The 143,011-nt window shown below is 43.6% G+C and overlaps 7 protein-coding genes and 1 long non-coding RNA gene across 10 annotated transcripts in view; 2 read left to right on the top strand and 6 right to left on the bottom strand.

The window, feature by feature from the left end:
- Nucleotides 1–6,740, bottom strand: part of gptl (glutamic--pyruvic transaminase-like) — a 7,364-nt gene extending 624 nt beyond the window's left edge. The window contains exons 1-9 of the mRNA XM_056415052.1: nt 6,677–6,740; nt 5,306–5,325; nt 4,561–4,650; nt 3,828–3,936; nt 3,573–3,706; nt 2,505–2,748; nt 2,336–2,415; nt 2,100–2,236; nt 903–1,077 (exon numbers count right to left, since the gene is read on the bottom strand). Coding sequence (XP_056271027.1) covers nt 903–1,077; nt 2,100–2,236; nt 2,336–2,415; nt 2,505–2,748; nt 3,573–3,706; nt 3,828–3,936; nt 4,561–4,650; nt 5,306–5,325; nt 6,677–6,740 — 1,053 coding nt within the window. The remainder of the gene's footprint in view (nt 1–902; nt 1,078–2,099; nt 2,237–2,335; nt 2,416–2,504; nt 2,749–3,572; nt 3,707–3,827; nt 3,937–4,560; nt 4,651–5,305; nt 5,326–6,676) is intronic.
- Nucleotides 6,741–8,190: 1,450 nt separating this feature from the next.
- LOC130193629 (1-phosphatidylinositol 4,5-bisphosphate phosphodiesterase gamma-1-like) lies at nt 8,191–32,879 on the bottom strand. 2 transcript variants are annotated; one of them, XM_056414234.1, is made up of 32 exons: nt 31,542–32,879; nt 25,142–25,291; nt 24,497–24,590; nt 22,082–22,129; nt 20,707–20,791; nt 20,518–20,598; nt 19,835–19,869; nt 19,375–19,447; nt 19,178–19,273; nt 18,964–19,082; nt 18,259–18,344; nt 17,937–18,057; nt 17,657–17,825; nt 17,243–17,362; nt 17,051–17,158; nt 16,771–16,961; nt 16,239–16,439; nt 15,968–16,102; nt 15,083–15,266; nt 14,123–14,200; nt 13,452–13,555; nt 13,256–13,352; nt 13,112–13,178; nt 12,847–13,013; nt 12,652–12,748; nt 12,326–12,550; nt 11,443–11,588; nt 11,223–11,337; nt 10,940–11,101; nt 10,486–10,574; nt 10,221–10,405; nt 8,191–9,969 (listed from the first exon to the last, which is right to left on the bottom strand). In XM_056414234.1, exons 1-32 carry the CDS (start codon nt 31,801–31,803, stop codon nt 9,909–9,911), a joined length of 3,951 nt encoding a protein of 1,316 aa, XP_056270209.1. In that variant the 5' UTR covers nt 31,804–32,879; the 3' UTR covers nt 8,191–9,908. The 2 variants fall into 2 exon arrangements, with proteins under 2 accessions (XP_056270209.1, XP_056270211.1); XM_056414236.1 differs by having other exon boundaries at nt 15,968–16,087; nt 31,542–32,878.
- Nucleotides 32,880–35,431: 2,552 nt separating this feature from the next.
- Nucleotides 35,432–46,302, bottom strand: naprt (nicotinate phosphoribosyltransferase). Its single transcript, XM_056414243.1, has 13 exons — nt 45,952–46,302; nt 44,146–44,273; nt 43,949–44,031; nt 41,392–41,522; nt 40,135–40,250; nt 39,435–39,631; nt 38,759–38,899; nt 38,556–38,640; nt 38,395–38,475; nt 38,202–38,304; nt 36,922–37,079; nt 36,265–36,372; nt 35,432–36,175 (listed from the first exon to the last, which is right to left on the bottom strand). Exons 1-13 carry the CDS (start codon nt 46,229–46,231, stop codon nt 36,089–36,091), a joined length of 1,698 nt encoding a protein of 565 aa, XP_056270218.1. The 5' UTR covers nt 46,232–46,302; the 3' UTR covers nt 35,432–36,088.
- A 143-nt stretch (nt 46,303–46,445) lies between these two features.
- Nucleotides 46,446–48,834, bottom strand: c5h8orf82 (chromosome 5 C8orf82 homolog). Its single transcript, XM_056414249.1, has 3 exons — nt 48,569–48,834; nt 47,995–48,043; nt 46,446–47,572 (listed from the first exon to the last, which is right to left on the bottom strand). Exons 1-3 carry the CDS (start codon nt 48,731–48,733, stop codon nt 47,070–47,072), a joined length of 717 nt encoding a protein of 238 aa, XP_056270224.1. The 5' UTR covers nt 48,734–48,834; the 3' UTR covers nt 46,446–47,069.
- Nucleotides 48,835–53,710: 4,876 nt separating this feature from the next.
- On the top strand, nt 53,711–57,006 carry si:ch211-191a24.4 (uncharacterized protein LOC100150331 homolog). The gene is made up of 4 exons (XM_056414245.1): nt 53,711–53,777; nt 54,011–54,160; nt 54,881–54,990; nt 55,434–57,006. Exons 2-4 carry the CDS (start codon nt 54,060–54,062, stop codon nt 56,090–56,092), a joined length of 870 nt encoding a protein of 289 aa, XP_056270220.1. The 5' UTR covers nt 53,711–53,777; nt 54,011–54,059; the 3' UTR covers nt 56,093–57,006.
- Nucleotides 57,007–58,157: 1,151 nt separating this feature from the next.
- Nucleotides 58,158–75,347, bottom strand: LOC130193628 (PH domain leucine-rich repeat protein phosphatase 1-like). Its single transcript, XM_056414233.1, has 17 exons — nt 73,412–75,347; nt 69,799–69,995; nt 68,957–69,082; nt 68,683–68,831; nt 67,437–67,583; nt 66,751–66,978; nt 66,322–66,524; nt 66,160–66,220; nt 65,962–66,057; nt 64,519–64,674; nt 64,125–64,325; nt 63,629–63,791; nt 63,142–63,272; nt 61,641–61,757; nt 60,845–61,039; nt 60,508–60,745; nt 58,158–60,005 (listed from the first exon to the last, which is right to left on the bottom strand). The coding sequence occupies exons 1-17, from the start codon at nt 75,009–75,011 to the stop codon at nt 58,869–58,871; spliced, it is 5,145 nt and encodes a 1,714-aa protein (XP_056270208.1). The 5' UTR covers nt 75,012–75,347; the 3' UTR covers nt 58,158–58,868.
- Nucleotides 75,348–77,038: 1,691 nt separating this feature from the next.
- On the top strand, nt 77,039–122,824 carry si:ch211-191a24.3 (tensin-3). 2 transcript variants are annotated; one of them, XM_056414237.1, is made up of 27 exons: nt 77,039–77,141; nt 80,413–80,587; nt 80,747–80,797; nt 80,880–81,002; nt 81,110–81,174; nt 82,718–82,801; nt 83,092–83,204; nt 83,448–83,508; nt 83,600–83,675; nt 84,493–84,622; nt 84,844–84,909; nt 86,592–86,696; nt 91,274–92,227; nt 100,265–100,398; nt 101,273–101,381; nt 101,476–101,544; nt 115,854–116,013; nt 116,250–116,707; nt 117,515–117,598; nt 117,757–117,888; nt 118,241–118,336; nt 118,983–119,060; nt 119,418–119,501; nt 120,113–120,281; nt 120,368–120,436; nt 121,071–121,100; nt 121,789–122,824. In XM_056414237.1, the coding sequence occupies exons 2-27, from the start codon at nt 80,438–80,440 to the stop codon at nt 121,928–121,930; spliced, it is 3,792 nt and encodes a 1,263-aa protein (XP_056270212.1). In that variant the 5' UTR covers nt 77,039–77,141; nt 80,413–80,437; the 3' UTR covers nt 121,931–122,824. The 2 variants fall into 2 exon arrangements, with proteins under 2 accessions (XP_056270212.1, XP_056270213.1); XM_056414238.1 differs by lacking the exons at nt 77,039–77,141; nt 80,413–80,587; nt 80,747–80,797 and having other exon boundaries at nt 80,887–81,002; nt 82,723–82,801.
- Nucleotides 121,972–125,219, bottom strand: LOC130193641 (uncharacterized). Its single transcript, XR_008831678.1, has 2 exons — nt 124,819–125,219; nt 121,972–124,677 (listed from the first exon to the last, which is right to left on the bottom strand). It is a non-coding gene; the product is annotated as an uncharacterized LOC130193641 (long non-coding RNA).
- Nucleotides 125,220–143,011: the final 17,792 nt, after the last annotated feature.

Here is a 143,011-nt window from a genome sequence, read left to right as displayed (position 1 = left end):
CAGGCTGAGACGGTCTAGACTAGTACCAACCACTACTTTAAAGAATAGGCTATTAGGCTCTATAACAGATCACCTCTTGCCAGATCCTAGTGCAATAACTGCAATAATAACTCCATATACACTATGTTGATCTGCACTTCACACATTTCATTTATTTACACGACACACATACACACACATTTCATTTTCATTTACACTACACACATACACACACTTTGCATTTTGCACACTGTCTATATTTAATATTTAATATTTTTATATTTAATTTAATTTTAGTCATTAGTATTGTATTGTGTATGCATATATGTTGTATATACATATATATTTTATTTTATATTTTACTTTGGATACTTCTTGTATACATCTATATCTTTCATCCCTGTTTTTTATATTTTATTTTTTATTCTCGTGTGTTTAGTTTATTGGTGCTGCTACTGCTACGACAAATTTCCCCTTGGGGATTAATAAAGTATTTATCTATCTATCTATCTAGTTGACAGTAAGAAAAGTAATATAAAGCTCCTTTTAAAATGTCTAAAACAGGCAGAAATGTCAAGTGTCACCACATTGCGTTACATGAAGGTTCCTAACAATTTACCACCTTGGCCTTCTCTATAATCTGGGATGGTAAATGCAGGCGGGGATAAAGGTAGATTCCCCCCATCGCTGGCTGACAGCTCATCCCAGGTAGTCCATTCAGGAACCCCTCAGCCCGCTGAGCATTCTGGGACAAAGTAGCCCGAGATAGGAGAATCTCCTTTGAAAAGAAACCCACGAAAAATATCGGACATTATTTTGCGAGTAGTGTGACGCAGGACGGGGACCTATACTGCACAGGGATACGTCTGTCTGAGCGAACGAGGCAGGAAAATGAGCCCAAAGAGTTGCTGCAGATGTCTCACCTGAGTGTGTGTGTGAAAGGAAAGGTCCCCGGGCCGTGGAGGGCTGACCATGAGATCCAGGGCAAGCTGTCCTGTGACTGGAGTGCTGATATCGGTACACAGCATAGTTTCCACAAAATGCATCACCTCTGGGTCAATGTTGACCAGCTCCATGTATCCTGCCCTCAGGCCGCACCTGAGACACAGATACAGTTCACAATTTTTTTTTAAACCATAATTTAATCATGGTGAATCCCATTGAGATTAAAACAATCTTTTTTTAGAGGGTGGCCTGGTCAAGACAGGCATCAACATAAGAAACACATAGGTACAAACAAAAAACACAGAACAAGACAAGTTAAAAGAAACTAAAAGTTACATTTAACTTTTATTAATTAATTAAATTTAATTTGGTGACTCGTTAAGTTGAGTAAGTAATGTTGTTCTGTGTTTTAGTCATGATTGCTTCAGAACGCCGGAAGCTGTGAACTGCCTTTCACTTTTTCTTCATTTTTTAAAATTATTTGAATAAAGAAGAAATACAATTAAAATAAATGTACACTTTTTATTGATTCCCGTGGGGAAATTCTTCTCCGCATTTTACCCATCCTTAGTCATTGAGGAGCATTGGGCTGCAGTGAAGCGCCCGGGGAGCAACTGGGGATTCAGTGCCTTGCTCAAGGACACTTCTTAATGCAACTATGGGGAGAGCGGGGATCGAACCAGGTACCTCGTGGTCACGGGACGACCGCCCCCATGAGCTACAAGCGACCCAATAAACTGATGTATTTCATAGTGCTTCCCGTTCCTGTAATATCAACTATCAGAGCCCAATCACACGGACACAATACGCTATGTTAATCAAAAGAAAATAGTGTAATGTAAAAAATACTGCACTTAAAATTGTTGCAGGTTTGAATATCCTATCATACTATATCAATATAATCATGTTATATATCAGCTGGCAAGAAACTTTGAGGCCCCCATTTTCCTCAGCACACTCATTAAACTTCCTGAGAAATCGCATAAATTATGTGTAACCCCCTATTAACACATTCTTGTTATGTTTTATTATTATTATTATTATTATTATTATAGTGTATTTGTACCTCTGTTGACTCGGAGAGCCCTGCAAAACAATTCCAATGTGTCTGGACTGTTGGTCTAGGCACAAATGGCAAATTAAAAAACCGTGAACCTTGAACCTTGAGAACTCACTCTCCCATGTGGGCACTGGACAACGAGTGGAAGGACACCAACTGTACCGTCTCCAAGTACTCCTTGTCCATCTCAAACAGAACTCTCTTATAGGAAATAAACTCTCGGCCGTGTCCGTACACACTGTCCTGGTACACCTGGAGTGCAGAGAAAAGGAATCCATAGATGATGACAGAATGTGTGAGAAGAGGGCGTTGGGTACTACATCCCCATCTGAAGATACAGTTCGTCATCACCTCATCAACCAACAGTACGAGTCGCTCAGCCGCTGCAAACTGAATCACTTCCTCTATTGACTTCCAGTCCTGCACATGACCTAGGGAGACCGGACAGCAGCATACACACAGTGATGACAGCGAGGGTGTTGAAACGGGTGCTTTAATGAAGCTACTGTGTGTTGTTTACCTGTGGGGTTTCCTGGGTTGCTGATGTAAATGGCTCTGGGTTCGCAGCGTCCCCTGGCGGTCTTCAACGCTCGATGCAGCTCGTCCAGGTCCACAGCCCAGCCTCGGGTCTCCGTCAGCGGGTGTGGCACCAGGGTCACCCCGGCCTCATCCAGAAGCGCCGGCACGGTGTGCGGGCAGGGCATCGGGGTCAACACGCCGGTCTGGGTCTCCTTTTCCCCCCTGGCCAGCAGCTTCACAACCACCTTAACGCAACAGAACAATAACACGTGCCACTTATTTATTATTCAGTGTTCGACTGTTCCATAATTCTTTAATCAGTCTAGTTAGTAACAACATGTGTCTTATTTTGAAGAGCTTGGGTCAATATTTCTATTTGTTATGACTTTTTAAATACGGCAAGAATGACCGAGATCTGGGAATTCCAGCAGGTCAAGAGACGCAAGCGGTCAGAATGAACAACAGGTTGTAAACATCCAACACGGTGTCCAGCTTGACTTCCTGTTTTAACCGTGTGTACGTGGTTTAGTTACACTTTTTTTTATCTTTGAAAGCTTGACTTGATTGGTTTTAACCAACCTTTAGATTTCCAATTTTTTTTTTCCATACTCAAATTATAATTTGCAATGAAAAGAGTTTGATAATTAAAAAAATGTAAATGGACTTACAAGTATTAGGTATAATGTTTATTCACTTGAAAGTTGGCTGTGCAATGTTTAAAAACATTCTAAATTTAAAAAATGATGTTGTGGCACATGTACAGTGCAAATATTCAGGATTCACAGAGGACAATATGCTGCATTTAAGGCTCTACAAAGGTCAAAGAAACTTGTTCTAAGTTTCACTGTGTTGGACATCATCAGTTGTTCTTATCTTTGTTCTCAAAATCGCCTTGCCAGCACCAGAGCTCTTTAAGACTCATTGAACTTAAGTTATTGGTGAGTGAGTTACCAGAACTCAGGAATTATCGCCAGAATAATCCTTTAACGTCTATATCCCTGTGATAATAAGTGTATCTGGACTATGAGTAGTGGTGATACAGTAACACTTAATGACGGTGTGTTTATACCATCAGGGCCCTTTGAAAACCAGCAGAAATGAAGATGTCTTTGGCGTATGAAGGCACTCCACCGTCTCGCCTCGTGATGAACTCAGCAATGCTCTGCCTGACATGGAGCATGCCAGAGGAGTCTGTGTAGGAACCTGTGGGTGGAGTGATCATTTGAGATGCTACTGTATTTTTTTTAACAGTTAGTCATTTAAATTGATGTCTGTGGGGTTTTTTAAAAGTTGGACATGGAAAAGGCCTCTCTCAAGTCCTCACCCACGCTTCCTCCATCGCAGGCCTCCAGGAGCCTCCGAGCCCTCAGCCTCACATCCAGAGGAAGAGTGTTTTCTTTCAGCAGCTGAGGGAACAGACACCCTGCCAAGACCTGAGGAAATAGGGCAACAAGCCAGGGAATATTTATAGAACTTTTCTTACTAAGAAGGTACCTTGATGAAAAGAGTGTGAAAGTCAAGAAATGTGCAGCACGGAGTACATGGTTTAGTTTGTCTGTTTTTAATTTAGAATTTTAATTTAATTTTAATTTAAATTTAATTTTTATTTAATTTTAATTTATTTTTAATTTTAATTTCATTTTAATTTAATTTTTTATTTGTATCTTACTATTCTATTTGTTTTGCCTTGATTCTCTGAAGAGCAATTTGTAAACTTTGTTTTTAAAGGTGCTATATAAATAAAGTTATTATTATTATTGTTATTATTTTTTTAAATACAAGACAAACTTAAAATAACATACCTAAATAGAATATAAAGAGAGCAATCAAGGATCAACAAAACATGTGGGATCAGACGGATAGTATTCAATCTATAACAAAAAAGCAGTCAATATACTATGACAATGAAAAAAGTAAATGAATGTAATAAAATCACAAATTACAAATAATTACATGAAATGGATCGATACAATAAAAACACAGATCACCAACATCTTCCCTAAAAAAATAAGAAACTAAGAGAAGATTATAAAATGTAAATAGCCTAAAAAACTAACCTGGCGAACAAATGTAATGGGTTTCCATCCGGCTCTGTGGGGATCAGCTGAGCTCACGTCAATCACCTTAACAAAGGGGTACAGCGCCCCCTGCAGGACAATATATTGATGCAGGAAGGGGTCAGGTCAAATCTGGATTAAAGACCAAACACCACCATCATTTTTACAAGAATCTCAAATTAGGGTTTATAGGAAATGTAATGTTTGTTACTTTGGTGTGAATCAGTTGCTGATGTCAAACTAGACATCCATGATGATAAGATAAGATAAGAATGGGGAAATTTCAGGATCACAGCAGCAGGTGCACATTAGAGCATTTATAAAAATAAAAGATCAAAATAAAACACAAAACACAATAACAATACTAATACTAAATATACAGAGGAAACACAATATATACACAAGGCAGTGACCAAAGTGAATTTCCAGCATGATACCATATCATGTGATATTGTATTTCATTGGTTTGATTAAAGTTGCTTTGACAATCTATGACTTTGTTGAACATCCATCCATTTGTAAATTCCATTCTCCAAACCGCTTATCCTATTCAAGGTCGCGGGGCGCTGGAGCCGATCCCAGCTGACATTGGGCAAAGCCTGTAGAGGTCGCGAGTTTATCTCAGGGCGCATATAGACACAGAGAACCTTTCACACTCACATTCACAACTACTTTTTAAAAATTTTTTATAGTCTCCAATTAACTGAGCTGCATTTCTTTGGACTGTGGGAGGAAGCTGGAGAACCCAGAGGGAACCCACGCTGCCTTAGCGAGAACGTTTCAGCTCCACAAAGAAGGACCCCTCGTGCTGTGAGCCACGAAACCCCCATGCAGCCCTCCATTTGTAAATGTCCCAAATTAATTTTTCAAATAAAAAATAGGCCAGAAAACCCACATCTATGTCCCTTGTATTCACACTGCACAAAAAGCTGGATACATGCAGATAGATTATTGTCACTTACCAGTGCGATGTCTCGTGTGATGTGATCAGCCTGTCTCTGCAGTCGACTGTGAGGTGACACTCGGATCCCCCTGACCCGGGGATTCACATGTTGCAGGGAACTCATCGTCTTTTCACTAAAATGGTTGTTTTTTTCACGCAGCGCCAGCCAGCTGTCTGGTAATGAGTAACCCTTTCTGCTACAGTAAACCAACTGAGTAAACCAACTGATTTCTGAGTTAGACTTTATACGTATGAAACCTCTCCAGAAGACTCTCTGAACCCAGAAAAACCACAAAGGTGTAAAATGCTCCACTGAAGTTTTTTCTTTCTTTCTGATGTGACAGGATGATTTGTAAACACGTATCTATTTGAGCTCCATCCACAAATGTTTCATATTTGTAATACTTTGGACGTTTTGAAATAAATAGAAAAGACTATCGCAATAATCAGTTGCTGTGAAAAGAAGAAAGATGGTTTCAGAATACATTTAAAAAACGATTGGATTTTTTCAGAAATGCATAGTTATAATCATATTATTCATGTATTCATATTATTCACCAGGCATGAGTCAGTAATAGCAACAAGCCAATATTTGTAGGTATTGTCCTGTCTAAACTATAATTTTTAAACAAAAATAATAATTAATAAGGCTGGATTTAACCCTAGATTGTAGGATATTACTTGTGTAGTACCATGAAGGTTTAATCTGTTTATAAAAGCCTATCTTGCATACTTATAAATAAAAATAATACATTTATATAGCACTTATCAAAACGAGCTGCAATTACAAAATGCTTTGAACATATATACATACATAAAAAGAACCCATAATAAAATACATGTATACCACTTTTCATTATATGAATATATAATCCCCCCCGAAGGACCCATGCTGTCGAAAGCCTTCTCCAAATCCACAAATCACACGTAAACTGGTTGGGCAAACTCCCAGGACCCCTCCAGTCGTCAAGCGAGGGTAAAGAGCCGGTCCACTGTTTCACGACCGGGACAAAAACCGTTAAGGATATGAAATACATGCATAATATCCTATGTCCCTGTCTTTGCATTAAGGCCCTAAAGCACCATACCGTATGTCCTTTTATGGCAATATGGCCCTGAACAGAGAGAACAGCACATACACATGCACACCCACATGTTTTGGAATATACTGACATTGCCTCATAAGGAGCACGGACAGGTACGAACTCTTCTTGACCTCGGCCAGAAGATGACACATCCACACAGGGAGTACAACTAGGTACGACCTCTGCGCAACCCTCTGGCCGCTCAGCCGCAGAATTGAGATTTAACAAGCGGCATACCTGACACCGTCAAGAACTTGTTTATGTTAGCAACAGATAGTTTCAATGCCTTTTTAGAGATAGCATCCCTTAATAGAAACTGCACACCTCCCGCTTGAAATGGAGAACAACATACACACACACACACACTGATTTTATGACGTTGGCGAGAAGATCTGAGCCAAGAGGGTGGGACCACCCTGAGCTCCACCGATGAGAGGGACAAAAGTTTAAACCGAGTGACGTCTCCATCTGTATTATCCAATCATGCTTGCTCTTGACCCTCCTGTTACCTTTCGGGTCAATTTGACCCCAGGCTGTTTTTCACTGTGTCAAACATATAAGAGATATCAACTTTTTCATATATTTAAAGGGCTATTTAGGTAGTCAACAAACAAACATAAAGTACCTCACACTTAAACTTGGGAAACAATATTAATTCTAATAATTTTCTGGAGGTTTTAATTGCTCTGGGTCAAATTGACCCCACGGGTAAAATATGTTAGTAAATGTAAAGGTAACAGGAGGGTTAAAGATTATAAAAAGTCACATTCTCCTTGAGAACTTGAGTCTGTTATCAAACGATGCTTTTAGCTGACTTCATCCAGCTGTGGCTTCACATCACTGTGTGTACTTTACTTGAGGATTTCCACTCCACTACAGTGTTTAATTTTACATTGATTATTATTCTATTTTACCAGGCAACATGCATTTGTCAGCTTTAATTTCGAGTCAGCTTGGCATTCACCACATCAGTGTTTCCCACAGAGCGTGGTGACACTATGGTGGGTCGACATCGGACCTTCTAGGGGAGTGCGGGTACATGCTCCCCTGGGAGAAAACTTATATTTCAAAGTTGCCTCAAAATTGGAATTAAGTACATAAGTTGCGTCCCACTGTAAAAACCAAAGCACAACATTGCTTACAAAAGCACAACGTGCTCTTGTAGATGGAGCCTCGTAATGTTGCTCTCAGAGTAGGTTGATGCACTGACTATTTCTATTTTATGTAGCTTGACACTAAGTCCACTTCATCTGAGGCAAATATTGTACTTTTAACTGTACTACATGTATTTAATAATAGTAGTTACTAGGTGGGCTACATTGCATATGCAGATTATTAAGACAAAATATGAATTAACGTTTTATCCTATGATGGATGAAGAAGTTTATAGCCTAATTATTGAGTAAAGTATTCATTAATAGCTCCACCTTCACAACAGCAAAATTATGAACACATTAATACATCAGCATCTCAAGAATATCTTTGTTATTGTCCAATCTCCAACATATGTAACTTTTGGTACTTTTAATACATTTTCATAATGTGTTATATAGTATGTCCTATACTTGCTGAAATGTTTCAAAAAGACATTGGAGACGGGGGTACATGAAAAAGCTTTAATAAATGGAAACTTGCACAGCATTTTAATACACGGTCATTATACGAGACAGTTAGCGTAAGTACGAAGAGATTTGAATTGGAGTGAGCCTAATAAACATGGCTATAGGCCACGAAGACAACTTTTGCATAGAAGCCCCCACTCATTGGGGGACATGGGTGTGTGTCTTTGGTGAGCTTTAGAGGCACACATCCATGTCTACATAAAGTTACAGTATCAATCTGAAATCAATAATCATTCTCAGAGTACGTTCTTTCAACTAGTATAACAAGACCTCCTCTGGTTTTATAAATAAAAAAGTTATATACATGGAGAACGACGAGAGGGGCCTGAATAGATATGAAGCCATGCTGCGGGTAGATTTGAAGCCTTTTTTTGCCAATCAAGGACCAGTTGAGTCACATGTGTAGATAAGAGAGATGATGGGAACTGATAGATAGCCTTGTTTGTCGTGTGTGTGTGTCTGACTGTGACAACACATCTGAACCCCTGTGCATGTGATGTAAAGGGTCTCCCCCTCTCCCTGCTCGCTGTTTGTGTGTCTCTTTAGTTTTAGGTAGTTTATTTAGAGCCTTTTGAGGTATTCAAAATATCTTCTTGGTGTTGTTTGGTGAGGATTTTGTTCAGGTCATCCAGTTTGGGCTCTCCCAGGTAGAACAGCAATGTCTGACCGCAGGGGGAGAGGGGCTCCTGTCCTGACACTCATCACAACCAAATCTCTTTTAAAATCCATTTCACGAGTAGTGAAAGTCGTGAAGTCAAACGAGTGGATTTGTCCACCAGTATGTTTGTATTTTCCCATTAAGGGTCACTATTCCAGTTGTAGGTAAAGTTTTTTCTTCCTTTCTTTTTTTACAATATCAAAAGGCACATACATGATATTAACTTTTCTTTTTGCACTGCTCACTTTAAGTTCATCCGCTTGTGTTACCTGAGTTTTCTCCTCCCTTTATATTCCAATTACCTCAAGATCAAAATACGGTAAAGGTGATCTTTAAACTTCAGCTTTGAGTAGTGAGACCGATTTAAAAATGCCTTGATCTGATATTATTTTAATAACTAACAATTCAGTACATTTATATCCCCGTAGTTATATTTTGTTTTAACAAGTAAAGAAAGCCGGGAGACGAGACTGGTATCTGTGGTGCTCTGTATCGCTGTAGGACTTCCCCAGGAATGTGCTGTTATCCCAACATATACACTCAAATGTTCCAGTTTCTAAAAGTGTCAAGTAGTAGCCAAGTCATCAATATTCCTTTTGTTCTGGTCTCCTGTTGGACAGCATTAATCTGTTGTTGTAATAATTGAAAAAGTGCTGACATTGACTTTTTCTTGTTGTGGCAGTTTTCCAGCTGCACATTTTATAATTAGCAGACATTCAGTGTCTTAAACTCTACAATACTTCCAACTAACGAGCAATGTCCTCTTTATTATTTCCATTAGTCAACAATTATTTGGTTCATAAAAAAGTATTTCCTTAAGCGTTGTGTTTCAGCATTACGTCCATGATGGTTTTATAGCTTAGTTTTGTGAGGGTTTTTTTTGTCCATGAGCTGCTTCTATTTGTCACTTTTTGCTCTGGTGCCATCACGTTTTACAATGTATTGTTTACATTCCAGTTATGAATGTTATCATCTTTGGCTGTCGAGCTCTCGTGGCAGCGTTTGCGTTGCAGTGTAGCGCCCTCTGGTGGATCGGAGAGTTAGCTGCGCTTTGCTGCCACCTGCTGCCTCAGTTTCTCCCGTCTCTTCTTCTCCATCAGCCTGGGGAAGCAAAGAAACAAACCAAAAGTTACACAATGTCATCCCAAGCCGTGTTGTTGAACATGTCGGTCTGCAGATGAGAACATTCATCAACAGAAGATTTGAATGTTAAAAAGTGAATTCAGCACAGCTCTAGTTAATATTCTGTTTTCACAAATAATTGTTTCAGTATTAATAATAAAGAACGTGATATAATATATTACAGGTGCACAAATTACAGCTATCTTTTTCCTCCGAGTGTGATCACCCACCTGTGGTTTCGAGCCTCCACCAGCTCACTCAGTTGGTCCTGAGCTGATCTGAGCTCCTCCAGCATCTGCTGGTATCCCAGATCCCCCGAGCCCGACCTCTCCAGGAGGGAAACCTGGGTGGACAGCTCGCTGGTTCGATCCCGCAGACGCTGGATGGTCATGTAGATGTTCTCATCGTCTTCCTCCTGCAGCCACAGTGAGCAAGACACGTGTAAGTTATGAAGTATGAACTTTGAGCAGCATCAACGTCCAAGCGCCGGTTTACCTTTGCATTGACGATCTCTATATGGATCAGAAGTGACGCCAACTCCAGCTCTTCGTTGTAGCTGTTCTTAAGAGGGATGCTCCTGTAGCCTTGACAACACAAATAACAGAACTAATTCAAACTTCTGTGGAATATATCTGGATTAAATTAGTATTTGCAAGAACAATTGACAATTCGCTAAGTCCCACCCCTCAAATGCAGAGTGGCCAATCATAGCATCCGACGACTCTAGCGTGCTCCACAGTCCATCATGCAATGTAATACATGTGACTATTACACATGACCCAGGCACAACGTGTGACCATGACAAAGAGCCACACGATCAGACTCTGTGGCGTAGAGCCTTGCAGTTCTCTGGCCCTGTTTAGAAATGGCCATTGCTATGATTGGCTGGTCTGCGTTGGAGGGGCTGGACTTAGCCACAACATTAAATGTGAACCAGGGTTACATCCACCTGTTCGCAGCAGACGGACGGGGTAGGTCGCCTGTGCCAGGAAGTTGGGATCACTGAACATGTCCTCCTCGTAGACCGTGAAGCGCAGGAAGGAGAAGGTGGGGTTGTGGATGTCAAACACAAACTGCTTCTGCACCCACACAGGATTCAGCCCGTTGTCAGCTGGGAGGGTCGGGAGGAGACAGTTGGTCCAGAGACATTGAGCACAGGACTGCTGGCGCACACATTACAACAAGAATGCACATCTGATCAATTGTGACCACCGGACCACGTCTTCTCTTACCGACGACGTCCGTCTTGCATTTGCAGCTGTCGTACTCGGTTCCACAGATCTCCACCTCCACGAAGGGACAGACGATGCTGCGGCCAGTTTTAGGGAGATGACGGGCTCCCAGCAGCTGATCCAGAGACGGTGGAACGACGTGAAAAGTCGGTACGAGACTGTCCAAACTGAAGGATTCTCACTTCTTGTTAAATGAGTTTACTTCTATGATCAATTTCACCTGTAACTGGATGGTGATTGGCTCCACGTGTAAGGTGTCCTTGTCGAAAGGGTCATACGCGTCGTCCCTCATGGCATCAGGCTGTGGAACGAAGCCACTGGCCCCTCCCAGCATGAACAAGGCCTGGTTCAGCTGCATGGGTTTATCTGCAAACAGACACTTTCAGATTTATTCAATACGCCTTTTTTCTTCTTCTTTTGGGGTCCTGCGTGATTCCATCAGAAGACCGCAAGGCTGAACCTAAATATTCGCCCCAAAAAAGTAAGTCCAACCTTACTAAGACCAACTGTGCCAACACAGTATATTGATCTGTTAATACCAGAGGCCAAATGTGATGATTAGGCTAATGAGGAGGTACTTATTTTGAATATCAAAGCATGTCAGTTATGTGAAGAAATAGCTTCTACTTAACCCTCCTGTTACCTTAGGGTCACATTGACCCCATTCAATGTTTAACCCTCCTGTTACCTTTATATTTACTGACATATTTTACCCTCGGGGTCAATTTGACCCCAGCAATTAAAACCTCCAGAAAATTATTAGAATTAATATTGTTTTCCAAATTTAAGTGTGAGGTACTTTATGTTTGTTTGTTGACTACCTAAATAGCCATTTAAATATATAAAAAAGTTGATATTTCTTATATGTTTGACACAGTGAAAAACAGCCTGGGGTCAAATTGACCCGAAGGTAACAGGAGGGTTAACCATCAATTTATTCTTTTTTGATACATTTGTATCCGTGATGAGAGAAATAAAGTAGCTGCTTAATCAACTTCACATCTGCACACGTCTCTTTGTGAAAAGAAACAATTGTCTCTCATACGTTCTGTGTGTACTTGCTTTGACCTGGTTCGAAAGTGCAGGGATACTTGTACACCGACCTGGGGTCTGGAAATTGAGTGCGACCAGCTGGGAGCCACAGAGCCACACGGGCAGCGGGTCGTAGTTGGACGAGTCCAGCCTCTGTCCTCTGGGGTAAACCCTGGAAAGCTGGCGGCGATTGTACTGCAGGAAGCGTTTCCCCCGACTGCGCGCCGCAAACTTCTCTGCCTTCGTCTCTGGGAACGAGGACATGTCCCGGTAACACGCCCTATCGGTCCCGATCTCTAGAAGTAGCAGCAAATAAATAAAAAAGTTTTTTAAAAATCGCTAAAAAAAGTAAACATTTGAAAAGCAAGGGAAGAAGCGAGAGCAGTCGGATCCGTACTGTCCTCGTTGAAGGGGACCGGTCTGCAGTAGACCACCAGCTCAGACAGCTCCACCGCTATCTTCTTCCTCCTCTCCATTTGCTTCTCCTCCTGCATCTGTCACCGTGGAGATAAGGTTCACGAGTTCAGAGAACCATCCCGTGAGGAAAATGACTCCCCGAGATCTATTTTGGCGCCGCTCGGGTCACACCAACCCGAGCGTCAGCGTTCTGTGTGGCCTCTCGGATCTTGGCCACCCAGCTGGTCACGTCCTCCAGACTGTCGGCTGCCACGTCCAGCGTCTGAACCGGGTGAGACGACGGCTGCTGGGAGTGGATCGTGAACACGTAGGGACGCGAATTCTTCCCGTCCTTATGCACCACTGGACAGATGCATGATGGGGGAAAGAGCGTCGCGTGAGAGGGTCGTTTTTGAGAATTGATAATAAGATGCTAACCTCTGTTTGTTTATGGGACTCACCGACATGGCAGGTGGGTACATCAATGAAGCCCTTCAGGAATGTTCCGAGAGGACTATTCTCTGTTGGCTGAGACGACAGAATAATGTGAAAAACAGCATGATGACGTGACATTCTTGCAGCTCCAGCCACGAATCCGAACTCACTACTTCATCCAGCTCTCTAGTGGGAGAACTGGGAATCTCCTCCACGTAGTTTGCAGGAAACCACAGCTGTTTCTTTCCTCCGTAGTCACCACGCCACCTTAAGACCAACGGTTTATGACAAGCCGCTCTTAATGGAAAGGAGACAACGCAGTGTCACATGAGCAATGAGGTCACATGGCCACCGAGACGTACTCACCAGCTGCCCTCCTGCTTATCCACATTGAGGACGAGGGCCTGTTTGGGGAAACAGAGCTCGTCTTCCCTCTGAGCTCGATAGTCGTACAGAGCTTTGACCGTACACTGAAACACAGCAGTGAGGGACACCGTCAGTCCGTCGGCCACCGTGCAGATATTCACCATAGGTTTGTGTTGTTGCTGCGGGTTGTGTACTTTCACTTCTAACGATTATTTAAAAAGGTTTACTCATATTACGTTACAGGATAATCTAATTTACCATTCACTTACTAAATGACAAGATGGATGTCATTGAGTGAGTAAATCTGTTTAACCTTTGCTTTTCGGGTTTTTTTTCAATGATTCAATGTCACTCCTTTCGGTCCCTTCTCAATATTATATGATCCAATTCTAATGTTTAACCCTTTTATATTTTTATTACTATTTATATTTTTTTGACCTTATTATAATATGACCCCTCTAATAAAAAAGAAAATTATTAGAATTATTGTTTTCCAAGTTAAGTGTGAGGTACTTTATGTTTGTTTGTTGACTCAAAGAACACCGACATTAATAAACATTGAATCGGGGTCAATTGACCCAAGGACAAGGAGGTTAATATTTGAATGGGTCAAAATCGACCGAAACAACACAAGGGTTAAACATGTAGATCCACAGTAAGATCTCACTTACCCGTGCTGTGGGCATCTTATTGGCTTCCACATAGAAATGAGGGCTGCGGATCTCATAGAGAGCCCCGTAGTCAAGCTCCTGAGGAATAAACAAGTAATAAGGTTACTCCTGCAGTTTAATAACAGCATTAAATGTCATAAAAGATGCCGGTCCTCACGAGAGTTTGTCACAGAAATTGCTATTTAAAAAAGTTAGTGTTGTATGTTGGACAAAGAAATTTAAGTCACAGTATCTCAAAAAAAGTTAAGACATGAGAACGCCATAGTAAAGTAATTTTAAAAAAGCAGTATAATATCATATTATAGCTTGTTTAAAAAGTAAGAAGAAAGCATTAGAAGCATTTGGAAAAGGTATTTAAAAGGCTGTAATATAGTTCGGCATGTCAACAATAAAAAGAATACCACAAAAGGTATGCCTGACAGATGAAGAATATGTTATAGTATACCATGTTATACATTTTTTTATGAAGAGCTCATAGTGTAGTATGCCCTTAACATGTTATAATAAACTGTTATTAAAATGTTCCCCAAAAATAATCATACTATAGTGTGCCAAAAAAAGTAAAGTATGTTTATTAAATGTCACAGTCAGTCAAAAAAAGCACATGTCACGAAAAGTCAGATTAAAAAAAGAAAATCATGTGTCATAAAAGTCACACATTTGTATGGCTTGTATAATTGTATAAACTTCTATAAATGTATACAAATAGTAGAGTATGTTGTAAAATGTTATTATCACAGTAAGTATAATATGTGACGGAGAAAAATTCATAGGATACTAAGTAATAAAAAACACTAAAGTACACTAAAGTATTGTCGAAAAATATCACCAACAAATTCAGAATATATAAGATGCAATATATAAATATGATACAATAAGTGGAGGCTCCGGATGCTTCGTGAACCCAGCAGCGGTCCTGTAAACTTGTCACGTGTGACCCCTGGGCGCCGTCGGACTCACCGTGGTGCCCATGCGGTCCAGCGTGTCCTCGTTGATGGGGTACCGCAGCCTCATCTTGCGGTACAGAGGATGCTTCTCGTAGTAACTCACAAGGTCCACGAGACTCTCGAACTCTGCCGAGCTGCCCAGCATGAAGAGACGGCCCTCCTGCTGAATGCGACAGTGTTTGATCTTCCCCTCCGCCCTGCAGACAAGAACAACAACAACAACAAATGTTTAGCTAAATGTTTTTGGTGGGCATCATGGGAGAACAGAGGTGTAACGGATCCCCATATGAATCGGCGTGAGACTTACTGCTGGGGAACTTCTTTATTTTCTTTCTTTCGGTGTACAAACATGAACCAAAACTCTTGAATAAATACCACCATGACACCACCGTAAGAGCATCAAGTTTGTATTTTAACATAAAATAAAGGTGCGCTTTCTTTTAACATTTCAAAATAAAGGTAACTCTAAGAGGAAGTAGATTAAAACGTCTATAAAATTATTAAAACCAAAAAATATATAAAGGCATACATCAAAACCAATAAAGCAGATACAAAAGAAGGCAATCAACACAAAACAATAAACCTTTTAAGGGGTTATTTACAGAGGTCTCATGGGAGAATAGAGGTCTCATGGGAGAATAGAGGTCTCATGGGAGAATAGAGGTCTCATGGGAGAACAGAGGTCTCATGGGAGAACAGAGGTCTCATGGGAGAATAGAGGTATCATGGGAGAACAGAGGTATCATGGGAGAATAGAGGTCTCATGGGAGAATAGAGGTCTCATGGGAGAATAGAGGTCTCATGGGAGAACAGAGGTCTCATGGGAGAACAGAGGTCTCATGGGAGAATAGAGGTCTCATGGGAGATTGTCCCTGAGTGCGCGTTGCTTTTTTTCTACCTGAAGGAGATGGCGTAGGAGTTGTTTTCGCTGCGTTTCCGCACCAGGAACGCTCCGTCTCTGGGGACGCGCATCAGCATGTGTTCAGCCTGAACGCGGGACAGACTGGAGTGGTACCACCTGGAGAACACACAACTATCATATTCACTAATTGGTGAACTTTTTTTCCTCCTCCACCTTCGCTCACTTTTTAAAAAAAACCAAAAAAACAAAGAAGAAGAAAAAGAAAGGGAGAAGGTGTGATATCTTTGCCGACTACAACGTCGCTCACTCTCTGCTCTCGTGTGCGTTGGGCTGAGGCACGGGGCCGCCCAGCCTCATCTCAAACTCGTTGCAGCGCAGAGGCGTGTCTCTGTAGTGGCAGATGAGGCGGTAGAGGCTGTCAAACACCAGGTTGTCGGTGAGGTAGAAGCGGGTGGCGCCGGACTCCTGGCGCGAATGGATCCTGCAGTGCTGGACACGACCGGAGCGCCTGGAGGAGGAGGAGGAACATATGGAGGAGTTAGCACAGCGATATGCAGTCTGTTACAAAACTCTGGAAGGCTGTAGACGAGAACGAGGGGGAAAAAAGACGAAAATAAAAAATACTATCTGAAGCTACGGTGGAAATGTAAGTTACCATTTCTGATATTGTGAACACTGGTCAAATATTTCCCCCCGTATGATTCCAGCTGGGTTGCCGTACTGCTAAACAATACCAGTTATAATCTCTAACCTCTTTTTTCTTTCCTCCACTGAAAAAAAGAAAAGTCCAAAGAGAGGTAGCGGAGATTACTGTTAGTGAGATGTTAAGTATCACCGACCAGAACGAGAGGGTGTAGTCCCCGACAAACGTCTCGCTCTCCCGAACCAGGAAGGTGCCGTCTTTGGCCCCGCCCTCGCAGTATTCCTGTAGGAGCTTCTCCGCCACCTGTCGACCATCGCGACCTCCGCCCAGCTTCCCGTGGAACCAGCGCTCTGCGCAGTGCTGCTCGTTGTTGTTGTTGTTGCACTCCTGACCAATGACGGGAAAGAGGAATTGGCCTCCGTCTTTACCTGATGAATGGCTTCTTTTTCCTTCTTCGAGTATGATCATCTCCTTACCACTTTTCCTTCGTCGTCCTCCTCCTCATCCGCCGTCTGGTAGTGGGACGTCTCCTCCGAGTAGTAAATCTTATGACTGGTCAGGACGAAATAGTGTGGAGTCCACGTCTGTGAATCGCACAAAGACACGACTCGGTAACGCCGCACAACACTGACTGTATGCTTGACGCAGAGGAACTTATGCACACGCACGTGGTCGATGGGGTCTTCCAGGTAGAGGATGCCGTTCCTCAGCGAGTTGCTGATGTCGTTTTCGGAGAAGCTGGCTGAAGTCACCTCTTCATACAGCGTGCCCTCGACCAGTTTCTTGTGCTGAGACCCGTGAGACACACGTTTACTGCATGCATGTGACCCAACCTCAGTCTTCAGACACATCTTTTTAAATGGAGGTATTGGATGTTGCTCGAGGACACTGTAACGGCCTGCAACAGGAGGTCCTAGACCACCTGCTGCAGGCCGCAAGAGCTGCATCCTAATCTGGGGCCTATATCTTTCTAAGGGCCTGTGGAGGGCCTGACATCAATGCTCAGTTTGTTGGCCTATCACCACATGTTGAGTCCTACACTGCCAACTTTGAAGGCGTGTGCTTTGAGTGCGTCTGTGTACCTTGATGAGGATCTTCCGGCGGAGCTGGTACGGCGAGGGAAGCTCCTCCGCGTTGGAATCGACGGGCTTGGTGAGCAGCAGATCCCCGAACACCTTCTTAAAGTGCGTGGCCATGTTCCTCTGCTGGACCACGCTGCAGTGGTCCTCGATGGACAGGATCACAGGGTACCTGCACGCACGCGACAGCAGGACGGGGAACCCGTGCGTTAATCTCTGGAAGAATCCTCAGGTTTGCTCCATTTGCACTGACGGCGAAGTAAAAAACCCGGTGCGGGCTCACTCGGATGTGACGAAGGCTTGTTCTTTGATGGTGTGCAGCACATCCAGGAATTTGATCTTGGAGGTCAACGTGTGGCCGTGGTAGATGATTGGGAGGTCGTCGGGTCCGTCCCAGCAGTCCACTGGGATCAGAAAGCAGAGCAGAGGTGTTTAGCAATGTGCACCCGGACAAGGACCAGACCAAAGTAGACCACAGCACAACACCGCCAGTCCACATGTGGACAGTATTTAGGGGAGGGTTGAAGGCGTCATTGGAATGAGCAGCGAAGTACCTAAACCTCACCACCATGTGGCTGTTAGAATCGAACGCTGGAGACTCTTACGCTCAATGCAGCGGCAGCCCATCCTGAGGCAGCGGGCGTAGGCTTCCAGAGAGGATTCACTGGAGAACTGGTCACCTGTCAGGTAGCTGAGAAACATGGAAACAACTTTTAGTGTTTGCCGTCTCACTGAGTCAGATTTTCATTTTGTTTCCATTTGTGTGCACGGTGCTGCAACTAATGACAGTTTCCACTGTTGATTAATCGATAAGGTAATAATTTCCTCTTTCTGATTTCATTCAATCAGAACATATTTGGCTTTTTATTCTTGAATCAGTGATCGGTCGATTCAGTCAGTTGGTCTTGTATTTTTCTTTTTACATATTAGCAAAACAACTTCAGCATTACATTCAATATAAAAGGGACGTGTTTAGTTTACAGCCCACGTGGGAAAATGCTCTAAAAAGTCTAACACAATGGATTTTAATAAAGAAAGCATTAATTAATTAAGTCATTAGTATATTCAAGAAGAAATAGCTCGTTAATCAATTTTGGACACGCTGGGATGAAATGTATCCTTTCCTCTCATATGACTCTTAATAAAAGTCAATAAGCAGTATGTCAGAGTGTTTAAATTCCCATAATTGCCATAATTCCCATGGAGCTCCCTGATTTACGAGGACAAAATCTCCCTATACAATCCGGGGACTCCTGAGACAAAGATATAAACATTTAGGACCAAGTGAGGGACAAAGCGTTGAGGCCTACGTGTTGTGTGAAGAGGAGATCCAGTACTGAGACAGCGGCCTTTTCATGTCATCAGCAACAACGGGGGAAAGTCGAGGGTCACACACAGAATTCTCTTTGGAGAACAGGAACGTCAGAAACTGGAGAAGAAGAAAAAAGTGAAGTAACGTGATCAGACTGTGAGCTCGGAGAGAAATCCCCACGGCGTATTTTTTCAGTCGGGTGTCGGTTTCACCTCATCGAGCTGCAGCATGGGCTCAGGCTGCGGTCCACCCCTCAGGTACCCCGTGAGGAACTCTCTGACGCGACTCAGATCCGACGCCCAGGACTCCTGAGACCAGCCGGATGAAGAAGTGAGCACAGAGCAGTTATTTGGATTTTCATAAAGAGAGCATTGTCCGGGTGTTGCGCTGCGCTGAATCCGCTCAGTACCTTTTGGTCCATCTGTAAAAACTTCTGGAAGTCGTAGAGGGAGATCTGACAAAGCTCCGGTCTATCAACATTCCTACAAACACAACACGGTTTACAAGGTGTCACACAGCAGAAGTGCAGATTCAAGAAAGATTCAACTAAAGAGGAGAGAGAAGAGTCGCGACACATTCACTTGTCCGTCTGACAACCAACCTGATTTCTCGAAGCTATTCCAATTCTAAATTACACCACGTTCATTTTCCACTACGTTAAATGTTTCACATCCAAAGAGCCCAAAAAATGAATAAAAAAACATTCATCGTGGCAAAAACACATGGAAATGTTTGACTTTTGGGAAAGCCAATCAGTCCCTTAAGACACGGATACATGAACTGTGTGGACGGGTAGAAAGACAATAGAGGGGGGGAGGTGAAGACAAGGGAGTGGACACCGAGGAAGAGGAGGTGATGAAGGAACTCACCGGAGTGGGAAGGAGAGCTCCAGCTGCTCAATGATCTGGGAACAAAAGGGAGGAACCAGACGACAGACAGGTGAGGGGGAGCCAGGCGACGCGGAACGCTAAGTGGAGCGGTGCTCAAATACAGTACCGAGGTGTGACTCTGATGTACAACAACTTTACTTCTCCAGAGTGGTAGATTTTAAACTTATCCAGCCTTCAGATATCATGTATTTCCCTCTAAAATGTCGTTGTGGATGAGTGTTTCGGATTCAGATTGTAAAATATTGCTGTTGTCATCCTGTATCTCCAAAATAAAGAGCATCATGTTGTTGCAGCTCAATGCCACAATGTTATCTAGAGTTCATGAGAACGTTCAGAAGAGCATGCAGTCTCACAGCTGAGTCTCTCCAATTTGAGGATGTTTTCTAAAAGACCATCTTGGTGGTTTCACAAAAGTTTCAGAATATATGCGACAAAACACACATACTTCACAGATATGAAACGTGCTTGGTTTGCTTTAATCCAGCAATTATAGTCTGCATTCATTTCTGTGTGTACGTGATTCATAATTATGGAACTAAACCTTGCATTATACACACAATGACCCTCTGGAATACAAATACTTGTATGCAAGTAAAGGATTTGAGTACTTCTTTCAGGACTGTGGTAGTGCATACGGGTCCACACACAAAACAGACACTCACCGTCTTCTGAGCGTCAAACATCAGCGTTCTGTAGAGCTGTGAGAAGTTGGGGTACGACAAGTCACTCCTGTCCTCCACCTCCTTTGTAAACAGGGGGGATGAGAGTTAATGTGACACGCAAATCAAAGCATCCTGGAGAGGAGGACTTTCGAAGAGACACAGGAGCCGGAGGTGGACTTGTGTTTTGACCTGCAGCTTGTCTTTCAGGAAGCGCATGCTCGGCACTCTGTAGTTGACCTGAGGCAGCAGAGCTTTCACATCCTTCACTGTGATGCTGAAACACATAAACAAGAGAGGGGAGGTAAGGCAGAAACATTCAGGAACCAGCAGGTGGCGCTGTATGGTTTCATGTCGGGATTCTACACTTCCTGGCTGAGCGTGAGGACTCCTGTCAAGTTTTCATTGTTTAAGCTCTGAGGTCAGAAGGTGACATGGGAGGACAGGCTGGGTACACTTTGACTCTACTCTGTCTCATCGCTTAAAGAATGGCACCAACTCTTCAGAAAAAAACACCTTTTCATTAAAGAGTTTTTCTAAAGATTGTTTAGTTTTTTTTTTACAAATATACAAAACTATTTTTAAGCTCAGCAAACGTCATCAGACACTGCTTCATGTTGTTTGTTGAGCTTAACATGCGATTAAAAAAATAATAATGTTACGGTGCATTTAGCAGCTGTTCTGGAGCCTCTGATCACATCCTCCTTCGCAGCGGTTGGAGTTTTTTTCCCAGCTGTTAGGGAGTGTTGTTAAATGTACAAATATCCATTTTCTTCTGAACACTTTGTTGTCCATGTTGGCCCGTGAGATTAGTCTCCACGGGGAATAATAGACCTTCAAGCTGGACTTTTAAGCCAACACAGAGTCCTTGGCAAACACCATCCGAACAGCTAATTAATGGACATAGTTTTTTTAATCAACTCCAGAGCCTATTTACACATACGGTGTTGCAGTTTCTTCTGTGGCGTTGCTGAAGTCTCTACCTCAACATCCTTTTTTTCCGAGGACAAACAGCACATAGATAATCACTTTCACTGATTAACAAAACAGACGCAACTATCAGCCGTCAGTCATAGAAATAGGACGAAAGCATGAGGCAGGTAGAAAGAAGAATCCGAGTCAATGCGCCGAGAGGATCTTTTGGGGTCAACGACCGCAATCACTGGCAGGTCTGAATCCTCTCTCCACCCGCTTGACTCTGTCTAGCTACTGTTACTATTTTCACAGGAGACAGGAAGTTGCCCTCTCCCAGCCCATCGCATCACTTCCTGCTCCTTATCAGGCAGTGGCAGGCTGTTTGTCCTGGAGCCGCTTCCACCCGAACAGAAGCCCGGATTTATTAATGCGAGCAAGAGTGAAAGTGTGTGTGAGAGATATGCAGAGCTTCTGGGTGTGGATGTGTGTGTGGAGGTTGAGGTCGCTGCTGACCCCCGACAGGGGGTGCGTCACGCTCGTTGATGACATCTGGATCTGGTTTCACGTCCACGTGCCACCTGCTGTTACAGACGGGCCGATGAGCTGTGAAAGCTCTGATTGGGTGTTGACGTGTTTGTGGCCAGACACCCACCTGCCCTCGTGGCTCCTGTCCATGACTTCAAACTGTTTCCTCAGCCACCTAGAGCGGGAGGGATGGAGAGAGAAAACAAGAGAGTGAAAGAGCCGATATTACAAGAATCCTGCTGGAAGTCAGACACATGTTTGCAAAATAAAACGAGTAAATCGCTGACAGATTAAATGTTGCACAGCAGTGCCGGAGACTGAAATAAAAATATATATTGCAAACAAATCAAGACACATGTTTTTTCTTTTTTCTGGGAGTTTTTTCCAGATCTGATGTGAGGTCCTGGGACAGGTATATGTATGTGTACAGATTGTAAATCCCTCTGAGGCAAAATTGTAATCTGTGATATTGGGCTATACTAAATAAACTGAATTGAACTGAATGTTTTCATTGTTTTACTTGTGCACTTATTTGATCACATTTCGAATGACCAAAAAGGAGATTTTACATTAAGCCCTCTACGCTAAAGACTTTCTGGGCATCTTTGTAATTTTTTTTACAACAATATGTCATTGAGCTCAGAGGAAGGCTCATCATTTCTAGCCGGCGAACGCTGAATTCACAGACTGAAATGAAGACTGTTGCAAGATCATTTAATCCATTTAATAACGAGCTCAATAAGCCAACGTTAGCACCATGAAAAATCCGGCAGTGTTTTGAAAAGGGGATATTATTAATAAAAATGCAACGCTAACAGAGAAGAGGGTCAGCATCCTCAACCTATATCCTCGCTATAGAAGACATGGCAATTAAGAAAGAGCATTGTTCTTGTAAAAGCTATTTAGTGCTAGTATAGATAGCATGATAACACTGTTTAAATGCAAAGCTTACATGCTAGTTTGTATATTTCATGTTGTAGGATTTGGCGACATCGCGCTGTGAGGTTGCAGATTTCATCATATATATAAAGAGTTGATGTAGCGTCACCAATGGTTTTTTGATGTCGCGATCGAGACCATCAACTCATGATTACAATTATTACTCAGAAGTCGATTACTTTTCTCATCGACTTCTATACGAAACAGACTCATTCGCCAGTGTTTAGTTTGTCCACTCTGGGCTACTGTAGAACAACAACATTGCGGCATCCGTAAAGATGATGTAGAGTTAACCACCTTATTTTAAAAGGCAACACAGAAACAATCCTTATTTTTGTGTGATTATACACCAAAAAAAAATACTTAACTAGAATGGGCACTCGGTAGAGCGCATACCTTCGCATATCACAAGATTGGGCATTGAATTATGAACATTTTGCATTAGTTGCATGCCAATTGGACACAAATGAAAAAAGATGTTGACCTTTCCATGACCTTGACCTTTGACCCGATCGATCCCAAAATCTAATCAAATGGTCCCCGGATAATAACCAATCATCCCACCAAATTTCATGTGATTCAAGAAGATTTGACCTGTTCATGACCTTTGACCTTGACCTTTGATTCCCAAAATCTAATCAACTGGTCCCGGATAATAAACAATCATCCCACCAAATTTCATGCGATTCGGTTCAATACTTTTTTAGTTCTGCGAAAGATTTTGACCTGTTCATGACCTTTGACCTTGACCTTTGACCCGATCGATCCCAAAATCCGATCAACTGGTCCCCGGATAATAAACAATCATCCCACCAAATTTCATGCGATTCGGTTCAATACTTTTTGAAAATAAATAAATAAATAAATACACGGCGATCAAAACATAACCTTCCGGCATTTTCAATGCGAAGCTAATTACATCATGATCTAATTCTGCTAATAGATGCGTGTAATTGCTACACAATGGCCCTTTAAAAATGAGGATATGGGAAAAGAAATCTGTAAAAATTGTTATAAAATGTATTACCGTACACAGAAAGTGCAGAATTCAACTTAAAGAAACACGGTGACAGTAGAGTCTGTATTTGTCGGACCCAGTGAAAGCTGTTAAATCTACAGTGTACCCATGTGTCATAGATGGACAGAATTAGCCATTTCATTTCCTCTGACCATTTCCAAATATATACCGCTCACATGATGTCGACAGACACCTTCTGTTCTTCTGCTCGCACCACAAAAGCCAAAACGGCCCCCGTACATTCACCTAGGGTAAATATATTCATCCCAAAACAAATATTTGTCCTGTCCTCCGGCTAGCAACTCCCTTTCCCGTCCAGGTATAGCTACTTCTTTTGATGCAACCAGTTATCATTTAGTCACACATACAGGGAGAGGGTGCAGGTTTACGATTTGGCCACAAATTATTATTGGCCTTTCAAAATCAAAAACACTCACACGCTTGATTAATTTCCCTCGATTCATTGTTTGACCAATAAAGTGTCTCAAAGACATTCAGCTTCCGATGATAGAAGACAACAATAACCAGCAAATATTCACGTTTGCGTAGCTGTAACTAGTCGTTTGTTTTCAAAGTTGAACACACCTGTCTATCTGCTGTGGGGCGGGAGCTCTCTGAGTGTCCGTCATCAGCCAGTTGAGACCAGTCATCCACATGTTGACCTCCTCTTCGCTGAAGGCTGCCAAAGAAAGAGGACACAAGAGATGGAAAAGTGTACAAAATATCTGACCTTGGCAACTCCCCTAAAGGTTTAGGTAACAAGTAGCAAAAATGTTTTATTTAAAATCATATTTAAAATGTTAATTCCAATTTATTGGAACTATAATCTTTTGTAGGTTTGTTCAATACTTTTTATTAATTGTAATTAACGTCCCAAAGTAATAACTGAGTTCCAGAAACACCACCAAAACAAAGTCAACGGGTTAAACAGTTTTTTGAGCCACTTTACTTGGATGTAAAACCAAAAGAACGTGTACGCAAATAAAAATGGCATTGTGCAATCCTGTATTGTAAAATGACAAATAAATGTATCCTTGTATCTGTAACCAATGACAAAAAGTTGTCAACATACTGGTCAAATGAAAAAGGGGTGTGGTCTGACCTCTTCACAGACGGGACTGTGAGGTAAATCTCCAATTGTTACAAATACTGGCAGTAAAGGTACATTGGGAGTCACTTGTATATATATATATACACACACACACACACACAGTTCTTGAGCACACTGACCAGCCACGCTGAGCGTCCTGAGGCGAAACTCCAGGCCGTAGAGCACGATGAAGCAGTGGGCGGGGTCATGTTTACGGGCATCCTCCGGGTAGCGCTCAAAATCCCGGGAGCCCTTCCCCAACCGCAGCTCCCGGATCTCTCGTATGTCAACTGGAGGAGGGAGGGATGGAGGGAGGGAGGGAAGGAGGGAGGGTGGGAGGAAGGAAGGAAGGAAGGATAGTGTTGCATGAACACAAATACGCTCACAACCATGAATCACAGTTTGGCACGTTGTTCGTTTCCCTGCCAAACACACAGAAATCAGAGAGCTCAACAAATGTACCGTGTGTGCGTGTGCGTGTGCGAGTCCACAGAGCCCAAAAAAAGCACACACAAACAGTTCAGCTCTCGGTGGCAGGATGCTCTAAAAATATGAAGAGCATTTCTGCAGCAGTCAAACAAACAAACACCTTCAGCCTTCAGGAAAAAGAATCCTGAAAACTTTAAAACACAGAAGTCCCTGAAAACTTTGAAATCAGTTTGACCCCTAAGACCAAAGCAAAGTCCGAACAATGTTGCTTAAGCTCCTCAGTCAGCGCTTACATTAATGATCCCGGTTGTTCATGACTCAGTTGTTCTAATTTTACCGGATGATTATTGACGTTGCTTTTCCCCTAGCCCCAAAGGGTGCTACGGATACGTCCAAGTCAACAAGGTCGTCATCTGTTTTTCTGAAAAACAAAAACCAATGTCCTCTTTCGAATATTCAAACACAATGTACCAATGTCCACATGGATGCCAAATGCATGCTTTTGGCACAGAGTAATCATCATCAGCTGAAGCCGTCACCGACAGCTGGAGAGTCGCTTAGCGGTCATGTTGCATCCAGAAGGAGCAGCACGCGCAGCGCCAGATTGTTAGACGGCAAAATAAAACGGCAGACCGTGAAGGTGCACGATATCGGAAATAGGCAAGGATAGTTAAAAGTAGCCAAGTATTAATTGTTCATGAACGTAGCATTATATTTAGATTTCTAGACACCCTGAACAACATGTTTTCATCACTTATGCGTGCAACCATGTTTTTAATTTATGTCCAAATGTATTTTTTTATTGTGCTGAAGATGTGCAGCCATGTCTGCTTGTCTGCACTTCTTGAAATATAGCTCTGAATATAGTTTTTTGTCAAGCTAATCTTTGTTTGTGTGACAGGATTCTAAATGCAACCCGAATCTCCTTTGTATAAAGACTTACGACAATTGTGTTAAAGAAAAAAAGAAACGATTATTTGAGCTGGTTGTTCCCGAATCATACATTGACATGACAATAAAACACGAAGGAACCGTGAGTTTGTATTACAATATTTGTACAGATTCTAGAAAATTTTTTTTATTTCATTGGTGTAACGGAGGTGTTTCCAGCTCTAGTTTGGCCTCGTCATTTTGTCAACAAACTTTTTTTAAAGGAGTTACAAATCTGCACTTTTTTATCTTGTTATTTCTCCATTCAACGAGTAGTCCGTACATACACAAGAGAAGTCACTGGGCCCAGAAGATGACCAGAGTGGACGAGTCAGGCGTCTGATGTAAACTCTGGACTCTACTTGGACACTTGCAGCAGTCCACACACCGGCGAAGAAAACCGCGGCTTATTGACATAGCAGATGTCTTGTGCAAACACTTGTACACACACACACACACACACAAACACACACACAAGTGACCTGAATATGACTCCTGTACGCCTCAATGGCATTTCCCCTTCAGCCAAAACCAAAAAAAGGGGCATATGGAGAGAGAATAGAGACGTTTCATAACACAGCGTTCTGTCCGTCAGGGAGACAACAGGGGACCCAGAGGACAGAACAACCGGAGCCCGTTGCTCGTCTTCATCGGTTCAAAGCGAGCCGTCCACGGCAGGTTCCGTACAATCCTGAACCAAAGAGCCAAGAGGGGAAATCTGGTTCCTATCCGAGCCTCCTGCATGTGCAGAGGACACGGAGTATGTTTGGCATTAGATTGAGAAAGGAGTCCATTATCTTCAGATGGACATGTTTCCATGATTTAGCGGGCCGGGGGTTCAGAGCTGGAAGCAGCAGAACACACATGCAAGTGAATCCGACTGACTTCTTCCCCACAGATGACCGGCTCCAGTTTAAGCTTTTAAGCTTATTCTGCCACAAAGCAGAGCGAACCAACAACACGGTGACGTAAAGGACGCGTCTGATGTTCTACATGCTTCTTATCGTCAACAAATCCCACTTTTGAAAAAGGCCAAACAAATAATGAATGTATCTAATATATATATACTCATTAGAGCGCAGATTGTGGATTAATTCACCTCTAAAAATAGTTCCAAACAGAGAACTATTCGAGGAACAAGCGGAGCCAGGTGTTCTTAAAGTTGGGCCTCTTTATTAGTAACTAATGGGCTTAGGGCTGAGAGCCACACACAGGAAGTTGGTTTAGGCATTTTCAATGGATTTGTTGAAAAAAAGAGAAGAAGATTAAATAACACCAGCCTTATTCTTTAATTGGTTAAAATGTTAAACTCCGAACAGGCTGTTTGGCCACTAAACCGCTTGGGGGATAAAGCTGCAGAGCATCTGGACCAAAATTCAACTAAATAACAGTCACAATTGCAGATGTTATATCTGAATATTCCAAACAGTCATCTACTAAAATCAACATCAAATGCTTACTCCCAATCGTGTTTACTTATTTTTTGAACGGATATCTCCGGCTCAAATACAAAAGACCTAAACACAGTTTATCTTGCTGGATAAGAGTAGAGGACTCCTTCAGGAACCAGTCAATTGAAATGAAGCTGAGGTTTTCAAGGGCAAGAAAAGACCTTGAAGGTTGATAATGTTGTTAGTAGTTTTAGATTGTAGTTCTTTCATGACTGCGCTATGTTAAACACAGGCATTTGATACATATACAGGATTCAATAGAAAATGCATGAGCTGTTGGATAACATGTTTATAAAAACGTGTTGGTACTGTAACTATGGGGGTCGGCTGTAGCTCAGTGGGGAGAGCGGTCGTCCTGCAACCGCAAGGTCGTCGGTTAGATCCCCGCTATCCCCCTTAGTTGCATGTCGAAGTGTCCATGAGCAAGTCACTGAACCCCCGGGCGCTTCACAGCAGCCCACCCATCCTTAAGAATGGGTTCAATGCAGAGAATATATAACTATATGTAATATGACGATAAAAGTCTTTCTTCTTCTTCTTCTAAACGTTGGAAGCCTACAAAGTTCAAGGTCGACTCAATTTCCTCCCAAAACCGATACCCCAAAACCTGGATTTGATTTTCCTCTGGTCTTTCACTTTATTACTTCCTGCTCTGCCATCTGGACGTTGGACATACTCCCTGCCTGCCTCCAAGCGCACACACACACACACACACACACACACCCACTCCCGCTATGACCTTTGACCCTGGTCCAGGCTGTAAGCATGGTTGTGATAATGCCAGACACAACTGCTTTAAAGAATTGGTCTGATGTAAATGTAACATGAGGGAGAGGTGCGTGAGTTTGTGTTGGGTGCGGGGGGGGTCTCACATTGGGCTAATTGGAAACAGAGAAGAAGATATTGTCAGCAGTCTCATAGAAAGAAAGAAAACGTAAAGATCATCGTCAGATAAGCTCGTGAACTAACCACCTTTCTGTCCTCAGTAAGTCCTCGGTGCTCACTACTTGGACGGAATGAAAAGTTCCCTGAACGCACCACGCATTGGGTGCACTGCTGACCTAAAACCACCAGCCGTGGATAATTGCAGTGCATTTCCAGTGAAACAAACTGTTCTCGGTGCAGCTGGTGACATCACTCCCGACCAGATGGCAGAAGTCTACTTGGAGATTATAAATCACAGGGAAGCAAAACTTTTGGATATGAGAATGAACAATATGCAGACGGACAATGAAACGAGTGGCTGGGATGCCGATTGAACAGAAATCTAAATGCATTGCTCTTGAATAGAGAGGTTGATAGCACAACGGTTGGTTCCACCAACTTATTACAAATTTGAAAACTTTCCTCTGAAAAGGGCGAAAGATTATCCAAACTGCGATGACCGCTTGACCTTTCAGTAAAATAATTAATTTTGAACATGAACTCAGAGTGGCTGCAATTTTGAGCTACACAGTCAAAAGAGGCTGATCCAATAGAGGTGTATGCGTTGTAGTCATTTAAGGGCGTTTTGAAAGTTTTAGCAAAGACACCGACGCGGTCCTGATCACACTTTAAATGACTCCCCGTTGGTGCAAACCACCGAAGCAGCGCCTCATTCGTGGCCCATGTCTCCAACTTCCTGCAGAAGATGCCGAACCTTTTGTTTTCCTGCAGCCAGCCAGTCCTTCAAACCGAGACGGGAAGCGAGACACCGCCCGATAACCCCGCGCTTCCTGTGCCTTGGGATTTAATACCTCAACTGTATTTGAAAGCAAACAGTGTGGGGGGAGGAGGGGGGGGGGTGAGAGGAGAGAAGGGAGGGGGGTCACTAAGATAAATAGGAGTCCAGAAGAGCATCAAATGAATGGCCTTGGACTTCAGAATGAACTTGACCCGGGAGGTCAGTGGAGACCTTGAATGCGAGAAGGGGGTGTTCAGGTGGTTGTGCGGAGGGAGGAAACTGGGAAAGGACAGCTGGGAGGAAGACCATGGAGGAGGGGAAGGAGGGAGGAAAACACGGGGAGCTGAGAGATAGAGCAGTGGGAGATAACGTGAAAGGAGAGACCCACTGAGGTCATGGACTGTACGGGTGGGTTTGTCCAGAGGGAGGTGGCGTGTAAAGGGCAGTTTGAGGGTTACTGATATCAAACAACCGACAGCGGCTCTGAGAGGATAACACACACAAGACACAAACAACTGGAGAAAACATCTTATGCAAACAAATAAAAAAATGATTATTATCTTCCTCACTCCACCGGCAAATGCAAAAATGAGCTGTATTGGAGGCAGGGTCATCTGGAAACCTCTTTGTCTTTCATTTCTTGGCAACTTACAGTGTCTGTGTAATTGTTGTTGTTTTTTTCAGTGTCACTATGACACACGTGTTGATTGGTGAACACGTTTTCCTCCATTTTCAATTTTTCTTGTGTCGTGTCTTTTTTTTTAACGGACCATGAAGTCAGAGTTAGAATAACACATGGCAGACAGAAAGAAACTCTATCATGCCAGTTGTGAACGCTGTACGTTAGGTTGGTGCCAACAGACACTGTAACAAATCCTCCCCAGGCCACAGAAACCAGGGCGCAGACAACGGCCCCCACACCCGACACGGGCAGACTGGTGCTCCAACGGGACGTTTCAACAGCAGCCCGCCACTCGAAGTGTTCCACTCCTCACCCAGTCAGTCAGTCGGCAAGATAAACCCAATAGCTCTCTTCTGTAGCTTTCAGGCACAACGGAGGATGCCGTATGCTCGGCTGTCACGTGGTTGGAAGCTCCGATGCCAAATTCATAATCCTAACCGGCTTCGTTCATTTACCAGATGAGATTGACTTCAGGGCCATCTGACGTACGATCAGCCGTGCCGGAGCATCGTCCGACTAACAGGAAGTAGAACATTCTGATTTAATTGAGAAAGTATGTGCTCAAATGTCTGAGAATCAAGACTGCCGTGATATTTGACTGTTCAGTCCGATACTAAAAGAGTTTTGAGGTTCCATAATCGGCGGCCGTGCGTGGATATGTTAAAATTTCAGGTCGGACAAAAAAAACCATTCTCTCAATGACCCCTTAGTGTCGAACAATGCAGACACGTTTATGTGTTGATATTTTGGAGTAACAAACCTCTGAAATGTCTGCTGCCACACTACAAGGAGGGACTGCTTGTGCAGTATTGACCTCAATTGTAAACTTTTTATAATGGAAGTTTTTTTTCCTAATGAAAAAAATGTGTCTTTTTGTAACTTAGGTTAACCGACACCGTGACACGGTGGTTCTCGAACCTGGGGTCACCACACGCTTCTTTATTTGAAACAATAATTCCTCTCTAATATATGCTCTTTTCTTTTAATATATCTGTAAAATACGGACATACTCTGTACTCTTCTATGAATAAAACCAATGGGGAACATTTCTCCTTGGTTCCAGCAGACAGCATGAATATATATCTACTTTTTTTAAATTTTTTTTTAAAGGGTCATAAAGGGAACCACCACATTAAAAAGTTGCACACGCAGAGGAGGAAACTGTCCCTGGTGTTGGGTTTCTGTGTCCGTCAGCAGGGTCTCTGATACTTCTGATACATTAGCCGACTCCTTGACTGGCAAATAATGTAAAAGGATGTGAAAAAGAAGAAAGAAGGGCATACGACGTATGAGACTGAGACCCATGAAGGACTCTTCTCTTTTATGCATGAATGAAGCCTGAGCCCAGTGGGTCCACTCAGTCACCCGTTCACAGCAACACTCACCCTCTCCTTCGACTTTGTCCGGGTTTCGTGTCCAAACTATCTGCCGCATGTCTTGCTTTATCTGGAAGGTTCTCCTCTCGGGCCTTTGGGACTTCTTCTGGTAGAAGACGGTCATCACCGTCCCCATCTCGAGGCTGTGGAGGATGCGGGGACCGGCCTCCGTCCAGTCCAGTATCCTGGAGGCCGGGACCGGACCAGCAGGCCCCGTGGCGGCTTCCTCGCCACAGCCATTGTGGCAGCCGCTGAACCTGGCCGCACACATCTTCAGTGCATAGCTGCACGCACAACTCGCAGGATTAACAATATGTGGCGGTTTACGGGTGAGAACGCTTGTCCTTTAAAAAAAAAAAAAACACTGAATGCACCAGTTGGCCAACACATCCAAACCACTGATGCCAGGAGGGAAATATTGGTATCCAAATCACAGCTGGCACAAGATATGAATATGTGTGAAATTAAATCAATCCATCATTGAAACAAAAGCCAACAGATATGACTCGAGAGCTGAAACACTGAAATGTCTGAGATGTGAATTCTCCTCTGGTTCTCTGGGAGGGGGAGAGTGTGGGTCCCGGTGTTATCCTTTCCAGATGTTTCTGGCAGCACTCCAGTGAAATCCTCTCGGAGTCAGAGCTCATCACCGCTGGACTCGGGTTTCCACACTCCTGCGCGTCCTCCTGCTGCTGCTCCGACGATTCGCGACCGCAAAAAAAAAGAAAGAAGAAGAAGAAAAAAGAGCACAGAGTCGGCTTCGGCTGCGAATCCACGCCGCGTCGCCGCCTCCCCCCACTTTTCTGCCGCTTCGCAACTTTTGCTGCGGCACGCGAGAAGCGTCTCTCCCGCTCCTGGACGCTCGGAGAGTGAAGTCAACGCGAGCGACAAAGACGCAGAGTTGCGCAAAGACGAGTCGGACTAACTCCCCGGACGGGTAACGGCGGGGCGCTCTGCGGCGGCTTCACGGAGACAGAGAGGCGCGCGGATGGGAGACCTCGGAGCGGCCGCGCTCCCATCCGCCGAACCATTGTGCGCTCCCTCACACACCCCTCCTTGGGCACGTTAAGCTGCCGGTGGGGTGCATGAGCCTACGCGGGAGTAACCATACAGTGTGTGGGGTTGTGGTGGTAGGAAGCGGACTGGGAGTTAATTACCCCCCGGGTTTCCTCCTTGCTGCTCCTCGACCAGGAGCTCTCTCCCTCTCTCTCTCTCTCTCTCTCTCGGTCTGCGCGTCCGCTCAGCTCCAACGCCAGAAGTCTCGAGAGGAAATTAGGGCTAGCCAACCGGAAAAGCTTGATCAACTTTGTGTCCCTCTCCTCTTGTGCTGTAGTATATGAGGGTGAATGAGGCGAGGGAGACTCGGAGAGGAGGAAGAGAGCAGAGCGACCTCCGCGGGTCTTCAGGAGACCTGCAGCTACGGTGGAAAGGAAACACGTACGCGTTGCGCGGATGAACCTGTGACGATAACTCTGGTCTGGTCAAGAGGGGTTAAATGACGAAGGTCTCAACGTGTCACACGGGTCATCGGCTGCAGCGACACATCATTTATGTGTATTTCCCGCAAATTACTGATTTGGTATCGTTTGTTTTTTTGTGCTTGGTTCGATTCTCAGGATATAAAAATTCACTTTTTATTAATGATCATAGAAAAATAATAGTACAAAAAAACTATTCTTAACTCAAGTTCAAATGATTACATTTTTTTTTTAACTGTTCCCAAAGTCAAACATTAACACTTAAGATACAATTATATAACTATAAAGGTGGGATCCTCCAGCGCCCTGCCACCCTAAATAGGATAAGCAGGATAATGGAACTAAAAAGGTGAAATCAGAGTGCAGATCTCCGCCAGGTGTGTCAACAATCACAGCTGTGTTTAATTGACTGGTTACAAGCTAATTGGCAAACCCCCATCACCAATAAGAATGTGTGAAAACACATTTCATTCAAACTAAAAAACAAGCGTGCACATTTGAAGAAAGTTGGAGCAGATAGTTTTATAAGATGAAGCTTTCCAAAAATAATATGAAACTTACCAAGCTGTTGGCCAAACACACACCACACACGGTTTTCCCTCCACTGTGGGGACCATGTAGCTTATGGGGGTCAGACTCGGACCCCCATAAGTCAGAGGTGCACTCAGTTGTGTTATCACTACCGCCCCTACTGGCCATCAGGTGAAGTGCAGTGAGTGGAGAATAGCAGTACAAAACAGGCACACAAAGCGCCATTCCATAAAAATTTGCCTTTTCTGTGCACAGGACCAGTTTCACTATCACACATCATAGAATCGAAGCAACAAATGTGCAGAATTGTCCTCCATGTCTAATAATCACATTATCATATAAAGGTTATGATTTTAAATATTTAACGGTGTGGAAAAGCAGATAATGGAACATAACTTTATTCAGTATGTGCTCATGTGCAATCGTTGTTTACTTGAACATTTCAAGATTAAAATACCTACTTCTACGACACTACATTTCAGAGTGAAACATTGTAATTAGTTGGACTTAAAATCGTTTGTCGTTTATCAAGAAAATATTTTCAATAAGTTATTGTTTATACATGCGTGTATCAATTTTATATCAATTGATATTTTTAAAGTTTTGGACTTTAAAATTATTTGTTCCCATGTATTTCAGTAGTTAAAATTAGCTTCACCTCCGCCAGCTACAACATTAGAGTCTTCCAACACCAATGGTGAATATCACTTACAATATGTTTCCTAATACATAAAACGTCACTATTGTGCATGAGCACACAACCTCAGCTGAAGGCTCTGAGTGCAGACTGTGTGAGATTCACAGTGTCGTCCACTTCAGTGAGAGGAGACAGTCGGGGATGACATCATAGCCTCATACCCCGTGTCTAATCTGCTCCATATGTCGGCCAATCCGAATTCAAGAAAGCCTTCTCACATGTGTGTAGCAGAAATATAAGGGTGGAGACATTTGTAGCAAAGGGGTTTTCAAGAATTGAATCCTCCTGAGCCAGATCTCAAATCCAAGTCAAACATCAAAAGAACAAAAGAAAATATCTCACTCGTATCATCAGGATATGTTTGTCTTCTGCAGTTGCAGCTACAACTCTAAATATTGTTGTAAATCATATTTAAAAAAGGCACCTAGAACAGAATGATTGTTGCATGTAAGTATGTGGAACATATTCATAAACCATGAAGTTACATAACAGTAGGTATTTTGAAGATATTCTGCTGGAATATGTTGAAGGAAAATAGCATGACTTGAATCTGCAATAATGCATTTTTGGACACTAGGGGGCAAACAACTCAGTCAATGTATTAGCAAACAACCAGCTACATGCGTCCACCTGATCCATGTTACTCAGATATTCACCCTCCTTTTAGCTCTGATTTTGGTCTCCACCAACTCTTGAGGAAAAAAAAGCATCCGTCTCTTGACCTGCTAATGGTCTATCATGTTCCCCAGCTAGTCTATAATTGTGCCATCTGCTGTTTACTGCTGAGCAGGTAGTATCTCTATCAGAACGTATCTTGCCGATTTGTTTTAATCTTTGTTCAGCCTGATTAATTTGGCTTTAAATGATTATCTGTAAATTATCCCAACCCATTTCGAAGGCAGCGAAAATGAAAAGTTAAAGATAAGTGTGCACGGTTGAGGACAGAGCACAAATCCATACAAGGAAAGCATAGTGTGAGTGTTAGTTATTACCTCATGTTGACATATATTAACTATTAAAGGGTACATCTGTAATTTCTTTTATTAGGCTTACACACATGATTAAAGAGTTTGTGTTACAAATTAAAAATCTACAATTACCAATCTATAATTCAAATTCTATAATCCTTTCTGACCCCAACATTTACAGATGTTACTGATGTGTGACAATCAATCTTGACTCAAGATCTACTTAATAACTAAGGATGGGTTAAATGCAGAGAACTAATTTCCCCTTGGGGATTAATAAAGTATATATCCATCTACTTACTACCTTTTTTTTCTGGACTAAATCTCGCAATAAAGTGGATCTTGAGTTAATAGTTAAATTAGTTTAAATCATCGTTTTATCTGAACCTATTGTACAATTTAAAGAGAGGAAACAGTTTGTAATGTCTTGGGACGAAGGTCAAACGGCAAATTAATAGTTTATTTTGACTGCAATTATTTGTGAATGTAATAAAGCGTGCTCAACTTTTTTTCTTCATTTTCCATCAATTTAAATTGCTTAACAGCTTCTAGCTGAAGAAATCAAACCACAGTTTCCAGCAGGAAACGAGTCCTTAAGCCTAGAGGCTGTTCTTCGTTTGCTTCCATCTGTCCACATTAAAAGAACAAAGTCGAGTTCTGCTCATCTTGAGCCTGTTTTACAGACATTAGCTGTGAAGGACACAGGCCACAACACTTTTTAAAGTGTCTGTGTATTCCCACATGTGCAGAGTATGACAGGGTTCATCGGGAGCGTGCTCTCCAAACGTACGCACTTCTCTCACCGTAAGGCACTTTGGAACAGAAGGTAAATAAAAAGCCAAAACAACAACAACATCAAGAAAAAAACAGGAGAGAATATATTTAGTTGGCTAAAAGAAAGTTGCTGTTGTTGGTGCTTCCTTTTTGGATCTCTGTGACCAGGTGATGGAGTTTCTCTGACAGCGCCACCTGGTGGAAGAGAACGCCAGAGATGAGATCCTCTGCTTCTGTGTCTGTGAGAAGCTCTGCATGTATTTGTGTTTGTGTGCAACGCCCACCGTGTAAGAGTCCGGCTCCTGCAGCCGCTTGTGTCGAGGGTGCAGAGTCTGGAGGGAACTCTGGACCTTTACTCTCGTTTCTGCAGCGCTGCACAGAGGGTGTGTGACCTGGAAAGAGTGGGAGATGTGTTCATGAAGACTAAACTCCTACACAGTCCACTCCTGCAGTATTGTCTGGTTATGTACCGTTCACTAAGCACAATACTTACTTTGTTCTCTCGCATGGTTTGTTATTTTTTATACATTTTACAGCTACTTCAAAGACCACAACGAGGATAATCATCTTTTTGTGCATTATCATTGATTAAAAAAAATATATATCTTTTCATGACCACAACAAAAATCTTTCTGATGGGGTTTAGGCTAAAAGTGATCGAGAGAGAGATGAGGGAATAATTCAAATTGCAGACTTAATGGGTGTGTCCTCCCAACGAAGTCCAGAGTGTCGGCTGCTTTCCACTATATCAAGTCCACAGGGGAGATAATACACAATGTATACACACTGCCAGTCCACTTCTAGTGAACAAGTCACCAGACTTTTGTTCAGATGATAACCCAGAAATAGGAATGTGATGATGGAAAGGAAAAAACCACAACAACAACAAGGCAACAGGAAACAGCAACCCAAATCTGTGCGCAGTCGCAGCCCATCCTCACCTGTCCTTTGGTGAACACCTCCTGGCGCAGACAGGTGACCTGAGCTGGAGTAACTGAGACCAAGGAGTTACCACACATCAGAGGGTAGCAGCTCAGAGAGACTCCGGCCTCTGGAGGAGACTCCACAGCGAGACACACCAGGTCCAGAAAAGGATGGCCTGCCAGGGAGAAAAGGAGTGGTAATGTTTACAAGCAGACTGGCAGCAGCCCAGCGAGGCTGCGATTACTCATCATGCACCAAGAAACCAAACAGGTCCATTCTTACAGCCTGGAAAGGTGTGAAGAAAAAGAACTGAAACACTGGAACGAGGGCTGGTGCCAGTAGGACATCAATTGAAAGGGTTTATTTACCAAATGGAGACTTTTTTTTGTGTCCATCCTAACTTGTTGGGCTCAGCTCCAGATTGCCAGAGATGGCTCAACTTACATGGAACCTGTACTTGAACATGAGCATCATGCGTGGGTGATACATACATTATTTGAAAGGAATGTATATAAAACATATGTTTGTGTATGTATATATATATATATATACACTACCGTTCAAAAGTTTGGGGTCACCCAGACAATTTCGTGTCTTCCATGAAAACTCACTTATTTATCAAATGAATTGAAAATTGAAAAGAAAACATAGTCAAGACATTGACAAGGTTAGAAATAATGATTAATATTTGAAGTATTAATTTTTTTCTACAAACTTCAAGCTCAAAGGAAGGCCAGTTGTATAGCTTATATCACCAGCATAACTGTTTTCAGCTGTGCTAACATAATTGCACAAGGGTTTTCTAATCATCCATTAGTCTTCTAAGGCGATTAGCAAACACAATGTACCATTAGAACACTGGAGTGATAGTTGCTGTAAATGGGCCTCTATACACCTATGGAGCTATTTCATTAGAAACCAGACACTTCCACCTTGAATATTAATTTACCACATTAACAATGTAGAGTGTATTTTTGATTAATTTAATGTTATCTTCATTGAAAAAATAGTGCTTTTCTTTGAAAAATAAAGACATTTCTAAGTGACCCCAAACTTTTGAACGGTAGTGTATATATATATATACATACACAAACATATGTTTTATATACATTCCTTTCTTTGAATTGCAAGATTGCAAATAATGGCCTAAGACACCCGAAGACCATAAAGATATGCCTACCATGAGAGACTGTTGGGGGGGGGGGGAAACAAACAGCTCAAACTAAGATAAGAAGGTGAAAACATAAGCGTGTTGCAACCGGGGCGAAGGGAGTTGAAGACAGACGAGGATTCTCACCCTCAGCGTCTACCAGCCTGTAGACGGCTTTCCTCCCGGGGACCGTGCTTTTCTCCGGTTCCTCACTGATCTTCATCCTGGGCATCCCCCTCACCTCCACCAGCTTGAAACACACACAGAAATGGCGCCCGTGCAAATGTTAAAACGGAGAAGCGAGTTTGAGGCATTCGGGGAGACAATGAAGCGCCATTACCTTATACACGCAGCCCAGCGAGGGCTGCCGTGTGCAGGTGACCAGATGTGTCCCGACGCCAACCACATCGATCTCATTCTCCTGGGATAATAATACACGGAAACTCAGGAAAAGGAAAACTTGTTCGACATAAACACTCCACGCGTTCAGTCACAATCTACCTTCTTGTTGAGCTCCGCCATGCTTTCCTCCGAGATGTTATTGCTCCCGACGATGATCAGCGAGTCGAAGGCGGAGACGGAGAAGCTGTCGGGGGGGAAGCGAAACGAGAGGAACGACAGACAATCAGACGTCGGAGGAGTGAGCCGTCGTCCCACTGTGGGGGCTTTAAAGACGCCCACACACAGCGTGGCACCTCACTCACTGCTCGCCGCAGAGTCTGAAGACGCGACGGACGTCGAGCGACAGCCTGCAGAGGTCCCCGCTGTCCAGGCGGACCCCGACGGGCTTGTAGTCCAGTTCACACAGCGTCAAGGCCACAGCGCAGAAGTTCAACAGGCCACTACTGAAAGACACACATGAATAGTGTGCAGCTTTTTATGAATTCTTACTGGAAAAAATGTCCCGCTGGTGAAATGAAGGTTACGGTTAGCCAAACTTTATTACTATTAGATGTGTTTAACTCAGTGTACACTAGTGACACCGGCTGGTGAAAATGGCACATTGTAGAACTGCTGGAACTAATAAGGACCGCTCTGGTATTTATATGTTCTGACTAACTCAAACTATTGTTCCTGCTACATGTGTTGTTGTAATTATTATGGTATGAAATAAATGATGACATGTCAAATCATGAACAAAGTACTGTGATCATTAACTTAAACAAAATACCGCAATGTAGAAAATAAATAAATAATCCCATGATAAAAGATAGATAGATAGATAGATAAATACTTTATTAATCCCCAAGGGGAAATTTGTCGTAGCAGTAGCAGCACCAATAAACTAAACACACGAGAATAAAAAAATAAAAACAATAAAAAATAAAAAAAAGCCTCAATACAGAGCCGTTCAGTATCAAACGTCACACCCGTAGTTACCAGCCAACACTGTAGCTGTCAATCACAGGCATGAAGTTCTGAGGGTAGGCGATGGCGTAGGACAGAAAGGCTGCCAGCTCGCCCTCGTGGATCTTTCCGGGTTCACCTCCCAGAAGCTCACACACACGACTCAGCCAGCCTTTAGTCAACGAAATGATGTCGACCGGATCGGGTTCCCCGTTCAGCGCCACGAGAGTCTGATAGTAAAAAAAACATGACGTGGGGAACCATTATGATTGACAGGCGCCTCAGTTTAACTCCACTGACACCTCCAGCTCCTTCCTTCCCCCGTGGTCACTGACACGGCTGCTTCCTCACCATGCCACTGTGTTTACATTTAACATGATTTGTTGTTCTGTATCTTTCTGATGCATCTATTCTGATACATGCCGTCATGTAACCTGTGAAGCTAAAAAGAAAAAAGGAAAAAAAAGTGCTCATTGTCATTTAAACTATATTAAATGATATGATGCCACGGCGTAAGCCTTTTGATGTGTGAAAATAACACCATTACAGTGGACAGCCTGTTGCACTGGGCAGTGAAAGTATCCCTGTGATGGATGAAACCCATCCACAAATGAATCGTACACTCTGGAGAAGGATTGATAATAATGTAAGTGCACACACACACACACGTGTAGTTAATGAGCTAAACATGTGAAAAATCACTGGTACGGATGATTGGAGGAGGGGTACTCACTTGTGGCCGGACCTCCGCCAGGGAGGTAAAGGAAGTGACGTACGAGTGCGCCATAGTGCCCGCAACTGGGATCCCAAACAGGAAGCCAGCCTGAACGTTACTGGTGAGATCAAATCCTGAAAGACCGGATCTAGTGTCAGTCTGCGGGTGTGTCAACATTATTAACATCCAAGCTCGAGGCGACACACCTGAACAACTCGTTTGTTATTGATTATATATATATATATATATATATATATATACACATATATAAATATATATATACACACATATATATATATATACTATATACACATATATATATATATATATAAGGACGAGCAGGCTCCAAAAAATTACTATTGTTCAGGTGTGTCGCCTTGAGTGTATATTTATATATATGTATATATACATACACATATACATACATATATATGTACACATATACATATACAGGACTGTCTCAGAAAATTAGAATATTGTGATGAAGTTCTTTATTTTCTGTAATGCAATTAAAAAAACAAAAATAGAATAGAATAGAATATACACTTTTATTTATCCCCAAGGGGAAATTAGTTCTCTGCATTTAACCCATCCTTAGTTATTAGGTGGGTGGGGTGGGCAGTGGCGCCGGGAAGCAACTTCAGTGTAGTGCCTTGCTCAAGGACACACGCTTTGACTTATGGGGGGAGATCGAACCCCACAACCCACCGGTTTGCAGGACCAGCCCTCTTACCCCACTGAGCTAAGCCGCACCTTATCAGAATCATGCATTCTGGATTCATTAAATCAACTGAAATATTGCAAGCCTTTATTCTGATTTATTGCTGATTATGGCTTACAGCTTAAGAAAACTCAAATATCCTATCTCTAAATATTAGAATATCATGAAAAGTATACTAGTAGGGTATTAAACAAATCACTTGAATTGTCTAATTAACTCAAACACCTGCAAGGGTTTCCTGAGCCTTGACAAACACTCAGCTGTTATAAATCTTTTTTTTTACTTGGTCTGAGGAAATATTAAAATTTTATGAGATAGGATTTTAGAGTTTTCTTAAGCTGTAAGCCATAATCAGCAATATTAAAAGAATAAAAGGCTTGCAATATTTCAGTTGATTTGTAATGAATCCAGAATGCATGACATTTTTGTTTTTTTAATTGCATTACAGAAAATAAAGAACTTTATCACAATATTCTAATTTTCTGAGACAGTCCTGTATATATGTATACATATATACATATATGTGAATGTGTTATAGCCCACAAAACATTCACCTCCAACGTGTGTGTATCGGGAGGCGGTGAGGCCTCCATCTGGGCCCTGGGCCCTCCTGAGGCCCATCTCCAGCAGCTTCCTCTTTGGGCCGGCCGCCAGGCGGAAGCGGGCGGCGTTACTGCACACCAGACTGCCAACAGAGAGGACGCAGAAAAGATACCGTCCGTTTAAAAGTCTTATGGAGCTAAACTTCGACACAGTTATGAAATGTGCAGTTCCTGTTGGAAAGTCATGTGTGAAAAACAGCTTCAACTGCCCTTTTCTTATCTTTAATTTGAGTTAAACGATGTTATGTAGATGCGCCTCGCGTCTTTATGTGCCTTGCCTGAGGTTCTTTAAACATGTAAAATAAAGAGTTTACACAACGTAAAATACTATCAAGTTTATATTATTTGCATTTGCTTCTTCCGGTACTTTATTGAAGCTTCAGCATAATAATACTTACATTCAGTGAAATATTTCAACGCAAGAAATCATGTATTTTATGGCTTCATCATTCTGTAAAATACAAATACTCTAGTCAATTTACACACATGTCTTCATAATTAAATTACACATATTTAGTCAATTAATCTCAGTCAGTCTAATCAGGAAAAAAAGCCAAGATTCTCACAGCATTTTAATTAATTTAAAGTGATGTATACAGGGTGTCTACAGGAATAAACCAGTGAAATTTAAGACTTTTTAAGACTTTTTAAGACCACGTCGAAATAAAATTTAAGACCTAACTTACGATGGAAATATACATTAATCTAAATAAACTAATTCAAAGTAAACACACTGATGTCTGTTTAAAATTAACAGTATGGTGTAATGCAAAAGGATAACACAAATGTCATTGCTGTTGTAAATTATATTTATTAATAAATTTTCAGAACATTTAAGTCCCATGAACAAATGCTTATATCAAGTAAATATATTTTAAAAATACAGGCAACATAGTTCCTTTTGAACAAAAAAAATCTATAAAATAACATAAATAACAATTCCAGCTGCTTTTAAAATGCAAATTCATTTACATAATAGAATGTATGTGTGTGTGTGTGTGTGTGTGTCAGTTCTCATGTCTCTATGTGATGGATGTTTGTCACAGGTTCATGTCTACTCCTGAGCTTTTGTGAATATACTAGGAAAACAATCCTTTTCAAACTGTATTAATATAAAAACTTCCAGTTGACATTTGGTCCATTCTCCTGGAAAAAAGAAAGAAAAAAGGCAGACATTAGCCAACAGTCACCACATCTCTTCATGACACCACCACTTCAGATTAATGTCAGACTGGATAAATATGAATGAAAACTATTTTTACAAATTAAGCAACGTGAGCCATCTCTTGAGCCTAGTGAACACTATGGAGACATATTGACAGGTAAACACCACTCTACTTACTACCATTCTAAAACTATTTTTAATTAGTCTAATTAATGTGTAGTGCGCCTATGCATAGCTGTTATTAACTTGACACATGAGTAAAGCTTAACTATATGATACACATATACATGAGGATAGTTAATACATATATTTATGTTAGACTTACTGTGAGATGCTGAAGTAGGTCCTGGGCGATGTCATGGCCCATGAGCTCCACAGGATCCTGACTGGACCGGGTCATGTCACCAATAACGCACATGAAGTCCAGCTGTCTGCTCGCGGTGGTCTGGTCCAGAGTCTCGTGGAACAGAATGAAGAACGCACTGCAGCGTTGGTCTTCGGTGATGAGCTCTTTGTTGCACGGCGCTGGATTTCCTCCGGTGACCTCCAGCGTTGTAGCGTTGACGTTGCGCTAGCAAGCAGCGGCAGGCAGCAGCTCGCGGGAGCAGCAGCTAGCGCTGCTGGCGGCCTTCGCTAGTCTCTGTGCTTCTTGCTCTGCTCGTGAGATTCCACCGCTGGAAAGTCTCGCGACACATAACGCAGATTCAGAAGCATTTCACCGACCGTGACCAGAAACACTCGTTCTTTTCAAGCCGTTGTTGAACTTGCATCCTGCCATGTTTTCTAAACTAGTCGATGCTTCACGTTGTAGGGGATGGGACCGAATACGCGGGGCCCCTTTAAGAGAAGGGGCGTGGCCCCGGTGACACCAGAGACGCCGCAGAGCGACCGGAGCAAAATACGGACCTGGCAGAACAGATTGCCTCATATTCGTAATGACATGACACCCAAAAAATTTAAGACCAATCCAATCTGAATTTAAGACTTTTTAAGACTTTTTAAGGCCTTATTTTTAGGAAAAGCAATTTAAGACTTTTTAAGACTTTTTAAGGACCCGCGGACACCCTGGTATAGTATGATCTTCATAATTGGGTTTTTGACTTTTTGACAAGGCTTTTTCTTTTCTTAAAGATCATCCTCTGACGTGGACAATATCTACTCTACACTGTAGACTGATGCTCGGAACAACGGGAGGGAGAGAGTGACGATATGTGGCAATAACTCCTGCTCTTGATCGAACCTGAAATGTCACACTTATGGGTGCACTGAAGGCAGTCCGCATTATTGTATATCTGTTATTTTTCGAGGACCACCTGGTTTTTCTGTGTGTTTGCTGGTTGTTACCTGGCATAGTTGACTAGACACAGTAAACTGGTCTCCAGCAGTTGAACCACAGCTAACGGACCTGCCACCTCCATGAGAGGCACCTGCAGATGTTTTAGAGATGTTAAAAACTGAGCCCTCTCCACCCCTTACTCCAGAACCCTATATTTAACCTTTGACCTTCAGTTTCACCCTGAAAAGGATATGGCCAAGCTCACCCTGGCAAACACCACAGTGCCCTCCGGGACGGAGCGGAGTGTGACGCCGGAGCAGTCGAGGCCCCGCAGGAACTGGAAGAAGGCGGGGTCGGTGACAGGCGGCAGGACGGAGCGCAGGAACTCCACATCTGGGGCCACAAAAACATGACATTAGCGCAACAGCTGGAACACAGCAAGACCGGCAATGGAGGGCATCCTTCATCCTCACGTGTGCATTCAAACAAGAACACGTGTCATCCAAGTGGCCTCACGTGTGCTGGCTCACCGCACACGCAATTACAGGAACAGAGCTGGATCTAATAACTCGCTGTAACCACTTCAGAGGTGGGACTGTGAGTATCTCCGTGTTATGCAGCTTTAAACTTCTATTTCCCTACTTTTATTTGGTCCATCATAGTTACTTTGTAGATTAAGATTAAAAGACATTCTTGAGATGGCTGAAAAACACTGTAATTGGTGTAATTGAGACCTGCAGTGAATTTGTGTGTCAGGAAATTGGGAGGAGTCTGTGTCTGTGCTTCTGACGCCTCAAGGTACCGAATATTTATACATTTTAAAATGTTGTAGTTAATGTTTTGATAAGTCTCAAATTACCTTCCTGGAGGTATAAAAACATTTTTTTTCCCTATATCTTTCTTTCTTTATTGTATCGTTTTATTACCTTCGCATTGAAAATGCGGAAGGTATGTTTTGATCGCTGTGTATTTATTTATTTGTATGCGTGTTATTCGCATAATACAAAAAGTATTAAACCGAATCGCATGAAATTTGATGGGATGATTGGTTATTATCCGGGGACCATTTGATTAGATTTTGGGATCAATCGGGTCAAAGGTCAAGGTCATGAAAAGGTCAACATCTTCTTTTTACCATAGCGCGGTCAATTTTTATCCAATTGGCATGCAACTAATGCCAAAATGTTCATAATGCAATGTCCAATCTTGTGATATGCGAAGGTATGCGCTCTACCGAGTGCCCATTCTAGTTTATATTAGATCGCTGGAGATCTTGGCACACTCAGCACTTTATTTTCCTGGACACTTTAACCTGCTGGAAATTCACTTTGGTCAGCATCTTGTGTATATATTTTGTTTCCTCTGTATATTTAGTATTAGTATTTAGCATTGTGTTATTATTTTTTATCTTTTATTAATGCTCTAATGTGCACCCGCTGCTGTGATCCTGAATGTACCCGACTGTGGAACCAATAAAGGGTTATTTTATCTTATCTTATCATCTTTATTATTATTATTAAAACAAGAATCATTGTTCCAGATTAAACTGGCACACAAAGTACTACAACTGGTAGGCTTCATTCATGGCAACTAATCCCCATGTGTAAAACACATACCACACTACAAGGTTAAATGGTCCGCACTTTTTACACAACACCTGGCTTTAGCCTTCCCTGATTACTCCAGCTTAGTGTTGTTATGCAGCGCGTGTGTTCTCCTCATCTATCAGTCTGGACTTGATCCGGAAGCGTGGACCGGCGCGCAGTTCCGATACTCTCGGCATGTAGAAAGTATGCGTGCTGCTTCACGTGCTCCGCAGATTACGTATCATTATTGCGTGCTAAAGTTCAAGTTTCAACGTAAAGGTTCAGCGAAATGGCTCATTCACGAAGTCTCGCGGAGACCCTCGCGAAGGGGTCGCGCGGCCGGAGTGTTGCGCAACCACCGCGAGACGAAAGAGTTTTGGAGGACAAGCCGACGTGATGTCACTTTAATTCGACTCGGCCGTTACGTAATGCCCCTTTTAAATACAATAACAGAGAGCATAAAGAGGGCAGAGCGACGTCCTCACCTTCGTCTGTGAAGCGAAACGAGCGCAGGAATAGCAGGCAGTCGTGCAGCCCGGCGAACAGCGAGAAGCCGCCGCCGAACGGGTCGTCCCTGAAGAAGAGCTCGAACGCGGCGGGCTCCTGGTGCCGGCCGGCCCGCCAATACGCGTACGCCATGGTGAACTGGTAGAGGTCCGTGAGCAGCATGGGGGCCCGCTCCCGGAGAGACCGCTCCATAAGTCCGCATGTGTTGCTGCTGGACGCCGCTGCCATGTTAACGCAAGCCCTGGGCTCGAGGTTCATCTGCTGCCGGGATCTCTGGGACTTGCAGTTTAAATAAAAAAAGAAGACAAGCAGCCCGAGGCACGAGAGAGGCGTGATCCCCCCCCCATGAACTGAAATAGCATACCATGTTTAAGTAGATGTTACTTTCAGGGAGTGGCACGATCTGCAGAATAAATTCCATACAAGACATTTATTATCAAGATTGTTATAGAAGAACGTACAAAACGAAATATTCAGAGTATTGCACTTTATTAAAGGATCTGACTGTATGGCCTAAATTCAGTAGAATATTTTCAACGCTCGTATATAAATAAATATATTGGATTCACAGTGTTTTTTTCTTCTTTTCTATCATATCTCAAGAACATTAAATACACGCAAGCACACCAAAATCTAATATTTTTAAATTGAATTCAGCCCAAATCTGTTGAGCACTCTGCTGCAGAAATCTTTGATTCTGAAAATGTAGCCGTTTCTTAAAAATATGATGTATAATATACGTTCTATATTTGCAGGCTTTGTGTTATTCTGGCCGTTGTTTGATGTACGACCATCTCAATGTGCAAAGTAACTGCCCTCTTCTCTTTAGCAGAGTTGCTTCGATACTCTGCTTTACTTGTGACATACAAGTTACTGTAAACAAGTTGCAGATTAATTTAGGAAATCTAAAAGGGGAAAATAGGTTTAACTGCAACCTGTTATGAGGGAAGATGCTGCTTGGTTTGAGTAGTCTCAAGCCCCCCAAAAAAGCCCCAAATAACAATCCCATCAAGAGCAACAACTGTGAGAACGTGGTTGTCTTTTCCCACCGCCGCCAGTGTGGGATACCGATTGGCGTTTCGTGGACATCGTTCCGTTATCCCGGTCCATCCTGCTGCCCGCTGGTCTCCTCTGCGGTGGGGAAGCATCCCGCGAGCTCATTGGTCAGTGTGTGCTTCCGCCCACCCCAGTGGAAGTGCGTCGGCTGTCCCGATTGGTCGTGCTCCGCAGCGTAGACGAAGAACGGGCTGAGCTCGATGGCCAGAGCCGACCTGACCAGGCCGACCCCGCCTCCGCCCGCGCGCTCCGAGCACGGGTGGTAGAGTCGCCCGCTGGCGGGGTGCATGTACAGCGCCTCCGGGCGGAACGGGGCGGACAGCTTCTCTGCCCCACCGCAGTACGACAGCAGCTCCCGATCTGCCGTGACCCCCGGCGACCCCGCGGGGCTCTGCAGCAGGTGGGTGAAGACCACGGGGCGGTCATCGCAGCGCACAAAGTTCCTCTCCCTGCCACACGGGGACAGGAAGGGGAAGTCCTCCTCATAACGACCACTCCGATTTGACCGCAGCCGACTGAAGAAGAAGATCAGGAACGGTTGGTCTGGTAATGAAAGAGGAGGAAGAGCGAGGGGCTGCTGAGGAATATAGCAACAGAGACCGCATGTGATGGGACATGGTATTGTTTCTCTATCGTTACTAATAAGTCAGCTCAGAAATACAAAGAAGGCATCCACAGGTGTTCCACATATAAAAACATCTGTTTTAGCACAAATGTGATCCATCAACTTATCTTGAGACCTTGTCATAATAATATTCTGTTCTTCTTACCATAAAAGAAACATTACAATAATGAATGTGTGTAGTAGACCAACGCCTGTTTTCTGTTTGTTTACACATGCATTAAGTCTATAAGGGGGAGGTACTTTTGGGGGTTATTCATACATTCCTGTTAAGAGCACGTTGGACTGAATTATAAGCTGCTAAATAAACACTTTGTGTGTGTGTGTGTTTTATTTGTTTTACCTTTGAAGCAGGTGACAAAGTTCTTCACTTTAGTGTCATCAAGGAACAGCTGGAAGTGGAGCACAGACCAACATGTCATGCTAGCAAGGGGATAATCAATTAATCAATCAAACAAACTTTTATTACAGACTAAAGGTCCAGATAGTGTAAAACATTAAAATATAATGAAATACATACAAAACTACACGTAAAACACAAACATAGAATTACACATGCTTTAAAAATAGACAGCTGTACCAGTGTCTCCACAGCTGGGACTGGTATCGTGTAGTGCTGAATTTTATATTTGATAAAAACATGATCTCATTTTCTGAGTCATCAACCCGGCAGATAAACTTGTGCATTAAATTTATTAAAACCGCGTTAAATGTGTTGACTCCTGCAGCCACAAACATCTCACTAGTCCACCTCGGTCTCTTCAACAATATCCTCATGGCATCATTGTAGGCCACTTGCAATCTCCGTAGGCTTGCTTTTAGATATTTCTATATTGTATACGGTTGTTTGTGTTGTTGTCCCAACAATGAACTTGTTGTTAATGTTGATGTTATTGTGTGTCAGTTCACACACTCACCTGTCCTTGGTGGTCAATATAGTAGAAGTACTCCCGGATCCGCGGCTCCGGGCTCTGGCCCTGGACGTATGTAGCGGTGGATCTGGAGGCATTGTGGCCGACGGGCAGGCAGCGCGGGGCGGCCAGGCCTCTGCAGCGGCGGGCGGTAGTCCGGAGGAACAGCATGGCGACTGCGCAGAGGATATGATGTGTTTGCGGGATAAACTCGGGACACAGACAGCACGGCTCGTGCGTTAGACTGCGCTAATTACGCACATGCTTTTGCCCTCGCGTTGTTATTGTGTACACAGCTAACCCGGAAGTAATTTAGTGTGGGACATTGTGAGTTTCTGACTACTGCCCCTAGCGGACATTGCTTATAAGTACACGAGTCACAAGGATTTAAATAGAAACGCATAATTTACTAATAATAAAAGACATACTTCATCTCCCGAGCAGGGGACATATGTAAGTTATATAAGCTTGCAAACCGAATGGCTTAATGCTAAGTTGATGGTGGCTGTTTCATGAACTGTGATGAATGTAAATGCAGATATTATTGTTTTAATTAAATTTTTAAAAGATGTTATGCACATGTGTGTACTTTTTAATTGAATAGTTTTTCAACAAAACAACAAAATCACAAAAAGTCGTCTTGCTCTGTGTTGCAATATTTTGAATCGTGAGTAGTATCACTTCATCAGACTCTTGCCAATACAGAGCCTAGATCATATTCATATTAAAAAAAGACTGAAATGCAGAAGCATTTATAGCTATAGGGGATGGCATGTCCCCAGTAGACCTGTTTGGCAATCCTTATAAATCTTGTTAGATATTGATGAAAAGATCGAACCCCATTTGTTTTTGCAAGATGCAGTATGTCTGTTTTAACACAGCAACTGAGGATGTTATGCAATAATTGCTTCATCGCTTTGTCTATAACATTTGTAAGATTGATGTCTTCAAATGACAGTCCAACCAAACCAAAATATATTCAGTTTACTTGTATATATCTGCCTACGATCATAAACTATAAAAACCTAGTATCATTACTAAATATATTATTAATATTATATATTTGTCTGGTGTATGCTGCTTATGTATATGTTTTTTTGCTAACTCTGCTATATTATGATCATTCATGACCATGTCCCACCACTGTCACTTTTACCTTGTGTTGTATCTAATGTTACTTCTATCCCGATTTATATAGCCTACTTATTTTATTATTTATATATAAACACACATATATATATATATATATATATATATGTGTGTTGTCGGTTTATCTTATTTATGTCATTGTGTTGCTGCAACAACTGAATAATAATAATAATAATACATTAATTTTAATTTTTATAGGCGCTCAAGGCACTCAAGTCCGCTGCATAAATATATTTAAACATGGACACAATTAAAAAGCAGAACAGTTAAAAAGCAAAACAGTTAAAAAGCAGAACAGTCTGCAGCAGAGCAACCAAGAGGGGAACAGGTCAGCCATAGGCCTGCCTGAAAAGGTGAGTTTTGAATAAAGTGATAGAGTCAATGTTTCTGATGTCAGGGGGGAGGGAGTTCCATAGGCGAGGGGCAGAGCGGCTGAAGGCTCGTGACCCCATGGTGGACAAACGAGCTGGGGGGACAGTCAGGTTGATGGAGGATGAGAAATGAATCACAGACAACGTAAAGGGTGGAAATATTTTTGGTCAAGACGAGCAGAAGACGGTACACGACCATGAGCCACCCTTTGCTCAGCCTTTAGCCAGCCGTTTACACACACACACACACCCTTTACAACACACACACAACACACACACACAGTAAAGGAATTGGAACTGATGACATATTTATCACTTCCTTTATTATCTCCCATTAACACAGACACATAACACAAACACACAACACCTGGGCAGAGCTCCTGGGGATCATGAGTCTAAGATACATTAACGGTAACATAATGGTAAAACAATGGATATATCAGTTTTTATTCCTGTATTGTATGCCTTGTTTATGCTATTGCTTATTATTTAAACATGGTCCTATTTGTCTACTTTTTTTATTTGTCATGTGATTTATGATTTTACACAGTCCAAGCAGAATCATGATTATTCTCTTTTTTCTATTTACCATTTTTTTTTAGACACAACACACAAATCTTTAGAATTAAACTTTCTTTTTTTTTCACAGTTTCAATAATTGTCCGTTCCTTCCTTGGTTTGTGACACCTTTTACACACAAAGCTCAAACAAAATAAACAAGCTTATTTTCTTTTTTTTTTAGCAGACGCATTGACGCTGTCACCACAGGTCCAGTACATATGATACGGACGCATGGCTTCTCTTGTCTTTTCATGTTCGGGCTCACTACATCACCCTCAAACACATACACCCGAGGAGTACACGCTCTTCACTTCGTTCACTCTTTGGCTGATGGCTGTCTTTAAGAGACAGCCCCCCGGACAGCCCTCTGCTGGTGTCTTCCCCTCTTCATGGGGGCATCCGGGATTCCGGGTCTTCTGGCAAGGATCATCTAGCCAGTTGTAAATGGGAAAGATGTCCGGTCCTCTTTGTTCTTTTACAGCGTGTGTCAAGTTGAGATGGATCTTGGCAGCCGGCCTCCAGCCACGTCTTTTTCAGCGCCTTTTCTTTGATGAGATGATGCGGATGCAGACCCAGTCAGACCTCACAGGAACAATTGAATCTGGCAGGGTGAACCTGCCTGACTCCCTCCTTCCCACCTCTCTCTCTCATGTCACTCTATTACCTTCCCCTCCCCCTTTCTCTCGCATCTTCTCTGTGAGTTAGTGGTAGTGGGTGCCCATGAATGAGATTAGGTTTCCTTGAGGTTGTGTTGATGCATGGCACACGATGATTTACAAAAAAAATTTTAAAAAGTTTTTGTTCTATCATAGACTATTATCCTCCCTCCTCCTCATGTTGGGCATCTCAAAATAACCAAAGCAAGCAACCAGACTTTTGGTAGCCCATAATTTTCTTTTTTTTCTTTTTGCTGGCTCTTGTGCCTCCTTGCTCTTTGACGGACTTGTTTGTTTTTTGTTTTAGTTGGTGTTTTTGAGCTTAGTTTGGTTTTTTTTGCTTATATGGCGTTTTAGATTTTACAGATTGTGTTTTCTCTCAAAAAACGTTTAGTTAGGAAAAACCGTGGTTTTTTTTTTCCATTATTTTTTTCATTTTTTTTTTTTTTTTTATTTTTTATTTTATATCTGTTATTTGATCAACAAACAAAACAATGCCTGAAAATTCGCCTTCAGGCTTTCCGTTTACCATTTGATTAGGTTTGAGGTGGTGTTATTAGTGATAGTCAGCATTTTTGTTTTTTTTTTACCCAATCTCAATCTGTGGTTGTCTAATTGAACAGGTGAATGGGACGCTGATTCAATCAAGTCACAGCATGCATTCATTCACAAACAATAACAAAAAACAACAAAAAAACACACATTCTCTCAACAGTTCACATTAGTTTTCCCACATTTTTTCGACGCTTTTTTTCAACCTTTATTTCTGCAAAGGGCAAAAAACCTTTTTTTTCCGGATGGTCAAAAACCTTTTATTTTATTTCGAAAAGGGCAAAATTTTTTTTTACGCCGGAAATCAACCTTATTTTTTTTCAAAGAAAAGGGCAACTTTGACTTTGACTATCCGAGGTCAGTCTCGAACCGATCCGCCGATCCTGGATCTTCTCTCTGCATCCTCTCTGCAGAAAAATTATACGGGTCTCTTAATCCATTCTATCACCGATGATGTGGGGGGCCTTGCACAGGTGTCAGAAAAAGGAAAAAAAAAAAAAAAATCCAGCCGATGGTGGGGATCCGGGTCAGCACCAAGTTTATGATAGGTTTTTTTATCTCATAATCATGTAAAATATTCACGGTCAAGATAGGAGATCATCACAGACACTAGTTCAGTATCTTTGGAAGAGGAAGCAAGGGAAGCTCAGACTACACGCACGACGACCTCACGACTCCAAGACATTCCCCGAGCCACCCTTTTTTCTTTATTGAAAGCTTTACACACACACACACAACAACAAAGGAGGGGAGAAAGGGGGATCTGACATATTCCTCTTTCCCTCGTCTGGTATATTATATCATCTTCAGACTCTCCACATAACACAACAACCTTCGGGTGGGAACGAGTTCGGAAGCCTCTCTGTTTGAGTTTTTTAGATACGGTAAGCAATAACATAACATACATTTATATCTCTGTCAAGGAGGCAGACCTGAGAGACCGGGTGGGGATGTTGATTTGGAGGAGGTGAGACAGGTATGGAGGGGCGAGGTTGTGGATGGCCTTGAATGCATGGAGCAGGATCTTAAAGTCAATGCGGTGTTTGATGGGAAGCCAGTGGAGTTGTTGTAGAACAGGGGTGATGTGACAGATGGAAGGGGTTTTGGTGATGATGCGGGCAGCAGCGTTCTGGACCAGTTGGAGCTTATGGAGGAGTTTCTGGGGGAGACCAAAGAGGAGGGAATTGCAATAATGTCCACTATTGGAATAATTTAAGGCTTATTTCATCTTATATAAAACAGAGAAAAGCATGATCTACAGCACATGGGATTAGCTGGTGAACGAGTGAACGTTAAGTGACTTTTGGTTGAATATCGACCAACGCTATGGATGGATCGCTTAAGCGACTAATTGATTACCGGTTGCAGTTCATAGCTGGTTTTCAGCAAACCAGTGAATTATAAAATGTGTCCGAGAGTCAGTGAACGGCCCACATATTGCGTATAATAACTTGGGAATGTGTGACTCCAAGCAGAGAGATGTTCACCTGGTGGAGTGAACACAACAGAGCCCTTGAGGGGGAGCTGCATGCAATGGGTTTGGCTGATGAAAAGAAGCACATAAATAACAACATTCCTTCACAACAGATGGACATGCAGGCTCATGCCAGAAGACATCCCCGAAAAGAGTACACACTGAGGCTTCTTTGGCCTCATGCGGGGGACCGACCACACACAAAGGGGCTGATTCAACTAGTCATGACTTGAACTTCTAACACTCTAAAAGTCATTTGAAAAGCTCCAGCTGTGAGCAAACAGGACTTTCCCCGAGGTTACCTGAAGTTGTAGCTCCTCCCCCTCCCCCTCCTCCCCCCAGGTGGGTGGAGCTGTTTCTACCTGGGCGTGAGTGGAGTGATTTAAAAAAAAGGAAATAAATGGCGTTATTATAGTTGGACTTTAGAGTGCTCTCATCGACACATATCGACAGTAAGTTTACCTTTTAGAGTTTACGGTGTAATTAACACGTAAGTTAATTAGTTAAACTTCTTTTGTGAGCTATTAAACAAGTTAAATTATCGTAACGCGATGTTTTCCCCCTTTTTTAAAACTGCATTCGGTTCCGCTGTTGCTTGACGTGACGTTTAGAAAGCGTCTTTGTTTTAGAAAACATTAACTGTGTGTCTACTGTTCATTAACCCGTAAGGTGTCTGTTGGTTCAGAGGTCCTTTCTGTGCCCGGACGCGTCGGTGTCGATCAGCAGGTCGCGTAATGAGCCAGCCGCCCCGTTCAAACCGGGGACACCGGGAGAGAAACGGGGGACACCGACAGCCACGAGAGTCTCGCGATGACAGACGCTCATCGCCCGACAGGTGCGTTCATGTGCTGTCGGTAAACAAAAGATCCCCACCTGTGTCTCCCTGAGTTCACGAATGAACGGATGTCAGTGCTGGTTTTACAATTCTTATAATTGTTACGTTGGTACGCCTTTAAAAAAAAAAATGTTGGTTCTTTTAAATATTTTCTCATACCATCTTTATCCATAAATACAGAGAAATGTTTATACAATCAAAAGAAAGTATGACAATGAACTCTTCCAATACTATACCAAGAGTCATTCAGTCGAGTCTTATGATAACTTAAATAGCTTTATATTAATGTACTGTTAATAATTGCTTTTAACCAACACATATTCAATCCGACAATACTAATGTACGCTTTATTACCACACACATTATTGTACAGGATGTCATAAATTCAGCCAATATTTTTAAATGCTATATAACTAGTTCACTGCATATTATTCATCTTGTATATTATATTTTGTTTGTCAGCTATGTCCGTGAATGTTGTTATCTAATTGTATTGTGTGATTTATGAATACTAACAAAAAGAGTATCCCAAATCATAAAAGTGTAAAAGAAATGATCTTGGGTTTAGGAATATAATCTCATTTTAATTAGAATAAACCACTGAATTACAAATATCTTCTTTTCCCCCCCCCGATTGTTTTCACAACATGGAAAAGGTTTAGTTTTTGAGTGACACCAAGTGGTCGATAACTTCCCTCTGCGTGTTTTTCTGTACTCCAGGTCTTCGTCTCGACCCCCATACCACCCCAGAGAGGCCGAGTCCCCTCCCCGACATGCCCAGGAAGTCCCTCGAGAGGAATCCAAATGCACACACGTTTGCTCCAGTAGAGGCAAGTTAGGATCACAGTGAAAGTGAAAAGGTTGAAAGCTCTGCTCAGAGAAGCTGCTGCGTCACAGGGCAGACTTCGGTTTCAGTCTCATTGCAGCTTCCTCTTGGAATACTGGACAGACCGGTTCCTTCAGGCCTCTTTTCTCAGTCAACACATTCATTGAGTAACTTTTCAGACGGGATAAAGCTGATGATCTGAGTCGGTTAGGTTAATCACATGCTTCTGATCATTCATGTGCCTAGTAACAGAAAAAGAGGAATTTTAATAACAGAGGCAGAACATTTACATCGCCCCACTGCAGAAGGAAGGCCTTAATATGGAGAACACCACACACCCAGCACATGGCCTGTTCTCATCGGAGCTGTATGTGTGTGTGTGTGTGTGTATATATATATATGTGTTGATCTGACTTGTGATCCCCTTCCTCATGCGTCTCTCTTCAGGCATCGTGCTGATCTGCTCGGTGCTCACCAACTCCCTGGTCCTGATCTGCGTGATCACAGCTCAGATGGTGTCATCAGGAATGTCCTCCAGGGGCGGTCTGGTCGGCTTCAACATCAACTCCAACTTCAACCTGCAGGGCACCGAGCTGCAGAAGGTGCGAGACCTGGACATGCAGTACAGCCAGATGAGGGCGCCGGGCGTCTACGGCGGCATCCCCTTCACCCTCACCATGGGGGTCCTGTCACTGCTGTTTGTGGTCGCCGGGAACAAACCGCCCCACCGCATGTCCCGGAGGCTTCTGTTCGGCGCGCTGGTGTTCCAGGCGGTGGGCGCAGTGGTGTACGTGGTGGCCGTGGGGCTTTACCTCCACTTCATCATCGGGGTCAACGCCACGGACGTGTGCCAGCAGCGCGAGAGGCTGTACGCCCGCAACGGCTACACCTGGATGAGCTGCGACGTGGGCGGGGCCGACGCCGCCGTGGCCCTGTTCGGGCTCATCACGGCCATCCTGTACACCGCCGGCACGGTGCTCACCTTCCAGACGATCCGGAGGGTGCGGCGCTACCTGCAGGAGCGGAAACGCCGGGAGGCCGACAAGCAGCGGGCCCGGGCCAGCCCACAGAGGGCCCCGCTGACGGCCGAAACCAGCACCGTGTGAGCGGGCCACACGGCATGGACGCCTGGCGAGTTCAGTGGGCTGCGACTGCGACCGAGGGTTCCCTGGTATTATGAAGTTGGCTCGCTTTCTTTCTTTTTTTTTTACCGGGTTATAGATCACTATGGAAACCTACAGTACGCTGCGGGTTACCCGGTTACGTTCAGAGCATCAGATCGCCCGCTGACCAATCACGAGGCCTCATTTCTACAAGTTCCTGAGGTGGATTAAGTACAACGTTCACAATAATGTCTTATCGGACAGACGCGCTGTCAATAAATCGGGGGCTGTAAAATCTAGCCACAGCCAACACCAACAGCCCAAAACATTTCCACAGTTCAAAGCGACGGACGACCCGCAGCCGGCGACAGCTGTGGCCGGAGCTCGGCAGGATTCCATCTCAACTGTCAGATTGTTTACTACATTCACTCTAATGAATGATGCGTATAGCTGCCTTTTTTCTTCCATGCTTTAACACTCTTATTTAGGATGACACGCGGTTGAGTATTTAGGCGTTTTTTAAATTATTTAGATTCAATGAGATAACAGGAAGTAAAAAGAGTGAACCCTCAGTCCTTCTGTATCGGGACGAAATCCGCAATGAAGTTTTAGCATCTTCGTGCTTCGGTGCTGCGTAAAAATGTTTTAATGTCAAATCAATTAGTCCACTCGTGGTTCTGGTAAAGTCGCACGTCTTCGGCTCCTCGTTGCCTGTGAACGTGCTTGTTGGCCGGACCAGTCGATAAACAGCTTCTTCCACAGTTACTTAGCGCGTCGGATTGTGTGAATTACAGAAATGCTTTTCAAATGTCTCATGAATGTGTTTTAATATCAGAGTTTGACTTTATAATGTAATGTTTTTTTGATACTTAAACTGTCCACATGTCTCTACTCAAATTAAACCTCCGTCGATGTGATTCCGTTCAACGGGTTTGGGTTTGTGCTTCGACGGCGTGCCGGACACCGCGGCCTGTAGGGAGCACCAGAGCTCTGCACACGGCCTGCTGCTGTGGAGGCTCTCTGTCCCGCTCCAGAGGGGCTTCCTGCCAGCCATGACATCACCGCTGTATGGCCCCCACCCCCCTCTCTGCTGTCACACAGACGGACACAGCAGCGATGTAATAGTTGGATTGCTCAGCCCAGACTTAATTACTAACAAAAGAAATTCTCCAGAATGAGGTAATTACATAAAATGTAATTTGACCATTTCAGATCACACAATGCACCGATTGTATCGCAGCAGCACGAACAAGACAACGTGACATCAGCTGAGGGGACGGCAGGGTTGCAGCTTGTGTGAAGGTCCTCACCTTGTTATATATTTAGCTTTTTTAAGATCTCTAAAAGAGGGCAGTTCACCCAATTTACAAAGACTACTTTTCGTGGTGCAGTTTCAGTATTATGGGACACGTTTTTTAATTTCCCTCCATTGATATATCCTCAAGATTTCTGCTGACAATGCAATAAAGGTGAATACATTAGTTGTATTAATAATTTATTTAGAGCTCAAATTATTAGTTACTAGACCAATCATCATTTCAAGCAATAACACCAATTATCTTCCATCTTCACAGATGTAAAGACTGGTTTTCTTTTGTCTTATAAAGATATTAAATTGGGGGGTTTGGATGGGACGTATTGGTATATGCTTTATATATCAATTAATTGAGATTATCGGGAAATCAAGCCCTAATTTATTCTGACAACTATTGTTTTAATTGTAGAAAGAAAATGCTCATCACAATTTCCTTAAAATCAAATTAGTCAACATCACTCTAAATTCACCCTAAAAATAGCAGCACGCAGTTAAAGTTCAAACCAAGCCAGGTCTTAGGGAATTCTGCTCCAGTTTTCAGAAAATCATGTGTGATATTTCAATGTCAGAAAGCACATATTTGTAATTCTTGTCAAATAAAACCCAAACTATCTGCATGGCCAGATGCCAAGATACAGTTACATGAGATATAATGTATCTGTGTAAAATGAGTTTACTAAAAACGTTTGGCAAACAAAACAAAAAGTATCATACAAGTACGTATCCTCCACAAGAAGTCAGTCAACACGTGGAGGTTATCTGAAAACTTTAATTTATTATATAGTAAAAGAAGCGCTCTTGTGCGATTTTTCCATTTTCAAGAAGTCTGGAACAGTTCTGAGAACATTCATTGAGCCGGTAGTCGCTGTAGGCCCCTCCCCCTTTAGCATCACTCTGCACTCTACCCCCGAGAACAGAAATCAGGAATATCCATCTTTTGAAATAATCATCTTTTCTCTCAGAGAATATTAGTACGCTTTCGTGACTAGGTCACCTTAAAGTATTAAACTCCTAGGAGTTATTTTAACAGTTCTAACTCCGACAGCTGTAAGGCCGACAGCTGCGACAAACACAAGAAATGTCTGCTAGAAAAACAAGCATGGTCCATAACTCAAAGTACCATTTAACATAGAGTGCATCTCAAAAGTCAAATAAAAAGCATTCAAAGTGCTTCTTCAAATTAAAGATATGGTAAAAATGGATTAGATGTGAAGGTTTAATCAACAAAGTGTTATAAAAAATTGCATTGCGTCTCAAGGGGCATAGAGTTAACAGTCGAAAATAAAGCAAGGAACAAAAACCCATACCAAAACACAGTTCCCTGGTCCAGGAGCACGTAAGGGTCACAGAGCGCTTTGGAGGCAGCGGTACGTCTCGATGCAGAGCGGCGGACGCTCCAGATTCCACAGTTCTCCATCGGGAATCCTGGATGCGAAGGTAAAGCCAGCTGTCGGAGAGAATAAGTTAAAGGGGCGTGACAAAATAGTCTGCAGGCTTCTGGTAGTTGTGTGCTGGCTGGTTGTGCGTTTGAATGTGTTGCTGTTGTTGCTGTTGTTGCTGCTGGATGATCTGCCGGACTTCCTCCTCCAGCTCTGGCGGGATGATGAGCTGGTCATCGGGGTCCGGCTGGGCAGGAGCGTTGAAGTAGCCGCCCTGCTTCCTTACAGGGGCGTCGCCCGCCTCTTCTATGAGGTCTTGGCTCCTCCCTTGGCAGGCCACGGAGCCGTTGGCTCGAGCCCTGCGGCCCAGAGTCCCCGACTGACCCTCCCCGCCGAGGCAGGGAGAGGAGGGAGCGACTGGGGAGGGAGACGGGGAGGAGAAGGGAAGAGGGGAAGGCTCGTGGCGCGTGGCGGCGGCGGCGGGAGGGACGTCTGTGCTCGGTCCAGTGTGCGTCTGGGGCTCTGGACAGTGGACGTCAGCCTCCACCTCCACGCGGCTGCCGTTGGAGAAAACGCCCGCGATGGGCTCCTCGTCCTCGCTGTCGACCCCGTTGTCGGACAGCGCTCCAGAGAACTGCCCGTGGAAGCCCCCGCAGGCGGGTCTCCGCGTGCCGGCTCGCCCCAGCAGGTGCAGGGGACACGCGAGGGGCTCGGTCTGCGGCGGCGGCTCCTCCGAGGACGCCGTGGAGCCCACCTCGCTGCTCATCTCGGACGCGCTGAACTCGCTGCTCAGCTCGCTCGCCGTGCCCGAGGAGGCCGGGGGCAGCGGCATGCCGTCGCCGCTTGCCGAGTAGGGGTGCGCGCCGGGGTGCGTGCCCAGGCCGGGACTGGGAGGGGGCGGCGGCGGCTCGCAGAAGCAGCAGCAGTCCTCCGTGATGCTGAGCTGGACCACGACGGCGCTGAGGCTGTCGGAGCAGCCGTAGCTCCGAGCCAGAGTCACCAGCTTCTTGGCCGCGGCCAGAGCGTCCGGCACATTGCGGACCGCCTCCACCGCCTCGCCGGGAGACAACATGTCCCACAAGCCCCGGTTGCCCAAGAGAAAGAACTCGTCCTGCGGGGTGAGCGTCACCGTGGAGACGTGGGGTCTGGGGATCACGGAGGGGCACAGGAAGGAGTAGCCCATCATTCTGGTGGAGTCAGTTGCACCGCTGACTTTGTTATCCTGGAGAGAAGGAGGAGAAAAGGGTTGTTATGGACACATTAGGCCTGCAACTAATGAGGAGTTGTGTCATCAATCGTTTCAAGTTTGATGATTTGTAATTTGTTTTCCTGTTTTTGTACCTTTGGTCAAACTGGATTTAGAGATGTTACCTTGGACTGGGACTTTTAATGGCATACTCCACTATTTTCTATAATTGTATGGACTAAATTCTCAATCAAACAATCTGGCGATTACTTTAGTGTATCAGATGTCCAGGAATAGTTCAAGTAAAGTTAATTAGTTGGAGCCCTAATCTATTCCTGAACTGAAATTATTTTAATGTATTGGAATTAAGAGTATATTTTAACAGGGATACACAAAAAAATCATAATTTATCAAAGAACCAGGTTATGTATAAAAAATGATATTAAAAAAAAATCCCAACGTATTTTAATTTAGAACGATACAACACGGAGAAGAAGCACAAATTGTCACATTTGAGGCTGGGAGCGTTGGTCCGTACCTCGGTGACGATGGCGTTGTGCAGCCGGACCCTCTGGTACTCCGGCAGCTCTCTGACGGTGTGTGTGGCGGAGAGCTGCAGAGCTTTGCCGTCGCGGCACAACACCGCCTGGCACATGCCGACGTTGGCGGCCTTCAGGGTGAAGCAGCCGCCGTGCTCCCCGGGAGCCACCGGGTCGTGTCTGATGTGACATAACGCGGCGGAACCGCCCATCCGCTGGCCGGCCGTGCCCAGTTTCCTGCATGAGAGCGACCGGAAAATAACACGGTTAGCAAAGGCAGCGTGCATGTTCGCTGTGTTCGGTTGAACTGCTCGAGGAACCGCGCGGTGCGTCTACCGTTGCATGGTGAGGAAAGTGTTGGTCATGTAATCTTCCTGCCTCTGGCCCCGGTGAAGCTCCTCCGCGAGCACGTCTCCCATGGTGCACTGCAGCAAGTAGGGCACTTCGACGTTCTTGTCTCCGTCAAAAACTCCATACAGAGCTTCACAGAACCCACAGAAGCTGTCGAGAGCCAGAGCGGCCACACACAGCCTGGGAACAAGAACTTTATTATTCACGGGCAACAGGCCAAGAAATGGAGCTCAGCATCTCTGCCTGGTCGCACTGCGGTGACTTTCACCGCAGTCTATAACAATGTGGAATCTTGTTAAATACATATTAATAACCCTTTGAGGTTTTGGTTTCTTGTATATTTTCTGATCTTCAACCTTCACATTCTCGATGGGGAATTGATTAGGATCCTGGAAATCGGTCAGATCTGCACCAACACGCTGACTGGAAGCTAAAAATCTCGCTTTAACCGGTTGGCTACAACACCAAAGAGTCAGCTGAGTTGGTGCTTTTTAACAAAACGTTTAATAAATGTAAATTTATATAAATGGCCATTTAAATCATTTAGGTTTACGCAGTTTTATGCTCGTCTTGGACATTTTTCACTTCACAAACATCGCTCTTCTATTTCAGAGATTATTCTGAAAGCCCATAGTACCTCTGTGGTTTGGAAAAGTGCTACTCACTATTTAATTATGTTCTTATTGATTTCAAGCGATCAATAAAAAGGCATTAATTCAAAAAGGAAAAGATTGCATTAAGGAGATGGATAGAAATAGAACTAAATGGGGAGAGGACTGACTTGTTTTTGACTCCAGAGGCCTCGGTGTAGCCGTGGCTCCAGACTGCAGGGGCCCCGTGGCTCTCACTGACACACGGCGCTGAAGGCGATGGATCCACCCGGAAACATTTGATATTACTGCAAAGAGGAGAAGAAAAAAATATTTAATTCGTGAAATATATTTTCCATAGATTATTTATTTGGTGTGCTCTAGGAGCCTGGCTGATGCAAGCCACACTGTATGAACTTCGCAGGGGAATTATTCTTCTTCCGCCAAAACTTTGGACCAATGCTCGAGCAGCAGTTCGATGGGTGTTCCCGAGCTTTAACTCCATGTTAAGCCTGTAGTCCCTTTGAAGTTATCACTATGGCAACCGTTGATGTTGGCAGCACACAGGTGTTCTCATTAGTGCAGTTTGACAGAACGAGAGAAACACACACACACACACAGGCATTGTGTGTCTCTCTGCCCCCCCCCCCCCCCCCCCTGCGCGTGTGTGTCGTTTTAGAGGTGGTTTTTTTCGCTCCCTAATGTTATACATAATGAGAATACGGGTAGATGAAATCAAGCATTCTGATTGGTTGAGAGTGAGTCCCGAGGTGTACTATAATCAGCCATAATGTCACAGCTGTTTACATTTATCTGAGCGTTCCATATCAGTGCACACTCAATAACAATCACGGTAGATTTTACGCGACCGTTTGTTTGTCAGTTCCACAGTTACAAACATGTTTCGTGTCAACTTTGATATTTTGGGGGGGAATGACTAAGTGGTTAGTTGAAGAGGAAACTTCAGGTACACGTCATGCTAATAGAGAGAAGAAAAAAGTGAGACCTATGAAATGTTGCGCATTGAAAAAAAACAGTCAGCCAAATGAAGTGGGCAATGAACTGCTTCACCAACTGAACCAGAGACGCTATGAATGAAATACTGCGGGGTGATTTCTATGGCACTGTGCGCAATGGAAAGGGAGACCACTACGGGTCGGCAGTTACGCCTGACCGTTGCGTCGGTGCTGGTGTTTGACGAAGCGCGTTCACGTCCGCAAACGATGTTTTTGTTGGCGTTGTAAAAAGCCGTAGACTTCAGGGACACGACAAAACAAAGTTCGGTAAAGTTGGAAAGATATTCACAGATTCGGACTGTTGCTATGCAACAGACAAAACAGCCGGGGACTATTTTCTCTCGGCTACTGAAATGGGATGCACATTTTGGTGGCGACAACTATTTGGTGCTGAAAGGCAGCTTACGATTTACTTACTATTTATAATGTTGCACGCAACCATATTATAAAATCAATAAGGTACTTGAGGCAGTACTTTGTCGTCAATAATGTCCTTTTCAAGGGTTTGCTGACACCACTCTTGAAGCGGACTTTATTGAGTAATAAAGTACTGCCTCTCGCACCTTATTGCTTAAGTATATAAACGCCCTTTGGTAGTAGCCCCACCATCTGAATTTCTTGCGAAATCTTCTGGTTATCACGATTATTTCAAATGTAGGATCTTTCCGGTTCGTACTTGAAAAGCTCCAGGCTCTTGTGGTCCAGGTTGAGGCGAGGATTGCCCGTGAGGTCCAGCTCCTGAAGCTTCTGAGGAAGAGTCTCTGGCAGAGTGACCTCAGTCAGCTCGTTGCAGCTCAAGTCGACAAACTGAAGGGGAGGGGGGGAAGAAAGAAAGAAAGAAAGAAAGAGAGTCACAGCCAGTTCAACTTGCTCCATATTACGACTTTAAGAATTAGTTCATCCTTTTCTCAAGGGTTCCGTTTGTTCTTTGGTTCTCCAACATCAGCTCATAATGGTTTTTCAAAGCCAGGAGAATGAAACCGTCTTCTGGGTTCAGAGAAAAGGAAGAGATGAAGGAGTCACTCGGAGATTACTAAAAGGATTTCCAGATCCGGCCCAACCCAGGAAAGATGAACACAGGAGGTAGACGGGGAGATACAAAGGGTACAGAAGGAGCACAGGTGTTCCACATGAACTAAAATACATGCTTATATCAGACTGACCTTGATCTCAGGCAGCTGGAGCACCTCGGGGAACGCGTTGATGCAGTTGGAGTGGGCGGAGAGTGTGTGCATACGCTGGCAGCTGAGGATGGTGGTGGGCACTGCCCTCAGTCTGTTGCCGCTCAGGTCCAGCTCCTCCAGCTGCTCCAGTCGTGCCAGTTTACTGCAGGAGGCGGAGGAGGTGCACATCAGAGCACTGCCACTGCAAACGCTATTTTCGGGAACCGCATTTATCAAACTCATCTCTCTCGTGACCTGAGCCTGATTCTGAAGCAAGGCTCTTCGCCGTGTCAAATGCACCGTGTTTCCGGGATTAGCTCATAAAAGCGATGGATAGTGCGTTAATGTCAGCTTGGGACGGGCCTACAAATCAACAATTAGGTGATTGGTTCGGCAAACTCACAAAGCCAGAGGTCGCTTTACAGATCCGTGGGTTTTGGGAAGCTAAACCTACCAAACTGAACTTTATATAACTCAGTTCAGTCCTGTATTGTACCTGGCAGTGAAGGTCTGCAGCTGGTTGTAGGCCAGGTGAAGCACCCGGAGGTGGCGGTGTCCAGTCAGCAGAGGGACACACTTGTCTGTCAAGCTGTTATTGGTCACATAGAGCTCCTCCAGGCTGCTAAAGCTGTCCTCTGATAGGCTGGCTGCAGGGAGGTTCTCCAGCTTATTGGCCGACACATTTAGGCATCTCAAACTGCGATGAAATTCCCAACAGAGAATGCAAATTTAGTACTTGAACAAATGACTTGATACAAAAATAAATTGCAGCTGGGAAAGGGTAACGCGGAGAAAGAAAGATGTGAACAACACACAAGAGATAAGAAATAAAACAAGGAAAGAACAAATAGGGACAGAAGGAGAACACAGTCGTGCGTTGTTGAGTGCACCTCTGTGCTTTGATGAACAGGTTGTGTGGGAGCTCGGTCAGATTGTTGTGTTGGAGGTCCAGGACCTCCAGCTGTGATCTCTCCAGCCTCTCAGCCAGCCGACACACTTGGTTCCAGCCCACCAGCAGTTTTCTCAGGCTCCCACTGGACAGCAGCCTACACGACACACAATGGACAAAAGGAACTGAGTCCCTCTGTGTGTACCGTGAAGCCGCCAGTGTGAACGCCGGTTTTCCCCCCCGACGAGGTTCCCTTATGGTACAGTGACCCAATTTGAACTCTTATTTACCTTTTAAAACCCTGCACATCGTTTAGGCCTCCGCTCGAGATAACATACACAAACTAAAAAAGGGTGCATCTCTGCAGCCACAAGGGCTATTTGAATAATGTTGGTGTTAAAATAAAAGGCAAGCCATGTAAAGGCTTAACTCTTGAATCATGGCTGTCAGGACGAGTGCGTGACCTTAAGTAGTTGGAATAACATTGGTGCTTTGTGTAGCCTGTAAGTGGACCACTGTTATCATACAGGTATGCCCCCCCCCCAAACAAAGCCATAATCAACTCGTCTGTGAAGACAACAGGAGTTGCTGCCAAAGGCTGAAAATAGCACTGCACTGGTGTCGGCATGTTGCTACAGGTACCGAGACCTTTTGGAATAATAGCTTTATTTAAAGACTTACTCGCACTATTACTATCCGATGTATCTGAATGAACAGTATTTGCAGCATATTGTAGTGCAGCTCACTCGAAAATTACTCTTCCCCCGAAAACATTATTGCACAGTATAACCTTCACCGCTATTAAAAGTAATAATTTCAAAGACTTTAATTGAAATTAATGTTTGTTGAGTCACTATCGCTCTTCAAATGAGGCAACACATTGGTGATTGAGCCTATGGCCCACTGATATATATATAAAGAGCTGCATGCGACAAGCATTGAGGTAGCCAACTGCTTTTACTTTGACTGTCGACAGACTCATGCAGTGTGTAACATAACATCAGATTGTGCCAATTGCTGCCTGACTTCTTTATTAAAACTAAAATAGTTGGTTTTGTTGCCCACGGTATTCTAAGACCTGGAGTATAAAACTGCATTTGCTGTAACCGCCAGTAAATGAGGTGTTGCCAAATCAACCTGAAACTGAAATCTAGGAAATGATCTTTTATTTTGTCATTGTTCATTTCAGCAGGGACTTCACACAATTAAAACTAATTGCACCAGAGATAGAAGCTAGAAGCTAATGTGCATCTGTTGTTCCTGGGAAGGTAGACAAAGACAAAAGAGCTTCATGTGTGTGATCACCAGCTGTTGATTTAACGAAGAACACTTTAATTATGGGCTCTATTAAATTACTACAACTAAGCAACTGCTCAACGTTTTCTGTTAAATATTATTTTGTGAAAAAGGTGTTTGTGCAACAGCTGTTTTTTGTTTTCCTTACTGTATAGGCAGCTCTGTAATAGAATTGTGGTTGATGTCCAACACTTCCAGTCTGCTGCTCTCACACACCCAGAGAGGGACACATCCCAGCTTGTTCCTTAAAAAACAAAACAAAGAACAGTCAGCACCCAGCTTACAGCCACACAGCCTTCTTTTCCACACTGTAAATACTACAGTTAGGTATTCATCATCTTCATACCAGGACAAATCCAGAGTAGAAAGATTCTCTGGCACCGGCTGCACCTCCAGCAGCTTCAGCTCTACAAACACAACATGCATCATTCTTTATAATCTGAATACTGTATATGTTTAGCTCCAGACAGTCTCTGTTAAACATACAGCACATAATAACTCTTCGTACCGTTGTGTGCGGCGTGCAGGCTCTTGAGGGCGTGGCCATTGACTCTGAGGAGGGAGAGAGAGTTCCTGTCGCAGCGGAGGAGCTCCAGCCGACAAAGACACTGAACATCCAGCTCCTGTAAGCCCGTGTCCCTCAGGTCCAGCTGCACGATGTGGACAAGCTGCTCCGCGTCGCCCACTGTCACCGTTTGAAGCTGGTTCAGCCTGGACAAGAGGGAAACAAATTAACATCAGAAAAGATGTAAGAATTAACCTTTTCAACTTGAATTATTTGGCGTTAAGATGTCCAAATCCATAAGGGGAAAAAACAGGCCGAGATGCAGAAACAGAATTATTTTTCCTCAGCATCTTGGGACTTTTTCGATTTCATATGAGCTTTGTTCTAGCGTTGTATCTAAAAACATCAATGAGCCCGTGTGGATATGTTTACCTGAGATCTATGTGGCGAGCAGGCAGCCACTGCAGTCCTGCCATATCCAGGACAGAGAGCTGGTTCCCAGCCAGACAGAGTCGCTCCAAGCCTGGGAGTTTCTCCAGGATGGGGGGGACGCAGCTGAAACAGTTGAAGGACACGCCGAGGTACGTCAGGCCCTCCAGAGAGCCCAGCTCCACAGGCAGAGAACCCAGCAAGTTACCATCCAGGAGAAGAGTCTGGAGGCTGGACACAACGACAAGAGAAGAGAATCTATAAAAAAAGTGCCCGGCCTCTGATTCAAAAATGTCAACGAAACACACAGTACAAGTCCTCCCAAATGTGGAATGCTGTAGAGGGATATGTCTTACATCGAAGGACATAGAAACACAGGACATAACTACGCACTATTTGCTGATGCGCAAAATAACAGAGAGCTTGGCCCCAAATTCCCTGTTGTGCGGAGACAGCATCAGCATGACTCTGCACTCTGATCAGCTGCAGAAAAGCCTCTCCACCAAGGACAGAAGTCTGGGGCACAGCCAGTTGTTCACTTCATACAGTGCGGCAGCAAAGTAAAGGGCACTGAGGGTACATTCTGCTCGTGGGCGAATACCTGACGAATTGTCATCCTCCGTTATTAACACCATTATCGTGAATAGCCGAAGCCCAGAGGTCACCGTTCTTCCTTTCGGCACACTTACTTGTGCATGGCTCCGACTTCAGCGGGCAGCGTCGAGAGACGGTTTCCAGACAAGTTTAGCTCTGTAAGCGAGGTGATGTCGCACAAGGCCAGCGGGAAGTCTGACAGAGTGTTATTTGACAGGCTGAGGCTTCTCAGTTTACAAAACCTAGAGAGGGTTAGAGAGAGCGAGAGGGACAGAAGGAGAGGCATTAATCTCTCAGTGCTATAATCAGATTTCATCTAAACTGAGGCTCGAACAAAAACAAACAGTGAAAAAGTCTTTGAGTTTCACAAAACCTGTCTCATAAACAAGGAAAATTACAGGAGGAAGCCTGCACAAGGCCTCAAGGAAACAGCCGCATAGCACTTAAAGAACACGCTATTTAAAGCCAAGTGTTTACACAATTAAAATATTTCCCCATAACAATGCAGCATGCGGTTCAGGTAGGAGTGCGTGTGTGTGTGTGTGTGTGTGTGTGTGTCTCTCCCGGCCTAACTTAATCCAGTTCACAGAGGGGTCTGGGTGCAAGCCAGAGCCAGGCCCACGTCCTTCCCAGGGAAAGTCACAGGCGCACCACCGGAATAACACATTCCACAAAACACCGCCTGGGAAACGTGTGTTTATGGAAGAACAATGGCAGTGTAAATACAGTATAAAGGTATTTATTGTCATCAAGCAAATGTCAGACTTGGACATAATCTTCACTTGACCAAAATAAGAGACATTAGAAGCCTAAACTTAAGAAAAGATCTAGAAGCATGCCCCAAGTGTTGCACTGCGTCGTACGAGCAACTAACAGATCAGCTAATGCAAACATATAGTTCGATGTTTACCTAAATGCTACAACTTGTAATTAGAATGCCATATTGTGTTTGGAGAATACTGTTGTTCATATTACGAGCCACTTTACTTTATCTGAAAACAAAGAACCTCAAGTGGCATCCTTAAACAGGAGTTCCTATTATAAAGTTAATTTCGGACTCGTTATAACAAACCCAGAGACTCTCACACTCAAAATGACGTTGCTCGACAGGACTGTGACATCGGCGACCGATTCAACAAGACCTCGGTCCCACGGGTCAAGTGGCTGGATGTCAACTCTCTCATCACTGGTGTAACTCTTTTATTCTTCCAAACAACACAGCCACTCGCCCCCCCACACACAGGACCTCTAAACGATCCAGGCCGCTTCCTGCCGCTTTTCTTTTGCTGCCTCCCCCAGCAGGACGGGGGCAGACCGAGTTGCAGTATTGGTGAAACTGACCTGGTGAGTGCTGGAACTCCTTTGTGCAGGGACATGAAGTTGTTTTTGAGATTGAGATGCGTAAGGTCCTGGCTGTAAAAGAGCTGAGCAGGCAGCTCCTCCAAGCTGCAGCCCGACAGGTCAACTGAGTTTACCCTCTGGGATGCAATCTGACAGAAGGAAGGGGGGGACGGACAACAACGACATAATAATGAACAAGAGGCGGTAAAAAAAAGTCAAGACAAACAAGCCTAATTCATTTATAATGAAAGCAACGAGTGAACACTTTAAGTACCTTTGAGGCCGTCCTCTGCCAGCTGAGGTGCTCTGTATACGAGTCGTAGCTGATGTAGTAGGTCTGACTCTGAGGACCAGCTGAGCTGAACGCCAGACAGTGGCTGTGTCTCCTCACTTCCTCCACCTGCACAATATTACATATGTTAGTGTACTTGCGACTTTTTTTCAAACCAATTGTTTTAAGTCTACTTGATGACTGATATTTCATAAAGATTACACATTTTCCACTGACACATTCCCCCCCCCCACAAAAAAAATTACATCCAATGATCCAACAATTCAAGCTTTTTTGGAAACGGTATTACACATATTGATCCTATTTTGCTGGGTAAAGATATTGTCCTACGTTGAGAACGCACACACTGCCGTACAGGTGGGATGCAAACACATAAGGGACTAACAACAATAACCAACTGATAAAGTACTTAGTATTTACTCGATTATCCTGCACTGAATAAACGCCAAACAAGCATATTAACAACCGTGTGTCAACTATTATTTGGCTGGGTGCAGTAACTTCTGGGACCCTCGCCATTTACATCACGGGCTGTTTGTATGGGTTGCACAAACAGGACGCAGCATGTTGATTGGTGCGCTTTACAGATGCTGGGAAATTATCTTCAAGTTTCACAGTTTACACTGTTGACATTAAGCCACCTGTTCACTTGCTCCAGCTCCATACGCCCTGTAAAGAATACAAGACACGACCTGGTGCAGGAGGAGCAGTGAACGGGCCAAAACAAAATGCTCTTAACCACCGAGTGGTGAGGCTGACAAACGGCTAGCAGGTCAGAATACTCGTCCATCAAGTTTAAGACACGACACCGTATCAGAAAGTACCTTTCCTCCGATGAGGGGGAGGATGTGCATCTTGCCGGTGTGGGCGTGTTTCACCGATGAGACAATGAGGCAGGTTCCACTCAGCGTGACCTGACGCTTCGACCAGCGGTTCACCGGCAGAGCCAGCTTCCCTTTCCGCACGTTGAACACACCAGAAATCTGCACGCGCTCAGAACCACCCACACTCCGTGGCTTGCCTGGAGAGAGAGAGAGAGATAACTTTGTTACATGAGACTAAAAGAGATCGCTGATGAATATGCCTGCTGTGCTCTGCGTACGATACACCCTGATTTGTCCATTTTTTTAATGGCCTTTTTAAACAATAGAACATGTTTGTTTTTTTAGCTGTCTGGGATTTTGTGAATCAACTCTCTCACACCGGGTTTCTCATTCAGAAACCGAGCATGACAGCTATGTGGTTATGTAACTGAGTTGTAGCGGATGGCCTGTGGGCTGAGTGTGAGGAGTCGCTCAGGCGTGATTTGTTACATTAACCCCTTGATGACACAGAAATAAGCCACTGTTCAGTTGCGGTCGCAGGGCAAACCGGGGGATTGGCCGGAAACCGGTGTGGCATTCCCCTTGGAGTTTGAACAGAGGGAAACCAACCATGAACCGGTTTATCTTCGATACTCTCCCCTAAAAATGTGTTTGCTGGTCTGTGCGTTCTCCACTCTGACTTAAAAACAACACACACTTCTTCACTTCTTAAAAACCATTTTTATACAACAGCTTTTAAGTGATCTAGTGTTTTCATGCAGAACTTTGGTTCCCCTAATTTAGTTGTCTGTTTTTAATTAATTAATTAATTCATTTATTTTCCATTTTATTTTTAATATATACTTTTAAATGTAATATTGGTTTCTTGCTATTCCACTTGTTTTGCGTTGACTCTGTGGAGCACTTTGTAAACATTGTTTTTAAAGGTGCTATATAAATAAAGTTATTATTATTATTACTAAACATCCCATTAACTTGGAGGTATACTCAAGACCTAGTGCAGAACTGCCTTTCCTCTTCCCTGAGATGTTACATTGAGAGTTGGGCACATTCCCCTGCCCTCCTCTCAAGTCTCATGATATTTGATCCCCATTTAGTCAAAGCTTCCATATATATTCCCTTGCATTATTAATGTGTCGTGAAACGACCAGTCGCTTACATCATATATGGTGTCTGTAAGAGCCAAATGCATGATTTCATTTGTTATAATAATTTAGTTTAAAAAGGTAACTGAAGATAAATCTTTTTATTATGATTTGAAAGAATGTTTATGTTAACATATATAATTGAGCATTGCATTTAAAAGCTGAATAATTTGTCAGAATGTAAGCTTCCAATCAGATGACGTCACGTCAGTATAACACCTGCGTGTTGGACTGTCGGTCGTGTTTGAGCTCAGAGTTGTTGGAAGCGACATCGTTTTTTGACCGTGTGAACATGTCCTCTTGTTTTTTAGTAAACATCATTTTATATGGAAGAACTACTCGTCTCACTCGCGTGCCAATTAATAGCTTTTAAGACTGATCTCAAAAGTGTGGTACAGAAGACCCAGAAGTATACGGAGTGCCACTACAGTGTCTTTGACCTCAGATGCATAAAGCGTATGTACGGATAAATGCAATGTTAACCTACTGATGGAACAGATCAACGTAGTTCAGTCAAACCCACTCCGGTTTAAACTAAACAATAACATGAAAGGTGTTTTGTGTGGGTCCGCCCTTCCCTCCGCTGTACGGGCGTCAGGTGAGATGTAGCGTGCTAATAAATACTCATACATGCCCTTTCCTTCCGTCTATTCCTCTGACTGGAGAACATCCTGTCTCGTCGAGCTGCAAATGGCCATTTCCTGTTAATGCTGTATTCTTTCGGGTGAATCTAGTCACCGAGTGTGTGAAAATGTTCCTCCGTGTTACTGATTAGCAACAGTTACAAGATTGCTCTTTGGATTTCAGCTTATTCTGAACCGGCATCTCGGTTCCAAAATAGAAACCATCACAAGGCCAAACTCAGAAGTATGTCGTCCGGTGTATGACTGCAGGTATTTATTGCAAGCATGTGACCTTGTAAAGTAACTCGGTGACCTCTGGGTACTGCAGCTCTGAGATAAAGATGCGTCTGCTGCTGTGACTGTCTCACAGAGATCCGAAATACTGAGGGGGTGAAATTTGAGTTCCACAAAGGTCACTTTTCTCTTACCGTCAGCACAGTGTGTGTGTGTGTGTGTGTGTGTGTGTGTGTGTACTGTAGAGAAAGAGAATACTTGGTAATGTGCATTCTACCTGAGGGATTATGTGTAGTCAAACTAATAGTATTTCGGACGAATACAATGTTTTTTTCAGTCTGAAAATAAATAAATAACTCAGCAAAGGGTTGCGACTTGTGAGTTAACTTTGCCTCATCCTTTTAAAAGGTTGATATAATTAAAATAATAGGAGTTTATCGGAATTAATTTCAAATTTCGTGATTAAAAAAAAAAATTTACTCACTTTTCGCCCCACTTCATGTGTGATCGCGCCTATTAAGCCAGTAGCACTTCCACTTTCCTGACATACCAACCTCTCAACGCTTGTTTCACGGTAGAGTGTGGTCTGCAGTAGCTGGAAGGGCCCTTGCTTTCAGTGGCCTAACTCTACGTCACGCTTTGTTCCTCTGTCATGCTACTGTGGGAGCCAAGAGTGTGTGTGTGTGTGTGTGTGTGTGTGTTCAGAGGAAGGCAGGAGAATGTGCCCGACTCTCAATGTAACATGTTAGGAAAGAGGAATGCCAGTTGTATACTAGGTATTGAGTATGCCTATAGGTTAATGGGGTGTTTAGTTATAGTGTTTGTTGTATACACATTTTTAAAAAGGAGAGAAGAGAAGTGTTCATGAATGCTCTTAATACTAGATTTAAGACGAGCACTTGAAACATTTCAAGCATAATCGAGTTAAATGAACAAATGTTAGTTTTAGTAAAAAAAAGTATTTTCCATTTCTTCCTCCAACATCTCACTACATCTCTTTACCCCCACCGCATTTGCTGATGGTGTGAAAAACAAGGTCAAAAGCAATATTGAGTTCTGCTAATCCCGAAAGAGATCGCAGCTGTTTTTCCATCCTCTTACCCTGATCGTCAGCAAAACAGGATCTTTATCAACAACAACAACAACAACATCCACAGAAGAAGAGAAACAGAATCCACACTGCGTCATGATCGGTGTTCCCAAAGAGCACACCCGTTACCTCCAGATGTGTCTCCCTACAGGCCGACACATTGAGGGGTTGGGTGGGTTTACAGGCAAAACACTGGCTATTGTCCCACCGAGACAATTCAATCCACTTGTTTAACAGTCCGACTGACCAAACACAATGACAGCACTCACGGGAACTCTGAAAAATGGACGAACAATGAATGAGCAGGAACAAGCCAAGCACCACTAAAGTGGTGTGGTGTAACCGACAGCTACCGGCTCAGTGGTGCAGGATAGTAATTGGAAAGGAATGATAAACATTTACTTATTGCCTCTTAAAACATGCTTCGCGGGTGATTCTTTAAGGAAGAAATCATCACTCACCTGTAAAAAAAAAAAACATTTTGAATTTAGACTTTACACAAATAAAGACAAAGTACTCACCAAAGTAGAAGCGTATCAAGCAACCACCCTCTGGATTCATCCCCTCCGCCTGCACCCTCCACGGGTCGTCAAATCCCAGATTAGTGAGGTACTCGTTAAACATCTGAAGAGGCCGCTCATCGTCTCCCAGCCTCCGCACAGCTCCACCATGCAGCTGCACGAAGAGGGCCGGCGTCGGACTGTTATTGATGGGCTCCGTCCATCCACTGCTGACCCCTAGGATCTCGAGGTCAGGCTGGGCAGACGCCTGACTGGACAGGGGCCGACTCTGAGAGCTGCTGGGGCATTTAGATGGAGGTTTTATTAAATTGTGGGCATCCACACCATCACCAGCGGCGGCATCCCCTCGTGTGGTCGCCACACGGTTGGACGCGGAGCAGGTGTCCGTGGTGGGCAGGTCCACTTGCTGGTCTCCAGCGGAGCTGCAGGTTGGATGCGTCGGGGAAGAGGTGAGGTCCACTTCATCGGAGGAGCTCTCAAACGGGTCAGGTCCCTCCGTGTCACCGGTTGGACTCAACACAGAGGAGTCTGTGCCCAAAACCAGCCCATCACTGAGCGAGTCCAGGAGCTCTGTGCTCCTGTGTCCACCTGGGCTGAAGTCGTCACAGGTGCTGCTTTCCATGTCTGAACCAGAGTAGACCCCATAACAGTCCGCCACACTCAGGCTTAAATCCACCCCCATGTTATTCAGATAGACCTCTGATGAAGAGTTACTCGCGGTTTTATCATGCAACAAGTTGGAGGGCATTTTAGTGTCAGGACAATACTGTTTCGTGTGTGCATTCTCCTCTGCTTTAGGGGTTTTGACATGCACGCTGATTTCATCAGCATGTCCATAACTAGCTTTACAGTTATCGTTTAAGTCAACCAGAGCAGCAGTTTTGCAGTTCACTCTCAACACAGCCCCAGCTTTGCTCCCTTCCAGCCGGCCGGCGACCTCTGCAGCGGTGGTGTCCACCGTGCAGAGCACCGGCCGGGGGTAGGAGGGCGTGAGCCAGTCGTGGACGTGGATGCAGCCCCGCCGCAAGTCCGATCTCACCCATGTCTTATCCGAGGCCTGGAGCTGCTTCGACTGCTTCTGACGAAGAAAAGTCTTCCGATCCAGGCTCAGGGTGCTCAGCGGCGAGGCGGAGGGAGCGGGGCTGGCCGTCTCCGCAGCGGACACGCCGGGGGAGCTGCTCGTCGGCGGAGCCCCCAAAGACAGATTCCTCTTGTGTCTCTGGCGCCTCCTGCTCAGCAAAGAGTTGACAGAAGTGGTGCTGTTGACCGATGTCAGGCTGTATATGCTGGCCGATTTAACGGCGGGAATGCTGACGTTTTTGGCCGCCCCGCCGATAGCGTTGGCAACCTGGTTCTGGTAGATCCCGTTCCTTATCGCAATCTGGAGCAGGGAGGTGGCTGCGAGTCCCTTCCCAAAGAGTTTTGCCTCCGCGCCCCCGCCGTCATCCTCCCCTATCGAGGGTCTCTTCCCCGCAGACAGCGCCGTTAACGTTAATCCACTTGGCCTCGCAGAGTTACTGTCGCTGCTCCACTCAAGTGGCCCCTGTGGCGCCGGAGAAGTTGAAAGCGCTCCCGACTGGTTTTCCTTCACACTTTCCATCCTGCGTTAGCTCGCAAGCGCCAGTTAGCGCCAGTTAGCTGGAACCGCCCGCAGGTGAAGACTCGCCTCTCCCGTTAGCTCACAGTCGTTAGCTCGTTCCGCTGGCTACGCTCCCCAAATGTGTGTGTGTGTGTGTTCGGTTAGCTTCGCGTGCTAAAGCGCCGTGCGGTTCGTCCGGAGAGTTGGTCCGCTACGTCGTCCCATTTCGCAAAACACCCGTTAGCTCGCGTGAGGGAGCTAACCGGCTGGTCGACATAAGAAATGCCCTTTTCCCCCCTAGTTGCTCGCCATGAAAGCTACCGCGAGAAGGCGCGACTGCAACTGTACAGACAGATGAGCGAGAGAGTGACGGTCAGCCGTACACCGTGGACAGGGCGGGGTCTCATTGGATATGAATTATGACACCTTTACGTGCTGACGAAAGCTCGGAATTTGTAGGGCTAGGCACGCGACAGGGGATTCGACGTCTCGACGCAGTTATAAGGTAAAACCAAATTACTATTATCCGCAATGTTTATTATTTATTCAAGAAATTCATGAATATTAGCCAGTGATAGATGAAGTATCCTACTCACATGATTCTAATATACCGTATTTGCTCTCTATCCTGTGTTAATAGATTTTTGCAAAAAGCTTTAACACAGTCGTAGTATCTCGTAACTGGTGGAGTCAAATGTAGCGAATTATAAAAGTAGACTAAAACATTGTATAATATCTATTTTGATAATCCAATATAACAAGCAACAAAATAATTATCGGCGCGAGACGTAATTCTGTCAACTCCAGAAGCCATGAAGTACAAGCTTAATTGAGTCAGTGAAGGCAACATACAGTGCAGTTACATGAGCCGACTGTATCTGGCTCAAGCGGTCATATATTAGAAGCATGCTTGTCAATCTAAATCAAGCATTGTTTAGTTTTATGATGTGTTTATATGTAATCTTGCAAATGTATACAATTAAACAAACGTACCCTACAACTCGCTGCATAGTGTATTTCTTGTCAGTAAGAAAACAAAAGTGTTGTAGCTCGTCTTTTGACGCCACCTAGTGGGTTAAAGGCCGTATCATCAGGGAGACCAGGCTTTTTTCTTTTTAAACTATTATTTTACTTAGTCAGTGGTGGTAGAAGTGTCAAGATGCTTTACTTAAACTAAATAAAAGTAGCAACAAGACAATATGTTTTCCATTACACGTAGGCTACAAGTTCTGTATTCAAGATAGATAGATAGATAGATAGATAGATACTTTACTGTTGGTCTTCAAGTATTCCACTTCAGACAAACAATAGTATACAAAGACCCACATACATGGATTAACACAACATACCACAGACTGGATTTAATGTAATTTAAGGGGAGGTTTATTATTTGCAATTTAAAAGTATCAAAAGTAAAAGTATTATTATTCAGATGAACTGTCTAGGTTGCACTGTAGTGGCTCATGGTGAAGCTTTTAATAACAATTTTACTTTGTAGTTTAATCCCAAACAAAGTCTCATATTTGTTATTTTGTTGGCACAACATCTTAATCCACATAAAAAGTGCATTTTTCATGCAGTGAAGTAGAAGCATAAAGTAGCAGATCATCTAAATACTCAAGTGCAACTATCTCAAATTTGTACTTTAGTATCAGATAAGTAAATGTGCTTTGTTTACTGTGCGCTGCTAGTTAGTACACTGTTATAACAAATCATTGGTATGATTCAATGAACTTTCTCTCCCTTATCGGATAAAGTGTTGAAGTGTCATTGACATAAAACAATATATTTTTAACTCTTAGTGTGTCTATGCTTCCATGGAGCACAGATAAAGTCGAGACCTCTGTGTTTATTCAGCCATAAATGGTCATTGTTTTTATGATATCAGTGTGTCATAACCACCTTAGTCTTTGTCGATTTCTCTGCACCAATGCTGTCACATTGCAGTCCAACAGAGGGCAAAGTGCAAGCCGCACTGTGACTGTATAGTTTATCATGCTCTCTCTCTCTCTCTCTCTCTCGCTCTCTCTCTTTCTCTTCCTCCCTCCCTCTGTCAAGTCTCCACCTCGGTTTCTACACCAGTCAAGACTTTCACTCATCAGGTGATATTTTTCTCCTGGGATTTTCTTGTTTATTGCAACATCAGCAAAGGTAAGACCCCCTGCCTCTTGTCTAAAAGGTTTATATCTTTTCTACAACAATGTTAATCCACTGCCGTGAAGCTTCCCACATGTTCAGCCTTTTACAGTTCAATGTTCATTCATGTGGGACAAACAGGACGTGTTGCTTCTCCCTCCCTGAACCTTAACGGCCGATGCAAGTCCAAATTTGATTCTAGACCACCACTTTCGGTAAACAAAGGGACATGTGATGGATGGTACATCTCGGGGGGATTAATAGTAACAAGTCCCTCCCTGCAGATGCACTGAGAGGGGGAGATTAACCTTCTGGCACATTAAGACACTGAGCCCCAGGAGACCTGTTTTCACTGGGATTCAGTCCATTTAAGAGGTCATTTAAGCTCGAAATGAGTCTTCAAAGCCTCCTTTTCTAAGGTCAAGTGAAAAACCCTGCCGGTGGGGATGTGATAATCCCATTTGTTACTAATGCAAATGACTTTGCCTTGAATCCAGTGACATAGATTTGATACTAATTAGATGGACTAGTCTACGAATTGATTGAGAGAGTAGAATAAAATGAAATTCCCTCATCATATTGGTGGATTTATTTGAATGTATGACTAATGTAAGAGTGTATAATAAAAAGTCTCTGTGGGGATCAGATGGACTAAAATGAGATTAGTTTACTGCTCTAATAAAAAGCCTTCAGGGAAGGTGTGTGGGGGTGTATGTGGGGGGGGGGGCGGGAGAGCAGAAAAGAAGAGGATCTAAATGGAGACGGCACTAGTGGATTACAAGCAAAACAATAGTGTCTCACTGTGAGCTGTTGCCGTCATTTCTAGTGCTGGTATTTTGCTCTAACCACTTTCAATTTCAAATGATTTGTTGGTTGAATTGCAGATACTCCGGTGTCTCTATTCCGGCTGCATTTAAGAAGACAGAGGATGTTTGTTTTGTGTCAAAAGGGCAGAAAAGAAAGAAACAAAGATGGCTAATCTGTTTCAAAATGCCTTTATATAAAATGGGAAATAGATACTATAATTTGAGTTGAAGCTCAAGGACATTGCTGAGTAGCCCTCCCTATAGCAACGTGTGTGTTTGTGCGCGCTTGAGTGACTCACATCCGTTTGTTTTTGGTTCCTCAGGCAGAGCGCTGACAAATTTAGATTGCAGTATGTCTAAAAATGTTGTGAAAACAGAGCACAAATACATAATTGGAGAGTAGTCACTCAATAAGAATGTTTCCCTAGCCTGGTCAACTGTTTCAGCCAGGAACACGTCCTGCTCTCTCAAGAACAGGGCGAGGAGCGCTTATTGGTATCGCATTGGTATCGCCATTGGTAATTGGTATTTTCTCAGTCACTTTCTTTTTTTCCAACACCAAAAAATAAATAAAAAATAGCACAGCGTTATTGCCGTGTTTATTTTCCCTGAGTAAATCACTGTTTGTATGTGTTGGTGACTTGTCACTGTTACTGCATTTGCAACTTTAAAGGTACACATTGGGGATATGAAGTCCCTTGAGGTACTTGTGCAAGCTACGACCCCAGTGATAAGTATAACTTCTCCAAGATGTACACGTCTGCTGTTTGCCCCATTTTTATTGTTAAATTAAAGAAAAACAATTAAATTCAACTTAATTATGGATATTGTAGAAAACAAACCTGATACCTTTAAACACACAGACACACACAAAATTAAGACATCTACTATCCATCGAAATATCACTATCTGCTTTTAACCTTTACAGCATATTCCAAAAAATCTAATTGGAAAAAACAAATTATAGTTCTATCTATTCTGAAGAATATTTAAATTGAACAAAGAAAGGGCTACACTAAACTAGTTTAGAACAAAATGAACTATAATATTTTAACTAGGTTACTTTGAACCCTCCTTTTATGGTTTTTAACATTTTAGACCGATTCATTTTCTCTTCTTTGGAATCAGGATCAATAATTCCATCCAGTCATACCTCATGTTTCTGTATTGGTGGTTTTACCACTGTGACCCTAATATAAACTACACTATTTGGTTTACTGTATACTCCACCAGCCTCCACCCTAATGAATCTGCTCACATTAGAGAATAAAAGTGGAACCGAACACTCAGGAGACTTTGAGGGGTTGAGCTTCATCATTCCTGCTGCACTGGTTCCCAGTGGGCTATTCTTGTACGTTGCATTGGTGAAAAACAAACAAACTGTTGTCACATTGTTGACAATGCTGAGGTCACATGATCAGGGTAAAGGCAAGGTTAACCACAGCTCGCCTGTTGATGTCACACCATGTTCACTGCATGGTTCACAGAAGAATAAGGCAGGATATGACATTCTTTCGGACTTTGAGCATTAAGGTCAAAATAACAGTAGCCTAAAGTATGCAATGTCAAAAAATCATGTCACATTTTCATTTGGGGTTTTCAAGAATAGGTCGATATTAGTGTATTTTTATTATTTTTGCAGATATCTTATAATACTGAGATCTTCTGAGCCAAATTTTGCAAAATCTTAACCACCGACACATTCACTTCGAGTTACTATTAATAACATTAATTTGCTAGTCGAGTAAAAATAACTCAATTTGTATCGATGTCATCAACTTCTAGATAGAATAATCAATTATTTTTATGCCATCTTAGACATCCTGACGGCTCCTTTAAACTAATCACAGATAATAACCTTATCATGAGCAAAGAAGCATAACTTAGTTTGTAGTTTGAACTCCATAGAAGTGAATTAGAAAATAACTTTGGAGATAGAGGCTTTCCTTTTTTGTTCTCCAAATTAAAGGACCATAAATGCACAGCACTACATATAAACCTTCACAAAACATCGAAGCCATGTGAATAACTCTGAACGTTATCACTCTAAGGAGGTTGCTTTCTGTCCTTATCAGAGTCAGTGTTTTAGTTGATTATGAAGAGTAATGAGGTTATCTGTGGTTTGGGCGGCATCATTCTTCTGTGACTCATCGTCACCTCTCCTCCGGTCACAAGCCTGAAAGGAGGTTTCCAGTGACTCAGCCTTTCTTTTTAAGTTCCTTGTTCTTTTCTCCAATGACCCCACTTAGTGTTGGCTTCACAACCCGTGAAAAGGATTTGAGGGTTATTAAGGCTGACCGGCTTTGAACTGCGGAGGCTAAAAATATTTTCCCCGCTTGGAATTCTAGCTGATACGACCCCAAAAAAAACTCCAGAGAAAGGCTTCTGCAAACGTCTGCTGACCTGCAGAGGAACTTCTCACTTCCCCTAAAATGTCCATGACTTTCGTTCTTACACACCCTGCTTGTCCCTCCCTGTAGGCTGCCCATATGACCGAGATCAGTCATGGAGGAACAGCTGCGAATAGATCTGACGTACATCACCGAACGCATCATCACCATCTTCTGCCCTCCCGGATGTCCAGAGAAGATCTACCTGCAGAACCTGCAGCAGATTATTCTCATGCTGCAGTCCAAGCATGGACACCACTACATGGTGAGCTGTAATGACATAGAGCCGGGAAGAAATACTCAGATAGTAATACCACAATGCAGAAGAATCTCCAAAATCGCATATTTATAGAAGTCTCGATTTGTCCAGTTCATGACGTTTCGCAAAAGAAATCATGAAAACAATTTGTCCGTCCTTTTTCAGCTCGTCAACCTCTCGCAGAAAAACAAAACTCTCACCCAAATGAACCACAAGGTAATGACAAGCACTCCCAAGTACCTTGTTCAATGTGGCAGCGCATATGTATGTGACAGTGTGTGTGTGGTTTGTCTCTCAGGTTCTGGACACAGGTTGGGTGGATCTCCTGGCCCCGGACCTGGACCAGATCTTTAGCGTGTGCACGACAATGAACAACTGGCTGCAAACACATGAGAAGCACGTCCTGGTGTTGCACTGCAGGGTAAACGGCAACGGCTCCTCTGCACACACTGAGACCGGCGTGTTTAGTATTTTATTTAAACCAATCAATCGCTGAAGATGTCCTGATTTTGTTGTGGTCCTCCACAGGGATGTAAAGGCCGACTCGGAGTTCTGGTGGCTTCTTACATCCACTTTGCTAACATCTCGGCCAGGTAACACTGATGTGAATCTGTTTGAGTGGCAAAGGAAGCCTGTCACTGTAACCATGAGCAAAACAATGGGTCGATAATTCGTACTAAAAGATGCTCGTACTAAAAGATGTGGAGTGAATTATGTAAATGCCGCTCTCCTCATAAAGATCCGCCAACAAACAATATTGCGATTACATTTGCCGCAGATATTTCCGGTTCCCAGAGGATGACTGTTAAAGATGCCGTTTGTTGTTGGACCTATTCGCAGATCAAAGAGCGCCGCCGGAGCAATAGAGTGAACAATGGGTTGATGTATGTCTCCGGCAGCCAAAGGGCAGGAGCCGGGTGGCTGATTAAAGAGACTTTGAACGAGACTGTTATTTGATTTTCGGGCTGGGATCCTGTTCCCGTTGGACACTAGTGCATTTATTTACTCTTAATGCACCTGCACAACAGAGTCTTGGCCTAGAAGACACAACACAATATATACTTCAGTGGAAAGCTCTTTTAGAGCAAACATTACAGACTATGTGGTACCATGTGGCTGTATATCTTTTCTATTTTATGGTTTAAATGTCAGTTGTAAAAAGTTATTAACGTCCTAATTTTCATGTCTAATCATGGGAGCATGAGAGGTTTGGTTGAGGAACATCAATATCCACTGAAAATGCAGAAAAAAAGAGAAATATTGGTTTAATTTCGGCACTTTTGGCAGTGCTCGTGTGCTGTTCATGACCGTCTCGCTGTGAAGAAATATTCGATTGTGACCACTGTCCTTGTGTGAGTGCAGATATGCAACACATCTGACTAGGTTTTTAAAGTTACAAAATGACAAAAGAAATACACGTCTACTTAGTTTTCTTCTGGTTTTCTCAAGTCTAGCTGATTTTCACAACAGTGGAGACAAATGTAAAGTTGTTCGTGGTGCGTTGAAAAATGACAGTTACTGTAAAATGTCAAAAAGCTGAATATTTTGTTGGAAAACAGTTTGGGAAGGAATGTTTTAACTCCTTAAAGGGACTCGCCTGTTTACAGGTCTTAGACGAGTACGACTAAACATGTGGAAAAAAAGTTGTATAAATCTCCGGAGGGAGCTCAGTGAAGTCCGATGAATGTTCTTGTTGTTTGGGGATGACGGGTTTGAGTGTGGAGTCCAAAAGTAGTGAGTTTACCAGACCTGTAGCCCACTGAGGATAGTGGCTCAAGGCTGTCGCTGGCATAACACACACACATCTCTGACTGAGCTGAGTTGCATCGTGGGTAATACAGTCATTTGTCGAGGAAGAAGAATATATGCTGGGAATAAAAATGCAAAACAGATTTCCCACCAAGTTGACATAACTGGTGCTATGAATCGAATTCATTCTGTATTTGAGAAAACAATATCACCGTTAACTTTATTTAGCTTGATGCAGAAATCTCAACGACGGACATCTCAAAACCTTAGCGCACAAACATCTACTATCATCAGACTATTTGCGTGTTTAGATATGACTTCAGGTACCTTTAGGTGAACTGAGGAGTGTGAAATGCATCCCCATCTGAACATATGCTTCTCTCTCAGTGCAGAACTTTCTCTCGACCACTTTGCCATGAGGAGGTTCTACAATGACAAGCTGTCAGCGCTGATGACCCCCTCGCAAAAACGGTAAGAAAAGGGTTAGTTGAGCAGGACCACTGTGGGTCAAAGGTCAACTCTGGTTCAGGTCTTAGCCCTCTGATATTCGGTGTAGACCGAGGAATCTGCTGTGACTGTTGACCTCAGGGTGCAGGGTCACCAATCACCTGGTCTATCCTCTTGTAGAATAGTTACCATAATAAAGCTACAATAAGGCCGCGAAAAAAAAGGAGAAGGACTCGATGGACATCACAACCACACTTCCATCTGGTCACAATGCTATTTGAGGCGCTTGTGTTGGCTTTCTCTGTGCTCTCCAGGTACGTGTGGATGCTGGGAAGCTTGTTAAAGGGCGGACTGAGGATGCGTCCCTCGCCATCTTTCCTCCTGTGTGTTGTTCTCCACGGTCTTCCCAAAATAAGACCAGATGGAGGTAGGTAGACGCCTGCTCTGAATAAGAGGAGGTTGCATCGCAGCCCCCTCAACTGTGTTCTTCTTTTCCTCTGATTGAGGAAGAAGGAAACAAGATGCTTCCAATTAAAAACCTGTAACGTCTAAAAAGGCATCTAAAAGAAGCCAAAGTCCCAAGCCTTAAATCAGCAGCTTTGTCATGCTACTTGCTGAACATTTCTTTTTCGAATGCTATCTTTTGTGATGAAAGTCTTCCTTTTCCCAGCATGTTGTCTCTTCCTGAGAGTCTACCAGAGTCTACAAGCTGTTTGCACATCGGCAGTGTAGTAAGAAGCCACATCAGATCACATTGTAATCTCTCAACATGGCAGGATGTTCTTCAGAATACAATGTAATGTGTGTTTCTATCCCTCTCAGCCATGTGAATGCAGCCCAGACAGACCGCCTCTACTTTGTGCTCCAGCCAGCTCAGCTGCTCAAAGGGGACATCATGGTGAGTGGTGATTGTTTAAATCAAATAGTTAAGGTTTATATATAAAGGTATTGATTTATAATACAGTCTATCACAACTTGTAAATGTACAGTTATTAGTTTGTCAAGTTCAGCCTCCCTTTCACCCCCTTTGTTTGATTTTCGTTTCCTGTGTATTTACCATCTTTGGGTGACACGCTATATTACAGATCTGTAATTTCCATATAAATTCCCAATATTTTTCCAGTTTGAAAAAAATACTATATGAATGGATATAAACGTTTTAGGGAAAAAGGGGATTTCTATGAAATAAAGGCTCCAATTACAGCTAAGTAAATATTAATTATGTATCTATTATTGGAAGATATGTTCCATATATGTTTGTAAAATGTGTTAACGTTCAGCTGACACTGGTTAAACACAGAAATACATTTTAATTAATTAATTGGAAGTGGACCAAAAAAAGCTGCCTCTTTTTTGTTCTATATTTGCATCAGATTGCACAATAATTTCCCAGGAAATTCTTAGAAAATGTATTCAGAAATGTCGGACCTGTATAATATAGCATTACAATTTCTTGTTCTATTGTAAAGTCTTATGTTTAAAATACATATTAAAATATATGAAAAAATTATCCACAATTATTTAAGACACAAATACTTACAAACCCTTAATTTAAAGTAAATTTAAAAAAAAGTAGTTCCCATTCATGAATTAAATTGACAGGAAGTGGTTATTTACTGGCCTCCTATTTAGCGCCAAAGACTATATGAAGCCGTTAATCCCAGTGACTCGGATTCTAGCGGCTCATACATGTGTCATCTTCTGTCTGATCTCAGGTGGTTTGTTATGATAAAAACAGCCAGTCAGCCAGCCGCCAGGTCGTCTTCCGTCTCCAGTTCCATACGGGCCTCGTACTAGGACACACCCTCACTTTCTGTAAGGCCGACCTCGACTGTGCCAGCGAAGGTATTTATAACCTGCGCAGTGCCAAGTGTTGTTTCAGCCACTATCACACTCTGCAGCAATATCCATCTCAATTAGTAACCGATAAATCCTCCAGTCTTCCTCCAATGTAAATAACACCTATCGGAGCTGACCTTGGACCGCGTATCAGCTGTGCTGGTGTGCAGCATGGAAACATGTCCAGTGTTAACTCTCCAGCTGTCTTTATTTTGTTAATATTCCAGATGCCCGGTTCCCAGAAGATGGAAAAGTGGAGCTGTTGGTTTCCGACAGCCCTGAAAAGATTACAGGTATACTTCTTCTGAAGCGTGTAGTGAAGTAAAGGCATTAAGAAACATTAATGCAGTGAACTAGATAATAGAACAGAGAATAAATATGCAGGTGAAAATGTGTTTTAGAGGTTTTGTCAAGCTTCAATCCAGTAAATATAAATTGTCATATTTATCTTATTATTCAAAAGAAACAAGATTAAAAGTCTCCAGCTATGCGGCTCTGTGAGTGTTTTCTGATAAATATTGACAATAGCAACATGTTGATGTTTCACAGGTGTGCTGTACACCGTCTGCCTATTTCAACTTATTATTAACTTGTTATTATGTAGTAATTTCCACCGAGCATTAGCGATAAGGAAAACAATCTGTATGTTCATAACCTAAATTCACCGAAGCTTTAATGTCTCCATCTTCCTGAGAAAAATTTGCAAACAATTTGATTCTCAACCATTTTGGCTTTTGGCCATTTGAAACAAAGACATGTCTAACTATCACGAGTTCAACAGAGGAATTATATGTATATTATATATTACATGTTTTCTTAAAAAAAGAAAAAAAAAGGACTCTTCAAGTTCCAAAAAGGTGATCCATTGATTTAGGAGGGGAAAAAAGATAATTGTTTATTCGTCAATCATCTAGCCCAGGGGTGCTCACACTTTTTCAGCATGCGAGCTACTTATTATGTGACCAAGTCAAGGCGATCGACCGACTGGAGGCTAGTGACTTTTTCTTTGCTCCGTCCCGATGCGCGCAAACCGGTGTCGGAGCTCTGCGGCGCACGAGACAGCGGGCAGAGGACTGTTAACGCGACACGTAGAGACAGAAATGACGTGCTGCTGCTGTAATGTGGCGCTATAGAGAAAGTGACAGGGGGGCGGGCCAATTTTTTTTAATGTCATGCGATCTACCATACTACGCCTCGATCTAGCCTGACCCCGTCGTTGGGAAGCGCTGCTCTAAATGGAACATCCAAACATTAACATGGACACCTAGAACACACTCACACATGCACTTTAATTGTGCTGCATGTGTTACAGATAATCAAAACTGCACCAAGTATCACTGTCTCCTCAGTCAAGCAGAAGAGACAGAAAAGACTCAGTTTGAAACATCACACACACACACACACACACACACACACACACACACACACACACACACACACACACAAACACATACACACACACACACACACACACACACAGTCACGACTTATGAGTGAATCGCACATAACCATCAAGTTCAACAAACAGTCACCCAGATGGGGGCAGTGTTGGACATCAGGAGGAGGGCATGACAGCTCAGGCTGGCACTCCTAACACACTCCTCGCCTCTCAACAGGAAGCAATATGTGGAGTTATCACACACACACATCTGACAGGAATTTTGATTGGAGATACTGTACACGCTAAAACACAGAGGCGGGGAAAACCAGGACGGACACACACACACACACACACACACACATGCACACATGTAAGACACACAGATATTAACAAACAGACAGAAGCAAAACCAACAATAAAGCTCACACTCTCTCTTAAATACAATTTCAAATGAGATCTAGTATCAGCTGGTGTTATTGTGCATGTGTGTTTGTGTGTGTGTGTGTGTGTGTGTGCGTGTGTGTCGTTGTTTAACTGACTCCTGACCAGGACTGCCTCTTTGTCTGCTGGTCTGTTTGTCATTTCCATGTGCAGGCAGAGAGCTGTGGAGCAACGGGCGCTGTGTGACGGTGGACTATGACACCTTCGACCCTTTGGTTAGACGAGATTCTTATCAAGACACGTCCTCTCCTGAGACAGGTGAGCTGCATTTTACTCTCCTTCATTCTTTATTTCTTTCACTTTCTCTTCCTGTTTTTCTCATTTCCCATTGTGTCTCTGGCTTAATGATTAGACAGGATCCAACAGCAAAGCACTGTATTTGAAGAGAGATAAATGAACGTGTGACTGCTCTGCTCTTACATGATGGTGACCTTTATTCGGTTTCCATGGCATTCTTGGGAAAACTTAAAATGCCAGTCCAGGGCTGCTTGGTTTTGACTTTTAGAAGTGTTACTTCCTTCACAACAAATGATTTGGCCTCCATCAACTCCTGGCAGACTTATCTGGTCCTTTGGCTCGTAAATGCTCCACTTCGTTGACGCTGCCTCCTGCGGCCAGAAATGAAGCTATGAGAGCTGTGAGGTGTTAACGGAAACGGGACAGATAAACACCGCTTTCATAGGATTTCATGCAGTAAATGGTATAAAATCATGTATAGTTCTTTAAAGATCTTCTCACCAATATATTTTCATAGAATGGATCCAAAGTCTGCATGTAATGTAACATCAGTGCTGGACCAGAGAGAGGAGCTCTCTGAGAGAGCAGGTGCCCCCGCCAAGGCCAATGCGCTGCCTCGCATACAAAAGTGAAAAATAATGAGTGCATCCGCCTCGTGACTCGGAGCCGCTCCACAGAAAAAACGAACACATTCATAACTATAAGGGCAATCCATAAGTGAATAACAATGTGTGATCCCGTCCAGTCATTTGGAGCAGCTTCAGCCAGAGCACGGACCACGTGTCCTGTTAGAAGCTACCGGCAGCTATATGGGCGGGGCTTTGAGTGTGTGTGTGAGACGACAAGGAGAGGTGACCGTTGGGTCACCACAACAATGGCGGCTCCTGAAGGGGTTAATATGTAGATGCTGCGATAGCATCAGTTATATTAGAACTGGAGAAGAAGAGCAAAGAACGGCTGCTGAAGGCTTTTCTCGATTGAAAATATATTCTTGCTCCCCTCCCTACTCGCTTCGGCAAGAGTTTGATTGACAGATTGTTGATCCAATCACCTGCTACATTTTTTTCAAAAGTGACCGCCTTTTTCCAGGCTCGTAAATGTTCCCGCGTAACAAACCATCCGGCCGTGAGGTCGGGTGGGGACCAAAACAGAGGTAAAGAAGATTGAATACTGTGAGATGGATGTGGAAGTAGGCAGCTGTTTACTAGCGTGTTCGTCTTAACGACTTTTAAAGATGATTTTCCAAAATTAAGTGTTTTTCCTCGCTTGTTGTGGGGTTTTTCTCCCCAAAAGTGGCCAAAAATAAATCAGCAAATGTATCTTTGGCTGCTCTTCAGATACCGTATCCTTCTGTGGGTGCAGATCCAGTATCAGAGATGGTCGGTTGAGACTGGTCTTGGCTCTGGTCCGTGCTGTGGGTAATAGTCCGGTCATCAGTGACAGTTTACAACTGTTGTGGTCACGAGGACTGTTCCTGAGTTAAGACAATCATCGAGACTCAGCCAGATCACACCCGCGTATTTGCAGGCTGCTGTTTGTCGGAGAGCTTCCATTTAGTTAGAATAACAGTTCACACACACACACACAGAAAAACACGCACACAAGAAAACACACAGCCAGACAGCTGAAACAATCACTTAAAGCTGCGCTTGAGGTTTCAGTTCCAGCTGTTTTATGCCACTGCTAAATCTGCTCTGCCAAGGCATGTAATTGGTCCGATCACACATTTTACACAGACGCTCACAAGAACCCAACACACACATGGCCATTACCGTTAACCGTCAGCACGCACGCACATGAGCATGAGGGTGCCGGCCAGTTAGCAACGCAACTAGTCGCAAGAATGTTGTTTTCAACCACAGGTGGTTCTACTTTACCCTCTCGGCCCACGCACATCCCTCCCCTCCACTACTTCTATCAACTCCATCTGCCCATCTTCTTGAATTCCCCCCTTTTCTTCTCTTCCCCTTTATCTGGTCTTCTTTCTTGCGAGCTGAAGCGTGTAGCTTTCAGGTTCAAGTTGCAGGTTGCAATTTGTCCAACCTGTCCCCTTCCCCCTATCTGCACACAAGTCTCTCCAGAGCCCGCCCCCATGTTTACATTCCCCTCTCCATATTTGGCCAGCTCAAGGTCCTTGTAATTTGTGTTTCTTTTCTTGAAAGTGCATTGTGTGTGTGTGTGTGTGTGTTGCACAAACTCCTCCACCTATATATGTGTTCACATGCAGTTCGGTGAATGATCCACCTTTCAGTTTCCTTCTACTGCTTTCCTCCTTAGACATGAAAATGCATGAGCGCACAACCTCTGACCAGAATTACCTACCTGTGTCAGCCAGGACAGGATGCAGGGTTGGTGGTGGTGGTGGTGGGGGGGCTGGATGGATGGAGGAAAAGAGGAGGAGGGATGAGGCAAAGCAAGGGTAAGTCTGTAGCGACGGTGAGGGCGGGATTTCCTAGTGCAGAGACGGAGCAGGCGAGGAAGTAGTGACATGAGAGAGTGGAAAGAGAGAGAGAGGGGAGGGGGGGGGGCACTGGGGGGCTGTTAGCACCTTAAGAGAAAGAATGTTCCTTCTTGTCTTCCTGTGGCAGCCCGAGAGGACGACAGCAGAGGAGCAACTTCAACTCTAAGCCGGTCTGAATCCTTTTCAGCCTCCCTTTCTCTTTCTGTCCGTCTCCTCATCCTCTTCATTCTGTCCTCGTCCTGGCCCCCTCTTTCAGCTTGTCATCTGTTTCTCTTTTCCTCTTTCTCTGACTCCGAAGGGAGGCTTCAGAATAGCATTTCCATCCTGTCTCCAGTTCACAGTGGGAACAGTGAAAGTTTACTGACAGTCTGCCGGTGAGTAAGTGAGCTGCTTTTTGATGCTGGTTTGCTATTTTCTACTGAAGTTCTTATAGTGTTGTGAAAGTTACACAAAGTGTTGACTGGTGTGTGGACACACTACTCTGTGCATCTGTGTGTGAGAAACCTAACAGACCAGCTGTGGGGCTTAACCATGCATGTCTGGTATTTGAGTTTTATTGCCTCTCTGGACTTAAGAGGCTGTGCTCTGGTATGCACTGTATATGTATTGTTACAGTCACTGTACTGTTGAATGTAACTACCTTTATTAGGAAAGGACTTGTTTGTTTAGTTCTAATCCGCTTTTAGCCATGCAACTTAGAAAAGTTCATCAAAGAAAAGTCTAAAAACAAAATGTATTCAATTTACTATCATATAAGACAACAAACGTGTTTGCATGAAAACACTTAAACCATGAATCAATGATCAAATATTTATTGTTAATTCGATTATTTTTTATTTTTTCGATCGACCAATTGAAAAATTGATTGATTGTCCCAGCTCTCGTAAGTTTCCAACTTGTTGTAAGACTTAGAAATACACAAAAGACAGTTACAGTATAAGAAAAAGTGTGTGTGTGTGTGTGTGTGTGTGCAATCAGCTCTATCTGACCTCAGGTACACGGACGCGTCGCTTTGCGTGACGCACACACACATACACAACTAAATACACATGCATCCGTCAGCCGACACAATGGGTCCCTGTGTTATCTCCATGGAGTGTGTCTGGAGTGATGGCTTTGGTCTAACAGGTGATGTGTTTGTGTGTCATAGTGAATCATATACAGTAGCAATACAAAGGTGTTATTTGTATAACAACATTTGTTAGTTTGTAACTTTGATAAACTCAATAAAACCTCCCTTAACAGTGTCTATAATAGAGATAAGAGAAGATAGGAGAAGAAAATAAAATTGCTTCTGCAACACTTTTAAGAATCGATTTATCATTTAGTTTTCTTTTTTTCAAAGAAAAACTTCTCTGGTCTTCTAAAAAGTGAATATTCACAGCTTTTTTGTCTTAACCCTTGTGTTGCCTTCGGGTCAATTTGACCCGATTCAATGTTTCACCCTCCTGTCGCCTTCGGGTCAATATGACCCGATTCAATGTTTAACCCTCCTGTTACCTTTATATTTACGAACATATTTTATCCTTGAGGTCAATATGACCCCAGCTATTAAAATCTCCAGAAAATTATTAGAATTAATATTGTTTTCCAAGTTTAAGTGTGAGGTACTTCATGTTTGTTTGTTGACTCCCGAAAGAACACCGACATTAAACATTGAATCGGATCAAATTGACCCGAAGGTGACAGGAGGGTTAAATATTGAATCGGGTCAAAATGACCCGAAGGCAACACAAGGGTTAAAGGTTTTTCTTGATTGCAAATTGAATACTGAATATGTCTTTATTTTCATATACAACACACACAATTGATTAATCAAGAAGATAATCAATATTGAAATAAAATAATAAAAGTTAGTCGAAGCATTACAGGTGAGCATGTTAAATTATAATACTGCTAAAAAGATGCTGGAATGAAATAAGTGTCAGAGATGAGGCAGAAAGGGACAGTGCTGCAAATCCTACATCATTTAATAAGAAATAGCAGTTGTTTTCTTTTGTGGTTGGATACGTCCTGATTCTCTTATGTGCTGATATCAAACAGACACCCTTACTTCTATAGGTCGCCTTCTTATCTGTTTTCACTCTTCTGTCAACATATAAAACTTTTGATGACCTCCGTAGTTTTGTCTTCACAGCTCCACCTCATATCCTGGACCCAGGAAATGGCAACGTGTTTGCCAGAGGGAGGAAGACGAGTAGTGAGGAAGGAGCGTCGTTCCGTCTGACCACCAGCAGCCCCAGCTGCAGTGACCGAGCTCCGTCTGCCAGCAGTGACTCGGGCCTGTCTGTTGCCTCTCAGGGGCGAAACGGAGCCAGACAGAGGAGAGGGTCCGCACGGGACAAGTGCACCCAGGCGGGGAAGCTGCTCTCCGGGTTGGACTTTGAGATTTCTCAGCCTCTTCTGGAGGTCATGGCTGAGCTTGCTGCGTCCAGCGGATGGGATGGGCAGATGACTGGAGATGAATCTGAACTGGGACACGCGATCAATGGAGAGGCTTCGTCCAGCGAGAGGGAAACTGACATACTGGACGACGAGGACGACGTCGACGGCGTAGCACCTCCTGCTTCAGACATACCGAGCTCAGGCAGCATCTGCTCCCTCTCCTCCGAGAACCTGCCTGAAACTCAGGGATCCGCCCACGACGAGTACTCCACGCACTCCTGGGTTCGGCAGCAGATGATGGTCGAGGTCGTCACTGAAGCCTCCCTTCAAGTTGATGGGGAGGAGAGTTTGAACCGGGTGAGAAAACAGAGGCCGCCGCCTCTGGTGGCTCCTCACACCCCACCTCGGGGACTCAGCAGCAGGGTAGCAGTGCAGCGAGCGCTGGTGAACGAGGATGGTGCACACGACGTCACACAGCAGACAGAAGTTACGCACGGCACACAGTCCGTCGACAACGCACTCGCGTCGTTTTGCCAAGACGAGGATTTGACCATGGATATGGACGAGTCCATAGAGCAGCTGAACCAGCTGATTCTGGATTTGGACCCCACCTTTGTTCCCGTTCCTAACCGCTGTGCGCCCTTGTCCCGCTCCGCCTCCCTCCACTCCAACGGCCTCAGCCACAAGGGAAATACCCATCCGTCTGGTAAGACAGTGATAATGAACGGAAAAAAAGAAGCATCACACCACACCACAGAATGAAAATACTAATAATCCTTATCTTGGCTAGCAGAACGGCCCGAGGGTTGGCAATGTTGATCGGGTAGTTCATCAGACTGAAACCTCCAACAACTATTGGATGTATTCCCATGACATTTTGTACAGACAGTCATTTTTCCCAGATGCTGAGTCATACTGACTTTGGTGATCCTCTGACCTTTCCTCTCTCTAGTAGGTTGACACTCAACAACTCTTGAGTGGTTTGTCATGACATGATCCAATCTTTGGTTCATGACCAAATACCTGCATAACTACTGTCATTCCCATCCGCCTCCGCTGCACTTTGTGTACCTGGTATACCGGCTGAACCTCAGCCTATTGCGACATTAGCGTTGAGCTCAAAGCTCTGTTTAAGAGCCGACTCATAGCTGGTTGTGGATGTTTAAGATGCTGATCAAACCTCAGCTTTTTCTGTATTGCTAAATACAGCTATTACAAAAAATGCATGTATGTTGGGTAAACTGACCCTTTACCTTGGTACAGAATAACAGTACCTTTACACAGCTCTACTTGTACAGAGACATGAAACAGCCCACTGTAATATCGTGACTGGCTGAAATGCCAACGGTTGGCAGATGAAGCTTGTACGTTGGAGTTGTTATATTGTGGAGCTTCTGCACAGACAGAGACACATTTATAACCCAGACTGAAGTACTGAAGCGCTGCCCGATCGTGGAAATATGCATCTGGGTTTGTCCCAGAACGGAAGGTGTGGTTTGTTAGAGCGCACAGTGTTTGCCGAAAGGGTGGACGCATTCGATTTAACAGGTCGTGGATATTCCTGCAACGTAAATACGATATTGTGTTTACCCTTTACCATTTTTAATGGAAATATACAAAGGTGTAAGGTAAGGTTAATGTATTTAAATGAGGCGTGTGTGACAACAGAGCCGTCTGACCTCTCGAGCTCAGGATGAAGCAATGGCATCAAAATATAATCCATGGAAACGATTACACAATCTACAGTCTTGCAAGCAGCTGGATTCCAATAAATGAGTTACTTCTTATCAGCAAAGATTCAGTCAAGGATGAGAGACACTGTGACGGCTTTCTCGTGAGCCCATGACGTGAAAGAGCTCAAAGCTTTGGCAGATGGAGAGCCAGACTTGATCTTCTGCAGAGCTTCTGAGTGAACAGAATAGTTCAAATCCAGATCAAGAAAAAGGAAGTTTAAATAGTGCAGTTCAACCGTTTTTTAATTTTAAATAAGGTAAACGTGTTTAACATGTGCGCTCGATCAAATCTCTTCTCTAGCAACAGCGGCACTCACAGGGAACAGTCGTGGTTCACTGTCAGAGTTCAGGATTCGAACGCACTGCTTCTGCACGCCTGTCGCTTTCTCAGCACATCAGTATGAAACTATTTCCGCCTTTAGTGGCGCACATTGAAACCTAACAGACTAGTGGAAGTCAAAAAAAGGGCTGATGTTGGAATGATCTGCATCGATCTGCAATCTGTCTATCTGTCAGAAGGCTTCTGGATCGAGAAGCTACAAATGAGCCGGACGCTTTGCCTCGGTTGTGAAGCCTCCAGATTACAGTTTACTATTACTATCAATATTGCCTCAAGAGATGTCTCTAACACACCTGCCTCATGTAATTGGTTTATGATATCCACATATCCGATACCACACAGGCTACAATATAATCTGATGTAGTTCAGATATATTTCTATAATATTTAATCTGCAGTCTGCCTGTATTTAGCTAATTCAGTGCAGCAGTTGTGACGACTGTGTGTAAAAGAGCTCACCAATAACAATATAAAGGAGGCTGGGGATTGTTTCATGACTTTTTGAATACAACTTCATTGTAAGATGTTTTGTATTGACCCCTGTATCGTACACAATTTTTAGACTGGCTTAAAAAGTAATCAACAGATGTTATGTACAATACATTTTAAGACTGCAATTAATCGACATATTTTTGAGCTTTATGTATTTAACTACACTACTACAAAGTAGTTAATGTGGCGAAAGCTAAAAGGTGTCCAGTGCCTCCTTTTATACTTACTATCCGGAATAGCAGAAAGACAAACAAAGTTGATGCTTTGATGTAGTGGACTAATAAATTCGCTCTCACTGATGACTGACTTTAGCTGCTTGACTTGGAGACGACCTGATATCTTATGACTTGTTTACGACTCAAAAGCTTTCGCACTTGGGCACGAAACAAGTCCATTTCGGACGGCATTGTCAAGACAAGCGACTTACTTGCAAAACCTTTTAGAATCTCGAACCTGAACACACGTCATGTGATGAGTCCTGTTTTCCTGACGCATTTTTCTGCCACTGTTTCTCGTCAGCCTGCTGGCACATGCGACTGATTTACCTCCTCTTAATCTCCACTGGGACGCAGAGGAAGAAGAGGCACATTTATGCAGCGACCTCCACCTTTAATTCATTTTTCATTTGTAGAACAGTGGGTCACAGGTGTGCGGGTGATGTCATCGCTTCCTGGCTCTCTGCATACGGAGCAGCTGGTCCATCAAAGCTGACCCTGAGTGGCCCGGTGGTTCTTACGGGAGCTCCTGACAGCCGAGAGCCTCTGTGACAGCTCCTGAATATTTTGGGTTACATTAGCGCTGATATTTAACCTCTGACCTTGTGTTTTTGCACAGCGTCAGGGAAATGGGGGGTCTTGTGGCTCTCCTCCTGATCATGGAATTTGAGCGCAGGAAATGGTTTGAGGAGTTCCCAGGGGTGTCCATGACTGAAGCAGCGGCACTAATATTTCACGGCTGAGTAACTGCAGCAATTTGTAACGTGTGTTTTTTCAAAGCGATGTTTTGAGGCAGGAGTTTTGTAAGTAATCAGGAATGCTTTTGAAGCTTGACACAACACTTAGCTCTCCAGTGTGTCTGCATCATGCCCCCCCCTCTTCCTGTCTCTAATCTTTGGAGTCGAAGTCTTCAAAAGTGAATAGCCTCCTCACAAGTGCAGCGGGTATCAAGTGATACTTGACACTGTAAAAGAAAGAAAGAAAAGAAAACCACCTTCAGCCGGCCCGCTGGTGTAGAGGAACCGGACTTAGTTTCAGTTGGACGAGCCTGTGAGTTTGAGATGGTGGATGCTCACCATGAAAGCTGAGCTCACAATGTTCCACGTTGCTGTTTATGGTCGATATGCACGTTTGAGTGGGGTCCCATATATGGTCAAGCTCCATCGTGACACACGTCATGTGATTGCCATAGTCATTGGTGCCGAGACGAGGTCTAATTGGCATCAGCTGGTGATGATGATCACTTGTTGTTTGTTCTGTTGTATAAAGTTTCTGCTTTGTTGTTGTGTCCTGTGTTCTGTTGAGTTGGTAGAGACTGACTGTGTTCATCTTATGATCCTGTGTTCGGTTACGAGCCATCGTCACCTGTCATTTATAAGCCAAGGGGTTTCTCAACGGCTGGCAGTTGTTGTCCTGTCCTGCCTCTTCATTGGTGTGGTGGGTCATCGCGTTGTGGTTGGCAAAGACCCATCCTCATAGGAGAGACTCGGAGGGTCAAGACACAGAGAGCTGAGGGTTGGAGTCAAGACTGAGGACAAAGACGAGAGTTCTGGACAGTCTTCCGAGGGAGGAAGACTGTCAGGAGAGGTTGGAGGGAGGACTGAGTCAAGAGTGGAGGACAAGGAGTAGGAGTTGGAGGACAGAGAAAGAGACAGGACAAAGACATAGGAGGACTGGAGACAAGGAGGAGACTGGAGAGGAACTGGAGTCTGGAGGAAGAGTCAGACTGGAGACAAGACTGTAGAGCCAAGGGAGGAGGAGCTGGAGTCAGAGGAGGGAGGACGAAGACATAGAGAGGGAAGACAAGGACAAAGACAGGAGATAGGAGTCTTCAGGAGCGGAGGACAAACAAAGAGATAGGAGTCTTCTTCCGAGTCTCGGGTGGCTGAGTATTTCATTTTAATATGTGGTGTGTCTCCATATTTTGAAGCGTATCTCTTTCATAGTCACTTATAGCCTCCGCTCATTCATGTACTCCTGTTTTCCTTCCCCCCGCTCTACTCACACCTTCCCACTCACACTGTCCACACCACCACCATGTCACAGGAGGCCTCTGGAAAACCTCCTGGTCAGCTTTTCTCTGGACTCTGCGCTTTGCTGCTGCCTGTTCCTGCTCACACACCCAGTCTTGATCTGACTACTCCACACAACACGCCTACTCTCTCTCTCTCTTCTGCTGCCTCCTCAGCCTCTCTGGCTCAGGTACTAGGTGGGGTGAACCCTGAGTTTACCATTCTCACCACATGGGTTTCCACACCCTTCCACTCTTTATTTTTGGACTTTTGAGTTTGGTACTCATTTACATCCGTACTCAACTCTTGTTGTTTTCCTCTGGTTCCCTCGCCTTCTTTTGGGAGATTTCTTTCTCTTTCTTGGAGCCTCCCTCTTCTCCTCCGGCCTCACCCCGCTTCTCAGATGCTTTGTGGTTCTTTTAACATCCAGACAGAGAAGTCATGTCAGTCAGTCTCTGTCATCTCTCTCCCTCCTCTCACTCCCCCCCTCCTACCACTCACACTCCCCAACTCTTGACTACATTTTCACAAGAAACTGCTCTGCTCTCACCTTCACTTCACTCACTTACCTCTCTCCTACTCTCTCTCACTCTCTCTCTCTCCCTCTCTCTGGTACTCTCTCCCACTCTACTCCTCTCCACTTCATACCCTCACCTCCTGCACCTGCACGCTCTCATGCCTCTCTCTCCCTCCCTCCCTCCTCTCTTGCCTCCTCCTTCTCCCCATCACTCTCCTCTCTCCACCTCTGTCTCTCCTCTCTCCCCTCTCTCTCCTCTCTTTCTCTTCTGATTTTTCCTCATTTCATGATTCATTCTGCCGTTCCTTTGCCCGCTCTTGTTCGTCGCTCTCGGCACCACGTGGTTGTCGGAGAAAGAAACTCGCGAGAGAGATATGAGCCAAGAAGCGAAAGAAAATAAGAAATCTCTAATTCGATCTCCTCTCTCCTCCCTCTAATCTTCCTCTCCTCCCTTCTCTCTATCTCTCTTCCCAACTCTCTTCTCCCTCTCTATCTTCTAAACAGTCTTCTTTTCCCTCTCAAATCCCCTCTATCTTTTCCAACCCCTCCTCCTTCCACCACCTCCAACTTTACTTCCTCCTTTTACCCCCCACATCTTGGACCTCCTTTACAAATCCAGACTACTCTTCCCTCATACACTCAACTTTCATCTCACCTCCTCTCTTCCTCCCTCTTCATCCTCTTCTTCTTCACCCTCTTGGCTTGTCCCGCCCCGACCGACCACTCTTCCTCCCTTGACCCCCTCCTATTGACCCCTCACCTTCCCCTGCCTCCCTCTCATGACCCTGACCCTCTGACCTCTCTTCAGACCTTCCTCTGACCTCTCTCACCCAACCTCCTCCTAAAGTTCCCCCCTCTCCTCTCCTGAAGAAGACTCAGTCAACCCTCTGAAGAACAGAACCACCGACCCCCCGTCTCTTTCTCAACTACAAAACCGGTCTCTCTTCTATTTCTCTCCAAAGTGTCCTCCCATCTCCACAGGCCAACCTAGCCTCTCACTCCACAGTCCAGTCAACTTGACCCTCAGCAAAGAGAACAGAAGTCCTCACGTCTTCAGACCAGCCTCCTTCCTAGAGCTCACTCTCCTGTCCTGCCTCCTCAGCCCTTCTCCTCTCCATATCCTCTCTGCAACCACCCTCTCCTGATCTCTTCTCTCATGGACCTGGGATCCTGATTCTTTCTCTTCTATTTCTCCTTCACTCTCTTTTCCACTTCTGCTCTTAACTTTTCTCTTCATCATAGGAGCCTTCCCCGGGTAATACTTGTCTGATCCCTGGGTCCGGGTCCCTCTCTCTCTGGGTTCCTCTCCTCCTCTCTCTCTCTCCCCCTTCTTCTCCTCTCGCCCTTCTGCTGCTCTGCTGTCTTGATGACACTCTGCATTCCACCAGAGCCATGCTAAACACGGCCAACTGATCTAATCTCTGCCTGTCTGACTGACATCTCTCTGAGTCTGATCTGCTGACTGACACCTGTCAATCTCTGTCGACTGACACCAACCCGTCTTCTCCCTTCCCCAGACTGAGCACCCACTGCCTTCCACCACCTGACCTTCACCTTGGCCCCTATCCACACCGCCTGCCCTCTACTCTCCCCGACTACGGGACTGCCCCAACCCTCGGACCCTGACGACCACTGGCTGACGACGGACAGTAGCTGTCGTACACGCAACTGCATGTACATTCTTACTGCCCCGGCGCATCTTCTGATCCAGGCTTCTTACCAGGCTTCGGCTCTCACGCATTCCAGCTCTCACTGCAACTCCCTCCTGGCTGGCCACCTGCCACCTGCATCCCCAATGCAGCAGCTGCCACTGGTCTTCAGCCTCCCTTTCCTCCCCCGACCCACGCCTCCTCTCTCTTCCACTGGTTACCGCTTCTGCCGCATCCGGCCCAAAACACTGCTCTGGCGCAAAACACTGGTGACCTGTCGCCCGCCCACATCGGGACATGGGCCATCCTGGATACACCGCATGTCGCATCCGCTCTCCCCCGCCGACTCCGCCCACTACTGCAGCCCCTCGATGCGAGCCAATCACTGAAATTAATGTCTTCATCTCCAGATCCTTTGTCCTGGCTCCTCAGTGGTGGACTCCCCCCGACATCAGGACCAACAAACATTCGTTCAAGACTCACAACACACAAAACACACTTTTCCGACTATATCTGAAACAAAGATTCACACTTCGCATAGACTTCAGCATACTTGGCACTTATGGTACTTTGTTTTTGATGTTGTCGACTGAAAATGTTATTTCTGTATTGTTGTGTTTGTGTTTGTACTGTTAGTTGAAATTGCAATTTATTTGTAAGCGCTGATAAAAAAGCGTCTGCTAAATGACATGTAATGTAATGTAATGTAATCAGCCCCAGCTGTGATTAATCTGTGCGTGTGCATATCTCTTCCGTATAAAGAGCAGTGGGAACCGAGATGCGGGAGAAGGAGCCTGGGCGAGAGGTCTCATCCGATCGGCAGTGTTATATGTACAACTAGAACGGGCACTCGGTAGAGCGCATACCTTCGCATATCACAAGATTGGGCATTGAATTATGAACATTTTGGCATTAGTTGCATGCCAATTGGATAGAAATTGACCGCGCTATGGTAAAAAGACGATTCTGACCTTTTCATGACCTTGACCTTTGACCAGATCGATCCCAAAATCTAATCAAATGGTCCCCAGATAATAACCAATCATCCCACGAAATTTCATGCGATTCGGTTTAATACTTTTTGAGTTATGCGAGTAACACGCATACAAATAAATAAATACACGGCGATCAAAACATACTGTAACCTTCCGCATTTTCAATGCGAAGGTAATAAAAGGTTTTGTTAAAACATAACAATCTGTGTTGCTGCCTCCATATTCAGTCGGATACTTACTGGACAGAGAAAGCTGTTACATACGAGTAAACCTTTGGCTTTTTACCTTCACACTCCCAGAAAGCAGAGCTTCATTAAACTTAAGTCAGAGCTCCAATACTTTGCTTATCAATTTGGTAATTTTAGGATTCTGGTTGTCGAACTAAAATAACTAAAGTATGCCTTCACTTTCCTGATGATCCACTCGCATCCGAAAAGAGAACTTGACTGATGTTACAACAGATGTTTTTGGTTTTTTTGGAACATTGTTTGGTCACACAGCGTCTGACCTAATGACAGGAGCCCCTCCCCCCACTGCCGTTAGCCGCTTTAGTCGGAGACAAACACGCCAAACGTGAACCACTGTCATCGCCTGTAATTGCCATCTGGTTCTAACGATGCGTCAGTGGCATTTCGACCCAAATGTTTGTGGACACTTCATTCCCAAGAAGAATGCATGACAGTTTGATTCTTTGGTTGATTATAATCTGCCTGACTGTCTGGCTCTCCTTATCTGCCTCCCACGCCTCTCCTCCCCCCCCCCCCCCTTTTTCTTCTCTCGTTATATCTCAGGTTGGAAGCAGCAGATGCAGGTGGTGAGCGATGTGACGGACAACGCTGGTCCCCAGACTCCGGGATGGAGGCGTGGTGGCGCTCAGAGCTTCAGAGGCTCGCCCGTCTACAGTCCCCCCTTCACGCCGTCTCCGGTAAAACACGGTTTCCCCCCTGTTCACCTCACCTGGGAGAGACACTTTGACACAGATGACCTGTTTTCATCATCTGCCGAGCAGCAAACAGCAGCGTGTAGTCCGAGTGTCAGCTGAGAGACGCAGAATATCACATGCTAATGTACAGACATGATTATGTGTAACCCATGTTAGGATTATTTACTATTTCTGTGGAATGCACGATACCAACGAAGCATCCTCATTTTAGATTAGTAGTTTTATTTATAAATGTGAAATATACAACGTTTTCTTGTCACAAGAATATTTAGTTTGTAATTTTGCAAATTGTGCATGTAAGTCTTTGGAAGTTATTTCATTTTAAACCGCTCGTTGACTTTATGTGGATTGATTTACATTTTCATTATTCTAGACTCAAGCTTGTTTAACGTTGGTCTTGATTTGAACTTCCAAAACATTGAAAGACGAGGGACTCACGTGTTACGGAACTACATGAAAGCAAAAGATAACACAGATTTAGCACTTTGAATTCAGTTAAACTGTCTATGTTTAGATTATGATCATGTAACTTTATCTGCATCTCTGTAGATGTTTCTTTTGTACCTTCCTCCCTTCCTCTTTTTTTATTTTTATGTTTCTGCTCTTGCGCTCTTACAGCTGGGTGGCATGAATGGCCAAACTGTTTACACCAAAACAGAGCCAGTAGCCACACACAGATCACAAGACTGATGGCTGCTGATGTCTGCTGATGGTTGTTTGTGTGTGTGTGTGTGTGTGTGTGTGTGAGAGAGAGAGAGAGAGGGGGGTGGGGGCTGGTTAGCCTCTAAGACTTACAAAAACATGTTATTGACTTTTCTCCGTATTTTTGTCTTACTTTCTTTTGTTCTTTTTAAAGCATGGCCATCTCTTCAAAGCCAACAGCGTAGACTACAGGGGACAGACGGATGGCCCCGACATTGTCCCTGCTACTCCGGCCTTCCCGGTGTCTCCACCGTCGCCCTACGGTAAGAGATGAGGTCAGAATGGACACTTGATGTGTCTTGATGTGGACGTGTCCGCAGTTTGGATTCTTATCAGCGTCCACCTTTCTCTTCCCAGTGAAACATTTCTCTGAGTTTTCCCAGCTCCGGACGGGCGGGCAGTGGGACCAACACAGCTGGACACAAGGTACACTTCCCAAAGAGTGTGTGTCACCATATATACTCTACATGTATATGTGTGTGTGTGACTGGTGAGAGCACTAGAGTTTAAAGCCAAGCGCTTGAGCTCCTGATTGCTGCCGGACAGGGTTCAAGGCCCGGCTGGAATGTCCTCTTGGCATAATATACCACACACACACGCGCGCACACACTTACACACAACACACACACACACACACACACACCTGTCCTTTGTTGCCATTGGCTGGATATGTGGGCATGGCTCTGTTTGTGGTAAATCCGGCTCTGCTGAAGGCAGACAGATGGCTTGTTTATCATTTTTAGGTTTGAGGTAAAAAGTGGTCGGAGGAGTGGATCAAATGGACCGGGATGACCTCTCAGGCCCATGAAGGGACCACTGATACTGGATGTCCACGAAAAATAGTTGATGCTAACAGAGGAAGAGACCACTGCAGGCAGGATGTCCACTTGCGTCCTGTTCTGGGAGGGGACGGAAGGAGAGGGGAGGGTCTTTTGTTGCTGGGACATCCTGCCCGAGGAGATATGAACCACACAGCTGCAAAAGAAATTGACTGAAGTGTCAAAAAACACAAGCGTCTTTCAGCGGTTGCGTCTCAAATCTGATCGGAGCGTCATGTTTTTGTGGTAGCTACAAACCTTTTGTGTGCTTTTTTTTGGGGGGGGGGGACGACAAAATATGACGTGATAGTAATTAGCATGGGAAGGGTGGTTGGCTACTGTGGGGTTGCAACCAAAATCATTTTGAACAGTTTCTGTTTAAGTGGCTCATTGTGTTGTGGCTCAAGTATGAAAAAGATGTGAAATTGATGTATGAATATATATCAGGTTTTTCATCTTTGGCTACTGACACATGCATGACTCATGACTGCCTGCCTTCACCGAGTGATATACTTCTAAATAGTAATATATAGTAAAATAATTAAGCAGAGAATAACAACAAATAGCATATTTCTTTACTCCAATTCTTTTTTTAAATTAGATTTCTAAATATATGACCCTCTGCAATGCATCCAGGTGGGTGAAACAGGAGAAATGCATTTAACAATATTTGGGCAACACTATTAGTATAGACAACATTTGTTAAAGGTAGGACCACTACTTTCTAAAAACGTACATAATACGGAGTAATGAAATTGAAGTAAATGCATTCTGTTAAAATGTTTGTTTTGGAGATATTTCAATGATTGCTTGTCAACTGGATCCAACATTATATAATCTTCTATCACATACTGGATTCATATTTCTCAATGCAACAGTGTTTTATTTCCTTTTGGATCTTGCGTGAGACGTTTTGCTTGTATCAGGACAAAATCAGAAACAGATGGTGAAAATCAATCTTTAGAGCAGAACATTTTAGTGCACTGATTTTATTGTTTGAATTTATTGCACCTGACTCCTTCGCCTCAAAAGGAGCAGCTCAAGTCCTTTATTTAAGGACTTTTAAGTGTTTATGTTTATGATGATAATCAAGTCAAGCTTATTTTGATCTTAAAATTGAATGGCAAAAATTTAAATATAAAAACCGTTCATGATAAAAAAGAATTGGACCATATTTTGACAGCAAAACCAAAGAACTATTTATGATGACATTTTTCTCAAGGGCAGATCCGCCTGTTTAGTGTCAACACCTTTGTGCTTATGAAAGAGTCATTATTCCTTGTGTACAGAAAAAACACCTGATTCTCTTCTCCACTGGATGGACAGAAGAATTAACAAAGGGCACAGAATATCTGGAGCTGGGGGGCAGACGAGAGTTTCCTGTTTCCCACGTTAAAGGCAGACGATTGTCTGGAAAACAATTCAGATTCCCCAATCGAAATAATCTTTACCCTTTAATGTTAGTCATTACCATGATCACAGTTTGACCCGAGGCTCCTGTAAGGTGGGGAGTGATCACTGGGATGCTCCAAAACAACAGCAACCCTTCAGCTGTGCTATCACTCTGGGTCCAAGATGAGCACAGTTCTCCAGTGAGGTATTGTTTGGGCCATTCGAGGTCAAAGAACGTTGAGAAAAAGGTGACAAATGTATAAATCTAGATTAAAACTGGGTGGCATTTTGTATAAAAAATGTCTAATTAAAAAATGTTGGATAGTTTATTGACTTAAATACAATACTTATTAGCTTTCCTTCCGAGAGTTAAACAAAAAGATTGGTATTTTTCTACATTTCAAACTAACATCTGGTCAAAACAAACCTCTTCATACAATAAAAACGCATAACACATCAATAGAAATGTAATTATCATATTTATGAACACAAGTGAATATCTGGCTCTTTAGCTGCTAAATGACATCATCACATGTTCAGAGCCAGGCTAAAGGAGGGGAGCTGCACAGCTGGGCAACAATTATCTACGTGTTTTTTTGCCACTATGAGAAATGTCCCATCACTAAATGTGTTGAGAAACCAGAAAGCCTTTGGTTTGAAGTTACTGCCCCTCTGACTTCATCTATTGTTTTGTTTTTTAAGTATTTCACCAAAGAAATCAGAAATGTAAATCAAGACAATATGTCAACAGACTGATAGAGACTGCATTATTTATGTCTCTTCTATATCCAAGCCATTGGAAAGCCACCCCAGCATGTTGCCTTGCACCAACCCAAACACTAACCCTGCTGCTGTCTCCCTACTTGTTTACTTTCACGTTTGAGTGACGGCAAAAGTGCAGCCCTGAAATGTTACATAACATTTCCTTTACTTGTGGCCGAATCCAAATAAACAGCGATAAATACAGAAGCTCTCAGCCAGCGGAAGCAGGTTTCAGCCAAAGGAATGCAGATGCTGTTATGAGCCGAGGCTTTAGCGAATGCATATGGTCGGTTCAGACAAACACTTGACTGTCTGAACCTCAGAGGTCAAAAGTCAGGAGAAAGGGGGCGTGGCAGGGAGGACAGAGGAAACCTCTCCTCCTTCACATCATTGACTGTATTGTCAGTGATGAAGGAGAGAGACGATAGGCTACATCTTAAAAGTTTCAAGTTTAAGCTGAGCTACGCTGACCAGCTCCAGGTTCCAGCTCCTAGCTCCAGCTTCTGGTTCCAGTTCCAAGTTCCAGCTCCTGGTTCCAGCTCCAAGTTCCAGCTCCAGGTTCCAGCTCCAGGTTCCAGCTCCCAGTTCCACCAGAATAAACGTTCCCAAAATGTCAATTCCCTCAACCGTCGACTCCAGAGAACAGAGTCATCGTATCTTTCCCCCCTCATGCTTTTTTAGGTCGTCGCAGATGGACAGAGCTCATTTCCGGTGTGACACGAGACGGGTCAAAATAATGCACACAGCACAAGTCCTGGGGGGGGGGGGGGAACTCGACACAATTCAATCAAGAGCTTTAGGGTGTAATTTACAATGTGCTAAGATTAGACACATGGCATGAGACGTGGTCAGTGTGTGTCTGCATGCCTTTGTCTCTCTGTTTGTGGCGAGCAGATGGAGGGAGTGGACACACATGCCTTGACAGAGAGTCCATAGAGATCCCCCCCCCCCACCCCCCACACACACACACACCGCTTACCCCAACACCACCACCACCTCCTCTCTGGTCCATAAAAGGCCACATATGACCTCTGACCACTGGAGTCCATTCTGATTGGGGGAAAGTGCTTGCAGTGGCCCAGCAGGAACAATGCTCAGTGGTCAGTGAGAGGAAGAGGAGGGGATGGTATGCAGACACGCATGGAGGGGAGTGGGGAGGGAGGGGGGTGAGTCATTCTCTACCTCTCGTCCCTCCCTCCATACAAACCCAGACGTGAAGCTGTGTCACAACAAGCCAAGAACCAACGAGGGGAGCGTGTGTTTTTTTCCATCTGGGGGACGCATGGAATCGGGCATGGCGGCGAAACGATCCGGTAACTGAATAAGAAGACAAAAAGGAAAGAAGAAGAAAGAAAAAAACGTCTGCGAGTCGGGCTCAGATTACTTTCAAGAGAAAGAGGAGAGGAGGAGATTCTGGTAACGGGTGGGAGAGTTTCATTCACACCGGGAGGCAAAACAAACCAGAGGTAGAGACTTCAGAACAGGAGGGCGAAGGAGTGATCCCCAAACAGGAAGCCGGCAGATAACGGGATACTTCAAGAGAGTGTCATATCATGACTGCGTCTCTCGGTACGTACGAGCTTGCACATGTGTGTCAGAGAGCGCTTGTGTGGTTGATCCACTTTTCTTCACGTGGTGGCTTATGAACTCCAACAGCTTTTCCCTTCACCCTTCGCATTCTTCATCGTTTTCTCCGTCGTCTCCCAGCAGGATCTTTCCTGTTCTCTGCTCGTTCTCTGACTTGTTTATTTAGCGTTATCTCTGTCCCTCCTGGGAATTTCAAGGAGGGCGCACAAGCACAGAAACACTTTGCATCCCTCCTCCAGGCCGCTGGTATTTGCAGACAGCTTCAGGGATTATTTTTGTCAGATGCCTTTTCTCTTCTCTCGACACGACCTCCATCCAAACGTTGTCTCTCTTGTCCTTTTGTGCATCGAAATACTTGTTTTCCCCTTTTTTCTGCTCTGGACATCTGCAGCCCCTCTGACGTCTCACACTCGGTGGGATGATGAGATGGTTTGTTCCACTGCTCCATTCATGATCTCATCCTGTTAAAAGGCTATTTTGGCCTCCAGTGTGCAGTCACAGAGGACTGATGTATTGGTGGTTAACCGATGGAGGCTTTTCTTTCCCCTTTTTTCCTGCCTTTGAAGATTCAGTTGTCTTTTTAAAATCTTTTAGCGGGGCGCTTATTGCTTCCCGTATCTCCCAGATATGCCATACACGATAAAACTACATCTTGCTGAGCCACAAGTTTAATGATTCCCAAATCATGTCATACAAAGAGAAGATTGGAAGTCCAGCAGATATTTTCCACGCGTTTTAAACCTGGAATGTCGGTGTGCTCGATGCCACTTATAATACGTGACGTGGCTTTACGGCCCTGCAGAAGTCGTGGGGTTTGGCAGAGAGCAAACACAACGGGAGCAGAAACAAGTTGTCGAATAATCTATCAATCAATCGACAGCAAAATAATTAGCCATTATGTCTGTGAATTATCAAACACACGTTTTCTAACTTGAGCTTCTTATTCATGAGGATTTGCTCCCAGCAACACCTTGGAGCTTTGCCAATTGGATTACGCTTGTGTATTTTACCTTTTTAATTTCCGCAGTAGCTTCTGGATACAACATTGTAAATTGGTGATGATTTTAATAAGTAAAATAGCAACAATGTGTTCAATTAATATTCAAGTGATTCATTCTGTAAACTAGGGAGTCTTTTAGTTCCTGCTCACCAGGCCTTCATGCACAAATGTAATATACACTACCGTTCAAAAGTTTGGGGTCATCCAGACAATTTTGTGTCTTCCATGAAAACTCACTTTTATTTATTGAAAATTGAATAGAAAATATAGTCAAGACATTGACAAGGTTAGAAATAATGATTAATATTTGAAGTATTAATTTTGTTCTTCAAACTTCAAGCTCAAAGGAAGGCCAGTTGTATAGCCTATATCACCAGCATAACTGTTTTCAGCTGTGCTAACATAATTGCACAAGGGTTTTCTAATCAGATATTAGTCTTCTAAGGCGATTATCAAACACAATGTACCATTAGAACACTGGAGTGATAGTTGATGGAAATGGGCCTCTATACACCTCTGGAGATATATTTCATTAGAAACCAGACGTTTCCACCTAGAATAGTCATTTACCACATTAACAATGTATAGTGTGTATTTTTGATTAATGTTATCTTTATTGAAAAAACAGTGCTTTTCTTTGAAAAATAAAGACATTTCTAAGTGACCCCAAACTTTTGAACGGTAGTGTGTGTTGACAAACAAGTGCAAAATTCAAAACATAAATCAAAGAATACTGAATATTTACTTGGGTTTAAATGCAGCAGTTATTTCAATAAAACTTATATTTTCCTTCAATTAATTCCATGCTACATTTAGTTATTTCCATGAAAGATATTCCCAGAAATTACCGACCTGCAAAAACAGAGCATGACCAAAGTGTGCATAGCATCTTTCCCTATCCTAAATATTGTAGATCAAACACTTCTGGATCAATTCAGAAAATAACTGTCAGATGAATCTATAGCTCAGCACCACAACAGGAATATTTCCGGTAGGAAAGAGTTATTGGGGCGTGCTGCTCCGAGGCGCTGTACGGACGGACATCTGCTGTGGGAGAAACATTCGGCTTTCACTGGACTGCAGAGAATTAAGGGGCGAAAAAGGGCCAATGTGTTGAGCCACGGGGACGGAAAATGTTGACAGCACAGTGGACAGAAGGCCACTTCAGGGTGCAGAGACCAAAATGGAAAGAAGGAAACAAGGATGTTGTGGCCTGTGTTGTCACGAGCTCAGTCAGTGTGAGATGTACCAGATCATCAGTGGTCCTACACATAATGAGGTATATCTACACTACAGTAGATAACATAGCAACGAGACACTTGAAACTACAGGCCGTATGGGATCTATACGCAGACCATGGGACATGCGCTCTATAAGAGCTGCAGCGAAGCAGAACAATGTGTTCAGCTATGTCACTTCTTTTATTGAGCCGGACAGTCAGAGTTCATGTTAGTTGGCTTCTTGTTGGGAGGGGAGGGTATTTGGTTTTCTTGTGCCCGAACGACTGAGAAATGTTTTAATTTTTTCATTTATTTTTTATTCCAATTTCAGTTGAAACGGAAGTTGTGGTATTAGTTGCTCAGATCGGTTCAATTTATGTTTTTTCTGGAGATTTAAGAGCTATTCAGGAGGATTAAAGAAGTTATTAATTTTGATGACTTTTACTTTGTGTTTACCTATGCTTCTTGTCATTTTAATGTCGCTATATTTTGAATGGATGTAAATATGGCGCCTTTCTAGTCTTCTGACAACTCAAAACGCTTTAATACTACTTGTCATCATCCACCCAGTGCAGGGTCGACCACCTGCCCATCAGGAGTAACCATCATTCATAAACCGTTGGTAGTAAGTGTCACATCGACATGGGGGTAGCGGAGCCGGGGATTCGAACTGCCGAGCCTCTGATTAAAGCGTGACCGTGCTCCCCCACTGAGCCACAGTTGCCCACATTGTAGCAAGCTGGCGTTGATATTCGGGTGTTAAAGTGTCTGTCAACACCAGAATTCTTTGGATTCTTAAAACATGAGGGATTTAGGTGTTGAGTCAGAGGTCTGGAGCCTGAATAGCACTCTAAATGACAACCTCCATCCATAGGCCCTTGATTTGCATCCAAAAAACTAGTTAGATACACTACCGTTCAAAAGTTTGGGGTCACCCAGACAATTTCGTGTCTTCCATGAAAACTCACACTTTTATTTATCAAATGAATTGAACATTTCATAGAACATATAGACAAGACATTGACAAGGTTAGAAATAATGATTAATATTTGAAGTATTAATTTTGTTCTACAAATTTCAAGCTCAAAGGAAGGCCAGTTGGATAGCTTATATCACCATCATAACTGTTTTCAGCTGTGCTAGCATAATTGCACGGGTTTTATAATCAGACATTAGTCTTCTAAGGCGATTAGCAAACACAATGTACCATTAGAACACTGGAGTGATAGTTGATGGAAATGGGCCTCTTTACACCTATGGAGATATTTCATTAGAAACCAGACACTTCCACCTTGAATATTAATTTACCACATTAACAATGTATAGAGTGTATTTTTTATTAATTTAATGTTATCTTTATTGAAAAAACAGTGCTTTTCTTTGAAAAATAAAGACATTTCTAAGTGACCCCAAACTTTTGAACGGTAGTGTATATGCAAATGTGTCAACTCTTCTGTCAAACAATCAAATCAACGCCATCGTCGCACATCAACAGGATGTTGCACAGAAACCAGAATTCAGCTATTATGTTATCATGGTTCACTCGTGTACGTCCAGCACTCGTCATGTCTTAATGATCTTTTGTGGATAATTGACGGTGGAAGCTAAACTCCTGTAGATGTACTTGTAGATAAAGAAAGTAGCATAAAAACACAGTTTCTGTGAAGTTCAGGACCCTGGAGTCGGTGTGACCCGATGGCATCAGGACTGTGGACAGCTCCCAGTAGACACGGCTTTTGGTGTCAAAAGAAAAAGTTTTAAAGATATTGAGGTTACATGTATATGTTATTTCAACAGCATTAAATAGATCCTAACTCCACCTTAAACTGTCAATAGACAAGTGTTTTGCTTTGTCTTATCGTTATGAAGTATATGTTGATTACACAAGGTATTGGCTATCGAACATTATTATTCTTTCTGCCACCGGATACGATCTCCCAGGAAATAAAGCCTTGATTTACTACATAAAGGAGGTCCATCAACCAATGAGTATCCATGCAAGTCTTTTTCGCAGTTGCCACCCCTAATAGCAGAAATGCGGGACAGTGAAACAACCAATGTAGCTATGTAAAACAAAAATCAAGTGTGTCCTGTGTCGTTGGAAGCTTCTCGGGGTGATCCAGTTGTCCATGCAAAAGTAAAACAGCTTGGAAACACTTGAAGCCCGTTTCCACTTTTCTTTGTATAGCCAAAACAAAACTTTGTGATCACAGATATGATACGGTGTGAAGCTGAGCATCGTGCGTCGAGATCTTCTTTCAGAACAACAAGTTATTCCAGCAACTCGGCGGCATGTTGTAACTACACAACACCACCAGGAGAACTACTTATGATCCATGATGGCTTCCCCACATGGGTTAAGGCTGAGGAATTCGACTTGAACGTCAAAACATGATCAAATGTCTGGGCCTTTTTTCTTTCTTTTTTTTTGCAGTTAAGACTTCCTTCCTTCAGATATGAAAAGCACACTGAGCTTTAAGAAAACTGAACCTTCATATCTCCACATCTGATCCTAAACTCTGAAAGGATGAGTCAGTTTTATAAAGCCATCAACTTATTACCAGAATACTTTAGACATCAATTAACACCTCGGCGATGACAGTATTCTCTTCCATAACCTTTTCTTTCAAACCGCCTTGACGGCTGTAACTCTTCACCCTTTTTCCCCTCCCTCCACTTGTTTGTAGCGCTGTTATTCTTCACTCGCTTTGCAGCTGCCTCGTAACTTTAGCCTTCCCCTTTGCCACTTCACTGAGTCGATAAAGCTGTCCGTACACACACAACCCAGAAAGAGCAGAAGAATCAGATTTACAGACAAACCGCCGACTAGTTTGTCCTTTTTATAGGAAGATACTCTGTTTCTGTATAGAAAGGGGGGGGGGGGGATAGCAGGGTCTGAGGCTGATTGATTTTTGACTGAAGGAGGGAGGGCAGGGGGCGACAAGCGATCGCATTCTGATGCAGCACCAAGTGATACCAAGGAGAGAGCGGCATGTCCTCCGGCTGATATTTCTCAAAGCTTTTTCTTTAAATATATATATATAATATATATATATAATATAATCAAAGAAACTAACTACCTGCTCAGTAAAAGAGCCACAAGTAATTATAACAAACTCTGCAGCTCCATTGAGCTTTAAGCCTCTTTTAGCGCACCGTATTTGATCTTACAATCATTTCCAGTGTAATTCAGTCGCTTATCAAGAGTCCGATATGTTCATTGGTGGAGACCAAATCAGAGCTCAAAGGAAAGTAAATTATGGACTTCTTTCTATTCATCAGGTGGACACAAAGAGGGGAGCGGTGGGATTATTATGTTGCTCTCCGTCTGCTGGACAGCCATGACCATTACAATGCAGTAATATTTGTCGTGGTGTTCGGGTGTTCGTGGCTCTCCTCTGGCCAGAAATGTATCAATTAATGCAATTTTAAGACACCGGCAAAAGATTTTGTTGATCGTGATTGTAGGAGCACCTGCTTTAGAGGTCAATATCGCAGCGACATTGATAGTATATATGTTTTTAAAGCAATGTTATTGTGAGACCAACGCAACCTCCCTGGCCTCAGAGGGTCTTTTCCCTTCGACGTGCATGCAAGAAGTTGGTGGAGCTGTGCCCGGAATCCTGACTGCACCAGCTTTACACAAGTAAGTTCACAGAACTAGAACAGTAAAGGAAGCTTCCTCTCAGCATTTCATAAGTAAGCCATCAGACAATCAGAGTCCAGTACCGCGAATGATCTGCCTCAGAGAGTTTAGAACCTAAACCAGTCACAACTTGGCAAAACAATGCAAATTGCCGCTTTTTACAAAGAAATACAATTAATGTTATTTGGCTATTGGCTATTGCCACGGCCCTCCGCAATATTTTCTGTTCCTCATGTGGCCCCTTGGGAAACATAATTGCCCACCCCTGGTTTAGGTGATATCCGTCATTTTAATTTACCATGGATTATCAAAAAGAACGTATCATTATATGAACCTGCTCATTATTTCTCAAACAATATGGACTTGCAATGGGCCTAAGGATCACAGCAGGTGTCTTTCTCCTCATTGTGTTCCTATTTCCTCTCAAGAGTTGTATTGCGCTCCTTTTTCCCCGTTTTCAGTGGGCTGAGACACCGAAGCCTGTGATCGCTGTGAACAGCTGTAACACGCCTTAGACCTTCAGACCTGTCAGCCTTACTGTGTGTGTGTGTGTGTGTGTGCACATGCATACAAAGTGCTTGCACTCACATTCCTGTGGTCAACAGGGAGTCTGCAAACCCACTGTTGTTCTGCATAACTCCACATGCATCACTGTGTTTATGCATGTGTGTAGGCTCACCCTTCTGTCTAATGCGATGCTGCTCAGGGAGTAAATGTTTGGATGCGTGAGAGGGAGAAAATGAAGAGAGAAGCGTTTCTTTGTCACAACACCACACAGGAGCTCCATAGCTGCACCGAACATGTGGCGGCTGTATGTGTTTCTCATCTTCGCTCTTCTCGGTCGGTCCGTGCCTCGTCTTTAATACCATTCTGTTGTACGCAACATGCGTGGTCGGAGGTGAGAAGTATGAAGAAAAATATTAGCTCCAGATGACCTCACTGTGGTTTGATTGATTAATAGGATTATCGCCATACAAAGCATAAAGGCATGCACACAGTTTCAGTGTGTGTGTGTGTGTGTTTGTGTGTGTATTGGCTGGTGGAGGTTGGCATTCGTGCCCACATGGGTCTGTGCCATGTGGAATTGTTTTGTGCACAGTTCGACCCGAACTGAAGAGGCTTCTGTGCTCACTCACAGCTGCATAAGTGAGGAGAAAACTGTGGACAGAAGAAGACTGTTGAAAAACTCAAACTGCCAGTTCGGCATCACTCGAAAATTGACCAATACCGTGCCAGTACAATACCTGACCTTCAGTAACTACCAAAACACATAATTGTTTTTTATTTATTGCATTGAACAAGCCAGACATCTGAAATGTTAAATGTTGTCCAAACACAAGCATGGAAATGCATAAACCAGATAATTGTGAAATGTCATATATATAAGTCACAAATTGTATTTGTATGCATTTACTTATTCATTTAACTGGGACAGCATACAATAATAAACCTGAGAAGCCAAAGCAAACATTTTCAAAATCAATGAGAAGGTGATGCGACACTATTTTAGAACCTCAGACGGGAGAAAACTGCTGTTGGTCTCCTGCCTCCAGCAGACATTAGTCTCATTACCACGATCCCTCCCTAACCTTACGTGTTTGCTATTGTCACCATGACGACGAAGCGCCACTAACACTAATAAAGTACTAATTCTAACCCGAGCAATTAACCCCAACCAGAACCAAGTTGTTATGCCTAACCCTGACCAAATCTTAATCATGGCATTGCAAGGGCCAACAAATGATGTTGTCTTGGTTCGCTTTATGTGGACCTTTTTCCCGGACATGTCTCATTTATTCAAAGGGGTTGTATTCGATGACAGCGTTCGCTATGGGCACAGTTGCCTTTGGTGCCTATTGAGGTTCAATGACCTCGTTCTGACACATCAGCAGTTTTAACAAGGATATTTAGAAAGAGGGAGAAATGCTCTTATCTTGGAAGGGGACGGAGTCCAGAAAATATTGGTTAAAATTTGTATGAAATATCATGTTTTTTCCCTTCTAAAAAATAAATACAAATATATATATATACATATATTTGTATTTATTTATTTATTATTTTGTATTTATATATATGTATATATATATATGCATGTATTTATATATATATATATATAGTATTTATTTTTTGTGCATTCAAAAAAGTGCTTCTATTGCCTCATCTGTTTGACGCTGGGCACACTGGGGGCTGTTCTCTCTCTCTCGGCCCTCTCTCCAGGTTTCCAGCTGAAAGTGAGTAGCTATGGATACTGTGCAGCGTGGATACAGGAGGTGAAAGGTGTATCGGGGTGTAATAACGAGCAGCGGAGCCTCACAGAGCTTTGAGCCTGGTCAGAGGTCAGAGGTCGGGTGAGGTCCGCCATTGTTGCCACACATTGAGCTGTTCTGTAATTAACTGGATGAGCTGCGGAGCAGCAGATGTGACAAACCCACAGCGGGGACGGTCAGCCGTGGGAACGGAGAGAGACGCAGCCAGGCTGCTTTCTGAGAAACGTCCCAGGAGAGAGAGAGAGAGAGAAACTTGACGGGGACTGTGGGAATGTTTGAGGAATCCTCAGCGCACTTTGTGTTTGTTTTCTTCATGGAGCAACAACAACACGAGTTGGCGTGTCAGTGACGAGAGGTTCGGGTCAAATCGGAGGAAGACCACAACATAACCTGCACAGTGCACTTGACCTCTAACCCGTAAGGGTGCAAGTTGAGTGTCAACTGGATGTGTGGTGTATTAGATGCTGCACTGGGAGTCTCAGATGGCCCCAAACTATCATTACTCTTTTATTTTTAAATATAAAATAAATGGAAATGCATAATTATACAAAAATAAAAAGATAAACAAAGACAGGCGCTGTCCTGAGATACTTAACTTAACTGTAGAAATATAAAAATGTACAACAAAAGTTCCGTCTCAAGCTAAAGTACTGCAGTTCAAATAAAAAAATAAATTAAAAAAAAGCATTAAAGCAAGATGTTGTTGCATGTACAAAGCAAAGTGTTACATTATTAATATATTAAATGAAAGCAGCACTGGCTTAATTCCTTTTGAACCTTCAGAAAGCGATCATAATCAATGATCAAACGCTTATACGTCACACTTTTAATCTGCCATAGAAGTTGTAACCTAAAGCACATCAATTGTGTGTGTGTGTCTGTGTGTTGCCGGTGCATCATGCAACACCGAAACATTATACAAATTCATTAACAGCCCACGTGTGATGATATAATCCACTCGAGACGACGCAGCTCGTCCAGGATGATCACAGACAAAGCTTCGTCCAAATTCCTCCACCTCAGAGTGCTTGAATGGAGAGAAGGAGCGGAAGAGAGGAGGGGAGGGGGCGTGGGGGGGCGTTTGGGGGTGGAGAGCCGACCGAACAAGTAGCTCTTTATAATGAGCGACTCTTTACACGGTGACGCATCGTACTTCACAGGCCCGTCTGTGCCCTCGTGTTTGCTGAATGACACACTGTGTTGTCAGAATGTCATGTTGGGATGTTTGGAGTGCCACACCCATTCACACACACACACACACACACCTTTACTCCTTGTTTATGCTTTGCTGGCGTGATTGTAATGATGCAGATGCAGTTTGTGTGCGGTCTTCAATGTAAGCTTTAAAAAAAAGAAAGAAGTTGATTATCATGCCACGTCTGTGCTTTAATTATGGATCTGGATCTGAAGCAGTGTGAGAAAGATTGATGTCGGGGGAGACAGCTAGTCTGGCTCTTTCCAAATATCCAATAGTCGACTGCCAGTGCGTCCGGTGGCGGGCTCTGGTTGCCTAAGGTGCAGGCGACGAGGGCAACAAGAAATAACCCTTTGTTGTCTTTGAGGGTTCGGGTTAAGTGAGCACTGTATTATTAGATGTGAGGCATTCAGGTGTCAAAAATGTCAATATGAGGACGTCCAATTTAGTCTTCTTCCTATCTTGCTGAATCAAACACACTGTTGTTTAGATTGTGAGAAACAGTCGCAAGTGTTTGCGTTACCTATTTAACTATTTAGTAGTTCTCGACAGGAAGTTAACATCTGATGAAGCGGTGGAACGATATGATGTAATAGATCCGTTTTGCAAAATGTCGTACTTTTCTTTTTTGTCAAGATTTCCACTTGCTGATTCATTCCTTAAAAGGTTAAAGAAAGATGCTAATATGTGTAAAATAAATGTGATACATGTTGATGGTTCATAATCCAAATAAAGGTTGGAGGACAGCAAGCACACGCAGCAGTTAGTAGTTGTATATGCAGTGATTATACTTTATGGAACAAAGTATTTGAGTATTGGCCAATCGCTCTCTTGCGTCTCTTCATCAGATTCCCGGAGTTTCCTGGACGGTATGAACCACGCCGGCGGCTCCACAGAGGGAGAGCTGTTCAGATCCGAGGTGTCGGTCACCTCCGCTTCCTGTCAGAGGATCTTTGGCTCCGTGTGCTCGATACCATCGGACATCAGCCCCCTGCCGCACGCAGACAGGTACACTCATCCGCTCTGTTTCTGGTGTTCATACGACAGAGTGCGACGTGAGGGCTGTTGCATCGTAAGCACAATAAATCGTGGCCAAAATAATGTAAAAAGTTCACATTTGAATGTCTTTGACACTAGAGTTGAAATGCTTGTCTTCATCTGGTTCCACATATTTACACAAGTACTGATTGTATGGACCCGTACATGTCTTTCTACCTCTCCTCCACCCTATTTCTCTCCTGCAGCTCCACTCCTCCCCCGGTGTGGCATGACCAAACTCCAAACTCCCTGAACTTCCCGTATCCCCTCCAGCCCTCATCTCCCCTCTCCCTCAGCACTCCCAATGCCTACAGCTCACCCCGGGGGGCTCTGAGAGGCCTGGGTGGAGGTTCGGGGGTCCATCGGGAGACAGACAGCGCGGACTTGTCCTCGTTGTTGTTGTTGGGGAACGGCGGCCTGGAGCACAGCCTGCTGGAGGCCATGCAGGGCCTCGGGAGTCTGAACCTCGGGGGAGACGGGGGCCTCCCTCCGCTGCTGCCTGAGAAGAGGAGAGGGGGCGAGGGGGGAGAGCTTGGCTCCCGCTCCCCGTCTCTAAGCGGATTTTCCAGCCCTCACAGTGGCAGCAGTCTGAGCATCCCTTTCTCATCCTCCGTGACCCCCGACCCCCTCAGGGGACTCGGTGGGGTCCAGTCGCCTGGAGCAGGTATACAGTCACAGATTCACTCTCCCTCTCTGTCGCTGGCATTAATACATTTATTTAATTCTCTCCCCCTCTTAGAAATAGTATTAAAAACAAACATTGAACATTCTTCAGTCCCTCTAGAAAACCGGATCAATCTAAAGAATTTTTATTTCATTAATCAAGAAAAAAAGGCAAAGTCCTGGCAAAAAATGACTGGTAGTTACTATTATATCACGGTATTATGGATTATTGATGACGCTTAGTTCTAAGCAGTAATGGAGGAAATAATAATGAAAAATAAGTTTTTGCTCTTCTCCAGGCTTCTCCAGAATTTCATAACATTTGATTGATTTGACCAATATCTATTTTCCTATGAAAATAATTTAGTTCAGAAACACTTTTATGCTAAAGTGAAATACAAAATTGCCCATTATCACACAAAAAAACCACATTGGAAAACTTAACAGCAGCTTTTAGAACCATCGTCTCGATTACGGTTTGAGGATGTGTATCTGAAATGTTGAGAATAAAGTTTAATAAAAGTAGATTTGACAAGAAAACATCAGATGAGAAAAAGTCACAATGACTAGATATTGAGAACCAAATCATAATATGAAAAGAAATGCGTTTTAATGTTCATGGAAAATGACGTTGAAATGTAGCTTGTGCCTTACAACTGCAAACAACGTTGCTTCTATATAAATAGGGCTGAGTGACATTTGTCATTTGGGTGCACTGACTCTTCAACCTTGTCCCTCTGACTTTATTTTCTCCGCCCTCATAAGCCAGTCGGAAACCTGACGTTGAGTCTTAATCGGTGTCTTGCAGACTTTGGCAGTAAGCAGGACACTGTGAAGTTCGTTCAGGACACTTCCAAGTTCTGGTACAAGCCCGACATTTCCAGAGACCAAGGTAAATATTGGTGTTGGACAGGAGAGCCACGCGGACACAGATAATAGTAATACTAATAATATGCCTTACTGTGCCTAGCGTTGCTCCTTGTGCAGTATACAATGATTCTAACTTTAGCTCACCGCTGTGTCCCCACTTCCTGTTGACCTACTGAACAGCCATCGCAGTGCTGAAGGACAAAGAGCCCGGCTCCTTCATTGTCAGAGACAGCCATTCATTTCGAGGGGCGTATGGGTTGGCTATGAAGGTGGCCACGCCCCCTCCATCCGTGTTACAGCAGAGTAAAAAAGGTAGGCTGACATTGTCACCTTGTTCCTGTTTGTTTGTTGTTCGTTGTCTTTAATTGGGAGTAAACATATGCAGTGATTTCTAAATGCATACTTCCAACACAAAGGATTTGAATGTGCTTCCTTTCACATTCCTCTTTTCATATGTTATACATTGTGATTTAATGTATTTCATTTTTGAAGTTATTTTCTCTGAAATTGATTTTTTGAGCCACTGATGTAAAGATGGAGGGATTTAATGCTTTTTTATTTATTTTGTTCTTCCTTAAATTTCAAATAAAATGTTCCCTCTACTAGTCAGTAACAACACATTTTACCAAACTATACTGAAATATTCAACTTCTTTTTTCTGCAGTGGGGGACCTGTCCAATGAGCTGGTGAGACACTTCCTGATCGAGTGCTCTCAGAAAGGAGTTCGTCTTAAGGGCTGCCCCAATGAGCCGTACTTTGGTGAGAAAACTGAATCTTTACAGAGTATCAGACATCATTTATCACATTCGGTGACAGTTTATCCAATACCTCATTATAAAAGTCCTCGTAGTATAGCTACAGCTACGTGTGTGTGTGATCACATCACTTCTTCAAAGCATTGTACAGAATAAAAACCCTCTTGAACACATGAATATTTTATAGTTTCTTGTCAGGCGAGTGTAAAATACAAATAACAACCGGAAGTGACCTAAACCAAACTACCTGCCAACGTCAGATTAACAAGCAACTTTGTTGTTCCATCTGCAGCATTGCATCCTATTTTATAAACTTCTCTCGTTTTTTATAAAACTGTTTATCTGCACAGTGCTTTGTTTTAGAGGTCTGTTATTACCAGGAAGTTACTGACCTGTGAAACCAATAAGCGATGAAGAGTAAGAACAACATTTCCCTCTGAAAAAGCAGAATAACTGCATCAAACAGTAATACAAGTAACTGTTACAGTGAAGTACAAGCACTCTGCGAGCTGACATCGTGTCGCCCTCTACTGGTCAGCGCCATGAGGTGCAGCTGGCTTCATTGTTCATCGCATGCATCACTGCGTCTGGATCCTGAGGCTGTTTGTGAAATGTTCATTTGTTGTTTTTGTGTGTTTTTTTTCTCCCAGGAAGTCTCACAGCTCTGGTGTGTCAGCACTCCATCACCCCTCTGGCTCTGCCCTGTAAACTCATCCTGCCCGACAAGGGTGAGCAGCACGAGCTCACATGCATTAAACAACCAGTCACGTTACACAGCAGAATACAAGTTCACCCAGGCAACGACACGCAGATGCATAAACAATATAAACTCAGCTGCAGCCACAACCACACAAATGAAAGCAAAAACAGAGACTGCACAGCGTGTAATGCCAGTCTGGGTATTTCTATTCATCAAACAAACACCTCAATGTGTTCTTGTTGATGGTATTTCAGTGTTGTTTGTAAATGCATATTTCTTCGTGAAAGAAAAATCTATTTACATTTTTATTTATTTATTTAAAACTTGAATCAAATTTGAAATGCAATTCCCAGCCTTACATGTGTGTGTGTGTGTGTTTTTTCAGATACAGACCCGGTGGAGGACCTAAATCACTCGTCTGCACAGACGGCAACAAATTCAGCAGCTGAGCTCCTCAAACAGGGAGCAGGTACGGGACAGACATCTGTGTGTTTCCTTGACTGTGTGTGTGTGTTTCCTTGACTTGTTTGTGTGTGTGTGTGTGTGTGAGAAAGACATTCATGTAATATCCACCACAAAACGCCTTAGTTCTGTTTCATTGAATCAAATCAGTAGCTGATAACTTTAACCCTCCTGTTACCTTCAAATTTACTAACATCTTTTACCCTTAGACTCAATTTGACCCCAGCAATTAAAATCTCCAGAAAATGATTAGAATTAATATTGTTTCCCAAGTTTAAATGTGAGGTACTTTATGTGTGTTTGTTGACGACCTAAACAGCCCTTTAAATAAATTAAAGAGTTGATATTTCTTTTATGTTTTACACAGTGAAAAACAGCCTGGAGTCAAATTGACCCCAAAGAACACCGATGCGTACAAGTTGTGTACAGGACAGTGAAAACATATCATCATGTGAATTTCATGTTTTCCCAGTTGTCCCCAATAAATTAGGAAAAGTCGTGAAATATGAAGCAAAAATAATTATGTCAATCATTTATTTAGAGACGTTAAACAATGAATGGGGTCAGATTGACCCCAAAGGTAACAGGAGGGTTAAGAGTTCCACGTTGTTCCTGCAGCGTGTAACGTGTGGTACCTGGGCACCGTGGAGCTGGAGTCTCTGACGGGGCATCAGGCGGTTCAGAAGGCGACCACGCTGACCCTCGCCATGGACCCCCCACCGGCGTCCACCGCCGTCCACTTCAAGGTGTCGGCACAGGGCATCACGCTCACTGACAACCAGAGGAAGTGAGTGTACGCACGTTCATCCGAGGTCCAAACAGAGATACAGGAGCAAGTCCACATGTCCACACACACTCTGTTTGCTCCCGCAGGTTGTTTTTCAGGAGACACTACGCGGTCAACACGGTCATCTTCTGTTCCCTGGACCCACAGGGCAGGAAGTGAGCATCCAATGTTGTCGTAATTCATGTAAACATTGAAATAATAAGCTGCATAGTCCTCTTAAAATGTCATTCACGGGTAAAGACAATCTTAATGATTAGCTGATGGCCCCTCCTACAATAAGTTTGCAATTTGTATACATTCAAAGAATTATTGTTCTTCTTTTATTTATTTTCCAATACATATATATTGTCGATGAGACCTACTTGTTCAAGAACAGGAAACATTTGTTGTAAGAGAGAGAACCAGGGAGTATAATGGGTCATTACTTTTGTATCTGTTTATCATTGGGAAATACAGATTTTTCCTTCATGCACAATTTGGGACAACACACTGTTGTTTCTTCAAAGCAAGAAAGGAGATTTATGATTGGGATATCAGACCAGAGACTGTTTGCAAACAACTGGAGGGCTTTATTAGTAGCAAAGTACCACAAAATGTCTACTCAGGAGTCATAAGACATATAGTATCACATGTTATATAAGATGATTGCAAAAATGGACAGAAATTAGAAACATTTATATCATAATTTGTCCCTCTCTTGCTGTGGCCCTATCTCGAAGGACCGTCTTTTATATGTATTGTAATATTAATGTAAAACAACAGTGTGATGACTTTTATGTTATTCTACAGATGGACAAGAGGCAGCGCTTCCACTGCAAAGTAAGAGCCTTTCCTCCACCGGATGTGTTGTGCACCTTCATTGCTCCATGAAGCCACTTGAGCTGTCTTTGGTTTTGTGAAGCGAGGCTTTTGGTCGCATTCAATTCAATTCAGTTTATTTTATGTTGTCCAATTTCACAGATTACGAATTTCCCTCAGAGGGCTTTACAATCTGTAGACATACGACATCCCTGTCCCAGGACCTAACATCAGATCAGGAAAAACTCCCATCCTACTTTTTAGGACTCTAGGAACCACAAGTAGCCTCTGCATGTAGTGAGCACCGCTCTCTAGTGGGGCAATATGGTACTACACGCTCCTTAAGATATAATGGAGCATCACCAATCATGAATCTGCAATGCTTTCACGGCACATTTGAAATTATTGCATGAATTATTGAGAATCAGAGAGAGAGATGCATACAACATAGGTCCCATTTGTGGTGAGCACATGTTTGGTGAACACGCCAAATGTGTTCACCAAACATGGAAAAGTACATTTAGTTGCGGGAGTAATTGTATTTTTGCCACACAAACTAGTTTCTGTCCAAATGGCATCTTAGAGATCCTCAAAGATGTGTTGCTTCAAGCAAGACACTAAACTTCTACGTGCTCACGATTTCAATTTGAAATACGTCAAATGTCGTCAAGCTCATGTCCGGTCCGTCTCTGTCCCTTCTTCCTTCCAGGATCTTTGGATTCGTAGCTCGGAAATCTCAGAGCGAGACTGAAAATATGTGCCACCTGTTCGCTGAACACGACCCCGAGCAGCCGGCGAGCGCCATCGTCAACTTCGTCTCAAAGGTCATGATCGGGTCACATAAGAAGTGAGGAGAAAGAAACTCACTGCAGTGTGTGAAGACTGGACTGGGGATCAACTGCCAACCCTGACAATGTATGAATATGAGTGTGGATCTAAAAAAATACAAAATAAACAAACTCTTCCTCCCAAGAGCCAAAACACTATGAACCCACACACTCCAGCACCTGGTCCTGCTGGTCCATCCTCTCACGGAGGAGCGTGTGCATTGTGTCCTGACAGCACTAAACGACCACCAGAGGGAGCCACGGCCGTCATGTATAACGTTAAACTCATCAGCAGGAGGCTTTAAGATGGATCCTTGGGATTTAAAAAAATAAAATCTCTATAGCATCAGACCTTTTTCCCATCTTGTACAACAACCAGATTTCTAATTAATCAGATTGTATGTTCAAATATACTCTAAATGTACTATACTATATACCTACTTTGCTTTCTGCTGGCAGTCATAGCCAGAAAATACAACACATTTACTTCTGCTCAAACCTGGAGAATATCTGATATTCGGCACATGAATTTTTTTTAGTATGTCTATAATTCTAAAAGCTTTTAATGTGTAAATCAGGTATGAACATCCCTTGTGTGCAAGCCACAGGCCCATTTTTGTATGTTAAAACAAAGCCAATGATATCGTCACATGACAAAGCCAGTAACGTGGTCGCCTTGTACTTAAGATGGATTTATTGTGTTGTGTTTATAGTATTTATCCCTTTTTACAGATGTGTAAAAGTCTTTCTTTTTCCTAAATATACGTGTCATATATTTTTGTATATTAACATGCTGTACATTAGGTTTAAAGGCAGTGAACCTTGGAATGTATACTCATTGTATTACTAATATAGATGTCAATATGTTCCTTTTACCATCACTCAATACAGTGTACAGTTATTGTGCCATGAAAAACATTTTTTGGATTTTCTCTGATAAGAGATCAGATACAGTCACTGTGAGAAATGTCACACTTCAAGTGCACCGCAGCATTATTTCCTTTCCTCTGTTTGTCTTGTTTTGTACATGAACGTTGGTCATTCATCGAGGCGTCTCTAATTTCAGGATAACATTAACGCGTTGGTTCGCCAACTTCACATAAAGGAAAACACATTTTCTGATTTACTACCAGCGGCATCCAGCCTTCCAGATTGTTGTTTTATTTGACCACGTTTTGTTTTTGTGATCAGCGTTTTTTAATGTTTATTAATAACAAATGGATATAAAAAACTATTTGCTGGTGACGCAACCCTCATCATGATCGCTACAAGATCTGAAATTAAGTTAATATAGTCACAGTGACACTTCTTGGATTCACACAAGCAACAAAAAAAACATATTAGAAATTATTCAGGCCAAAAGGCTCGAAGCAACGTACACAGATAGTATTATCCACATCCTGTTCGATCAAAACACTGATCACACAGAAGATTTGTCCTGGCTTTGAGGTATAAATCGCTGAGATTTCTGCCACAAATCTTTTTCCCCTGTGGTTTATCATAGGAAAAGGTTATTTGGGGTTTACATTTTAATGAAAACTTTCCAACATCCCTGTCGGTGGCTCTCCTTGCCCAATGCCATTCTTTAAAACACACACACACACACACGTGTGTTTTAAAGGATGGGCCATATAAAATGAAATTCGTCAAAATGAAACTATATATATCTCTGTATATATAGTTTAATTTTTAAGTGAGTCGGTATTGGGGGCAGCAGGACGATGTTTGTGGGATTGTCCGAATAAACTAGTGTGTGTGTTCACAGTGATGAAGGAACCTGTCACGCACCGCAACAGTGTGACTCATTGATGTGTTTTTAATAGTTTCTGGACAACAATGGAGCCTAAGGACACAGAGGAAGAAGATACATCAGGCTTTAAAACTCACACAATACGTGTTATCAGGATCATTTCATTGACAATAAGACATGCAAGTTTAAAACAAGTGTTTCAAAACCTCGACAAACAACACTAGAACTATATTTGCATGTCTAAATTAACTAGATGTGAGAGAATATGCTGTTGTCGAACTGTGGCGAGCTGACCCTTTAAAGTTGTAGTTTACAGTTTGGCTAATAGATGGCAGTAATCAGCCACCAAATGGTCACATAATGAATCCAAGAACCGATCGCTTAAGCTCGCACTACCCTGCACGAGACTTGAAGCTATTTTGAATATCCTCCCTTTCTGGACATAACATTTAGTTATTTATTTGACATTTTTCGGTTATTCTCTTCTTTCTTTCTGTTATACTCAGACTAGTGTTACACCAAGAAGCCGAGCAGGTCCACACATGAAGGAAGAGCTACCCTTTAGAATAAACTTGGCAATGTCAAAGTAGGTCCAAGCTTGTGTCTGTGTGTGTGTGTGTGTGTGTGTGTGTGTGTGTGTATATGTATGTTTGTGTGTGTTTGAGACAAAGCATCCGGGATGTTCACATGACAGAGACAAAAAGGTGGTTTAAATGCCAGATAGGCCTCCAGTTGCCTCATAGATCTGCTGATCTGTCTGTCTCCAGCCTCTAGTGTGCCGGTTGAGGCTTTTAGAGGCCAAGTCATCAGATACCAATTTTGAATGAGGCTTTATTCAGGTTCCTGGTCTCTGTTGAGAGAGCATCCCAGTTCTGCCTGGCCTCGAGAAAGGGGGACTGCATGGGGGGTGGCGGGGGGAGTGTAGTGATGGTGTGTGTGTGTGTGTGTGTCTGCGTCGGGGGTGGGGGGTGTTGTTGGTGGTGGTGGATGACCTCACCATTACGGGAAACTTTCCCACAGCCTGCACACAAAGAAGGCCGTCAAAAGGTAAAAAGGATGAGAAAGAATAGAAATTTAACACAGTGTGTAAAAAAGGAGGCAAAGTGTGGAAGAGCGGTGAGTCGATGAGAAAGAGGCTCTTTGGGAGGGGGAGTCGTCTTACCTTTTCAGCGATTCGGAGATTTGTCGGGGTTGATGGAAGCTTGGAAAAGGCCCGAGAGAGAATCTGCTCACTGACAGCAATCATCAGTTTGGCTCCTGTTCCGCTTTCTGCTGAGTCACCTGCCGCCATTTTGTCCCTAAGCTGGACCTCTGCTTGCACTTCCTGCCGCACTTCCTGTCAGGCAACACACCAGCACCTGGTTGCGCGGTGGTTATCACAGCCGCGGCCGCCGCCAGCGTTGCTGGACGACTTCACATTCCTGGCATTGCTGGCTCCGAATGCTGTTTGGAAATCCAAAGACCGGCTTCCGTTGGGGAATGCCTCGCTCACAGAGTCCCTCTCAGCCTCTGATCCCCGGCCTCCTCTCACTTTATTTGAGTTTGCTATTTAAAGCCCCTGCTAAGTGCGCTGCTGCTCCGGCTGCACAGACGGACAAACACACACTCCATCGCACACACTGGAACCACAACGGCCCACAAATAATCCCTCTCCTATTTTTAATTCGGTGGGCTGAAGTCAGCCTGCGGCGCTGACTGCGACCCGGCCGACAAACTTTGTTATTTTCTCTTCATTCGTCACGTGGTGCTTTGTTACTCCACGTAAGATGGTAAGTATGTAATCAACCTCGAGTGATATGAAGATGTATTGCGATAGCCGATAGAAATTAGCGCTATCGCTAATCACGCTGTTTATCACGGTGGAAATATGTACTCAAGTATTTGTACTTCTTCTCCAATACTTTTCATAGGGGGGTATATACTTTACGACAGAGAAGAGCATCCTATATATCTTATTGTGTGGAAGTGTGGGGGTCGATCTATAAATCTTCATAAATTCAACAGTTTTGTTAGAAAATCGAGTGATACGTATCTTGAATAATGTTGGCTACTATGAGCACACAAATCCATCGTTTTATGACATTTTATGATTTGGTTTATTGAAGCCAAAAGGTACGAGAGGCAGTACTTTGTCGTCAATAATGTCCTCTTTAAGTGCGTGTCGGGCCGGCAAAGCCTTGAAGCGGATATTATTGACGACAAAGTACTGCCCCTCGTACCTTATTGCTTTTATAATACGGTTGCGTGCAACATTATTAATAGTAAGTAAATAGGAAGCTGCCTTTCAGCACAAAATAGTTGTCGCCACCAAACATTGTGTCTCGCATTTCACTAGCGGTTAGGTGTTTAGCCAAAAGAACTACGACATATGACTGATCCCTCTTGTGAACTACCCTCCCATCCATATATCCCCTTATGGATATGTCTGTATTTGACAAAAAAGCAAAGCATGACCACACTCCAGAAATATGGATCTAATACACCGCAGTATAAAAACTCACACACTCACATAGCTTGTGATGCTTAGCAACACACACACACACACACACACACACACACACACACACACAATTGTGCGCCAATAAAGATTTTCTTGCCTACGTGCTCTCAAGCACATACTGAGAAAGCAGTGCCTTTATGGCAGGGCTCTTCATTGTATTGTCTCTGTATAACTGACACACACACACACACACACACACACACACACACAAAAGGCCTTGGGACTTGGGTATCAGCGTCAGTCTTAATGAACCTGTCTCCAGGGGGCGGGGCCGGGGTAATGTCCCACACAAAGAGCTCCCGCTGGTCCACCGAGCCAACCAGAGGCCAACAGATTAACTTGCATTACATCAGCATCCCCACAATACACCTAATGAGGGAGGGATTATGTGTGTGTGTGTGTGTGTGTGTGTGTGTGTTGGCTCTCATGCAATTGCATCACTAATTAAATACGATGACTCACTTTTGCTGATTCAGTGCGCATTTAGCTGCGCAGGCGGATCTTGAAATACCTAAATATTTCCAATCACTTAATATTGCTCTGATATTGGATCACATGACTATGTGTGTTGTGAACGGTGCCGCCTGCCATGACAAACCCCACAAACCCACTTTCAGATCCGTTTTTCTGATTATAAATACAAAATAAAGTTTCCAGCAGTTTTCTGCAAAAGAAAATATCCTGATGAATCCACTGCAGTAATTACTCAGCAGAAAACAGCTGGTGAACAAAGTAGAGTATTTTTGCAGAAAAATAACCAGATATTTCCCTCAGGAGTTAGTAACGACCAAAGACGGAGCAAAAAGAAAGTGAATATAGACTTGCATTCGTCAGGTGGATATGAATATGACTCTCAATGCAAGATTCACCACATCAACTTCATTAGATATGTGGAGTTTGTGTTTTCAGCTGGTTCAGCTTCCCCCTATTGGGAAAAAGGAAATCAGTAAAGCAGCTTTAAAGATTCATTACAACTTGGGGCTTACCTTCATTTCCCACTCAGGACAATAAAAATATAGTTCTCACCGGGTTCATTTCTAAGAGCATTTTATGACTAAAAGGACGTCAGACAAGGAAAACAGGGTGATTGCATAACGTGACCGTATGCCAGGTGAAATCCAGGAACTTTTGGTCCCCCCCCTGAGTAAAAAGTGTGTTTGGACCATTCACCACCGCCCCCACTCTCCCTGAGAAGACTCCTGTTCGTACGCCCGTTGCTCCGACCGTCTAATAATGGCGTGGATGGGTTTATAATGGAGTTAAAAGGTTGGTGCGTCTCGTGCGCAGTATTTCCCTCACTTTGAAAACTAAAGTAAACTCTGATCCTTGTTTCTTGCTTTGGTCAGTAGAGTCTTGTCATACGTGATATAAATGACGGACACAATATTCAAAGTAAGACCACAGTTAAAGTAAAGTGGAATTCTCACATGCTAGTTTTGAGTGAGGAAAGTCAGCGCAATGATGCTTTAGTGCCTCTTTGTGCTGCACTCTGCCTCTCCGCAGGGTTTTATGAGAGCCGACGTACCTCTGGTGTTTTCCATCTTCATTTTCAGCCTCATTCTTTCTTCTTTTCTTTTTTTATTTCCTCTCTTTTATTCAGATTTGTCTGTGCACTTTAACACTTTACAGAATGTGGGAACCAAGCAGTGAGTCGACATGTGTCTCCTGTGGAGAAAGACACATGCTGCCTGTGCCGCTTTGACCTCTGCATCCAACTTTCTTTTCCACTTTCTCGCTCTTTCCCGCTTTGCCCCATTATTATTCCCATTCAACATTTTTACCTTTTTTGAATTTGCACTGTCCCAGATTTATTTCTGTCTGCTGTCACGGAAAGAAGGCAGAGCCTAAAATAGGGGACCGGGCGAGAGGGGGAACTCTAGTCGAATCAACAAATAAAATCAATGAACTGATTAATTGAAGAAAGACACAGCAAGTAAACTCTTGAGTGGAAGGAAATATGGTGATAGATACAATGAGTGTGGCAGACGGAAATTGAATGGGGTCATTTGGGATGGCTGCACAGTTTAGTGCGCCTCCAGTATCTGTGCTCGTTGCCCCAAATCTCTCCTGTCACACCCCTCAAATTTAACCAGGGGTTGCCCTGGGTAACGGGGGGAGGGGGAGAGGGCATCCAACTGGCTCCCGAGACCTCCAGTGTCTGATCTCTATAATCGAGGAACATTACGTGATTGCGGTTCATGTCGAGGAATGAGGCTCCCCTCCCCACTCGGATGAACGACATGAGTTACTTTCCATTATTTCAATATTGTGCTGCGATCAGCCGGCTAATCGGCTGACTCGACAAGAACAAAATCGATCGTTACGGCTGAGATATGATACCAAAAACAACCTTTTCTTTCAATATCTTACAAGGAGAAGTATGAACAATAATTTACAAATCTCTTTTGTTCATTGAACAAAGGAATCCAAAGTTCTCTCACCATGAGTCCAATCAGAACTAAGAACACAAAACAGACTGACTACACGACATGTATGGATGCATGGCCACATTTCACGAAATAATGTGGACAATTTGAATTCAAAATAATTGATTCCAATTTGGAGAAACAAATCCAACAGTTTAGTATGTTGTATTTTGAGTTCTATATTCTCTAAACCGGGTCCCTCCTCACGTTGCAGTAGAGACTGATCCCTCTGAGCATCAGCTGATGCTCCTTTTCTGTAGGTTTCTCCTTCTGTCACCAGGAAGGAAAATCAAATGCAAGTTAAGTTAAGGTAAGTGCTGCATGATCTGTTAAATTGTTTATATTTCCTTCTTAAATCCTAAAAGTCATCCAGAGTTACACGTTGGCAGGTCACCAAAATACCTCCCAAGAACAATAAAGCGATTGTTTCCCCATTTGGCTCGATCTGTAAAGAGGCCGTTTGAACTGGTGCTGATGTCACAAATGTAGGATTTCAAAATGTAGGGTGACCATATTTAGTATTATTTAAATTATCAGGATAATTTACGCAACCCCCTGCGACTCTAATTCTAGTCTTCTGAAGTTAAAATAGCTCCTCTGGATTTCCAACATTTTTCCAATTTAATAATCTTGTGAGACAAGCCTCCGGCATTCAGATCATAGAAAACAAACTCCAGGCGTGAGCGTTTCCTTATTCTGCTGTCAACTGCTCTGGAGTGTTAAGCTCACTGAGGTTTACCATGAAAATTACCAGATGTGTTCCTGAAATGTGTAATTTGTCCAACACAGTTTTCTACGAGGCTACTGGATTGAACCTCATCTCTCTCTCTCTGACCTCTGCTGAAAGTCCACCTTTGAGGGGTTTTTGTAACCTGGAACAGCCAATTGTGTCAGACAGTACTGATGAAATCTTGCAGTCGTCTTACTTTACTCATTACTGAACAGAGGCGAGTATTCAGGCCGAGCCCAGACAGTGTCAGTTGTCAGCAGCTCTGTCCCAACGCTGCCAGCCCGGCCCTCCTCCTCCAGACTCCCTGGCTGTGTGTGTCTGTGTGTGTGTGTGTATGTGTGTGTGTGTGTGTGTGTGTGCTATGATGTCATGCTGCAGCGGGGGGGTGTTTAGGGGTGTGTGTGGTGGAAGGCGAGGGGGCAGGATAACAATGATGACTGAATCCTTGACCTTCCGGTCGTGACCTTCGGGCACAGTCACCAGTCGGGTCAAACCTCTTTGCAGAAGCTGGGGGCCGACCCCCTCACGTGGCGACGAGCCTGCTGTTTGCATTAGCATGGGCTGAAGAACCTGAACCAACACCTTCTTTTCTGAGCACGTAAATACCTGCATACAAAGGCCAATCGACTGCATTTCTGCACACAAACCCCCCCCCCGAAAAACAAAAGAAAAGAGCAGAAAAAACCCCTAACCTGGTAACCTGACGCAAATTCACACAATTCAGCGCAGAGACGTATTCAAACACAAATTCAAATATGCATGCACGCACTCACAATCCCATCCAGGTAGAGTTACCTCTAACATAAACATCTACACCCAAAGAAAACACCCTCTTGGGGATTCCTGTATCCTAAGCCCCGCCACAGTTAAGTGTCTTGTGTGACCGGGACACATGGGCCGAGTTTGGGCTAATTCAGCACCTGGGAACCCCTCCGCTCTCTTCCTCCTACCCTGTCTAACTCCCTCTTTGGGAACAAACCCAGCCTTGTGCAACTCCCAACAATGTCAGTGACACTCTACACTGCCCCATTGCCACTAATTGTTAGCTCACAATGCTTCCTGGTATTGTGTTCAACAATGCCCACTCTGAATAGAGAGTCTAACCTACTTGTATTGTCGCTAATTGGTTTCTTGAGAGGAGTAGAAAATGGGGAGAGAAAGGGAGAGAGGAGATGTTGGTAATGGACTGCAGTTTCATTGGAGTCGCCAATAAATAGAGTTCACAAAGGGCTTTGTGGGGTCGAGGGCCGAGGGTCGGAGGTGAAAAAGAAGAGGTGCACCTGCACTCTCTACAGGCTGACAATGAGCTTATTCAGCTGCTTGGCCCAGAAAAACCATGGAGGACGGAGGTAGTGGCTGTCCCACAGCCCCGCAGAGACAACCAGACACACACACACACATAAACAATCAGGGCAGAAATAAAAGAGAGACAGAGGGAAGGGGGAGGGGTTAACAAAAGACTGCATCTTTATATCTTAAAGAGAAGTAACTATGAATCTATTGTTCTCGTGTAATATATGTTTATATTCCTTTGAAAAGCAAACAATCAAACTAAATTACAGATGGGGAAGAAAGGACAAGTGTAAGAAGTGTAAGAAAAGGGTAAGGAAGAAACAAAAAAAGAAGATAAGATGTAGGAAAATGTAAATATGGGAGGAATAAATAATTGAAAAAGACATAATTTTTTGACAGCAGGAGACAAAGGGTGTACAATGTACTAGCAAATAAAATGGAGACCAGAGCTAAGAGGAGAGTGAGTGTTGGACTTCCGTTCATCAGGTGGACACAACGAACACAGTGGGATGCTAGTGGTCTACCGGATGCAAAAACAAAAAGGCAAAAGTTTGCTCACACGGTATTGTCTTCGACCCACCAAAGTTGGCTGAAGCCGACCTTAGTGCTGACGCTCTACCCATATAATGTTCGTCTGAAGGTGACGTGGGTAACTGATATATCTAACTTACCAAAGCTGATTTTGGCATTTGTAAAGCAATTCTTCTGTGAATCCTTTTTCCCGCCCACCGCTGTAGCTCAGTGGCTTAGGTGGAACATCACATCTTTCAAGTCACGACAATCAGGTCCAAGTAAAGCGATGAGTCATCAAGTCTTTTTTTATTTTTCATTCCGTCAAGTCTCATCACATCTCTGACTCGAGTCCGCTACAGAAAGCCAAAACACGAGCTGATAAACCTTGCCCCAACGGTGCTCAGCTCCACACCTTATAAGGATACAAAGCTCATAACCCTGAGTTTTCGATGCATTTAAGAAGGATCCTTTGTTGATAGGAAGAAGCAAACTATTCTCCCTTAAAGAGCTTATTGGTATTTTAAGCCCGATTGTTTGAAACTTTGGGGACTAATAATAGGGCGATATGTATTGTGTACTCATTCCCTGCTGGTTCATCTTCCTATAATTTCAACCTCTGCCAATAGTTTTCTCTCTGGTTTTCTTAGTCCATTTTTGGTATCTCTTCTTGATCCCAAGTCTAGTTATTCTGCATGTCTCGTTTCAAGGAATCTGCGCTGCCTTTTAGAAACAACAGAACCCTCTCAGTCTGTGGTTTTACTTACATCTCCCACAGATACACACACTTATAAACATGCACACAGAGTGCGCACACACACACACACTGAGACAAACTCCTGCGGTATATATTGCCATGAAGTCCCAAGGCCATGTTTTTGTTTCCGTTGTAAATGTAACAGTGTAAATGCAGCCGCTGCTGACAGAGGAGTCCAGGTGCTGCGGGGACACTCCTAGAATGTAAAGCCTGCAGTATTGAGTGCCTACACTCACAGGGTATATGTGTTACACTATCCGTATGTGTGTGTGTGTTGTAAGTTTGTCTGTGTGCATGCATTGATACGTTCACTTTATGAAAAGTAACTAAGAACTCATTTGGTACGTGCATCTATATTTCTGGATGTGATTGTTGCGGAAGGCCACAGGAGCTGACGTGCACCTCTCCAAAGAAATGACTCCATGTCAGGGCAGTGAAGATACTACACAGAGCCCAAACATCTTTTATATGTGAGCTTGGTGACCCAGATTTATATATCCCTGACAAGCAACTTCTTGTTGTCAGGTGAATGATTATCCTCCTGACAGTAACAGAGGAGGAAATAATGTCATTTTGTTGGCAAATGGTCGGACCCAAAACAAAAGCACACAGGGCGGTACTGGTGTAAGCATGATGATGAGATCCCTGGAGACACGACCTAGGGTGTGAGGTAGAGTTGAGTAATAGATTCTGTGAGGTTGTTAAACATAAGATCACTGCACAGTGTTCTAGTCTGGAAAGTTAACGTAATGCACATTATGCTATCCTTGGTCGTCAACAGAAATACAGCCAGTATTTTTAAAGCTTCATTAAGAACACCTAAATAGCCGTGATCGTAAACGTCGCCTTGGACCTCTGCAAAACGCACACGAGTAGCATATGAACCACGAAAAAACATGAACGTTCTCCAGAAAAGCAACACTTTTATCACATGAGTTGGTGCATCCCGGCTCCAGCTCCGTATGAGTCCAGTGTGTTCACGGTTCGCAACACAGCCGATGGGTGTCATGGATAAAGTGAGACTTTGACAAGTTAGACTGCGGTTCATGTGTAATTCTTACCATATTGTTGCTTCTAACAATTCATATGAACCCTGAATACAATCTTCTTTTAACCAATAACATTCATATGCAGCCAGATATTAAGCGTGGAAGTGGCAGATCAGAAAAGGCTTCATACGAGTAAAATAATTGCCTTAGAAGGCACCGAGAAGCCACATTTATCGTCCTACAAGGACACACTGCAGAGAAGCGTAAATCAGGCTCTTAAAATTGTTCACAACCCCCCACTGGATGTTGTGAAACAGAAGTACTGGATCCACAGAGAGATACAGTCGAGGAAATAAATGCAGCAAGAGTCGTGGAGGCAGGAGTGAGCGGAATGAAGAGATTGAAAAGAAAGGGGGATGGGGGAAGGGAGTGCAGAGAGCAGTACAGGGGAATGGGTGAGGGGTATGTTATGAGGTCGTGGGAGAGTCAGTGTATGAGATAGGGAAAAAGAGTGGAAGAGAGGGAGTGACAGAAAGGTGATGGTGCTTTTTTAATAGCCTACGTGGAACACCAAATCCCCTCAGCAGCACAAATCAGCTGACTGACTGCCACTTGCCAAGGAGCACTGGAGGTGGGGGCGGTTGTGGGAGAGCAGGGCTTATAACTCTATCCGCTGACACATTCGCCATGCAGAGACGGAGCTTTACCCATGTTGGCCCTGGAGAACTCTATCCTGTCTAAACATAGACCTCCTGGTGCATTGGGGGAGGACCGGGCACAGCGGCACGGAAAGAAAGAATAAGGGAGATCAGCTGTCTGTCTCTGTCATTATTCATACGTTCACTTGACTTGCTATCAGGCTGTGACGGTGTATTTCACAGCTCTATTCCACTCTTGATAGTTTATTAGTTGTCTTTTTCATGTGCGAAAAAATCACCATCCTATCAAGTCATTTTTCTCAATTTTCTAACTAAAACTTGAGAATAGAAAATAGTTACGTTCTCAGAATGGGTGGGCCTCATAGTTTAGCTTTCACAATGGAAATATTTCAAACCATATCCAGACCAGATTCAATAAAAAAGCATTTTTTAGTTGGCATCATTTGTTTCAGACAGATATTTATATGTTGCTGCTCGACAGAAGAGTTGGTCCTGCTCTGTAAAAAAAGGGCAACTCATTCCTCCACATATCCTTTCTCAGCCAATTATCTGGGTCTGGGCTGTAGCGGCAGGCAGCTTAAAGGCCAAAAAGAACCGGCTGTCCCACCAGTCACAGTCTTTATAGCTGTTTCTGACGACCGGGCAGGATTGCCGGTTTCATTGGAAGCCGGTGACCCCGAAGCCACGACCTGACGGCCGACACCTGTCGCTGCGTGACATGCTACAAATCAACTCTTTTGCTCTGTTTTATTTAAAACAATGTCGTTAGCCGTGCAGTTTCCAGCACTATTTAACAACAAAAAAAACTATGTCAAGGAGAGCTTGAGCAACACTACGCATGGCCGTTTTGTGTGTGTCTGCTATGTGTTCACAAGCCGTAGAACACAGCTCACAAATAAATGCAGAAAGATCTGCATCCGTTTATCTGTATCTATATATACACTTATAATTTACAACTAATACATCATCATTTGGAAAGCAACTTAGCATATGTTTAAAGAAAATTATTTTTGGCGGGGAATCTGCACTTGTGGATTGGAATGATACTGTTTTACGTTGCTGTTTCACACAAGATCCACAAACACAGCAAGCACCTGACTCGCAGAATGTCTCACAACATTGTGTCTCTCGTAAAACACGTGTAAATGCAGGGTGATTTATGTCCGTAAATCTGTGCCTCTAATTTACAACTCATAAATCATAATTTGTAAATAGAACACATTTAAGTTTAACAGTTAAACATTAGTTTTTCTATGAACCGTCTATAAATGTTGCATTACCAGCATCTACTGGTAAAAAGTTTTCCTTTGACTTAACTTTAATTTAGTACTTTACCAAACAAGTAGGTGGAGGTTAATACATGTATTTCCTTTGAAAAATGCTACATTGATAAACAAATAAATGATGGCATATGAATTGTAAATTAAAGGCACTGATACCGATTTATAGATATAAAGTTACACAACTTATCATTTGTTTGCCAATTTTCATGAGACCGTTTTAACACCGTAGTTGTGTTGCTTTTTTTTGCTCCCAGTGTGAACAATCATCAATAGTCAAAGAAGTGCAGAGGAAGCGGCTTCCAGACGCTGTTCGACCATCCAACATGTACTTTTGTTACTTCAGTTGTTTGTTTCATCTTGGGGAATCCCAATGTCACAAACCCAGATGGGCTTCACAATCTCCACATATTGTTGTAATCTGGGGTCTCCTTACTTTGAAACATGGCACCCAAAAAAAACTCTCAGGGAAAGGACCCATCAGAAGGTATGTCATGTATGCCTGAAAAACTAGTTTGTGTCATCCAATGAGTATAACCAAGTTGCAGAAAGTGTCGGAAGCAGATTCACCGAAAGACTCTGGGAAAGGTGTTAGGGACGCTGTTTGATGATGCAACAAGGACCGGCAGAGACCCAAACCACCTGAGCTGAGCCTTTTCTCTCACATGCATCTCGACTCAAGTTGTCTTGCCTCCATCGAGTGCTTTTTGTTAGTTTGAGATCACCTGCACTCAATGCCAGTTGAAAAAATCCTGGGAGATGTGTTTGTTTCCAGCAATGACTTTAAATCACACGTTATTTCGTGCAGTTTCTTGGACTGCAATCACCGGCCGTAGTCATACTCATACGTCTCAGGTTTAGAAGGCAAGTGATGATGAAATACTCTGAGGCATCGAAGATGGGTGACAAAGGGAACACTGAGAAAAAGGCTATATATTTTCTTTGTTTTTTCTCTCACTCTGTCTCCCTCTTTCTGAAGTCCAGCCAGTTTCCTGCTTTCCCAGAATAATGCACAGTTTATGCGGGAGGCAGAGGGCCATGCTTTATAAATGGCATTGTCGCTTAGACGTTGTTTGAGCTCTCTCCCCCTCTCTCTCTGTCCCTCTCGCTCTCTCCCGCTCCGTCGCCCTCCTCCACTCTCCACGGCAGTTTGTGGCATTTGCGTGCCGGCCTGTAATGGTCTGACTGTCGCGGATATGAAGAGGCAGGGAGGCGTTGTGTCAAAGTGGAACCGCCATTCAGACACGGTGGACTTTTTTACACGTTTGGCCTCTTTTCCATTCCATTTTCAAACTCCCCCTATCCCCCACTTCTTCACTGTTTCACTTTTTTTCAAACTGTCATACTCAGCGTGAAAGGGTGACCAGCAAATTGACACTTCAGACATCCTCTGTCTCATCTTTCTCCGAAACCATCGCCTCCGTTCCTTCCCTGCCGTCTTTCCTTTCCTTTCTTCACTCCCTCGACTTTGTTGGGTGACTAACATCTTGGAGGATATGAGGGTGGAAACAATGCTTAACCGCCCTTAATGAATATCAGAGACGGGTCTATCACGTGTTTGTGATTCATATCCTCTGTTATCTCAAAGGCACCCTTCGACATCACACAAATCCCAAACACGATGAAGGAAAAGGCAAGAAAGGCTGGCCAGAGGTTTGGGCTGGACCTTTGCTTCAACTTGACACAGTTGATCCAGCAAGGAGATCAATGTGACAACAAAGTAAAACTCTACTGTATCTGGTTGGTATAGAAATCATCAAGCAGACTCTTGAAATTTGCTTTAGCTGTATGATGTTATTTTCTGGTAACCAAAACGTGGACCCATAAGCAACACTCACAAACAGTTAAAGTTTGAAACCAAAAACGGTTCATTATTAATCCCAAAAACAGTGTGGCGAGTGGCGACGAAACAATCTGGCGATGAAGACCAGGGTTGAGATACTGCAGAGTGTTGATAGGAGATTGGTCCCAGCTGCTCTAGCAACCACTGGCCAGGACAGGGAGGAGATGGCCACACCTCCTTACCGACAGAGTAAAACACCCAGGAGACAAAGGGACGGGGAAACAGAGGAAACACAGAGAAACTACTGGACAGTCTGGCTGACCACACAACGTATAATCATCCACAGTGCACATCAAGATACTACATTACATGTCATTTAGCTGACGCTTTTATCCGAAGAGTTTTACAATCATGTTATATTCATACGCCGTAGACACAGCTCCATGGAGCAACTCAGGTTTAAGTGTCTTGCTCAAGGACACATCCACTAGGGCGGGGATTGAACCACCCATCCCTTGATTGACAGACGGACCTGCTGACCACAGAAGACGACATTTTAGGAAGATGACATCACTGAAGACTTCTCGAATCAACCTGTGATCAAACTGTATCGTCATGAATCCATAATGTCAATTTGACAAAGATCGACAAAGCGTTAACTGTAATTTCTTTGAAAAAGTGCAAAGATCGGCCAGTGCTTGCACAATGATTGCCTGGAGATAATTTGTGTACACCGGTGTTTCCCACAGAACGTTGTGAGAATGTTGTGTGTGGACCTAGAACCCTCTAGGGGCGAGGAACATGTTGTATATTGTTAAGCTGAATGGGTCAGTCTGGTTCACTTTAAGAGCAAAATGAAGTGGCTGGATCTTTGAAGAACGTTGTACTCTCCTAAACATTATTCTTTAGCAGTGGATTGCAACAAAGTTCATTTTAGGATACTTAAGTAGCCTAACGCTGGATTTCCCCCCGTTATATGTTATCCACTAATATCTCAGAAGGAAATAAGTATGTTTACAAAAATTGCGAGCTACTTTGCAGACTCCGATTCTTCATACAAAATATAAATCAACGAATAAACTGTTATGTATTATTCAAGCCGTTAGCTCCAGATTTAGTTAATAATGTATCTATACTTAGAATTCAATGATATATATTATATAATATATCTTAATATATATAATATAAAAAATACATATCATGTATACTTATTTGAAATATTACATGATTATTATATTGTTGCCAATACATTTGTTCCTTTTCGAATGCAGGACTTTTACTCGTAACCGAGTATTTTTACACCGGCATTACTTGTCCTTCAGTCAAAGATCTGAAGACTTCTTCCACCACTGTGCTCTAATAAACCATGTTGGTTGTAAAGATACGAACGGTGACGACACGGCAAACATTCACACTGCCGAAGCATGTTCAACGAGACAAGCTCGTTTCAAGAATGGTGGGCTGCCGACATCGCTGCAGATCCCCGGCGCGCCATGCCAGTCGGGCCCGGAGGGCCGTCCCGACCCGCATGGTGAAGGGACGCTGATGGACTGTCAGGATCTGGAGTTTTTGTGTCTTGTGTGTTATTTTAAAGTCCCCGTCTCTCGTGTCCTCTGTTTCCCTGCACTTCCTGTCCCTGTGATTGTCTGTCATATCCCTGATTTTTCACCTGCGTCTTCCCTGTGTATTTAAACCCAGTTCATCTCATACTCTAGTGTTAGTTGGTGCTGTTTAGATCGTGCATTTTTTACCTGTTATTTTGTATGAATTAAGAAGATTAAAGTTTTCTGTGGAACATTGTCGGCGTTTGGGTCCTCTCTCTCTGGCTGCAACAGTTGTGACATGGACGAGTTCGGGTGATGTGAAGCCACGCCCCACTTTCTCCGGGCCTTTACGAGCCAAGCTAAATTCATACAGGTTGACAGGCCTTGTTGTTTTTTCACTTTCCTTAGGGCTCAGAAATCCCAAATAACTTGATGGAGATTCAGCAGTCTGCTAATTAATGTTTATACCGCGCCATAGAGGGAATGTCAAGTATTCATAATTTACAGTCGGCTAATTGATGTTTATACTGCGCCTTACAGGGAATGCCAAGTATTCAGAATTCACAGTTGAAGATCTAAAACCCAACCACTGTTTTAACAGCTTCTTTGTCTCAATGCGATTCCGTCTGCAAATATGTTTCAAGGGTTTACGCTTCAAATTCCAAAGCGTGCATGAAATCATTATGATGAGTTTGGAATCATCAAGGAATAAAGTAAGAAGGTGTATTGTTTTTGCCATATCTGAACTACGAGGGGAGGCTGCGTGGATCAAATTTATGAAAGACAATCCGACAAGTGGTCATTCTATGCAGCGATTGGTCAGGTGTGTCGAGGTCTGAAAGTAAACACCGTTTGAATGTTTTTTCATCTATTTTCCATCACTTTTTGTCACGAGTGCAACACCACGAATGCCTATGAGGAGGGATTGTCCGATTGTGTCCGCCATCATCCCCATTTGAAGAATAACCGTGCCTGTCCCCCACCTTCCAGTGTGACAATTCTGAACAGTTTTAAACACTTTTTTCCTTCTGACGTTGTTGGAGCTGTAGCACGTCTCACGCCGCTACACGTGGGTTTCCCCCACCAGCACCAAGGATCAGCCAGGCACCAAGAGGTTTCGTTCGATGACATCTTTTATTTCGGCAACACACACACCGAGCAGACCGCAACACTGTGCCTCTGCTCACTTCCTCCCTTCCTCCAGCTCTGCTGCCCTTTTATACAAGCAGCATCGGCTGCTGACTGATTGCCAATCAGTCAGAGCAGCTGACCAACCAGCCAGCAGCCGAGGCCAGATTGGGGACAGCTGCCACAGGAGCCTTTTCGGACGTAAGAATTTGTATTACCCACGAAACAGTTATTTTCAAGGATACTCCGCACTAAACCTCCGGCTCTTGAGAAACGAGGTTTCTCAAGACCACTAAAAACATTCTTTATCAAAATGTTTACCTCTCCGTTTAAGTGTGAACCACAAAGTTGAACGCCTTAAGTTAAGCAACAATGTAATAAGGCGCTGGTACGGTCCGTTAACTTTATGAAAAACACTACAAATGACAGTACAGGCATTCTTTCGCCAAAAACACTCAAAAAATCATGCAGGCATGCAGCGCACTCATGTAACACGCAAGAGGAATGCGCTCACTCTAATCTGAACGCACGCATCCACACACATCAGAATCAAAGCAGGCCTGCATCACACATAAAAGTGACTGAGGGGAATGATGTGTGAGGTAAAGGCTGCAGTATCCCGTCATCCTGCTGCTGGAACATAATAACATGCACTTTGATTACATTCCTCCGTGACCAGTCCTGTCCCACTTTCCATTCTCCTTCGCCGCCAACGAGTGTTTTAATCTGTTTTCATGATGCAGGGCAGCGATCTGGAGCCAGTGGGGGGTGACTCACCCATGATGCATCCTTTTGATGTCCTGAGCCCGAGACCTCCCAACATTTTATGTCCCACCTGCCACTTAGGTCTGGTTAGAGGGGGGGGGTTCAGGGGGAGGGGAGCAGAGAACAGAGAGGAGGTGATGGGTGATATTAAAATGAAGACATGTAAAGAAGGCTGCAGGTTTCGTGTGGACATGGAATAACTGCATGGGGTCTAACATGTATTTAATGATCTGTGAATTATTGCATGTATATGCTCAGGCGAGGGGGAGTGTGTGTGTGTGTGTGTGTGTGTGGGGGGTAACCCTTTGACGGCCAAAGACCAGGTAGTTGCTGTGGCTGATGCAAGAGCGCGGAGGAGTTGCATCAGCTTATCAAAGCTTAAGCCCAGTCCTCGTCCCGGCTGTTCTCACAGTGGGAGAACTGGAGCCACAAACTGGGAGATGCATGGAGAGCCTTTCCCTTTGTATCTGTTGAAAGCTAGGACAACAAAACTAATGATACATTCTTGGGAAATGGTCTGTTTTCAAGCTGTTTTCTTTTTTATAGTGTCTGTTTTGGGACGAAAACATCCTATTTTCCTACAAACTATTTACATCTTAATAGTTTAACCCTATGGTTGAATACATAAATACTTGTGTTTTACCAATTTAATAACAATTTCAAGATATTTAGATTAGACTATTTTGGTGAACAGGTAAAATAAATAATTGTTAGTGTGTTTTAGAAATTTGAGGATACAAATATACATTTCTATAATTCCAGGCAGTTATAATTTTTTATTTATTTCTGTCCACGTTTCTTCTCCCCATTTTTCACATAGTGTCTGTATTGGCGTATTTGACAACACTGTGATGGGCAGTACTCGACTCAAGAAAGAGATCTAGTAGATCTCATCTGACCATCCTGGTTAAATAACAGTCAAATTGATCGAGTCAACCAAAGGAATAACCGCACCACCACATATCAAGCAACACCATCCAAGATGCATCGTGACAGTTGCAAAGAGGAGTAAAATAAGCCTGACTCTGTTCCATAAAGCTACCAGATGAGTTGACCAACATTAATATATGTTTAACCCTTTGACTGCACAGCTCGGGAGGCAGGGCTTCAGCTCATCTGCAGAGTAAGCCATTGGTCGTGGTACGATGATTAACAGACTGCACGGCTGAGCTGTGATTGGCTGCTGAAACCTCCTGATCGGCCTCCACCAGTCCCCTCTAGTCAGGTGACTGTGACATGCTGCAAGATCAATGTTATCAATCTGTCCTCACAATCAGCATCACCAACGCTAATATGGAGTTGAAATGATAAATTGTTCCTGTTTTCTCTCCTTGAGGAAAAAAAAAAAATTCACCTCCACTTGCTCGTTTGCGGTTTATTGCAGATTAGATTTATCACGAGGCAGCTTGGGGATCGCATGGAATAGAGCTGTTTGCGTTTCGTATAAACTCTTGGCCTCATAAACACTGAATCATTGTTGGATAGGTATGATCATTACAAAGCACGGCTGAGGCTCTGGTTTCAATCTGGCTCACAAACGTCATCCTATGACGTCCTTTCTCCTCGCTGTCTCGCTCTCATCCGTTTTGCCAGCAAAACGGATCCTGATGAAGCAAAAGTACCTTGTAAAGAATGTTGCTTTGAAACAACTTGATGGGACGTGAACACAATGACTTCGACCCGTTTGGTGTGTGTGTGTGTGTGTGTGTGTCACAGGGCAGAACAGGATCAACAATTTATTTAGAACTGACTCACACAGATGTCTAAATGCGATAAAACATTTCCTTCGTTGCACATGAACCCAGATGCACACAGACACACACTCATATACCCCCCCCCCCCCCCCCCACACACACACACCAAAACACGTGGCTAACCCGTTACCTCAGCTCTCCAATAACAATATATTTAGTTTATGTGCTGAACATTACTAATATTTTAAATTGTCTAGAAGGATGCAGCAACAGCACATGTTCAAAGCAATGAGGAGCATTTAAAACCCTCCGGCTCATGGTGGATGCCTTATCAGCAGCAGCAGCGCCGGCCAGAGTCAACGCACTATTGAGTGAAGGTCATTCGCGTTTTGGTAGCGATCAGGGCCCAACACACAATCAGTGGAGTTCCACTTGAAGATGGAAGAAAATAAAAAATAAGTGTTGACAACTAGAGGAAATGTCACATGTCGTCTGTTGAAAGCTGCACAGACGACGACCGTTGGCCAGCTGACTGCTGACGTTCCCACACGTCCTGCACAGATGTGTCCGACTTTAAGGTAAACATTGTGAAACTCTTTCACACCTCGATAAATTAGTTTAAAATGATTTTTCATGAAAAGATGTAACAAGAACCCGCTTAAACTGATCCAGAAATCTTTTGCTTTGTGTAATAATGGTCTTTGTAGTTTCAGCCCATGATCGTTATGCTTATGGAAAAAGACACGAGGAACAAAAAAGAAACCACAGAAAATGAGTAAATCGGCAGGTGGTGAGGGCCAGCTCCGGGAAAAGTCATCAGAGACGCCGTGGGGACTCGGTGTGCTGAGCTCAAAACTAATCAAGCCACGTTGCTTCAGTTTAGGAGAGTTTAAGCTCTTGGATGCTGCACATAAAATACAAAAGTACACCTCGGTTATCTCAAATGACTGCCCGATACAGACACACACACACTTCCAATTCCTCCAGTGAGTACGCCACCAAAAACACACACACACACAAACACACACACGGACACAGACAGACAAACTATTTGCACGTGTGTTCTGTTGACGTTGCAGCTCTGCCTCTCGGTGTGAACGGCCTGGCTCCAGACTACCATGTACTTTTGCGGCGGACTGCGACACTTTCAACTTAATGAGGCCATGTACTGCCTGATTCATTTAATCTAAAATACATGCTGTGGGGACGAGAGCAGTGTGTCATTAGAAATCACTTAAGTGGGACACCCAAAACAGAAACGTCTTTTCACTCGTTCTCATCCACACAGGGGGGGAGG

This window comes from Pseudoliparis swirei, chromosome 5 (assembly GCF_029220125.1).
Source record: "Pseudoliparis swirei isolate HS2019 ecotype Mariana Trench chromosome 5, NWPU_hadal_v1, whole genome shotgun sequence".
NCBI classification, from domain to species: domain Eukaryota; kingdom Metazoa; phylum Chordata; class Actinopteri; order Perciformes; family Liparidae; genus Pseudoliparis; species Pseudoliparis swirei.
Note: the sequence above shows the minus strand (reverse complement) of the source record. Positions and strands in the feature narration are given on the sequence as shown.

Coding starts and splice junctions, on each gene's coding strand:
- naprt (XM_056414243.1), bottom strand. CDS start 46,231: ATGAACCTCGAGCCCAGGGCTTGCGTTAACATGGCAGCGGCGTCCAGC. Junction 38,900..39,434: donor GACAGCTACAGTGTTGGCTG/GTAACTACGGGT, acceptor TGTGTCTTTCAG/TAGTGGCCTGTTGAACTTCT. Junction 38,641..38,758: donor TTCAGACTCTGCGGCGAGCA/GTGAGTGAGGTG, acceptor CCCCCCCGACAG/CTTCTCCGTCTCCGCCTTCG.
- LOC130193629 (XM_056414234.1), bottom strand. CDS start 31,803: ATGTGTGCGGCCAGGTTCAGCGGCTGCCACAATGGCTGTGGCGAGGAA. Junction 18,058..18,258: donor GGGCTGCCGCTGCATTGAGC/GTAAGAGTCTCC, acceptor TTCTGATCCCAG/TGGACTGCTGGGACGGACCC. Junction 15,267..15,967: donor TCCTACGCCATCTCCTTCAG/GTAGAAAAAAAG, acceptor TCTTGTCTGCAG/GGCGGAGGGGAAGATCAAAC.
- c5h8orf82 (XM_056414249.1), bottom strand. CDS start 48,733: ATGCTGTTCCTCCGGACTACCGCCCGCCGCTGCAGAGGCCTGGCCGCC. Junction 48,044..48,568: donor ATATTGACCACCAAGGACAG/GTGAGTGTGTGA, acceptor CTCCACTTCCAG/CTGTTCCTTGATGACACTAA. Junction 47,573..47,994: donor CTTTGTCACCTGCTTCAAAG/GTAAAACAAATA, acceptor TTTCATTACCAG/ACCAACCGTTCCTGATCTTC.
- si:ch211-191a24.3 (XM_056414237.1), top strand. CDS start 80,438: ATGGAGGAACAGCTGCGAATAGATCTGACGTACATCACCGAACGCATC. Junction 82,802..83,091: donor ATGACCCCCTCGCAAAAACG/GTAAGAAAAGGG, acceptor TGTGCTCTCCAG/GTACGTGTGGATGCTGGGAA. Junction 83,205..83,447: donor CAAAATAAGACCAGATGGAG/GTAGGTAGACGC, acceptor TCCTTTTCCCAG/CATGTTGTCTCTTCCTGAGA.
- LOC130193628 (XM_056414233.1), bottom strand. CDS start 75,011: ATGGAAAGTGTGAAGGAAAACCAGTCGGGAGCGCTTTCAACTTCTCCG. Junction 64,675..65,961: donor ATTACAGAGCTGCCTATACA/GTAAGGAAAACA, acceptor TGTGTCGTGTAG/GCTGCTGTCCAGTGGGAGCC. Junction 61,040..61,640: donor GCCTCTGGAGTCAAAAACAA/GTCAGTCCTCTC, acceptor TCTTGTTCCCAG/GCTGTGTGTGGCCGCTCTGG.
- si:ch211-191a24.4 (XM_056414245.1), top strand. CDS start 54,060: ATGAGCCAGCCGCCCCGTTCAAACCGGGGACACCGGGAGAGAAACGGG. Junction 54,161..54,880: donor AGACGCTCATCGCCCGACAG/GTGCGTTCATGT, acceptor TCTGTACTCCAG/GTCTTCGTCTCGACCCCCAT. Junction 54,991..55,433: donor ACACGTTTGCTCCAGTAGAG/GCAAGTTAGGAT, acceptor GTCTCTCTTCAG/GCATCGTGCTGATCTGCTCG.